The sequence below is a fragment of the Homalodisca vitripennis genome, chromosome 1 (genome assembly GCF_021130785.1).
Source record: "Homalodisca vitripennis isolate AUS2020 chromosome 1, UT_GWSS_2.1, whole genome shotgun sequence".
Classification (NCBI taxonomy): domain Eukaryota; kingdom Metazoa; phylum Arthropoda; class Insecta; order Hemiptera; family Cicadellidae; genus Homalodisca; species Homalodisca vitripennis.
The window spans coordinates 178,899,126-179,021,021 of NC_060207.1; the positions used below are offsets into that span (position 1 = coordinate 178,899,126).

The window sequence follows — 121,896 nt, forward strand, 5'->3', positions numbered from 1 at the left end:
TAAAGCCTGACCAGGTGTAACAAACCCGCCAGAGAGACATTCAGATGTACTTTTCTCCTCATTAATGCTCCGGACTGGAAGATCCCTTCACAACGTCGACTTCTTCATTGACTCGTAGATATAGCCTCTTAAGTGAGCTGATACTCCGGTAAGGGCACTAAGCCGACTCAGGTGTAACAACCCCTCCTATGAGACATTTCATGATGTTCTAATGCGCCTAAATGAATGCTCAGTTACACATTTCTTCATAAATTACAATAATAAGTTTCTAATAAATTGACACACAAATTTTGAGTTGATTACTACTTATACTACAAAACTATGGAAGGATATTCCACAACACTTTGTCTCCTTGACTGACTGCAACTCGTAATGTTAGCCTCCTAATGGAGCTGTTTACTCCGTAAGGCAACTACAAGCCTGACCAGGTGTAACAACCCCGCCTGTGATGACATTCATAGATGTACTTTTCTCTCCTCAATAATGCCTACGTGATGGAAGAATCTCCACAACAGTCGACTTCTTCATTGACTCCGGAAGATAATTACCTCCTAAATGAGAGCCTGTTACTCCGTAAGGGCACTACAGCCTGACCAGGTGTAACAACCCGCCTGTGATACATTCAAGATGTACTTTCCTCCTCAATAATGCTCCGTGATGAAAGATCTTTCCAACAGTCGACGTCTTCATTTGACTCGAGATATTAACCTCTTAAGTGGAGCTGATACTCCCGGTAAAGGGCACTAAACTGACCAGTGTAACAAACCCCTCCTATGAGACATTCATGATGTTCTATGCGCCCTGAATAATGCTCAAGTACACATTCTTCATAAATTAAAAAAATTCGTTCTAATAAATTACATACGAAATTTTGAGTTTGATACTACTTATACTACAAAACTAATGAAGATATCACAACACTTGTCTCCTTGACTGACTGCAAAACTCGAAGATGTTACGCTACCTAATTGGACCCTGTTACTCCGGTAAGGCACTACATCCTGACCCAGGTGTAACAACCCCCGCCTGTGAGACATCCATGATGTACTTTTCTCCTCAATAATGCTCGTGATGGAAGATCTTCACAACAGTCACTTCTTCATTGGACTCGTAGATATTAGCCTCCTAAATGGAGCTGTTACTCCCGTAAGGGCAACTACAGCCTGACCCAGGGTGTAACAACCCCGCCTGTGAGACATTCATGATGTACTTTCTCCTCATTAATGCTCCGTGATGGAAGAGCTTCACAACAGTCGAACTTCTTCATTGACTCGTAGATATTAGCCTCTTAAGTGGACTGATACTCAGGTAAGAGGGCACTAAAGCCTGACCAGGTGTAACAACCCCTCCTATGAGACATTCCATGCTGTTCTATCGCCTAAATAATGCTCAAGTTCTACATTTCTTCATAAATTACAATAATTAGTTTCTAAAAATTACACACAAATTTTGAGTTTTGATTACTACTTATACTACAAAACTAATTGGAAGATATTCACAACACTTGTCTCCTTGACTGACTGCAACTCCGTAAGATTTAGCCTCCTAAGTGGAGCTTTACTGTTACTCCGTAAGGGCACTACAGCCTGACCAGCTGTAACAACCCCCCTGTGAGACATTCATGATGTACTTTTCCTCCTCAATAATGCTCCGTGATGGAAGATCTTCACAACATCAAACTTCTTCCTTAGACTCGTAGATATTAGCCTCCTAAATGGAGCTGTTACTCCGTAAGGGCACTACAAGCCTACCAGGTGTACAACCCCGCCTGTGAGACATTCAATGATGTTACTTTTCATCCTCAATAATCGCTCCGTGATGGAATATCTTCACACAAGTCGACTTCTTCAGATGACTCGTAGATATTAAGCCCTATAAGTGGCAGCGATACTCCGGTAAGTGGCACTAAAAGCTGACCAGTGTAACCAACCCCTCCTATGGAGACATTCATGATGGTTTTCTATGCCCGAAATAATGCTCCATAGTACAACCATTGTCTTCATAAATTACAATTAATTTATTTTCTAATAAATTACACACAAATTTTGAGTTTTTGATACTATTATACTACAAAACTAATGGAGAGATATTCACAACACTTGTCTCCTTGACTGACTGCCCAACTCGTAGATGTTTAGCCATCCTTAGTGGAGCTGTTACTCCGGTACGGGCACTACAAGCCTGACCAGGTGTAACAACCCCGTCAGCCTGTAGAGACATTCATGATGTACTTTCTCCTCAATAATGCTCCGTGATGGAATATCTTCACAACAGTCGACTTCTTCATTGACTCGTAGATATTAGAGCCTCCTAGAATGGAGGCTGTTACTCGGTAAGGCACTACAGCCTGACCAGTTCGTAACAACCCCGCCTGTGAGACATTCATGATGTACTTTTTCTCCTCAATACTGCTCCGTGATGGAAGATCTTCACACAGTCCGACTTCTTCATTGACTCGTAGATTTAGCCTCTTAGTGGACTGATACGCCGGTAATGGGCACTAAAGCCGGACCAGAGTAAACAACCCCTCCTAATGAGACATTCATGATGTTCTATGCCCTGAATAATGCTCAAGTACACATTTCTTTCATAATTAAAATAATTCGTTTCTAATAAATTACATACAAAATTTGAGTTTGATTACTACTTATACTACAAAACTAATGGAAAGATATACACAACACATGTTCCTCCTTGACTGACTGCAACTCTAAGATGTTTAGACTCCTTAAATGGAGCAGTGTACTCCGGTAAGGACCACTAAAGCCTGACCAGGTGTGACAACCCCTTCTGTGAGACATTCATGGTGTTCCCTTCTCAATAATGCTCCAGGATTGAAGATTTCCACAACAGTTGACTTCTTCATTGACTCGAAGATTTTAGCCTCCTAAGTGGAGCTGTTACTCCGGTAAGGGCACTAAAGCCTGACCAGGTGTAACCCCTCCTGTGAGCTATTCATGATAGTCTTTGCGCCTCAATAATATGCTCCAGTTCATATTTCTTTATTAATTATCTATGAATAATTTGTAATAAAGTTATATAAATGTTGTTCATTTTAATTTGTAATTAACTTATATTCTATAAACAATGAATCTCTTATATTTACTTCTAATTAATAGATATTTTATAATTCTATAATTAGAGTGTTTTATAATTCTTAAACTCCAACACTAATGGAAAATATTCATAACAGTTGACTTTTAAATTGTCAGAAATTATTATGTTCTAAATATATTTACAGTATTTTTATCATGTATTTATAATTACATTCTTAAAAAATTGTCTTTTAAAGTATCCTGTTTTGTTATTTCCGATAAGGCAACTAAAACTTTATAACTATACGCAATAACCCCTCCTGTGAGCCGCTAGCAATGTTCTTGGTTTCTTAAATCACAGATCAAAGTACCCATGTATTTGTTTAATTCGGTAACATTATTTACGTAAACTCGGAAGTATCTGTAATCCATCACCCAGCAGCACGTAACATACATTCGCAGAACGAAATATACGGTACAGAGTAAAGTTGTTACAGTAAATGTAAATTAAATTGTAGCTCAAATAGTTTTTATAATCGCTATTACAATTGCTGTTTTGGAAATAGTTTCTTCCACAGCCTAGTTAATAGTGACTTATATTTATAGAATTGGTTTTTGTATTTCGTTATTTTATATAGAGTGAGTCAGCTAAGGCGGTCGAAACAAATATATGAAGAATGATTAAAGCTATTCCACAAACAGAATGCAACAACTCCAGATAAAGTTTTTGCCATTAGAATTTCGAAAGTTACGTATTCTGTAGGTGTAGGAAAACATTACGGTAAATAAATATATTCAAGTTTCAAACGGAAAGGAATTCTTTTTAGATTATTTATTCGCTCGTCTATTTAATATTTATATCTGTAGAAAATACCACGATATTAGTAAATTGTTAACCTTTTTTAAATTGTTACGTTACTTTTAAACGATAAAATATATTACCATAAGTTGTTACTATACGCATATGCAAATTTAACGTTAGTACACAAACACGTTAATTCACTTTTTAAAATACTAAAACCACAAATTTATACTTTGTGGGATTTCATATGAACTGATCTAAAACTATTTACCACTTAAAAATATAAATATTATTGTGAGATTGTCTTGAATTATCCGTTAGGTGTCAGTGAAAAGAAGATTGCACACAGAAGCTACTCGGTTTGTGAACTTACTAAAATGTACTAATTGTAGAAATATCTGTCTTAGCTAGCATAAGTCAGGTGAATAACCACATCAACAGTTTTGTGTCAAAGTAGTTTGCAAATGTTCAAGGAATTGTATCTACTGATTTATGAACTATTTTCAGTATGCAGATTAAACCATCATACTCTAATAAACAATGACCTAAATATGTATTTCTCGTGCTGTGATTTTGTGTGTACAGTATTTAATAAACTAATTTGAAAAATTTATTGGTTCAAATTGCAATAGAATATTGAAGTTTGCCCTAACACTTGATTCCTTATCTGACTAGAACTTGAATGTGCTTGTTACCCAAGAGGATTTGGTAATACCAGTTACATTACTAAAGCTAATTAGCACTAACAATCCCTTCTGTGTGACAATCGCAATATATTTTTCTCCCCAGTCATGTTTCAGAACTTGCATGTGCTTGTTACCCAAGAGGATTTGGTAATACCAGTTACATTACTAAAGCTAATTAGCAGTAACAATCCCTTCTGTGTGACAATCACAATATATTTTTCTCCCCAATCGTGTTTCAGAACTTGAATGCTGTGTTGTCTTTGTTGTTATATACTCCTGTACAATTGGATGTAAAACAAATATTACCTAATTAAACATATTATATCTTATAATAGGTTCAAAGTATTAACAAATATTACATTTTATATACAAAATATTTAAAATTAACTTGGAAAAGTGGAAAGATTAATGCAGTATTAACAGCTATTACTGAAACATGATCATGTTTTGCAAAATGCTCAATGTAATAACAATAATTAGAGTTCTTTAATATCTAGAGTTTAAAATGTTGAAACTTCCATAACAAAAGTAATAATTCTACTTTCGATTACTAAAAGCGCTACAGTTGCAACTACATACTCGTAGCTGATATACCACGTGTAGGCCTGTACCTCAGCTGTTATTTCCGATAAGGGTATTGAAAGTAACTAGAAGTAATAACATTAAAGTTAAAACAAAGAAACAGAATGCAACAACTCTAGACAATATTTTTGTCAATTCGATTTTCGAAAAAGATATGTATTTTCTAGGGCTCTAGGATATTAATATATACAACTGACAAACTGAAGGGAATTATTTTTAGAATGTATTCGCCCGCCTATTTAATGTCTGTGTGTGGGGATTTTTTTGTAAAATCCCACTATTTATATTTGTTTCGCTACCTTTAAGAAAACCTTGAATGTACTAGTCACCCAAGAGGAGTTGTTAATACCAGTGAGATTAGTAAAGCTAACTATAACGTAACAACGTCTTAGTGTGGTGATCATGATATATTTAAATCCTCAGTCATGCTTCAAAATATGAATGCTGTGTTGTCTTTGTTGTTATATTCTCTTTTACAATACAAAACAAATATTACCTACCTTATTAAACATATTACATTTTATAATAGGTTCAAAGTATTAACAAAAATACAAATTCAGTAAATGTATAATATTATTTACATTAGAAAAGTGGACAGATGTATATTACTGAAATATTAACAGTTATTACTAAAACATGATAATATTTTGCAAAATACTCAATGTAATAACAATTAGATTTCTTTAATATCTTGCGTTTATAATGTTGAAACTTCATAACAAAATTTCGATTACTAAAAGCGCTACTATTGCAACTACCTAGTTGATATACCACGTGTATGCCTATACCCTAGCTGTTATTTCCGATAAGGGTATTAAAAGTAAGTAGAAGTAATAACATCTGCGAGCCGCTAGCAATATTCTTCGTGTCTTCAATTACAGCAAGTACACATGTATTTGTATAAAATCGGAAATAACATTGATGTAAACTCGGAAGTATCTGTAATCCATCAACCAGCTAACATACATTCGCAGAACCAAGTTACGGCACCGAGTAAAGTTGTAAATATAAAGTAAAATGTAGTATAGTCTAAATCGTGCTTTATAATTGCTGTTTTGGAAATCGTTTCTTCCACAGCCTGGTTAATTGTAACGTATTTTTATAAAAATAATTTAATTTCGAAATGATATTCTATATATAGGGTGCGTCAGCTAAGGAGTTCGAAACAAATAATATATGAAAAATGATTACAGCTATAACAAAAAAACATAATGCAACAACTCTAGGCATAGACAATGTTTTGTCAATTCGATTTTCGAGTTCTTTAATATCTTGAGTTTAAAATGTGGAAACTTCCACATCAAGAATAGCAATTCTACTTTCGATTAGGTACTAAAAGCGCTACAATTGCAGCTACCAAGCTGATATACTAAATGTATAAAATATGCATTACCTACTACATAATACAGTATTATGTACATTATTTGTGCATTACTATGAGTCGTATAAAATTATGGGAATAACTATTATAATTTATATACTGTATTAATAATATAATAAACGGACATATAGACGGATGAAGTGTTGTTTTACTTTTTAACTCTAAAATCAATAAAACATTTCCTTGGTCCAAGAGGAATCCACAACACAGATTTTCTCTAGAGTCTGTCTATCCAAGATCTATCCCACGTGTATCTGTAACTCTTGCAAACGCCTAACAAAAATGAACACCTTTTTATTTAGACCTTTAAAGACTGATTTAACACTTTTTGTATAATTCTCATTAAGTTACTGTACACAATAAAGACTCGTAATGAAATTAATCTTGACATTGGTATTGATATTTTACATTTATAGTAATTTACATTTTGTTTACTATGAGTTTATAATTACATTCTTAGAAATCGTGTGTCTCTTAAAATTATTCTGTTAATTAACAAATCGACAATTCACAAGAATTTTTAGTTTTAATTACTACTTACAGTAAACTAAAAAACTAATGGAAGATTTTCACAACAGATGACTCCTTGATTGATTGGCACTTGAAGATGTTAGCCTCCTAGGTGGAGCTGTTACCCCGGTGAGGGCACTAAAGCCTAACCAGCAATAACAACCCCTCCTCTGAGACGTTAATGATGTCCTTCCTTCTTAAATAATGCTCCGCTACACATCTCTTAATAATAATTAACTATAAATAAATTGTAATAAAGTAATTTACATTTTGTTTACAATGAGTTTATAATTATATTCTAAAAAATCAAGAATCTCTTAAAATTATTCTGTTAATTAACAAATCGTCAATTCACAAGAATTTTTAGTTTTATTACTACTTACAGTAAACTACAAAACTAATGGAAGATTCTCACAACACTTGTCTCCTTGATTGACTGGCACTTGAAGATGTTAGCCTCCTAGGTGGAGCTGTTACCCCCGGTGAGGGCATTAAAGCCTAACCAGCAATAACAACCCCTCCTCTGAGACGTTAATGATGTCCTTCCTTCTTAAATAATGCTCCGCTACACATCTCTTCATAAATTAACTATAAATAAATTGTAATAAAGTAATTTACATTTTGTTTACTATGAGTTTATAATTATATTCTAAGAAATCATATATCTCTTAAAATTATTCTGTTAATTAACAAATCGTCAATTCACAAGAATTTTTAGTTTTATTACTACTTACAGTAAACTACAAAACTAATGGAAGATTCTCACAACACTTGTCTCCTTGATTGACTGGCACTTGAAGATGTTAGCCTCCTAGGTGGAGCTGTTACCCCCGGTGAGGGCATTAAAGCCTAACCAGCAATAACAACCCCTCCTCTGAGACGATAATGATGTCATTCCTTCCTAAATAATGCTCCGCTACACATTTATTCATAAATTAATTATAAATAAATTATAATAAAGTAATCTACATTCTTACTATAAATTTAGTTATATATTCTAAAAAAAATCAAGAATCTCTTAAAATTATTCTGTTAATTAACAAATCGTTAACTCACAAGAATTTTTAGTTTTATTACTACTTAAACTACAAAACTAATACAAGACTCTCACAACACTTGTCTCCTTGATTGACTGGCACTTGAAGATTTTAGCCTCCTAGGAGGAACTGTTATCCCCGGTGAGGGCACTAAAGCCTGACCAGCAATAACAACCCCTCCTGTGAGAGTTCACGATGTCCTTCCCTCTTCAATCGACTGTGTTTTTGTGTATATAAATTATGCTGAATATGGTAATATAGTTGGCATAAACTCGAACGGGCTTTTAATCCAACAACCAGCTAAATTGTATACATTAACAGTTGTAAATATACGGTAATGAGTAAAGTAGTAAATCCAGAAAATAGTTGACTGTCAAGTATTTTTAATGCATAATCGTAAACCTTTTTTTAATATCGTTCCTTTTTACAGCGCGTTTTAAATATATTCAACAATTATTGGTAGGAGTTTGGAGTGATATTTTGCTATTGAGTAGGCTACATTTTAAATAAAAGTGATAATTTTACAGGTTTTGATTAGAATACCTAAAAAATAAGAAAATAGTAGTGTTGTATGTGAAGTGAATAAATCTTTACCTGAAGGGAGCAGGATTTTCTCGGAAATTTTCCACAGTTTAGTAAATAAATAAAATCAGTAACACTACGTTTAGAGTTCTACAATTTGACCTGTTCTTGAGGTAAACTACTAAACTAATGTATGACGATCTGGGTTAAATTGGACAAAACATACCAGTTGATTACTTTCACCTAGACTGTAGTTTGTTACTGATTGTGTTGTAGGCTACCGCTGAATGATAAAACATTTCCGGAAAAACCAGTTTCCTTTTTAATCCTTCCAACGTCACAATCCTCAAACAAAGAATCTTTACCTGTTATCTGTTGTGAGTGCAAGATAAACACCAATCCATCAATAATTACATTGTAATTTATAAAATGTACTTTTTCGTTGTACATAAAATCTACTATCGTAGATAAATTATTATATTACCGTTTAAATAAATCACACAGTAACTTATACCTCCACATTAATAAAGTAACACATATTTAAGTAGTATAAAATGTTGATAATTTATGGATCCTATTTTGTTAAGCAAATTATAATTAAGAACTCACCCTGATTAATTACGTGTTAATAAATTTTTAAAAGGGATTACTGTGTTAGGTTCCTGGATTTCTTAAGATAAAATTGTAAGGTCGTTTCTAATACAGTACATACGCCTACTCTAATGAGAATCTGAACTGTGACAATACTTATGTGCTACTTTTAAACATATTTTATAAAAAATACGCCCTAACTTTAAATTTTAATAATTACATTATTTAACAATGGTAAAGCAATTCGTTTCTTAATCTCATAATTGCCAACAGCAAAGTCTTATATAATTTACAACCAGATATAATTATAAGAGTAACAATTAATATTTGATAATAGATATTATATTGTAAAAGTAATAAAGAATGTGATATAATTTATGACAACAGCTATAAAACGCCTTCAGCCTGACTATCTATCAGATAATACGATAATAACAACAATAGTAATTGTTATACCTTAGTACAATAGCATTAAATATAATTAACAATACAATAACAACGTAATAGCGTATAAATAATTAGTAATAAAGGATCATAACTTACTGTCTATGACAGGTGTAGAGGCTACATTTTCTAATTTGTTATTTGTGTGACTAAAAATTAGGAAAATTTTTAAATATGAGTTTTTTTACCATGGACGATTTCAAAATATGCTTCTAAATGGGTAATAAGCGTTTTTAGGATTCCACAGGCCGTTTCGATTGTCTATGTATAGTGGCAGAATTGCGCTTGCTTGCATAAAAACCCAATTTTGGCTTGTTCTACTCTTTAAAGATAAAATTATTTTCAAGTCCTAAGTAGAATATGTACCTAAATTCTGTAGTTAAGTTTATCTTTACGAATTCAAGCGATAATTCCTTTATTTAAAACGAATAATTAAAACGTTCTAAAAGTTATTATCTTATTTTTGTAATATAATTTCAAAGATTGTAAAACCATAATGGTTCATCGAATAAAAAACATTAATTATAGACTATATATTTGACTGTTATTATCTATAGGAGTTTATTAATATAGATAGGTACTTGTAGGCCTTAAATGACAACATAATATTTATAAATTATAAAAACTCTGAAAGATTGAATACAGGTAAACTTTTTGTAAAAATATTAATTCTTTTTAATGTAGTTGGATTGGATAATAAAAGATATAGAATATTGGGTGACAAGTAATTTGGACCAATTTTTTGAGAAAGTGAACACAGCAGGAAAGCCAGAGTTAGCGGCTTGTGCCATAAAAATTTTAAACAAGAATACATTGGTATAATTAACTTTATGTTAACAACTGTAGACATGTACTTTTCAATTGTTTTTATACACAACTGTGTAAGTTAATTCCTAAATGTAAATAAATAGAAAAAAAGGCAAAACTTTATCCAGGACATAAACACTTATGAAATATAAGTGCACAGTTATGAAATATAACATTGAAATATTATTAATTTGGCGTGTCAGTCTTAAATCATTTTGTTTACTTTTAGTAGGTAAATCTAATTAAATGTTTTTTTTTTATTTTTGCTGTTACCAAACGCTAAACTTTCAATTTTATTATTAGAAAAATGTAAAAGAATTTAGTACAAAAACTGTAAAACACAACATCCAGTTAGTCAAACTCAACATAAATGCAATCGCAAATAAAAATCAAAGATAATATTTATAAAATAATAGAAAAATTAGAACTTACCGTATGAAGAATCATTGACGGTAGAGAATCTCATGAAGAATTCGTATGACGAATCTCAACTGCAGTAGAGACAGAAATCCAAGCACTTGACACATACACACACATAACGCACCACTTGAAAATATTATATGTAAATCACCGAACGTGTGGTAACCGTGGAACCAAGCAGCAACGATTGCTACGGCTCACTGTTAAACGTTACTGACAGTCCAGAAAATGAGTGCCGCTTTTATACACGGTGGGCGTGGCCTACAGGGAGGGGTGAGGGCGCTCCAGCCAATAGAGAGTGAGGACTGAGCAGTGGGGGAAGCATGTCAAGTACACGTGAGAATTTCTACAAAATATGTAGAATTGAACAATATGAACAACAATAACAGAAAATAATGTTTTATTAATGATTATTTTATAATTTCAGATATATAAGTAATCGAATTTAAATAATACACGTTCGTTACTTTCATATATAACAGAAAACAATGTCAGTTAGGCCTACTAACTGTGATTATTATTTGTTACCTTTAATTTTGCCGCAATGAATGAAAGTTAACCTTTTCTAAATTTTTATAGGAAAACCACATAAATCTACCTCCAGTTGGGTAAAAGGCACGTGGAAAAATTGTACGAAGAAGAGAGTGGCTTGGACACTAAATAACCATGCACGCGAACTTATTTATAGCCACATATTTGGTCTGAGTAGTATATTCAGTTTATAAGGGACACTAAATTCATTTTACCAAACTCAATAATTTAAAGTAGCCAACCAGCTATTTACATACCAATAATGAATATCCTCGAAAAAGTGGAAACTTAGACTACATAATTAGATAAACTGAAACTTCTAAAACAATTTTGCACTGTATAGTAGCAAAGGTAACACAACATCGATAACGATAAATATTTATAGTAAAGATATCTATTGTGTGATATATTCAAGTATACAATAAAGGTTATACGAATATGAGGTTTGCTTGGTTAACTATAGACATATTGTGGTTTTAGAGAATTATACTTAGAATGGTCTGGAATAAACCTGGATTTTGGTTTAACACACAATGGCAACATCGAAAACGGAAGCACATGAAAGAAATAGCATATAACGTTTTGCTTTATATGGATATCGACGTGTTAAACATAGTATATCTTAGTATAGAAAATTATAACCATTGTAATATTGTGTGGTATTGCCGACGCAATTGTAAAATTATGAGGCAGATGCTAGCCTTAAAATACGCTTATACGTCTATGACCTACGATATACTGGTATATATGGGGATGGCGTCAATCTGTCAGGCAATGTTAACACACGAATCTACTTTTTATTTCCACATCATTAGAATTTGATGAAAATCGTAAAAACTTTTGATATTTACACTATAGGGGCTTAGACGTTTGAAGTGGGATAAAAATCAAGATCATATTACCGGGGAATTTTGTCATATTTAATTAAGGTGTTTTAAATTTAAAGTATCTCATTCCCGACTAAAGATATTCCCATTTTAAAGCTTTTATGGGCTCTCCTATTTGCATTCAAATACGAATCAGGCTAGCATATTATGGACGCCTATAGGTAGGCCTACAATTTTGCTTGTGCCAGTGTTGAACGACTGTTTACAACCGTAGTTGAAATTAGGCTTTTGCTCCGCATGGCAACAATACATTAATATTACCAAAATACATCAACGTCACTGCTTGTATGTAGTTCATTATGGTATTCTCATTGCCTATTTTGAGACAATTTTTGGTCAGTTCTTAAAATTGTGTTCAATTATATTGTCGAAATAGTAATTTACTAAACCACGGAGTTGTCCTGAATTAGTTACAAGGTTTACATTGAATAATAAGAATCCATAGTGCATTGATTACGACACCTGTAGATTTGATTTAACTGATTCGGGAACATCCCATTAATGCGATTTTAAAAAGAGTTAACATTCAACAATATCATGCATTCAAGTCGAGGCGCACTGTACGAATGTCTTTTGTTTAGTAAAAAAGAAGCCTATTTTAAAATAAAATAAAATAAAATATTAGCTGGAATTAAACATAGGTACTCAATCTATACCTTAGTAATATATTTTTAAATAGAATTTGCCCTTTACCAAAAATCAAAAACATATAGGTCTTTAAGTTGATTGTAGTATATTTTTGCCGAATCCACTTATGTTGAAAAATTTGTATATAGATTCATTCACATTTGGTTTGAGTTTAAAGCAAACTTTAATATCATATTATTATTAGTTTATTGAATTATGTTATGGATTCTACTGCATTAATAAAATCTAACGCTGGCATTCAATCAGATCTGGAAAGATAACTTAAATAACAAGTAGGTATTCTTTTAAAACTCGCTACTTTTATTTTTCTCTTTTATATAGTTCTTTTTTGCATTTTCTCTTACGTCATCGACTATATCTACTGCCCTTCGGAGACGAATGAAGTAGGCTATACAACATTCAACTCGAGTTGATTTGGCTTATCATTGCTGAGGCGATAAAGGTCTTAAATCTAATGCTACAGGATACAAGTCCGACTTCGTGGTCTAGCCTTGGTTCTGCATACAGTCATAATATTCTTACTAACACGAACAAAACAAAACAAACCAAAATATACTCATTTGTGAGGCAAAACAGTTGGTATTTTTCTGAAATCTTTCGTGTCAACAAGTGATTAGATAATTTAATATTAATTACTACAAAACACCTGTTCCGTTGTAATGTTTTATTGTTGTAATAGTAGTTGTAAATTTAGTTATACTTCTTAATTTCCTCTCAATATTCATATTGCTCTCGATATATTCATCAAAAAAGTCCAAATTGATCGTGTTTTTATCGGTTACCAAGTGATGGTTCCAATTTACCCCACAGTATGATGTACATTAATTTGATAACTTGACGAATGTAGATAGATAAATGGCAAATTGGAAATCAAATTTCGCTCTCATCAAGAGTCAAATATTTGTGTTTTAACATAGAATATTCAAATATGCGCTAACAGAAAACTCCAAGAGAATTTAGCTATTTATACATTGCGTGTAATCATTAACGTTTTGAAATTCTCGCAGCTTATCAACAAATTATTTAAGCAGCTTACTCATGTTAAGACTAAGAACGCAGCTGACACAATGGTGTCTACCCCTTTCACAGCGGCTTAGTTCACAGCTGTCGTAAATTAGTTATCTGACTCCTTGACAAGTCGGGCCCGCTTTCTCTATGTACCGAGGAACCTCTTTGTCCACTGACAACAATACCTCTGGACTTTGGCACTCAAAGCTGACTCTTCTTCCAGGAATTTATCTTTAAGCAGTGGATACTGTCGCTTGGAATTTGGCTATTTTAGTCTTTTGTTTGTGCTCCATAGTCTATTGTTGGTATTGATTTATCTCTTTTGAAAATTCTTGATTTTGTTTAAGCACTCCATATTCCGTTTTGTGCACTCACTCTCGAATCTTCTTGTTAAAGTATATTAAAATATTCTGCAGACCATCTATAAAGTAAGCCTTTTAATTACTTTTTATTAACAGCAGTAATTAATATAGTTAAGTTATTACTGGTAATAAAATTGCTTTAAATTACAATGTAAAATCCAAAATTCAGTTAAAATATTTCCTAAATTGTAAATTCATTTTACTGGCATTGTTGTTTGGAATGCAAATATTTCCAGACGTGAAGCGAACGGAAATATGCAAATTAATTATATTTTTATCACATTATTTTTTAATGTTAAATATTATTAGGTCCTTAAAGATACAACTTCATAGTACGGTACCACAATTCACTAATCGCGTATAAAACCCAGTTGCTAGTGTGTATCGTTTATTAGATAAAATTTAACTTCATTTTTCATTTTCACAATATTGTTTACAGCTAAAAAGAAGCTTATCTCTCATTACACATACACTTTACAATGTTCTGGAGCAAAAGGCACTAGGCTACTTCAGACTCAGGATTTATTGTATATAAAACTAGGATGTTGTGTTTTTGGACGCAGACATTTCTCATGTTGTTGTTCTAGACATCTGTGTACTTCTAAGCAAACATATACGCTACATGTGGCCAATATAAAAAACATAGCAGCAGTAGCGTAGCCAGAAATTTCGTTCGGGGGGGGGTCCGAAAACCGGGGATCCGGGGGCGTTTTGTGTGTTATTTGCCAATGAGTTACTGGTAAAAGGTAAATACCAAAAATATGGAGCTTTAGTAACTAAGCCTTATAGAAAGTGGACAGATGTAATAGGCAAATTCAACTCTCACAGCAACTCTAGTACCACAAATTTTCTTGTATAGCTACAGAAACTTTACGAAGTTCGATTCTGGCCGAGTAGAAGGCACCAAAGTGATGTTGGATTCACTGGATAAGAAAGAAAAAGAACAAAATAGAGCTTCACTCAAGCGTATAATTGACACAACTATATTCTGTGAAGAAAATGAAATACCCCTTCGGCGGCATAAGGCCACTGACGGCCAAGAACCCTTTAGAAAAGGAGGGCAATTTTCGAGCGTTGCTCGGGTACAAATCAAACTAAAGGTCGGAAAATGCACCGGAAAAATTCTACTGATTAGAAGTTCGGGTACTTTGGATTTCACTGATTGAGGTATTTATGAATGAGTTATAATGACGATTTTATTGTATCATTACACTGTAGACGAGTATATAGGCCTAGTTATCGAAAAAAAAACACTTTCGGTCGGAAACAAAATACACCTAAAAAAACTCGAATGATTAGAACTTCAACTACTCGTACTTCGGACTTCAGTTATGGAGGTAAACGTGGTATTGTTGATTGAGTTAGGACGACGATTTTTTGTTATCATTAAACTGTACTCAACTACCTATATAATTATCGAGAAAAAAATCACTTCCGGTCGGTAAATACCGAAGAAAAGCGTTAGAATTATGTTAGGACGTTGATTTTAGATATTAATTCAACGCCGACTAATATCTATATAGCCTAATTAACGAGAAAAAAAAAAACAAAAATAATCACTTCCGATCGGAATATACTAAGGAAAATGATAATACCTCAGTCAGTGTAATCCAAAGTAGACGGAACTTCTTATCAGCAGAGTTTTTCCTGTGTATTATCCGACCGGAAGTGATTTTTTCAATTTTTCTTTGATAATTATATAGGTATTAGTCGGCGTTCAATTGATACCTAAAATCAATGTTCTAACATAATTCTAAGTACCACTTTTATCTCAACGACTCAACCAGTGAAATCCAAAATCGTCAAAATCTCAATCAGTAGAGCTTTTCCTCGGTATTTTTCGACCGGAAGTGTTTTATTATTTTTTTCTTGATAATTATATATGAATTAGTCGGCGTTGAATTAATATCTAAAATCAACGTCCTAACACAATTCTAAGTACCACTTTCACCTCAACCACTCAACCAGTGAAATCCAAAATCGTCAAAACTTAAATCTGTACAGAGCTTTTCTTCGGTATTTACCGACCGGGAGTGATCTTTTTCTCGATAATTATATAGGTACAGTGTACAGTTTAATGATAACAAAAATCGTCGTCCTAACTCAATCGAAAACACCACGTTTACCTCATCACTGAAGTCTAAATTAGTTGAAGTTCTAATCAGTACAGTTTTTCAAGTGTATTTTCCGACCAAAAGTGATTTTTTATATTTTTTTCGATAATTATATACACGTCTACAGTTTAATCACACCTAAAATAAACGTCGTAACTTAATTCTAAGCAGTCATTATACGTCCCCTAGACGAATTTGAACGAAGTGGTCGCTAATTTAAACTGTTCGCCGTGTTACGGCTCAGGTTACTTTGCGACGTCACGTGACCGCGCCCTATAGAAATGCCGTGATTACACTACACTATCCGAAAGGCCGAGCCCAAAAGTATCGTTTAATACTTTATGATTTAAACGAAAGGACAATCATAATATGTTTCACAACGGTCACTTTAATCAATTAAATCAATCAATTTAATGTTTGTGGACAAGAGTAATGATAACTCTCCCTTTTTCTCCTGCTCCATGCTTTATTTTTTAATATGTCATAAACTTTCGGGGGGGGGGGTCCGGACCCCCTGGACCCCCCCCTTCGCTACGCCACTGCATCGCAGTATTTTTTGTAGCAAACTTTCCCACATCCGTTTTTATAACAGTGAGATCTCGACAATTACCTAGGCATATCGCTAGTCAATATAAGCACTGATAAGTAGGCCTACTATATTTTAAGAGGGCCACTGTTCACCCTCAAGGGTATAGAATTTGAACTTTTCAATAAATGTGATTTGTGTTAATTCTTATTTGTTTATATTTAATTTCCTATTTTTACCAGCTCGGAAAAATCGGGGATTAGTACCCAAGGCAAATAAATAGTTTCTACTTTAATGGAACGAAGGCACAAGCACTGTAACGAGGAGACAACGTACTGTGACACCGCTTAACGCTAGCCTTTTATTATTACTATAGCCTTCAGCCGAGACATTAATTATTATTATATCAAAGAAAAGCTGCTTAACTACTTCATTATTTAAAATTAAGTAAAAAAATCTAACGGTGTCGGTCTGTATGTAATTCCTATTTCAAAATTCCCCCCGGGCTACTGCCCACTGCTCTATAAAACTCTCTTAACTTTGCATTATTATGGTGAATGTATGTGTGTGTGTTACTCAATCACGTAAAAACTACTGTACGATTATACTGAAACTTGACATGGACATTCTTAGGGTCCCTGCTTAACATATAAGCGTATTCCTATTTTGAAACTCCCTCTGAGCTACCCCCTACTGGTCTTGAAAACTCCCATTACACTCCATTTACATTTATGGACTTGGCTTAATCAGCAAATGAAAATGTCTGTTGTCATCATCTGTCAGTCAGTTACACTTTAAGTTACTAAACGGCACATTACGTTCCTAATATGTAAATCCCAAGTTAATTAACTGTCATTTGTGATACTGAGCATCTTCAAAGTGGCGTATTCTTCGATGTTAGAAACTAAAACTTGTATTAATTTAGAGTCTGCGTATTACTTTGTGATTCCTCTTGCTACAATCACGGTCTCAATGCGCTTACTTGTTTCCTGAAACTGTAGTCACGGAGCGAAAGATTTATAGAATCATGTTAGTACCCAATTCCTCCTTTTTTGTTACCCTTCTTCAGCTACTGTAAATATATCTAAGGAAACAAAATTCTATACACTACTTGTACACAATTACAATTGTGTTCATTAAGTCCAGAACTCGTTACTGCTGACGTCTATAATAAAGTTAGATAATATTATTTGTTTTTAATTTAATCACTACATTTGAGAACACTCCACCAAACACTAATAACCTTTTATTTTTGTGAAGCTTTTCGATATCAAGGCTATCTTCAACAGACACATCACATAATGTGTGTTCTCAATGTAGTGATTACACGTAGTGATAAATTTGGCTGAAAACGGCTTAGAGGTCTTTTCTTAGTGTCATTGTGCTTCTATTGAATGGAGCTTTTGTGATATGTCACGAGATAGTGGTTTTTATTTGAAAATTTAAGTTACCTCCTCCTACCCCCTTTTCAAAAGGGGTGACATTGTTTTAACCTAAAACAATAAATTAATGAATATGGAAAGGTTGTAAATTGATATCTCAATCCGTTTCGCATATATCCCGGCGTATCACGGCTTAATTTACACCCTTAGACGTAAGGTGTTGTTTGCCCATAACTTTTGCTAGAATCGTCATTTGTTTGGTTCATGTCATTGTGTTTATTTTGAATTTACCTTTCAAATGACATTTCACAAGATAGGGATTGCAATTTGAAAATTTAAAGTTATCCCCCTCTACCACCCTTTGAAAGAGGGGGTGAGAACTATTTTTATCCTCCAAAAGGTCCAAAAAAGTATATGAATATATGTGACGAAGATTTTATATATCTCAATCCGTTTGGAATATAGCCAGGCGTATCAGGACTTAATTTACACCCCGTATAGGCTATTAAACCTGTAACACAGATCAAAGAAGCCTACCTTTGACAAAAATGACCAAAGATAGGTTTTATACCAGTCCTTACATTTACTTTTAGATCTAATACTCAACACTTGCTAAAAATCTAAAGTTACAACTAAATTAACAATGGCACTACGCGTTTCTTTCTATGTAAACTGTAAAATATTGTTCATATTTTAGAACATTTAGAACTTGATTTGGTATAGTACTGTAGTTTAAAAGCACAGTCCAGCGAACATTCGCTAGCATAGTTCTTGCCGACTGCTTCAAAAGGAATGTTAAGAGTAAACTTCTGACCATCTTGTGTTTTAGAAAATTTTCTAAGAAAGTTGAGTACTTACCTAATCGCTGAAATATAAAACGTTTTGAAAAATTATGGTTATTCCTTATAGAATGTACTCACTATAAATAATGTAAACAAATTGAAAATAATAAGCAATGTTTACACAAAACAGTTTATTACATTAAATACGTATGTTCTTCTGATTTTTCCATTTCAATCTTAATATTTGAATTTAATACAATAGAAATTACAGTAAAATTCTAAATTGATGTTTCAAATACGATTATATTCATTAATGGAAGAACACCTGTAGTCCTATAGGCTAGTATGCAGACTTCCAAAAAACAATGGACATAGTGTTACGTGTTATAACAAATTATAATTACGAATTGATATTACTATTGATTATTAAAAATATTTGAGTGTAGCCTACCATACGATTTTGGCTTCTATATCCAGTTTGGTTTGGAAACAAATTTCACAACTTTAGAGACAAAGATGCGATATATCGGAAGTCGGTAATAGTAGGGAATACTGTGAACTTCCGACATATCGGAAGGTTCTTAATAATTGTTTTTCATTTATTCAGTGACACATTTCGATCGAATTTTTACGAAAAAAGTCTGAATGGATAATTAAAGTAACGAAATATACTGGTTTTGTAAATAGTATTTGTCTTGATTGTTTATCCTATGTCTGTATACATGCAATGTTGCCTGACTTCTTCCGCAATGGTCAGACTGCGCGCCAGTCGTTGCTTCTCGGGAGTAAACAAACAGGCAGTCGTACTTTGGTAATATCCGGAGGCCTCTATTTTTTGACGATTATGAGTTTTTTTTTTCTCGGAGACTAAAATCAATTACGGTTATCGTATTCTGCCTCCCAAAAGGAGCGATGTCGGCGAGAATTGAGTTGAATGCATCGCCAACAGTTGTCGCCAATACAAAACATTCATGTTCAGTTAATAAATCATGATGACAGGACATTATAAATTAGCACAAATCAAGCACATGGCAATCAGGGAAAACAAAAACTAAAAGAACAACAATTAATTTTTCGAAAGTGACTCATGATTCGCGTCTAGGCCTACTTGAAGGGTTGCTCGTCTAGTCCTATTTGGAGAAGATTAGGCGACAGGAAGTATGACTCATCGGGTATTTTTCGATTCATTATTAAACAAGCAAAGTAGCCTACTAGTAACATATAATGAAGTTTATTTTGGTCCCCGATAAGTTAAACACTTCCAAAAATAGCCTAGTGGCTTCCGGGTAATATCAAATTACTCAGATAGTTGCTAAGATGTGTTTACATTGTAAATATCGTTATTTACGCTGTGTTACTTATTTCTATGTTTCGTTTGATTTACGTGAAAAACGATGAGTCAGTGTATTGAAATAAAGTAGGCATATCTTGAAAACATTTGGTTTAGTTCTTATGAGTCCAATTTTATCCATCCATTGTTTGGACAACGCAGTATTTAGGATTTTGTACAAAATGTATATAAATATATAATATTCATAATTTATAACTTTCTTGAGAGTCACTTTTTTCCTCTTAGGACAAGAATCTTATGCATTGCACTTAGTCCTATAAGAACCTTAGAGCTGTTTCCGGAGTGACAAGATATTCAGAATGGTTAGGGGTTAGGGGCTGCATCCTATCGAGAGCCATGAGGAAAAATTAGGGCACTAATATCAAATTCATGTCTCTACGGAAGAAGGGGAGGTCAGCTCTGAACTAACCCCTCTAGTCAAAACAGGCAGGGGATGGCACACCCTTATTGAAAAGCTAGCAAGAACCTCTGATACTTAGAGAACGAAACCCACAAACTCCAACAATAATCTCCTGCAGTTGACTAGACCTATCCAATTATCCTTGCACCCCAGAATCTTGACATTTGCGGTTAGTGATGTGCCGCTCCTGGACATCCACAAGGTTGCCCAGAATTAAGTGACACATCGGTTCTTTTTGCTGTGCTCAGTGATAGTTTCAACTGGAACGTATAAACAATGAATACAATTCATTGGTATAAACCAGCCAGAAGTGATCCCTGCTGGATAAATCATAATTTTTACAAGAGTCTTTTTGTAGTTGTATAAATACATATTGACTGTTAGAATACAAATAGATTCATACATTAATATTTGTTTATCACTGGCCAAGAGTGGTTTAAAACTTTTTTTTCTAAACCTTCAAATTTACAATACTAATTTTAAATATTAAAAAATCATACTAATATGGTAGCCAATGTTATACTTTACGACATAAAAAACTGGTAAAGGATTTGATTTGTGGTTCCTAAATTATAGCCATTTCCCCGAAATTCTACAAATTGTCTGGTATTTCTGGTTTACGTCTTTTAATATAGACTGATATACAAAGGGTTAAAGACCAGTGGAGCGTAGTCCGGAGGGATTTTTGAAACAAATATTGTGACGGAGGGCGTGGTGATGGGAAATGACGGGGCCCGGTAAAGATGGGTACGGCCCTGCCTCCACGTTGCTACTGAAGAGGTAGAGAAAGCTACCTGTGAGGAAATTAAGGATAATTTTCAAAGTAAATATCAAGGTATAAAAATGATGATTGTGATGATACGTTTTAATTGGTGAAACCCTGCTTAGTGACGCATATAAATTAACACGATTTATTAGTAACTGAATATATTTTTATGAAATTATCTGATGAACTCTCATATCAACGTTATAACAAGACAAATATATATATATATATATATATATATATATATATATATATATATATATATATATATATATATTGTGTATAATAAAGTGGATATACAATTTCTCCAACTTAACTTTATTTTAATAAGTTCTAGACGGGTGAATATTTTCAAACTCCTATTGAGAGATAGCCATAATCTGAAATGGTTTTTGCATGTTTTAAAATTACGTCCCCCATTCCAAAACGTGGTATTAGCGAGCAATTAAAAAAAATTGTATTCGAAAAACCTATCAAGTAGTCCCCCATATTCAAAGTTTCAATAAGAAAAAACCAATTATATGGGACGGAAATCCGACTTCCCTCAAAAAAGTGTAACGTACTGAAGTAATAAATAAATACGCTGTAAGTAACATACGCTTTTAAACCGTCACAATTACATTAAAGTCAATAAGTAAGTCTACTGAAAAGATAATAAAGCTTTTTCGGAAATTACAGTAAGTACCATCATTTATTGGGGGGGGGGGGGGGTTGTAGGGCTAAAATCAGAATTACCCAACATACTGTAATTCTATTGGAAATTATTATATCAGTCATTAAAAATACGGAAACAACGTTTCAGTCAAAAGCTTATCATTAAGGTACTTAATAAAGTAGCCTTAGTGTATATTAATTTCCTGTATTAATTTGTCCTATGATAAAACAACTACAGTTTCTGCTATTGCATTTTCCCAACGGATGTTTGCAAATATTGACTTATGCTTTAGAAAAATTAATAATGAAGTATTATTAATTGATAACCATTTAAAACATACTGGAAATGTGTGGTGCATACCTATATGTAATTGCAGTCATGTATTTCCCGATTGTAACGACATTGTGTAACTTGGCTCTACAACCCGTGTTTCGTATGTCTGTAGGCATGTTCCACTGTCAAATGGAAAATTCCCAGCGGCTCTTTCCTCTAATTCAAGACAAATTCCAGGAAGAAGGGTCGGGTTTATGTGACAGTCCAGAAGAAATGTCGATTTTAGACTTAGAATTTCTCATTACAAGGAGAAACTGTGCTTGTGAAGTAAAGGTGCAGTGAAGTGTCATATAATTGATTTATTACCGCTGTGAGCTCGGCAGCCCAGGACTTTTCCTGGCCTTTGTGAGGCAGCGGCGCTCAGGCTTGACAAGTGTAAGCGGCTTAATTGGCTGGCTCCGGTCACGTTCACGTATATAAGTTTCAGGAATTGTACCAATAAGCTAACTATCTTCTGATTCTTCCATATAGCTCCAATAGCGTTCCATTAATTTACATTAATGCCTACAGTTAAGAGTTCTATGTAACAGGAAGGAGACATTTCCAAACACCCAACCCCAATTTTCTCCAAATGCTTTAACGCCCTGTTCATATCAGGATTAATTAATAATCAATAATTAAAACTAATTCCCAATTTGCTCTATATCTAGTTCAGAGAAACTATACGTATAGTGTATTCTACTAGTGTATCTTGTATTTATATAGCCCAAGGTCTCAGAAAGCCGCGGATACTTGCTAGTGTTACGAGTACATACTTACAACAAGAAATGTAAAAAACAAACAAACTAACCAATACGTAAACAAAACCAAATAAATTACAAGAATGGAAATGAAATAAGAAATTTTTCTTCTCTTCGACTTGTACCAAAGATCGAAAAGTACGTCTAATCATAATAATCGGTACATTCATTTATCCGCTATCGAATGCTACCATTACTTTCGTCTAAAAGCATTATAGTTACTCTATGAAGTGGCTTATTCGCGGCGATGTTCGCAGCGATCGTCACCAGTAGACTACCTCTGATAGTGGAGGTGATATACTAAGTACACTTAACACCTGAAAAGCATGATGTTACCAAATTATTTAGAAGAGCTTAACAGGTTGCAGCAACATCCTATAAAAAAAATGAAGAATCGAAATGGACAAATATAATTTTTACTCACAAAAATATGTTTCATTTGATCATTTGTTCGTAAGGTATTATCTAAATAAATGTTTTGCCTCCCATCTTGGTGACAATTCTTTAAGCAGTTTCGATCGATGATAATTTTAGAAATACTTAAGGGCACTCGTACTTGTACTTAAAAAATCACAAGCAATTCCAGTTTTGTTAGGGTTATGTAACATTTTATCATCAAATGATTACACTTATAGAAGTACAGTAGCAGAATGAAATACAGATGTAAGTTACAAAATTAAATAAGCGTATGATTGGAAATTAGTTTTAAGTGTTGTTTGTTATTTTAGGTGGAATATTCATATAAACAAGGAATATAAAGAACACGTGCCTTTACAAAAACTTGAGAACTAGGCTAACAGCTGTAATAAATAAATTATCTGATGACTCCCTGCATTGGAATTTGCCGAACCGTTTTCATAGTAGAGGAACCTATATGTCCGAATATGGTTTTGTGAAATTGCCTTCAAAACGTTTGCTAAATATTTGAACTGTTTTGTGCTTTAAGTAAAACTAATGAGGCTGCTCAAACTTGTGTTTAATTAATTTTACGTTTTCGGCAGCAGTTGATTTGAAAGACAGTAGGCTAAATAGCCAAAAAAAAATGAATTAAATATATCTGAAATTTTTTATTTAAATATGCAAAGTTGCATACTTTCAAAAGAGGTTTATAATTTTTTAAATAAATGCACCTTTCATGCAGAAAAACAGTTCTATTGAAGATGTACGAAATCAACTGTTTTTTAAAATTATGGCGGTTTTGAATCAAAAATAAAAAGCTTTACCATTATTTTACTTCTATTTTACACACAGTGGCGCACCCAGAAATCTTTTCTGGGGTGGTTTCCGGAACACCGAGTAGTCGAGATTATGGAAACCCCCAATATTAATAGGGTTCAAAAATTCCCGTGAGAAAATTTTGAGATATTAGATCCTAGAAATCGTTAATTTATAGAACTTCTGAACTAATAAAAGGAGGTCAGGCACAGTTTACACTAAAACCATTCTACTACCTATCTCACCAGGAAGTTGAGACAGGGATAGTTAAAATATTCGGAAACAAATACTGTATATTATATAAGTTTAAGTATATTTTTCTAAATATAAATTTAATTATAAAATTAACAAAATACTGTACAAAATATTTAAGTTAAAAAAAAAGACCAAAGATAAATCTTGATGTCTACTATCGGATCAAAAAGTATAGATATCCGAGTTTGAAAATTGACCACAAACTACCTGATAGGCTACAATAACGGGAGTTATATTAAAATTTAGTTCATTTCTGCGTTTCTACGTACAAAATTGTTCACTAAAAAACAACTTCCAGTTTTTATGTCGGTAACAACGACAGACTAGGCTACATCCATATCCGCTTTAGCGTTCTTCAACCAAACTGCAACTTTGGAAATTTGTAAGTTTCTGATAAGATTAAAATGTTTATACAAGATAGATACAAGTGTACTGTAATTGAGTATGTAATTTTAAAATTTATAATAATATCAAAATAAAGTTGTTATTAAATTTACCGTCTTATCTTTTATTCTTGACCAGGGTGGTTCACACAATTCGGCACTGGTCACGTTATGGAGCTAAGAGTCACTATTTGAGCGTGTAATTTTTTAAGCCACTATTTTAAAACGTTTAATTTTTAGCACAGATTAAATTGAGCAGATTTTGTTACGTGACTAGTAACTGCTCGTTTTAAAATGCAAATCGCCAGACTGCACCCAGGACGTTGCTGCCTAGTGGTGACAACAAATGACAACAAACTAACACAGTAAATAATTGCTCAGAGCTCGGAAACTCAGTTACTACTGTGACAACTGATAACGTAGGGACTACTGTAAACAAATACTTTGTGTCGGGTACTCGTCTGTCCCGAGATTAGATACAAGCTATCGCAAACCGAAAGTAACCGGTACAGGTTACTGCTAAAGGTATAGGTTACTACTTTCACGATACAGATACTTTACACGTTTACTGCCGTTCCTGGTTCAAAGTATTGGGACCTGTTTAGCAGTAACAACAGGAGCTGGAACATGTAACTGAACTATTTTAGAAGTACTCTGTAACATATGATTTTAAATCAGTACAAGTACATTTTGGATACTGAAAGTACCGGGTACAGGTAGTAGCCACAAGAGATAGTAAGAACCATACACATTTTTATTTAATACTAGTTCTATTCATTAAGAAATTCATGTCACATATTAAAGTATTAATTAAAAAATGTTATTACACTGAACTATTTTTATTAGAATGTTTTGTGTACGCCTGAAACATTTATTGATAGTGAAATATATATAATATAATAACTTATAAAAAATCTTACAATGTATATCTGTATGTAATTGTGTATGAGTTATTGAATCCTGTAAATCTATACGGCCGATTGGACTGAAATGTTACATGGACATTCTCGCGGTGTCTGGTTAACATATAGGCATATTCTTATCTTCTGTTTATACCTGTGTTTAAGTTATGAATATTGTCTGATTATATCAGGCAATATTAACTGTCTGTCTGTCTCAGAAGGGTCTATAACCAAGGATTCTAGTCATGCAGCGTTCGGCCCGACCAGCCTAATAGTGTTCGTGCTATATTATGCCATAATAATGAAACGCACCTACCTTTCCGTTGTGTTACCCTTAAAATATTATTTTCCCACAAACCAAACAGCGGGACGTTTTAAATTAAAGCTGTTAAAATTGACTTTCCCACACTATGCTAAAGCTTTATAACGAACTTTAGAGAAGTACTAGGTAACAATATTCTTGCAGAAACTAACAGGAACAAACAAAGAGAAAACAATAGGAATCCCAAATATATGAATTATCTTTATTTAATGGTCAGAAATCTAGATACTTTTTTATACTGTGAAGTTGGCTTAGGCCTATATATTGAATTAAGAGTGTAAAATTGCTAATATTACTGATATTATAGATTCATTAATTAGAACTTACTGGAACCAACATAAAACCTAATTATCACATTTAAATGTGGGTTAGCTGCGGGTTATGCTGCGAGAGTGGCCTTGTCGCTAATGTTTCATCAGAACTAACAGGAACTAACGAAGAGCTAACGATAAAATATGGGACAAATGTGATGTAAAGTTGTAAGTTGTTTACGTCAACACACTGACCTCTGAGGAACGATGACGCTCGGCCACAAATTTCTGCCTAAAGGCACAGACTGTACTTCCGGCCCAGGAAGCAGCCACTGCTCACTGCCCCTTTTACCACCGAAAACTCTTTTGAAATATCTTCCATTTTGTGGAATATTGTAAAATAGAATTGCCATGAATTCTCGTCAATGTCCGCGACAAGTACGTACAGTATCATTCAGTATTTTCAAAAGTTTAAAATAAGAACTAATAAACCGATTTCGTTGTGTTTACCAAAAAAAAAAAAAAAAATTAATATATGCTTTTTAATTACTAAATCAGAACTCTCAATTGTTGGCATATCTTTCTTCAAGATACATACAAAAAAGTTGGGGAAGAATTTTTTTTTTAATTTCATAACTTTTGGAATAATGATGGGTTAAAGTGGAAAAAGCTTAAAGAAATTTTAAACAGAAACCCGTGTTTTTCTTCCATAAAAAACAAAATAGGTTACATGGTGACTGACGAAGGTATACGCAATACAAGTTCTAAAGATCTTTATTATTTTTATATTAGAAAAAATTTTATATATAGGATGATGTGTTACTATACAGTAAAAATTTCATTCATAAATTATGATTAATCGTTTATTGGCAATTTATTAAAAATAGGAATTTTGAAATATGAGATTCATTATTCGTTTTCAAAGCTTTTTGGAACATTGATTCATTTTGCAGGTTTGTTGTTTTCACTAGCAATGAATAGTTGTTTAGCATAAATAATTATACAATTTCCCTCGATGTGTTATATATTTCTTCTACATCTTTAATTGTTAATACAGTTTAGTTCCTAACATGCTATTCGTCTCCTATACTTGTTCTCTATTATATACGAGGTATGTTTTTCTGTAAAATAGGTTTTGTTTTGAATTTTTGTTTATAGGCCAAGTGCACTGTTTAAGGCATTAAAATATTTTAGCTTTTTAGTTTACCATTCTTAAGTAATTTCGATACAGCTATAAACGTGACATATTAGAATAGGAAATATGAATTTTTAACGTGCAGATCTCGCATATATAGTATTGTTCCAATAATGAAACAACAGGGGGAATAACATTAATAGAAACTTTATTCTAGATGGTATATCATATGTTTAGAAATATAAAAAATACGTTTAACAATATAAAAAAAACACAATTGTATGCCTACTTCATAAATTGCCTATGATTGTGCTGAGATTTTGGTTTGAGTAAACTGTTGTTAATATTTACTACCTTTGCAGTGCGCGGTACGAATGTAGTGGAAATATTACTAGAATGAATTCAGGTAGAAAAAACTAATGCACAGGCAGGCGCAAGTTTGGAAAGTAGGATTAGTAGTGGGCCTACTCGGATGTCCGTGTTGACTAACTTCCTACCCTGTAGGAAACGTGACGACAGCCGCACTCGTCAAAATTAAGCGTGGAACTACAGTCCTGCAGTCAATTTCAGCACTCTTTCAAATTTCAATTACGTTCAGAAGTTGGTTTCGAAATGAGTTCTTTAAGGTGGAAGTAATTTTCCAAATGATTTTTGGTTATGTCAAATCGTGTTTTCTCAAAATTGTTATGAACCAATGATTTGTTATTTTTCTCTTAAGAGTAACTGTTTTGCCAATGTAATCTTTGGGGAACAGTATTTTAAATGTTTATGTACATACATACGGTTAGCCTGAAGAAGGCTTGCTACTAACAAGAAGCGTCTACTTCCACGCTTGAAGGCTCCTCTATATCGAACTGTGCTTTTTTGGTGCCAAATACGTAATGCAAAACTGTCTTCGAGATAATTGTGTAGACAAACTTAAGCAAGCATACGCATAACCAAAACAAAAGGCATGCACTTTTCAAAATCAACCGATTTACTAATAAGTTACTATTTTTTTAGTAGTCCATATTCCTTAAAAGTAAATGTATGCCTACTTTGTGGCTCTCGCTCGCCGTCTTTGTTGATTTTAGGATTGTAGGCTCAACGCCTAATTTTGCCAGAGGGTGACTGAAAGGATTTATACAGAGAGGGAAAGATTGGTCCACGCCGACACCCGTTTACTACCGATTCTACTTTTCTAAACAAAACTGGCCTTGAATTAGTATTTTTTTACCCAGTCAGTTCAACAATGTAGTGTAGTAAATGCTTCCACTGATGCGTAATGCTATGGTAGTAAAATATGGTTAGCAAGCATATTACTCAAATGCAATTCTGATGTTTAAAAAATACGAAAGCTAATTGGCTGACGCGTTTAACGAAAGCCTATTCACTTGTAAGGCTAGAAAATTTGATGTCTGTATTGGTCTGTTTCGCATGGTATCCACTGTTTTAAAATATTGATATTCAAAGACGGAAACTGAACTCTCTAGTATTGAAGAATTTGTGCCACGAAGCTTCATTTAATTATATTATTACCTGCAGCAATTTAACTGATAATTAGTTGCATGGTTAGGCATGCTTTGGCACTACGTGGAACTTTGCGCTGTAGATATTTATAGGAATTATATATTTACATTGTTTCTTATGGGATAACCCCAAAATGGTCAAACGACGAATACTGCATAGATAAAAAGATGGATTTCCTTCAAGACAGAAGAGGCCCGAACCTCGGGTCCGCCTGGTCAAAATAATGACGGTCCTCGTGCATTACTTTATCCGTCTATATTAACACGTCTTGTCGACGGTGATAGCTCCTCTTAGACATTTTATATAAACAAGCTGCCTGGTAGAATTAACATTTACATTTGCTTATCATGGTATTATTTATTCATACAGTTAAAAAAAAAAAAAATCAATAGAAAGGGGTCGGTGACAAAGATCTGAGAATTAAAGAAAGAGCAACCGTTTTGTTTGTAGTAAATGTCTTTCCTAAAAGGAATTTAGTGTAAAAATTTCAAAAGAAGAACACAAATGACTTGAACAAAAACAACCCTCTATGATAACAATCCTAGCCATAAGTTATGGGCAAAACAACCTCTTGCCATCCTATAGGGAGTGTAAATTAAGTCCTGATACGCCTGGGACTTATACAGGCGTATAATTATTACAGGTGTAATATTTCCCAGACGTATTGAGAATATCATATGTACAAACCTTTTACCACACCTTAATAAAAAAAATTACTCTTTTTTAGGATTTTTGTTCCACCAAATTCGCCATTGTGGTTCATTTTGAATTTTCCTTTCAAATGACTATTGTCACTAGAATAAGGGTTGCAATTTGAATAATTTTAAAGTGGACCCTCCTCTAATCCACCTTTGACTAAAAAAAACAAACAAATCACACACACAACACACACACAACACACGCACAACATTAACACACAACACATTAAATTTGTAATAAATGGCAATAGTTGAATTTAATTCAAAATAAAACATTTGAATTAAAAAAAGTACCTTGCTGGATATTCTATATATCAGTCAGACTTATAAAAGTCAGCTGTTAACGAATCATGTTTTGATGGTTTACATAAGAACAATAAATTTGTAAAGAATTAAAACAGACTTATGAATTTTCATGTGTAAAAATGCCACACGTGTATGTTGTATCGAATTACTAGTTATCTAATACAAGGCCAAATCAATGGCAACGGTGAATGAACTTAAAAAGAATTGTTATCTATCTACAAGATATATATAATACTATATATATATATATATATATATTTAATATATATATATAGTATATATATATATTTCATAAAATCACTAAGAAGTCTTACACGAAGCTCAATTCTATTACATGACAATATTATTAAGGGGAATAGAAATTATTGCATGACATTGGTTAATTTTTATACTGGACAAAAATACTCATGTATACATAAAAAAGACAAACCTATAAGATAATACGATTTTTCCCTTCCTCAAATTTAACGAAATCTATATCAATAATATATTGAAAATCACCCAATTTTCAAAGCACTTAATTAGGATATTTCATCACGACCCGGCTGTAGTGAAACGACGATTGTTTAAACCTGTAAGGGCAAATGTTAAAACTTCACAACTCTATTATGCCCTTATATTATAAACGTAGAATTATGGAATGTTTTCTCTAGTCCTAAAAATTATAGATTATTTCACACACCAAACGATTTTTTAATTAGTTTTCCCTCTAAAAATGTTGGTTGTTCATTTCAAAACAAATTTTTATTTTTTTTTAACAAATTTGTATATGGTGTTGGGGTTGTATTGTTTTTTGGCTTCACTGCGCTCGCTTGTTTTCTAAAAATTGTAGTCACGTAAGCGGATATGGTTCGCGTTTGAATCATGGTTAGTGCCAATAACCCTTCATTTTTCGCTACCTTCAATTACTGTAAAATAAGCGGACCCCATCTGGAAATTTAGATTCCTAAGTACTTATTCTCATTGCTATTATTTTGCCATCACACAACAAACAGGTGAAATTTTTTATTCATGCAAAATATAGAATTAGAATAATGTTGGACCACCCCCCCAAACTGCGTGAGAACGATGCGTTTCTGTGATTATCACAGCATGATCTCGTAATAAATCCAAATCCCATGTTGCGTTAATGGACAAGTTAAAAATTAGGTAAAAAGTTTGAAGAAATATCATAAATGCCAAATTAAGTTGAGAAAAACCATTTATTATATAAAAATTGTTCTATAAAAATTGTTATTTCTTAGTATTTTGTTCCCCTTTTTTCATTATAGGTTTATTCTATATTGATGCTATCTCCCAAGTCTTTGTTAAAGAATTTTGTAAATACGTCCCACACTTTTTCAGATGTCAAGTGTAGGCTAGTTTAGTGTCACATTCTCCGTCACTGTAAATAGGAGAATTTAATTTTTTTAACGTAGCCTACATTAGTTAGAATCCACTATATGTTTAGTTTTCTCTCGAAATAGATAAAGAGCAAACTGAGAATTAGTTTTAATTATTGGTTATTAAAGAAAACCTCCCCCCCCCCCACCCCCCCCCCCCCCCACCCCCCCCCCCCCCCACCCCCCCCCCCCCCCACCCCCCCCCCCCCCCACCCCCCCCCCCCCCCCCCCCCCGGATAACCAATGCAGTTCTGTGGTGCTCTCACCCGGCAGGGTGGCTAGATTGTGCCGGTTGGAATGCGACACTAGTCCTGTTGGTGATAGTGATTGCCGTGCACAGAGCAGTTTATGGTGGTGTGCCGTTATACAGCAATCACTACAGAGTCGGTAACTAAGCCGGGTAACTTGAAATCGTTGCCGGTTCCGACTGGGTTTTGAGACATCTCGATGTGTGGCATCGGGAATCCATGAAGCCGTTCTACTCATCGCCGTGGTTGCTAATTGTGTGATAAGACGCAATAAGTCTTGTGTGCATGATAACAAACAAATTAACAGACTTAAACAGATATCTATACAAGTACTTCCTGATAAATGGTAGATTTATTGAATTCCTCTGCTGAACTATCTAGATGTCTACTAGATTTTGGCGGGACGAACAATATAATTTGTAACAAAAAAATGTATTCGTTGTAGTGAATTATATTATCCTTCACAATTTATGGTGGTATAACGGTGTATAGAATATAGTTTAATTTATGTTCCATTGGAGGATTTAACGCTAACCCCATTGTGTGATAACTCAATTTGATACCAAGGCTTATGTATAAGTAAGAATGGTAAAAATTAGAACGTTAGAATTATCTAAATTTATTTAACAAAGTAGCCCATATTTTTGATAGATTGTTTAGCAAATTGGTTTCTCTGGAGTGTTGGTTTAGTCCAATCTTTAGTTTTTAAAATCTGTTAATTGATTTAATTATCATTAGATGGATCACACCTCGGTTGTGTAAACTTTTAACATCCCAAGCCCCTCATTTTAGAACAATGGGGGTGGTAATTTTGAAAATGCATTTCAAAACATTACTCAGAGTTGATGTATTATTATAATTAATAATATTAATTAATAATAATATATGATTTATTTTCTCAAAATACATTACCAGAATTGTCACATGAAAAAACCATGTTTACATCCAATATTACCATAATATCTACTAATGTTTACAATAGAAATACAATATATAAAATATACGTTCTAATAGAGAAAATAACTAACCTCCAAGGCAAAGCCTGATGTGGAGGAAAATTAAACAGACACAATTTTTCCTAGAGTGAATGGCTCTATAAGCTCTTCTATTTAACATAAAATATATAGATCCAAACTTTAACTACTATATGTATAAATACATTAACTAATATATAAATTATTCAACACACTAAGTTATTACTGAGTGGAAAATTAGGAGCCTATAAAGTTTCATAATATTACAATTTAATTATGGCAATAAAACCAGAACAAAAATGCATTAAACATGTTACAGAAAAAGAAATAAGAATCTCAACAGAATTTAAAAATGATTACTTAAAAGATTTTCTTGAAACTTAAACATAAACACACAAGAGGAATACAAAAAGTCCTTGAATTTCCAACATACAATTTCGTTATGACATACACAAAAACCTGAACAAAAAATCCAAAATGGCAACTTATTTAAATATGGCATTGCTGTACATATACCTAAACTATTAATTAATATTATTGCAACTTAAATACATGGAAAAAACACATATATTAAAATACACACACATCATAACCCGAACCAATTTACTAGCAAAATAGAAAAATAAAAAGCTATGTTACCTTTCTAGCTATTTACAAGTAATAATTCATCAATATTTTCTTATGCTTAAAAGCCAAGACCTCAATCTAGAATTGAAGAAGGTTAAAGAGTTGGCATTACGAATTGAAATGGGTAATTGGTTAAAAATTCTTGGAGCTAGGAAGCTATAAGTCTTAGTAAAGGAGGTATTAGCTGGTCTAGGCACATACACATCTCTTGCATTACGTAATTTCGTCTTATACACATTCAAGTGCGTATTGTTTCTACTACGATTAAAAAACAACCTTAGTACTTTATAAACATACATATGTCTCAAGGGTAAAATTTTTAATTGACAAAATAACGGAAAGGTCGGATCTGTTTTATTTTTTTTTTTCAAAATTAATCTGATGAATTGTTTTTGAGAAATAAATAATGTTTTAGTACTTGTTACATAAGTTCCCCCCGAGCAAGAGATTCCGTACTCTAATCGGCTGTGTACCAATGAAAAAATACAACATTCTCATACAGATCATCATTACATATATTTCTTAGGAAAAAGAAAAGCCGCAGGACATTATTAAGTTTTTTGTTTTAGATTAAAAATATGGGTTTTCCATGTTAGTTCTGAATCCAAAGTTAGACCTAAATATTTGACACTCTCTGCAGGTTTTACCTCTACACAGTTAGTGCTGCAACGTTCTACAGCAGCAAATACAAGTAATGCATTTTGAAATAATTTTAATTGGAAAATCTAATTTCCCCCGTAAATTAAAATTTATGTAATTTGTTTTCGTAGGACTTAAAACCAAAATTGTTTTTTGTAAACCACCATTGAATAGCTTGCATATCTAAATTAATATTTTCCTGAATATCACTCCACTTATCATCAATGTAACATAAAGCAGTATCATCTGCAAATGATGTGACCTTGTCCATGAAATTCTGCGTTACAAAGGTCATTTATATATATCAAGAAGAGAATTGCCCCTAACACCGATCCTTGTGGAACACCGTATTTAATTTTGCCCATTTCACTAAATACCCCATTTATTCTGACACACTGTTTTCTATTTGATATATAACTCTCAAACCATTTATAAAATCACTCCCCTTAAACCACAATTGTATAGTTTAGTAAGCAAAATTTGGTGATCTACCATGTCAAAAGCCTTTGTGATATCTAGGAAAAGACCACAGACTTTTTTTCCATCATTAATACCTTCTGAGACTTTTCCCATAAATTTTAAAAGCGCACTTTCAGTATCCATGCCTTGTCGAAACCCAAATTGATTATCACTGAAAAATTTAATTTTTTCAAGGAAACCGGTCAATTGCTTCTTCATTAATTTTTTCAATTATCTTGGAAAATGATGATAATAAAGATATTGGGCCTGTAGTTTCCACTTATCAGTTTGGAATCTTTTTTGTGAATTGGAATTACAACTGCTTCCTTCATTTTATCTGGAAAAACGCCCGTTTCAAAACTTAGGTTAATTATGTATACTAATACATGAATAATTTTGTTAGAATATTCTTTTAATTATTTGTGAGCTAATTCCATCTATTCCTGGCGTTCCGTTTTTAAGCGAATTTATTGCATTATATACATCTTGTTTCTAAAACCGGATATAAGAACATTGATCGAGTTGGAGATTCTCTCTGTAAAATAGTTTTTAAAATTCATAGTATAAAAATTGGGAGGCTTATATTGTTTTGTACTAAGCTTTTCAGCAACCGATAAAAAATAGTTATTAAACTCATTAGCGACGACATATGGATCATTTTCATAGGTGTTTGTTAATATTTAACGCAATGTTGGAATTAGTGATGGATTTTTGTCCAGTGATTTCATTTAAAAACTTTCCACGTCTCTCTAGAGTTACCTTTGTTTGTTTCAAAACGTCGGCGGATAATAATTACTTTTTAGCAATCGAATATCTAACTGTAGCTTGTTTTCTATATTCTTTGAAGTTTCGTTTAAGTAATTCATTTATCAGGTTTCCTTATTAAGCCTTTTAAGTAAAAGGTTTCTTATTTTAATACGCTTACAAGTAGATTCATCGATCCACGGTTTTAGTTTAACTATTTTAGTGTTTTTATTTTTAATTAAATCTTTGCTTTTATTCAATATATCTTGAAAAATACTATAAAATGTGTCAAATGCATTTGATGCGTTCTGTTCGTTATATACTGCACTCCAGTCAGCTTTATCAAGCAATGAATTTAGATAGTTATGATTTACGCGATAAGAGGAATTTGGCCAGTTGTGCGACCTTGACCGAATTATCTCCTTCTCTCCACGCACCCAAACAGCTGATAAACAATGATCAGTTATGGCACAGTCAATCACAGCTGCTTCGACTGTAACTTTATTTTTGTTTCTTATTCTAACAAGTAAGTGATCAATGCATGTTTGTGACTTATCTGTGATTCTTGTAGGAATATTTACTAACGATTCTAATCCATTACAAGCTAAGGTAATTTTATATTCTTCAATTATACTATTTGTCATCCAATAAGTTTAAGTTTATGTCTCCTATAATAATTAAGTTATTGCATGATTTTACATCTTGAGTAGATGTGTAGGCTTTAAGTTCATCAATAAATATATCCGCAGACTGCTGTTGCAACCTATAAATACTAAGTAACTTTAAAATAGCATCCATACATTTAAAAAGATAACTCTATCACATCAGCTGAATGAAATACAACATTCAGACATATTTATAACAGTAAAACTATTGTGTACAAATACAACCACTCCTCCAGCTCTATATTTTTCATTAGTTTTGTAGTAAGATTTATAATTTTGGAATTTGATAAAAAATTTTCTTAGAGCTAATTTATCCATATTTCTGTCAGAACAATTAATTTTGGAACAATTATTTAAAGTTGACAATTCAGCTAAAAATGTGTCGAAATTCGCCCTCAAACTCCTTATATTCTGGTGGATTAAAACAAACCCAGAGTCTTTGTTAACAAAATCTATGTCTTCATAACATTGAGAACTACTTTGCATTTAATATAAAGAAAACAAAACAGTACTTCTAAGTATGTAGCTAAATAAGTAGTTTTAAAACACAATAGCAACATAAAATAACTATAACATAAACTAATATTTGAACAGAAAAAGTTCAATTACATTACTCACAGTTTCACCAGGTCTGCTTGGCATGTCACAGTTGACACTGGGGCCATTGTCTTCTTTTCTTAAAAAATATTTTTCCACCCCTCACCCACAACCACTTGTAATGTTTCTGGAGCTTTACCTCTCTCGCCATGGCAAGCAATCTCCTTCTAGCCGGTGATAAGGATTCATTAATATAGACTGGGATTATCTGACTGCATTCCCAGATGCCTAGTAGAAAGCTTCTTCCCTTTCCTCTTTGCAACATATTTTCAGCATCTATTTTTCTCACAAACTTAATTATGATGCCTGGGGGCCTATCTGAACCTGGCCTTGTTGCGTAACAAATGAACAGTTGTCAATCATTTGGTCAGTTATCTCCATACCAAGAGCTTGGCCTACAGATTTTACATGATCCATAACATCATTATCAGTTTCAGGTATCCCATGAATTTCAACACAGTTTTTTCTAGAGTTATTGTTCCATTTCATCGACTTTATTTTTCTAAAATAGAGACTCTAATCTTTTAGTTTACTGTTTTCTGCTGCAAGGGAAGAGTGTCAATTAGTTTCAAATAGTCATCTACTTTCTTATTGTTTTGTTTTACTGCCTCTGTGTTGTCATCAATCTTACTGTTCAATAATTCATAGGAGACATTTAAATCATTAAGCGAATTTTTGTACTCACTTTTAAGATTCTTCAATAGCTTTGATAACATCTTGCAGTGAAAGATTTCCTTCTGTAGCCTGAGACTCCAGCCGTAGACTGCTGCGCCTAGTTACTGCACAAGGCTCACACCTCCACACTATATTTTCACTTGCTAGATATTCAATGTCTGCTTTGCTTCTTAGCCTGACACAAGACCCATGAAAGTCTTGAGTACAATCAGCACACGAAACTTTGAGCCTTTTTTCCTAGCGGATGGTTGCAAACTTTACAATTGGACATTGTAGGTTAGCTTGTATAGGTTAGGTTTATAGGTTAGGTTGTACGGCACAAGCAGGTTATGTGATTTACACAAGTTGAAAGTATCTTTCACTTCAAAAACTTTATAAAATACTTAGATATAGGCTCCTAAAGCTATTATTACTCACTATGTATCATTAAAATTTAATATATCCACAACAAAACATTAAAGTTTGGAAGAGCCAAATCACAGTACGTCTGCACTGCTCAGCCACTGCCATCTGATTAAACATTTAAAACATTAAAAACAATTTAAACATTTTCAGTTGCTTTCGTTGTTAATCCAAGGTGTTCTTAGAAAAAAACATTTTCACCCTTTTAGACATTTACGTGTTTATAAAAATGTTGCTTTTCTGGCTATAGTTATTAAAATTACAGCTAACCAGGCAAATTAAAATTTGAAAGAATCAATATATGGCGGTGAATTTGTCAAAGCCAAACTTAATAACAGACCAAGTTGTACTTAAAGTAATCACATACATACCTGAACGTACAGTCCAGAGTGTTCAGAAAAGCATAAACAATGTCACTGTATGATATTTTATTACTAGACGTGTTGTAGTTACATAATTATTGTACAGTAATTTTATAGCCAGCTGTACTGACGGTAATCTTGATTTTAGCCCTTAAAGAACTACGAGAACGGATCAAGAAACCTATCTATTCATCATCGTGTGACTTTCTCTCAGAAGCTTTTACGCATTCAAGGAAATGACCCAGAAGAGATGGGCCGACTAGTGGCTGGAGACGAAACATGGCTTTATCAATGGGACCGTGAAACGTAACCATCGAGGAAGTTCAGAACTCAAAAATCAGTCAGAAAAGTAATGGCCTCAGTTTTATGGGATTCCAAGGGTGCACTGATGATTGATTCCCTTTACAACAGAATAATAATAACAGGGGAATATTATGTCGAACTACTCCGGACTTCAAGACAAGTCATATTGGAAAAGAGACGAAGGATGATCAACAAAGGTGTTCTACTGCACGACAACGTTCCAGTTCGTCAGTGTTGCACAGGCTGCTCTGCGTGAGTGTGGTTTCGAGCAGCTCAACCACCCACCCTACCATCCAGATCTGGAACCTAGCGATTATTTCCTGTTTTCCAACTTGAAGAAATAATTTAATGAAAAGGACATTTGAGAACTTGGAATCCGTGAAAGCTGCTACAGAACTGAGGTTTGCAGACCAGGAAGTAGTCTTCGGAACAGGTTGATCAAGTGTATTTAATTGAAAGGTGATTATGTAGAAAAGTAAATTAATTTCATTTTTAACGTACCATGATGATTGGTACGTACCATGTTTTATGTTTTTGAAATTTGTATTGGGGTTTAAGAAAACATTAACGAACTTTTTTTATTCATCTCTTAAATATTCAAAATTTATATACTTTAAAAGAGTAACTAAAAGGCTATAGGATGCGTACCTATAATATCTTTAAAATTAGTTATCTCCTATCATTCTACGGCCGAAAATTAGGGCGCAAAATAATCCAAGTTTATAATAATTATTGTTCTTATGGGCCAAATCTCAGTGTAGTTTCATTACAGCTACTTCTTAAAGAAATAGTTACTATTGCAACTTTCGTTTTAATCGGTGTCGAAGATGTATTGCATGTCCAAACGGATACACTAGAAGTATATCAGGATAAATTAATTATATGTCAGAAATAAAACTTAAATCATTCTATGTACGTTAAAACAACACAGATCTATTTGTCTTATCAGTCCTCCGTAGACTAATGGTTATAGTCTCGGCTCTCTAACCGAGAAATCACGGGTTCAAATCCCAATCATGTAATAATAATAAAAAACCAGTGCACTTCGAAGCCTACATAGCTGACGCTGAGGCTTAAATGAGATAAAAAAAATATTTGTCTTTTATTGGTATGGGACAACGATAGAGTATGGGAAACATGACGAAGGCACGTGGAGCTAGCTACAGTTTTGGGACTAACCAAACAATCGAAAGTAAAGTTGGGCTAACCAGCTGAGATGAGGTGTTAAAATCCCCCTCCCCCTCACCCTCCACCCGAGGACTATTTGTTTTCCAGATGAGAGGCTGCGTGCTTAGTACTTTAGACAAGGACTTCAGAACCAAGTTGTTTTCTTTTTATTTAACATTATAATTAATAAGTTGTATAATATTACTTAGATGCCATTGACAATCTCTTAATTACTAATTTAACTGAACCTTCTTTATATTTTATTCGGGTTTATCTGATGTTTACAAGTTTAGTAGCGGATGTTTGCTTGTAAGTTATCACCCATAAACCGGCTAGACGTGTGAATAAAGTTTCCACTTCATTTAAAACGTTAAACCTGACTTCAAGGATAGTCATTACAAATGATATATCACGAAGCTACGTCCTCGTAGTACTCCAACGACACACAAGTCATGGTGTTTTATCTACCGCATAAACCTGTGGCGCTTTCTAAAACATGCACTAAGAATACTCTCACCAGTTCAACCATGTCAATGTCTTCTTCTACTTGGGGATCAGTTAGTCGAAAGCAGGGAGTTTGGCTGGTGATATTGTACACGGAGACCTAGATAATGTATAATTTCGTGGCGGTGAGATTTTTGTATGTTTTAATTTTGCCCAGTGCCATTCTTGGTCAATGTGGATACTACCAGATGTACTCCCACATCATTTTAGGGGTTTTCGTGGAATCTGCCGACTCGCCTTATCCAGCGATAACATGGGCAGACACGGGACTGTTGAGATGCTTCTAATGGCGAAACTTTAGTTGTAGTTTATTCTAAGTTTTGTTCAATTTTGCAAGTAGGCCAGATATCCATTCGCTTTTTCTAATCTGAAGATTCCTAGTTATTATTGTAGGATGTATGGATTTTAATGAATTGATTGAATGACTGTATACAACTTAGGATGGGTGTTATTCTAGTAACTGAAAACGAACATATATATTAAGATTACTCTATAAGGTCCACATTCAAACTTAAAATAACTTTATAAGCTTGGTGGGAGCAAAAGAGCGACCACGTAATAAGTTTCTATATTATAAATTGAAACATTATACTTCTATTATTTTGAGAAGCTAGATATGCGAATGAAGCTTTGATTCTACTTTTTCGTCAGACTTTGGCAGATTTGTTTCTTTATGCAGTGATATATGATCATAAAATATAGGATTGAACACTTAAAACAACGAATCAGAGCTGTGGTTTGCGATTGAATCATTTACCTAAGACGTCCTGATCAATATATGGGAGAAGATCAAAGTTCGCTTGGACGTCTACAGGGCGATTCATGGTGCTAAGTTGAGCTCAGATTAACGGACGTAAAATTGTTTAAAGTACTCTTTAATCATATGTTAATCTCACCCTTGTGCGGTATATTCTTTTCTAAATAAAGTTATTTAAAATTGTGACATGACTTTGTGGATACACTGTATTTTTTTAAATAAAGTTTCTTTAATCAATAACCAAATTGGCAAGTTTGTACTGAAAGACATAACTGTTTATCATCTATGGCTCTTTACGTATTCTCACACTAAGATTGTATTAACAAGATTTTCATAATTATTAAGTATCGAAATAGTTCATTCATTTAGACAATCCTGTCTGCAAATGTGCTTTATCTTATTGAATTTTCAATTTATTAGTCAGGAAACATAAAGCAAGACTCATTAGTGAATTGCTTTAATACTAACTACATATTCCAGAGTTGGGATGAATTGTAGTGTATTTTGAATACAAGTCTATTGATTAATTTTAGTTCATTCATTTATTTCTTGCTATAGCGGTAATTTACTGTCCCGTCAATAGAGTAAATCGAGTCGTAATTCCATAAATGCAACCATTTACACTAAAAAAACTAAAAAATAGTAGTACAATAATTCAATTTGGGTGTTATTAGGAAGTAGGCTTGTCCACGTGAAGCATTTCAATTATGAATACCTGTGACGGGAGGGCAAATTACGACGAGATATTTTATTAATTGAACTTCACACATTGATTTTTATTGCTTCTTCTTTGACAACATGCCAGGGAAACGTTGACATATTTGCGTCCCATTAGAGAGAGAAATTAAGCCTCGTATGTGCAAAAACCTACCCGACTAATTTAGCTCTCTTTCTCTCTTACTTGACAGCTTTCGCAATTCCTGCTGTAATTTTTGGGCCAAATGATTTACTCAATATTTACTATTCATATATTATTCAGCACCTGCCAGAGCCCTCTGGACATCGTATCGTTGACCGCCCCCGTTTAAGTGATAGAAAGGTCATAGAGACTTGAAATTTGGTACATAAATTCATCTTAGTTCAATAAAAAACCCACTTTATCTTGATATCAAAAGGTAAAGGACAGTTGACCTGTTTGTCTGTCCGTCTATCCCGTAACTCTTGATATAAAGGTCCTAGAGACTTGAAATTCCATCAAATCGTGATAAAGCTCGGTACATTTTAACAACACTGCAATTATTAAATAGTTTATGGTATCAATCGAATTCCTAAGAACACTAACGTTGAAAATTACATCCTGAAAAATGAAGACCTCTAGAGTCTAGAGTCACAATCTTGATTGACGAATATTGGCTTCCATGGCTCCCCTGCGACCTGATAATTGTTGATTATAGGAGGGCAGAGGAATGGAGCTCTTCAACGGTATCTCGTCACAACTGAATTTATAACGGGTTCGTAGTTAGATAAGGTTTACGGCCCATTACTGCGCATGCTCTGTGGTGAACTGCGCTGTTACTACGCGCAAGCTTTAACCGCGGACAATAACCTAACAAGATCAACCAAGCCAAAGCCAAACGTGTGTCTTTTCGTGCTTAGTAGCTCTCAAACTTACTTACTTGCATGATTTATTTCACTCGTATTGTTATGAATTGAGATATATTTTACAATACATCAACATTATTTTTATGCCAAATATTATTCTATTACTCTAATATTCCATAATGCTAATAAACTTTCCAAAATGCGTTAAATTAAGGATCCTAAGCTATTTTTCCTGTAGTTGCTGTTGGTAAAATAAACAATCAGCTATAACGTTATATCAGGTAATGTATTTCTATCTAAGTTGCAGAGTTAATCTAGACTAATTTTGTCTATGTTAAAAATAGTTAGATTAAATGACCCAACGAGGACAGTAAGATTACGAAAGATGTAAATCAAACCGTAATGGAAACACATCTTAGTGGATGTCGAACTTTCCTCACAAATCACACAGCGTGGCCACTAAATCAGAAACTTTTAAGGCAATCAATCAAGAAACTTCTTGCATCACTGTTAATTTTTTCATGTTTTTAATTATTAGTCTGCTCTACTACATTTTCTCGTCATAGGCCATGATACTACATTATATGCTTCATGATACTTAATTGTACAGATTACTAAATTACAAAGTTGATTAAGCTCTCTAGCATTGCAATTCTGCAAGATATTTTTGCCTGTGTTATCAAAACAAATCAGGCCGTCTAGAAGAGTTCGTGATTGATGGAACAGCTTTCACTCAGCCTACATCCAAACAGTGCTATTCGTCTTGCCCGTTGGTGGTTTTAATTGGAAGCGCCTACATCTCCCACAACATCGACTTTGTGGTCTGCTGACCCCTTAGACGCTTCCTACTTTTGGTCAGTTGCCTCTAGATTTCAGCCAGTGCTGAATATTTATAAGAAAACTAGAAAGATATTCATAGTAAAGTGTTTTTAGAAGATACGGTCTACTAAATTTAAATCTATGTCCTCTTTTACTTTCGAATTTCGACACTAGATCGCACCCTAGTTGATTTCTGATTTAGCACTAGGAAACTTCAAGGATCTACATTTGTTTTTGCTAGATCGATACGATATCGGGTAAACTGATGTCAGAAGGTCCATTGGGTACTCTTTAATTAAATTTAATATTTTACTCTTAGGTCTTAAAACTTTTTTATACAATCTGAAAGTAGATTTCCTAATCATAATTCACTAATCTAAAGTATTATTGTGGTTAATATTTAGGCACAATCAAACTTGAAAATCATTTCCACTAACTTAACCTGGTTTGAAAGATACATCCCCGCAAAGTCAAATTAGGACAAAAATCCCTATAATGTTATTAACCCTCATAAAAAATAAAAAGCACATTTTACTGTACTACAATATTAACACATTTAAATTGATTGGGTCAAACATTCACCCAAATAGGAACTTTGAAGATTAATGCCAATGTTGTGACCTTGTGACTATTTCTTAAAAATATATTATTTTACTTTTAAATCTGTTTCTCTCTCTGTGCAATTTAACTAAAATGGCGTACTATTGCTCATGTACGTTCTTACTATCATGGGGGAAGAGTGATCATATCAAATCTTTGAAGAGCTACTAAAATACATATTTAGAAATTTAGTAATGTCTAAGCACTGAAATAGGATAATCTTATGCTTGCCGTATTATGAGAATTTTAACATTTATACTAAAAAAATTGATTTTCCGTACATAAAACGTGTTATTGAAATCTTATACTCTGTTTAAAAAAATTTTTATTAGTTTACTTTGGTAACCTATTATTAGAATCTCATGCCAAGACATCTTAGATGCTTCCGTCACGGATCAAAGATGTGTGTTCGTTTAGGGCTTGTAATTTGACATTTGACCCATCATACAGTGCCGAAAAGGACAGATTATAATCTTCTATCACGACAGTCGTGACATAAATTATTTCCATTCACACTCTTCGTGACTCTCAAAGTGATGTAAGGAGGCACGCAAGAAGCAGGCGGTGTTTAGTTCACGCAAGATTAGGCACTTGGAGTAACCTGCAGATGTCCTTGTTATAATCATTGTTAGTACCTCCGTAGAGTTTAAGAACCGCCGTTTATTTTATCACTCTACGATAGTTAAGTAATGGTGTTTTAATACTGCAACACGATATTTCTTCGTGTAGACCTTCGTTGAAACCTTTCCTTTAGCAAGGTGTCGGTTATAAATCAAATCTGCATGGTCACTGGAGGACATATAGAGGTGTGTATTGGGGTCGAATTTCGACGCCACAACCGAAACTGCAACCTCCGCTCCTCAAGAACTAGGACTGGCGCTGTAGACTGGAGCGTCCCTCGTAGACTCTGCACAGCCCACGACCAAGGTGACCATGTAGATCGCATTACACTCGGAGCTCCTGGTATCCAGTGTGTAATCAAATACCGTAAACTATACAGTTGATCGAGTGACTGGCCTTCAAGGCCGTACGACCTACTCCTGCCACGGGAGAATTCCAAAAGGGACCGCAAGGAAAACCGACGATTTAATCGCATAATGCGGTGAACGCTGGGCCTGCAGTGTCTGGGGAATTGTTTTCGAATTTATGTCATAAATCATTGTATAGTATCAATTTGCGTTCTATCACTAATACTTCTGTTGTCCAACTTTTCAATTAACAAGTTAAAAATTGTCAGATGAAAGCATTGCGTCATATAAGTAAACCATTTCTTAAGGTTTCTAAAACATTGAATATTGACTATCTACTCGTGAACCGCAAGACCTAATAAGCCGGTTCGATAGAAAAGTGATAACCACAAGCGGAATAATTCGTTCGTGAAAACATTTCTGTAAATCACCTCTTATCGCCCTTTCTCTTGGTCTGCATCCGAAGAAAGGCCTCGCCGCGCCGCTACGCCGTACCACGAAAGTTTGTATTTCCTTTCTTCATTTGTATCGTTCATACATTCTTATTCCAGTAATTTCTTAGGTTTATTCATTGGTTGAGAGTTAGCTATTGCTCGAGGGATTATAAATATTACATTTCTGCCTGTATGTCTTTTTGCACGATATCTCGAAGACGAACTGACCTATAAACGTTGAATTGATCATGAAGCTTCATTTTTATATGAGAAACTCTCTTAGATAATAATACATGTCAGTGAATGGGATTTGGCTGAGCGTTAGCGAATATTTTTATATTGGTAACCATGATAGCAACGAGAAAATAGCCGAATAAATAATAAAAACTCAGTACACTAATAAGATATTTTAAAATATGACATACATGTAGCCTAGGTATCCCAACATATACAACATCATTCTATGGTGACTCGGTGAGTATGTGAACGAGCCATGTAGCAAGATATCTCGAGAAAAGTTGTATCTGTAGACTTAAAATTTTGCATAAAACTTAGTTTCTACATTGTCGAGAATGAGTTCTATGGTGGTGCATTCCCAATTATGGAATTTTGCTGAGCGTCGATGGAGCGTGTCACTTAGCAGACTTTCTTTCTCGTTTAACCGGGATTTAAAATTGTTCATTGGACTTGAAGTGAAGCCTGTGTGGCATACGGCATACTTCATACCTACCTTGTATTATACAATCAAATCCCGCATATTATTTTATTAATTCAGACTAAAAATTTAACAAATCGATAAGTTGTATTGGTACTTAAGTATTGTTTACGACCTGATCGTAGAATCTGTGAGGTCAACAGCCTCTAACAATGACAAATCGTAATTCTAGAAGAACCGAGTGCGGTGGCCATTAATGTCCAGTGCCTGCTACAATAATAATAGCTTGAGGCCTCATTATACTCCCTGTCTGAGATACGGCGCGGATCGAGTTAGAGGACCGGGCCCGTTACTGCTGGAGCAACTGTGGAGTGCTGCTGACGCAAGGTCTGTACGCTCTCCGCACTGCAAACCGCAAGCTGGCGTAATTCTACCGTGATATCCGGCCCCAGCCGCCTCTCGTCTTGCAGAAGGCAAATGAAGACTTTCTGTGTAAAGTCGGTTACCTATATAAACCATTATTAATTCATAAATCTCACGCAGTACCGAAATGGTGTGTTAAAATGTACAGCGAGCAATGAAAGAACCACGGGAGGAGGCAGTGTCGAGTTCACTACTCCTGCTTCTGTCTTTACACAGGTGGTTTATTGACATGTGAAGAGAGCCTAATAGGGTAATTAGCAGGATGTTGACTGAGAGGCAGGCGCAGAGAGCGCGCCACTTTCCCTAACCACGTGTGTGACCTCGACCGGCGGGCTTGGCGCATGCGTAGATACAGTACATGCGCAGTCACTACGCGCTGCGCTGTGGCGGGCAATACGAGTCCGCTTGAGCTGGTACGCCAGTTTCGTCCTTTTATTCAAAGTGTTCAACCCAAACAAATTAAATATTCACAATTAAAAAGATACAATTTACTTATTTATCTACTGTTCCTGCGATTTTACTAGTTTCACTTTGTATCTTTCAACTTATATCTTTATTCGCCTTCAATTTTAAATTTACAAATAATAGTTGTATTGTTTTTTTTAATTACTAGTGTACCCGATGCTTGAAATCGAGCAATTTATTACGAGTTTTTTAGACTTGTGACCCCAAAATGTCCACTAAATCTGAAAATAGTTCCCACAATCCCAAGCTTTTCTGCAATCACGTAGATAACAGAAAGTGTAGTAAATAACTTTATAGTATGCAAATATGGTAGTATACGCACATACATACTGTAAAGCTTAAAATAGAACAGTAATCAAAATTAGTCACACATTTTATAAAGCTAAATGAAAAGAAATAATATTATTAATACATTAAATGGGTGGCTTACGTCGTTGGCATCATCACTCTCCGTCTTCACGGCCTCAATACTTCTCTAAATGAGGAGAGATGCACTTGTTTTTTTAAATAATTTTGTGTCGTAAATGTTCATCACATATATAAGAATTTTTGGTTTATGTTGATTAAGAATATATGCTTTTATATGCACAGTTTATGATTGAAAGTTACAACAAAAAGTTGTGTTATATATTAGTTTTTTTCGCCCGGCCAAACGCCACTACACGTTACCCAGTGTGACTCGTTTTTTCATAAATATAAACTCATAAAATTACTCTTTGTTTGCAATCTTTACAGGTATTTGTACAGTTCCAGCTGTTGCTAGAGTATGGGAAAGATATTTTTTACTTTACCACATATTAGGTACCATCAAGGAATCGAAACGTTTGTGAAGCTCCATTTGAAACCATTGGGGCGAACACCTAATGTTTAAAAATGTTTGAAACTAACAAAAGACACCCCTTCAGTGAGCTATTTCAAACACATCAAACATTAAAATTTGTTAAGAAATCAGAGATATATTTGCGTGCACAAAACATCCATAATGTATAATATGTCTATATATATATATATATATATATATATATATATATATATATATATATAAAGATGTGTCTTAATAATTCTTACTTTCCGTACTCTTCATTTTTATTTAGATACAGATACGGGAAATATCAAACTCGTATTGGTTAAATGTGTTCAGGTTACACAGTAAAACAGCCTGCATTTCCTTTTAGTTAATTGTTTTCCTGGCCATTGGCCCCCGTAATGATTGCCTCTATCAGGTGAAAGCAGTGTAACCCCAGCTGTCTCATTATACTCTCCCTAGAAAGTTTACAAATAGGCTATAAACTGTGTTTTTCTAATTTATGTTATGTTGTTAATTTTAATGTTGGTATCGTAGAGTTGCGTTACAGCGAATAAAATTGGTTCCCACCGTAATACTCGTATAATATTACAATATTGTTATATAATTTACATATATAAAGTAAAATGTTAAAGAAATTCCTATATTTCATCGATATTATATCTCTGTTTTCCTCGTGTAAAAAATGTTATGGCAAAACTTTTAATTTCAATTTTATGATTTGTTTATGAACAAATGGTACAGTTTATTAATGTAATAACAACATGTCTTGCTTTAATTTTGGTTATTGTTACCATATCACTCAATTAAGAATAGAAAGTATACGAATAAACTTGGTTTTATTATTATTGTGTTGCCATGTTCTGATGCATGTACAAACGAGACCATATGTCCGTCATAAGCTATTTTTTTACATTGATTCGAATATATTATAAATGATCCGTTTAACATTGCTAATGTAGAAGTTAAAAATATTATTATAACGTTAAATATACTACTAATATAAAATAAGAACTAGAAATAAAGGAGTACTTATGATTAAATTCTGCTGTATATTTCTTTTAGTAAAACTTTATTCAGAGTCATGCAATTAAACATTAAACATTTACGCAATTAAACATTTATATTCACCTTACGCTGAGATTATAAAGTGAATCCAGGCACTAATTTAATAACTGGTACACTTAATACAATTTGTATCACAGTGATAAAACCGAACTTAGTATTAGTAATAGTTTAGTATTTAGTACCAATTCTGAGATAAATCAATAATGAGTTGTTTTATGTTGGTTTAGAAGTTTGCACTTCTATTGTGTTGTTTGATACGCAATTTAAAGGTTTGTTCAATATATTATGGTTGCAACACGATATTGGCTGAGCGTTAGCGAAGCCTATCATTTAAGGGGCTGGGAAAATTTAATTTCTCTGTTTGTCTGTCTGTGTATTCGCACGATATCTCAAGGATAAACTGACTTAAGGCTTGAAATTTTACACGAAACGTAATTTATATTTAAGCAACGCTGAGTTCGAAGGTGGTGGAAGTCACTACATAGAATTTGGCTGAGCGTTTTTTTAAACAAATTTACATTAGTCTTATGGGTAGCCGTGGTGACAAGGAGAAAGTACCAAAATAAATAAATTTGTAAAAAACTGGATATGATATTTTAACACGTGAAATATTAAACATGTCTCCCAACAAGCCACCCAACACACAACATAATCTTTTTGTGACTTGGAGTGTAGCATAGAGAAAAAGATAATTATTTTTAACTACTATGTTTACACGTGCTTAATCCTTCTGACGAAGCGGGTTTTATTTCTTTTATTGTTTGTAAATACTTTAATAAGTTTGGGGTCTGTTTATGCGGATTCGTAGCACCTCCTAATCGTGGTTTCACCCTTCGTGTTCTTATGTTTTGTGCTATTATCATTTATTGACATGTCATTTCATTCTTTAAATCTATTGCTTAACGTCTGGGGTTGGATTATGAGTCATAGTATGGTAAACGACCATCCAGTATAGCCAGTAAAGCGTTGGAAACAGCAAGTTAAGAGCAGTATTTTTTTTTTTTTATCAGCGGGGAACATTGCGCGAGTTTGAGGAAAGTGTTCAAGGCTATACTTGGGATAAAACATTATAATATATGGCTACTAAATTATTCGTTGCATAGGCTAATCACATGGAAATTATTCATCAACAGTATAGTGTCATTTGTATATAATAGAATGTATTATAACCTGTAAAGAAGACCAAAGTTTTATTTGCTAGTGTACAACTCCCAATATGTCAGTAATATAAATGTTCTTAGAACAAAACATCGTAACATTTTGAAGCTAACAAGATTGAAATTTACCACGAAGCTGATGAGAATCACAACCGGCCCCTACAAGTAAACAATACGGTAGCTGCGAGACTCACAAGTAACCCCGTGTAAGAAAGGCGACGACCTTATTCATTAACACCCATATTGTGAGTTATTTACATGTCGGTATAAATAGCACAATATTTAGACAACGTGAGTAACTTTGCAAAATGTTATCTATTGTCTTCTCGTCTTGGAGATCATCCCATGTGATGATTTTCAGAAACTTTAGCCGTTATATCACCGCTGTCTTGGAAAACCACATTCAGGGTTTCCGGAAGCAGCCACATAACTTCACTAGGTGAATCAAAATAGCCAAAATAATTGCATGACAGAACACGACGTGACGGTCCCTCCGCCGATCTGTCCTGTGAGAGTGTCGGGGGCGTGGAGTTGTCTGAGCCAAGAACTAGCTCAGTCCGTACCCCGGTCAGTGTCTGACCGTTGGCCAGCACATTCTCACCTGAGAATGAAACACAGTCCAAAGGTTTTTCAGAAATGTTGAATTATCTGAAAGTACAACAGGCCTGAATAAGAACTTAATTGATTTTGCGTACTTGAAGTGTGATCTCATGTGGTTTTGAGAGAAACCCTGAGTACTGTTTGCAAACAGGATATCTATATATATATATATATATATATATATATATATATATATATATATACAGGGTGTCAATTAAGTCTGGAACCTCTTTTTTAATTTTTAAACCACAATATAAAAAAAATACCAAAGTTCACACGTGCTTACTGGTGATAGTAACGCACATATCTGCCCAATTACCGACCAGATAATCCCTTTGGGGGACGGTCCACAAGGAGTCAGACAAAATTCTTAAATAGCAGCATAAGTCTAGTTTGGTATCAAATTAAAGGTCTTACTTAGCAGAGTACAATGCCGCAAACCGGACTTCAAAAGGTGGATTCATTCAGTAGTTATAGCTATTTGAATTTTAAAACAATTGAACAATGTAAATTATTAAGTATTACAAGTAAACACCAATTTTTAAGTACCTGTGATCAAAGTAAGTGTTCAAAATGTTCCCCTCCCATCGTCTGGCAATGTCCTAGGCGATTGTAAAAGCCATCCACTGCATTTTGAAGGTAGTCACGAGGAATATCTTGAGCTTCTTGGACTATGAGATTTCTTAGGTGCGCCAAATCTCGAGGCTTAGTACGATAAACTTTATCTTTGAGGTATCCCTAAAGAAAAAAATCCAGCGGAGATAAATCAGGAGAACGAGCAGGCCACTCTACTGCACCACGTCTTCTAATCCATCTGTGAAGGAATATTGTATCCAAGTATTCTCTAACAAGGAGAGCAAAGTGTGGTGGCGCGCCATCTTGTTTGAAATAAATTCTTTGAAATTGTCGACCAAGAGCAGCTTGTAGTGCAGGAATTATCTCATTTTGGAGCATTGCTAGATACGAGTCACCATTTAAATTACCATTGATAAATAATGGGCCCGTAATTTGATTTCCTATAATACCTGCCCAAAGGTTAAGTTTCTGTGGATGCTGTGTATGGCTCAATCTGCCACTTTCACATTCTAACAGTAGTTGTGTTATTGGTAATAATTATTGATTCCTGGCTTCGATTACTACATTGTCAGGTGATGGGAGGGGAACATTTTTGAACACTTACTTTGATCACAGGTACTTAAAAATTGGTGTTTACTTGTAATACTTAATAATTTACATTGTTCAATTGTTTTTAAAATTCAAATAGCTATAACTACTGAATGAATCCACCTTTTGAAATCCGGTTTGCGGCATTGTACTCTGCTAAGTAAGACCTTTAATTTGATACCAAACTTGACCTATGCTGTTTTTTAAGAATTTTGTCTGACTCCTTGTGGACCGTCTCCCAAAGGGATTATCCGGTCGGTAATTGGGCAGATGTGTGCATTACTATCACCAGTAAGCACGTGTGAACTTTGGTATTTCTTTCTATTATGGTTCAAAAATTAAAAAAGAGGTTGCAGACTTAATTGACACCCTGTATATATATATATATATATATATATATATATATATATATATATATATATATATATATATATATACATTTCAAAATATACCGGTACACGGTGCTAGATAATTAAAACAATAACTGTACCAGTTGGGTATCTTTCCGAAGAGTACAGAAAGTCAAATTTATTACAAGGAAATATTCAAGAGAAAAAACTATGGAACACGTCATCAACATACCGCTTGTCCATTGATAAGCAGATGATCCAATGATAACCAGTTTTAGAAGAAGAATTTACAATAAAAGACATAACATTCCTTACTGTAGACATCTGACGTTTTAGTGACTGATGGAAACTTGTTTGAAGTAATCGAATCTGAGTCTAGCAATATTTTCTGTTGACTCTGATTAAATTATAAGTTATTAAACTTCCATTTACCTCACTGTGCGAAGTGTCTATCACTCCGAAGCTGCGGGTTCCAGCAATCGAAACGTAAAAAGATGATTTTGAGTACACAAAGGCATTCATAATGTCAGGTTTATATGTGTTCTCAAAGTAAACAGGTTCCCTATAAAAACTCTATCGTGTACTATAAGTTACGAAGGCCGGATGTAATGATATAAATATAAATCCACTGTAGTTGACTATTTGTTTCAGAGCAAGAGTTCTCATAAATACATAGTATTCTTACAAGGATTAAGGTCTCTTAATTTTTCAGCATATTGGACGCTTACACAGTGCATTTCTTAAAAACATTCTTGATGGATTCTATCAGTCATTACTTAATATTCTCTCATTAATTAATGTTTATGATTTCAGGTAAGAGGATTCATATCGAAGTTCAAAAAGAGTTTTCCTTCTAAAGCGTAAGTAGTGTATATCTTCTGTTTCTCTCACCTGTAAAGATGGTCAGTTTGTTTGTGTACTAGTAGTAATTAATTATCAGTGCCAACATCACTTTTGGATAATATCAACCATTTTTAGTTTCAGTGTATAGGATATAAGCTTGGGATATAACCCAGATATCAATAGAGTTGGCCAACTGTAGAAAGTCACGGGGTGTGCGTCTGGCCTGGTTACTGGCTCAGGTCAGAGGTCACACCACGACTGTGGTCTCAACCGCTCCTGTCCTTTCTGGTTCCCATAGCCACTGCTTTATCGATTTGTGTTTATTATTATTACACAAAAAAGTGTTAAAGGAGAAATATTCTTCTTATAAAACACAAAATTATTTAAATATTCAAATAACAAATTGTAAAACTTTTTAAAATTATCAAACTACTATTGTCGTACCTCTCGATGAACTGTAGAACCACTCTCTATGAACTACGTGATTTTTTTTTCTTTAAAGTCAATTATTGTACAATTACAGTGAATAAATTGAATGTTATTTGGAAATTGTTTTGAAATACAATTTTTTTTATGAACAAGATAAAACTTCTTCTTGTGAGTAGAAAAAGCAGAAGGACGCAGACCACGTGTCGTGTAGCAGGCTTTGGTCAACTTACATTTTTATTATGACTTACAACTTAATTTTTATTTATGATGGCTTCTTGGGGAGGCCGAAAATATTCTTCTTGTATTACAAGAAGATAATTGTGTAAACAACAATTCGACACGATGTGTACGGCAGAACTCAGATGTTAGTGTAAAACACGTTTGTGTCATTATACTCCCACATTTAAGAAAGAGTGACACACCATGAAATATATTATATTTTATTATATATTCGTTCTATGTTGATAAATGCATAACTCAAGGTAAAACCGTAGAGCGATATTATTCCTCTCTCTTTCTCCTATATCCTGACAATGGTTTTAAATGAGAATGCATTTATAGTTAGCTTATTTATTAAATTTATTTATTAGTTTGCACTAATACGCCAATTATTGCGACAGCATGTTGAGGTATTTATAACATCGTAGGGCGACCAGGTATACTGTTGTATGAAGCAATTAGTTGTCAGCACATAAACATTTAATAAATCATATTACTGGATATCTCAGCATTCCATAAATATAACTTTTAAAGATGCTAAAACATGATTAACAAATTATATTACTCAAATACTCTCTATCGAGTATTCTCTGTGGAAAATCGTCTCTATTTCACGGAAGTTTGATCGATCTATAATAGAGTAGAATAGCAGTCCCACAGTCTACGAAATGAGATACTTTTAAATGAAATCTAAATTATATAAAATGTATCAAGTATTCATGCCTCTAAAGATAATGTTTATTCTGGACATTCATACATGTATATGCAACACTTGTCTACTAATACATCTATTTTAGCGGTTTGTTTGTTGACTACCTTCAATGCAAATTATCCACTACTAATTATCACCACGTCATATGTTAATGTTAATGGGTCATATGTTACCATTTATTATCCATTATTTTGTTTCCCGCGTATACATGTTGTCCTGCCAATTCAACGACCGTGAAATAAATCAAAATTCACATTTATTACAATACAGGCAGACAGTCAGACAATCCGGGGTGACGTCAGTGGGATGAGTTCACCCTTGTTTGTGTCCTTTGTGTCCGTCATGTACTACACAGGTAATTTTTTTATTCAAAGAATACTGATCTTTTGAAGGCTAAAGTACATAATTTTGTACTGGTCTAGTTAAACGACAAATATTTCGCGTTGATCAATATAAGTACTCGCAACAAAAGTAATTATGCTGCTCTTATCGACATTTTAAAAATATAACCCCCACACAACTCTATAGATTATCGCGTGGTTGTTAATAAACTAGTAAACAAACAAAAGAGCTATAAATAAAGCCCCTTGTCTTTAAATAGGCATCGTTTCGTTTAGTTTTAAAATCTAAATCGCCTTGAGAGAAGAAGACCTTGGATTTATTAATGAGCTTGGACGGGTAACTCGGTTCTTGTAAAGCTTGACTTGTAAAAGAAGTCTCGGTTGATAGATTTTTCTCTAAAATTCGACTATTCTGTACAATAATAACGATAACAAGCAGAGTCGGATTCCGAGTGTTTAATGAAGACACCGTTCGGTTTAATTTAGAGATAAAGTGTATTAGTGTAACATTCCTGTCTTGATTTGTGCTTTCTATACTCACAATTCTGTACATAAAAATTATAACCAACGTATTGTATCAAAATTAAAATATATCCTAGTAGTGTAATGCGGATGTGGTGATACGCAATTTTAATCATTTAATATTAAAATGTTGTCAATTTTGATAGCCCTGTTTACTTACTAAGTCACAGAAAAGGCATCTTTAAAGATAAAGAGTATCAAACATCATTAAAACTGAAGAATTAAACTGTTCCTTAGAGCTAGTTATAGAGGAGTTTTGGACGTTTACATTCCGAATTTCATATAACATAAACACTACAAACATTTTCTATCGCGAATACCACTACATACATTTATTTGTTATCAGTTATTTTGCGCATGGTTTAAAATTTGATCTTTTATACATCTTTAACACTTTCTAAAACATTTTTTTACAAAACTGTAGCCACAGTTTGTGCAGATACAATACTATAAGTAATGTTCTTAATTATTAACAAATAGTACTAATTTTACTAACACTAGTAAAACATTTTGTTTGGGATAATTTTAGCTCTGAAAAGGCTAGAATATCAACGACTTTTAGTGAAATTATCCAGCAATTTGCTGATTACACACTCATGACCTTAGTCAAAATCGGTTCGTTCCCTAGGCGCGGCCGATGTTTACACAAGCGCGACCGAACTGACGGACGGACGGTCATTTAAAAAATCATTTTTTGACGAAAATTCACTTTTCATCGCCCTCAAAATATTGTACAGTACTAAACAAGGTGGATAAAGTGAAATTTCATTGAGTATATATGTTATAAATAACCAAAAACTTTATTTTTTATAATATTTTTAAATGCTTTTTTATTTATAGCAAATAAACAAAGTAATTAGAGAAGTAAAATTGGAGTGATAGCTCTTAGAGCAATTCACGCTATTCATCTAGTTCAGATGTACATAGTTTTACATACATTTGCATACATTCCATATAGGTGAATTTCAGTTTAAAAGGTTTATCTCAGTCGGCAACTTAATGTAAGGTATACGATGTTTAATCTATTTATCACAAACACTATAACATGTACACTCGTTTTACTGAAGAAATAGTCTAATTTCCTAGACGAGTTTTCAATGAGCCACCTCCTTCACATCTTATTTACGATTAATGTTATATGTAAAACTATAAACCCTTGTTATGGCGTTATTTATGAATGTAGGGTTTTAAACTTTTGACTTCATGAATTACTTTCCCTCCTCCAATCAAGATTTAGATTCCAATATTCTTAAAAACAATGATCATGCTTCAAAGTACATTCAAAACTAAAACGCCACTGAGTTTCCATTGTCGTCACATTAAACATTTCAAATAGTTTCTCACGACCGTTTCTACCGTCTAGTTTCTAGTTTCTAGCTCCACGTAGTTAATTGCATGGTCTTGCATACTTTGGAACTGGAGATCAAAGACGGAGAGGTAAGAGATTTCCTTATTGAGGAAAATTGTAGAGGGGTAAATTTAATTCCAAGGAATTAACTATTATGTAACAAATAACGCAACATAATAAGTTCTGGGATCCTAGGTACTTCCAGGACTGGCGAACAACATTGGTTTTCACAAACCTTCTGTTCCTCCAAGCATGGACACTTCGGAGTCACCTTGGGTAAAACTTTTTAATTGAAAAACTTCCTATAAATGATAAATTAGCGTGTGAGGGAGATTTTTGTTTAAACATTAAACTACTCTGACTCTTATCGAAAGTGAATCAATAACTCCGAGTTAATTTACGTACACTATAATTCACATTCACTTCTAAACTTTTAGGCATAAATTTGTTAATTTTTGTGTATAACGGTTAAAAAATTGTACCTATTCAATTTTTATTTCAAAACTATTATAGAAATCATGTCTACAGATGGGTTTGCAAAATTTCAAGTAAGGATAAATACATGATCGGCGCAGTTTTTATAGAGCCATGTTTTATTACAAATAAAAATTAAGTCATGTACATATTTAATTGCAGGAAAGAAAATAATTTTAATGTGCACTCTTATATTGTGATTAAATTATAATACGGTATTTTTTGGGTTTAATTTCCTGGTTATCCTCACAGGGTAGTCATTGTTAAATATACACTTTGCTACGGATAAAAGTGAAAAAGTGTATTCAACGAATACTTCTCACGACAAAACCACCGAACAATTACTTTTTACTGTCCCTTGGTAGCGAAGGATCGTTTTGCCATATTTGGAATTTTTAATAAGTATGGTAAGTGTCCTTTATAAATACCTGATCAGTAAATTTCATTATTTTGTCAAACTCCTAAAATTATGAAATGTTAAAATATAATCAATAAACTGTGAATGTTTTTCATATTAGGTACTCGAATCTGGTGGGCTTCCCTAACACTATGATATGGCATTTTAACAGTGGTGTAAGGAAAAAATAGAGAAACAAATACTAACATGCTTCAACGATCCACTCTTTCCTTCGTATTTATGCATATTTTCTGCAGCGGGACAAGGCAAACTCATCTGTGGTGTCGGAAATATAGTTAATTCGAACCAGAAGTGCTACACGTGCAAAACATGATATAAGAGTCAGGATCAACTCTAATGCTCTCACTCATGAACACTGCAATAATATGTATCTGATGTATAATTTACATACGTTAGAAAAATGTCATAAGACTCCATGATGTAATACGTCATAAGTGCTTTTAATAAATAGTATTAGGACTTCGACTTTGGAAATTGCGTGCGAAGTGGGTTAATTAAATTAATTAATTAAAATATGGTGTAATACAATTATATATATTAAGATAAATTTATCTTAAATTAAAACCCCTTGGATGTCTTTTGTCTGAAGTACCAATAGGTGTGCAGTTTCACTTTTTTTTATTTCAATCTATAAATATATATATTATATAAAATTGTATTACTATATTTTATTATATAAAATACTATTGAATAATCCATTGAATACAAATTTACAAATATACTGACCCTAAACTATGACGTTTATGATTGAATTATCATTGGAAGGTGAGCTACGTTTGTAACTAAGCTGATTTGAAAGAATAATTAGTTTTTATGTAGATAGCGTTTGTACGGTACATTTGAACAAAATCTTAATTAATATGTTATGTATTATTAACTACAACAAAATAAAGACATTGAATGCTTTTTTTAAGGTTATATACCAATTATAATTACTAAATTTATATTTAATGAATGTAATAGTGATACTCAATATAATCAACAAAATAGTAAATAAGTTTCCTTATCTTTTAGGTCAAATTTAGCCTACACGACTTTATGTTACAGTCTTTATAAAAGTAATTTCTCGATCATTTATTTTGTCATAACACATTTTTACTTATGGTCTATCTTTGACTAGATATTATCTAGTGAATTATGCGTCTAGGGGAAATATGGACTCAGATTAATTCATGGAAGTAGTTAGGTATATTACAACCATTGGCGGAAAATGTTGTCATATTTTAACCTCAAATCCGTGTACCAATGTAGAGATTTTCCGTGTAGTAATTACATTATTTCTTCCTGGTAGAAAATGAACACGCAATTCCGAGGTAATAGTAAAGAAACCTAGAGCCAATTTGAGCTTTATAAGTATATAACCAGGTTATTCTTGGGATTTACAGAGAAATTCCCCTTTAGAAATAAATGTATCTTCAGACGACCTTCAGTTTTTTATGAAGGTCCGAAGTGACAAAGTATCAGGAGGGTTAAAAATATAAATGATAGTTTTTCTTCTCAGACCATATTTTATTAAGTGTGACACACTTAAACTGACCAGTTGTAGTCTGGGTGTCTCTGATGTCGATACGATGCTGCGAGTTCGTTTTGAGCGTCTTCGTTCTTCGTCAACGACTATTTTTGGATCCCTTCAGACGAACATGACTCCAGATTTCAGACGTTTCAAGTAAGAGGAAGTTGAACTGGAGCTAAATTCAACAATCAGATCGAATCAGTCTTTCCCATCATAGCTGCTTTATGTGTAGAAGACTCGGTTGCTCCACCGTGCTTTGGGATCATGTCAATCAACATCGTAGTGCACTCATTTGTGCACCTGATGAGACAATGAGAATGCCTCTTCACCTAGATTGCACTACTTTTTGTAGTCTGGGTGTCACTGATGTCGAAACGATACGTGGGGGGGGGGAGTTCGTTTGGAGTGTCTTCGTTCTTCGTCCCCGACTATTTCTGGATCCCTTCAGATGAACATGACTCCAAATTTCAGGAGTCAAGTCTGCAACAGCATCAGATTTCAGATACTTCAAGTAAGAAGAAGGTGAAATGGAGCTAAATTCAACATTCACAAAAATCAAGTATTGTGCTTATATAACACAAGTTGGCTATACGTATTGATATTCTACCGATGCCGTGGTGACGCCAACCTTCATCTCGAGTGTTGACTGCTAGGATGAGTATTGACTAGCTAGAAGTCCCCGGCGCGGTACGGACGGTCAAGGTAAACACGCTCGTGACACGCTAGTATCCGCGAGATGACGACGGCCGGTCGTGGTTTGCAAAATATACACGTATTTTGCTGACTATTAGTTAGTAAAAAAACTCTTGCAATTTATGTAAGCACGTTTCAGCTATTTCACGACAATTTATTATACATTAATATTTTGTTACGATAAAACATTATCGAGAGTCCTGTAATAGTCATGACTCATTATTGCGATAAAAAAGACTTAGGATAATTGCAAGCGTTTTAAATGACAATGTGTTAAATATAATAAAAATATAAATAAATAAGCTAGTCCAGTCAAATATACTATTAATACAGTATAATCAATTTTCGACTTTCCTTGTATATATGAAGGGAGTCTAAGAGAATAGCATTGAATGAATGGACCCGCCAGAAACGTTTTATTTCAGATTTAAATTGTTTACGATCATGTATTCCATATCTAGGAGGAGTTTATTGATTGCTTCCCAGAAAGCGATTGTTCTATTCTGTAAGATGCGGAAGTTATCTCGGAATCTAGTTTCGTATTGGTGAACGTCGAATCTCTGCCCCGAATTGTCACACCCTGAATTGGTTGCGATAAAATATGATGCTGTACTCGTATAGCTGTATAGAATATAGCTCCCCGAAAGCTAGTTTCAGCTTGTCTTTGTTTTTATTTCATACACTATGGAAATTGTTCTGACAATTTTCTATTCTTCGAAATACTGTATTTGTATTTCGTTAGAACAGCCTTAACCTTAGGCCTAACAATGTTTATTAGGCTATTTACAGTACATCCAATTAGCATAATTCTACCAGTTTTGAGCTGATCTTGTCGATGTAACAATACAGTCCTTGGTTGAGGTGTACTCCAAAGAAACTTGGTATATTCATTTTCCTATGCTGTTACTTAATGCACTATTGTTGGGTCTTCGTTTTTTTTTTGCTGTCGAAAATGGAGATTGTCAAATTTATATTTGATAAGTTCTCTAATAATATGTTAATTTCTTCAAAAGCTATGTTTTCGACGCGTGGCTTCTTTTTAAATCTGGTGCAGAGAAGCGTATCGTTTTCACCAATTATGTATTAACCAATTCAATCTGATTTCGTAAATGAGAAAAAGGAATAACTTAGAATTGATCCACGTCATGGCGCTTTGACTTTTCCTAATAAGTTTTTTACGTTCTTCTCACATCATTTTGGAATAGAGAAAGCCCATCTGTGAGCCAGACCTCGGACACTGCTTGTCCAGAATTAGTGCAACGGCGTTTTATGATAAACACTATCAAGGGTCTTTGACGGATAAAAATGTGCAAAATTCGTGTTCTCGTCTTTCTAAATCATAGACAGCAAAATCTGTGTGACTTATGACAGCATTAACAATCGACTTTTGCTTTCTGTATCGAAACCGTTTAGGACAAACCATTTGAAACCGTTCAGAGAAACCATAACATTTTCAAATAAATATATTTTTTTAAAGTGTTTATGAGGACATGTAAAATGGAAATGGGATGCTAATTATTTAAAAGTAAACAAACAATAGTATTTGAATTTTTTTTTTAATCCATAAATTTCAACAGTGCAATATTTAGACGAGCCACATAATCTTTAGCTCATATATAATCGAACGCTTGTTACAGGATCTTGTATTAAATCGTGGAATCAAATCAAGTACAGTACTAATCGTATATCTGTGCTATTTAGAAGGGCAAGGCAACATTGTCAGAGGCACCACATGAACCTCCATTAATGGAAGAAGAGCTCCAAGGATACATGATTATATAGGTCCATCCATATATTTCGCGTCTACGTCCATTACTATTAATTATTGTGTTTCACCCCTTCTATGTTACTGGTAATGTAAAAAAATAACTCTGGTACAATAGTAGTTCTACACCTTCAAAGATTCCAAGGTTGAAAAAACCAGTGTTTTCCTTAAATATGTCTTCGATTCAGTCCTTAGTTACATCAATCTTTTATTTTGAATGCAAAGAAAGAGTCAGGAAATTAGCGGTTTCCCATTCACCGCAATTGACTCTTGCCTCTTTTCCGACCATTTACCTTCACCGGCATGGTTGCGTGTTTTAAAATTATTGCTATTTTAGAGAAACTTCAATTTCTCAATCATCAGAAAACATCATAGTTTTAATTGAGCCGTTTGTTTTAAAACTAATTTGCTATAAATACTAATAATGCTATAAATAGCACGCTAAATTGAAATGTGAGTGACTCCATTTCTACTCTCTACATTGCATTATTAGTAAATCTCTCCAAAAGGGAATGCCTAACAAATAATCGATTCGTTTGTAGTGGAATCTTAAGTAAATGACACCTCTGCATCAGTGTGAGTTAGTGCAATCTGTATTCTTTGTGGTTAATTTTGTTTTCATTTTTCTAATGGCAATCACTTAAGATACTTTTCTTTTTTTTAATGTTATTGACGATGAACGATATGAAAAGATAATAGGATTTCGGACACATGACATCATTAAATGTAACACAACGTTTCGAGGATTGAAATTTATCCTCTGCAACAGCTGATAAAATAGTGTCAGTCAATTACAAAATAAAGAAAAGAAAGATAAAAAGAAGAGAAATAAAATGGGTTAAACATACCCGAAGTCATCTTTGAGTCCAAACAGGAGAAGTTGAACCGAGGCGTTGTTATTGCACAGGATGCTTACTGTGTCGTGAGCACACCAGCACATACGAAAGTGGGATACCATTTAAAATATAATGGTTATCCCAATATAGGCATTTAAAGTACGCATTGTTTATTATTGTTAATAGGTCCACGTAAAACATCTGAAGGTAAGGATAGATATCAGTATGGTATTATGGAAAGAATATTAAATAGACATGACTTTTTATTTGTCAAAATTGTAATTTTCTTAATTAATATTTTATTTTTTAAACCTGCCATTTCCTTGAGTCATAATTCTTATGCACACTCAAAAAACTAAATTCTTATGTTCAGTTTTTTTGTGTACTTGCAATCACAAACATTCTAAGAAATTCTACGTTTACAAATACTTGATGGAATGATCATAGGTTATAACCTATGATATATATATATATATATATATATATATATATATATATATATATATAAACCTATATACCCTGTCTTCAAGAACATTATCTTAAAGGGAAACTATCATCATGACTTTCTTTAATCAACCCAACCAAAAACTGATTAAAACGTCGCTAATTTAGTACACTGAATTGTTGAAATCTTATCTTTTTTAAATTGAATTTAATTATTCCAAAGCTTATCTATTCCCCATGGTCCAATAAATTATTTACATGTTCAGTTTATGTTCCCTAATGTAACGTCAATGCCTAATACACGCTGTTAAAGTATATCATAAAAAACACAACACATTTTTTACAAAACACTGCTGAAGCTTCAAGTCACCTTTCGACCCCCTAGGTCTGTCAATAACCTTAGCACATTTCACTCTCCTCTCCCATCACACTTCTTTGGCACCAGCTGACACGACTTTCTCCTGCAGATGTGACCAAGCATCGTGCAATCTGAATACATACTTTCATTACAAAAGTTTTCCTTTGTCATAGTCTGTAACTAGACATATTGCACATTTTGTGTCAACAATGCTGCTTGTTTCCAATTCTCACAGTTGGTTTATCACTATCACTGTCCTAGTCTGCTCTCAAATTCGCATATATTATTGTTATATTTAACATGTATAACACTTCTTTTTATTATCAGTTTTCTACTTCAGCCGTGTTGACATATAGATGGCACAATTAAAACACCTTAAACTTTTTGGCTTTACGGAGAAGAGGTATCTTCAACCAATATAAACCATGTATATAACACTAACATAAACTACATTGCTTTTTTGATAGTTTTAAATGCTCTTTTTTACAATTATATACAATTCTAATTTGTATTCAAGAATATGACTCTAAAACTATTCTAGTCTATCTTGTGCTATTGTAATAAAACTACAGTACGCTAAGTACAAAGAATAGAAGAGTAACGCTAGTGTGAGCGTTTTTAAATTTTGTTTAATAATGTATTTAACTGCCAAATTGTTTTAATGTTATTCTTGAGTTTTTATATTATAAATAAAGATGCTTTTAAGGGATGACTGCCACACACAGTAATGTATATGGGCGACTTGTGCAATACCCATTCCATTTAAAAATTATTTCTTTAAATATTTGTTTCTTTGTCGTATAAAACATTTGAGTTTGAATTTATTATTACTAAAAGTAGGCGTTAATTCAACATTCGTAAAAACTATGCGAGAAACTAACAAATGTATAGATATGGAAATGATATAACGCAAGAAACTACAAATATATAAATATGTTAGTAACACATCGCAAAAAGTAAAGTATATATATATATATATATATATATATATATATATATATATATATATATATATATATATATAAGTACAAGGAAATTTGCTTGAGCAAAGCCACCACTACTTCGCTAATAATAGATTCCTCCGTTTTACTTAATTTTGAATGCCGTAAACCTATCATATCGTGAACTAAAAAGTGTAAAGTAATGTTGAAGATTATGCTTATACTGGTTTATTTGTGAAATCATTATGTTTTGTAACAATAAACATTTTTCATATATTGATTGTTGTGAATTTTCAGTATGGTGATTATAAACCATTAGTTAACTAAATTCTTAAAACCAATCTAAGAGTAAAATCATATTTTAGGGCCAATTTTATATTCTGCGGTACGTTGCGTATATTCTCACCCAGAAATGTATCAGTTCACAATTTATTAGCTATTTAGGTTTTCTAGAACCATGAAATAATAAATATTAATATATTACGCTCAACTTTATATCTTGGAAGTGTTAAAGTTACGAGCCATAATTAGCCATTTGTAAAACACCAAAAGCCTAATCTATACATTAACAAGCGACAATGGTGGTAATAAAGAAGTGAAATCATGTTCAACTGTGTTCTGGGTTTTCCACTTTAATTAGCTTTTTAATGAATACACATTTTCACACAAGCAAACGACTATATAGGGTTCACCGTGGGCAAATATTTCAGGGAGAAAACGATAACAATGGATCATTTTTGACAGCAAAAACGACTGACACATTTAACAAAGACATTACTTTCTGCCTGTTTCACATTTCGTGAAAACACCATCCCACAGGTGTGAACGAATTTTAAATATACGCTAGTTAGGTGCTACATATAAAAAAAATACAGAAGCTATAGTCAAAATCTAGCTTAATCTGTACCTGATAAAGCTAAATAGATGAAAACTCCGTAAACCCAAATTTGAGATGGTTAATTAATAGGCAATATGGCACCACATTATCGCAAAGCGTAGCCTTCGTTTCAACCTCAAGAGATAATCAAAACTTTTGGAAATTGTTAAGTTTTTATTAATTAAGCACCAACATGAAAAATTAGAATTTGGAAAATCTAATAACCACAAAATTGGTTACTCGTTTACATAAGTAGATCTCAAAGTCATATTTTTACTACAAGGAAGTAATATACAATTTGATTGCTACGCAAAATTGTAGGTAGATTTACAAGAAGCCAGTAGAAGCAGAGAAGTAGTAGATTAGAAGGAGAATGGAATTGGTTCAAAACTAGTTATTGCTGTCACTGTGCATGATCTTCCTGAAGCTGGAACGTTTTAACGGACTTCCTCCACTTCCTCCGTTCCTGGACTTTATTCCAGGAAGAAGGAGAGCTGGCCGGTGCTTGTTATTAGGAGTTTGTCACGGGTGGACGCTTGACATCCTATAAAGATATCATCAAGAATGGCAATCTACACTAAATTAGTGACAGGATCTTGAGGAAGTGATGATGCTGTTCAGTAGCTGATTAAGGAATGAGAAATTGGCTAATGTTGATCATCAGGCAAGCCTCACTGGCAAATATCGAAAAATTCAACTATTTTATGGTAGCCAATAGACTGAAACTGATGCACGAAACAGGATGGATGGAACCATTTACTTGTGTAATATTCAAATTTTTTACTCGAGGATATACTCAGAACTTAAGGAGTTGAGTTTGCTGTCGAATCTAGAATCCGGACCAAATATGAAAGTTGCCGTGGTCTTTCGGCGCACGGGCAGCGAGGCGGACAACTGACCTGCAGACCTTCACTGCGGTCTGGTCCCAGATTTGGGTTTCATCTGGGTGGGGTGGCGCTGACTAACGTTCCTTCGCGTGGCAAATTGGGACCGCACTTTCGCTTCTAGGAATTAGAATAGATTACTTTATTGTTCATAGACACATTACAATTTTTCGAACATAGTCATATCGTATAATAAATACTATCTCTTAAACTACTGTTAAAAACTCTTAAAATTATGAGAAACTATGAACAAAAGTTGAAAAAGTCAGATAAGTTGTAAAATTTACCATTCATAAGAAAGGATTTTAGCATCAATTTACAAGGACAAATGTCAGGGCAGTTCTTTATGGTGTCAGGCAAGAAATTAAATATTTTTGGTCCCAAATATAATAATGATTTTTGGAAGAGCTTTAATTTATGTTTAGGAACTATCCAACTGTTCAACTATTATTGAAAACAAAAATATAAATAGATTTGACAAAAAGGGAGGTCAAAGATAAGATTCCCTCTCTATGAAAATATCCTCTTTAACTTTCTCTTCGTCTGAGGCCGCAGATAATCCTAAACGCACTTTTTTGAAGGACGAACATTTTGTAAAAAAGGATTCAGAAGCCGTCCCTCACGACGTGACCCCATAGCTAAGAAAAGGGCAAATTTGTCCGAAATATACAACTCTTAATGTGTCTTTGTTTAAAAAACTATACAGATACCGAAGGCAATATAGCGCCCTGGCAGACCGAATGCAAACTTAATCAAGTTGAGAGTTCCACTTTAGGTCTGATAGTATGAGAGAATCCCCATTGTAATGAAATGTCTCTAGAACCCTATTCACCGAGTCAAATTTTATAATCTTAGTCTTATCAACATTTAATTTGAAAAATCATTTATTGAAAACCATGAATGAAGTTGGTCCAAGGTACTTCGTAACATTTATGGAAGAGATTCCAGACAGATTGAATGCAAGACAACACTAGTATCATTAGAGTACTGGACAAGATGACCCTCAACATGATTTCCAAGTTCATTGACTTATATAATAAAAAGCAACAGTCCCAATATCGACCCTTGTGGGACATCGGCTCTGACCTCACGCAAGTGTGAAACAGTTTTTCCATATTTGTGGGTTACTGCTTTCTTTTATATAAATTAGAAGCATAACAATTAATTATAATAGCATTATTACAAAGACAATGCACCATTTTGATGTCAGAGGTTATACTTATCATTAATCTCATCTCCCACTGTATTACCATAATATAATGGTATTTTTATTCCGAAAAATAACCGAGTGATTTTTGTATTACAATACATTAATTTTACCCATAATTTAGCTATGGTAGGAAGGTTTGACTAAATCTGAATTTTGAATTTAGCTCCTCTTAGTGCAGTGTCTGAAATCTGACGCCGTTACACAAATGACTCTTAGAATCTGGAGTCATTTTCGTCTGAATATATCCAAAAAAAGTTGGCAACGAAGATGCTCAAAATTAAATTTTAACATCGTGTCGACATCAGAGTCACCTAGGCTATAAAATATAGTGTAATCTAGGTTGAGAGGTTGCTAAACCGTGCTTAGAGGTTGTGTCTGAAACGTCGTAGTGGACTCAATTGTGCTCCTGATGAGACATAGAGAATACCTGTTCTCCTAGATTACACTATATGTTGTAATCTAGGTGTGCCTGGTGTCGAACCGATGTAAAACAGTTCATTTAAGGCCCTCTTTTTTGCATCTCTTCAGAAGAACATGACTCCAGGAGTCAGGTGTGTGACAGCGTCATATTCCAGACGCTCTACTAAGAGGAAGGACCTAAACTCAACATTCAAAATAAATTAATAATAGTGTTACTACTCTGTTAATAATTATAAACCTTATACAATTAATTATAAAAGACGGAGCTGTTTAAATTATTCTAATAATTGCTCCCACCCCCCCCCCCCCCCACCCCCCCCCCCCCCCACCCCCCCCCCCCCCCACCCCCCCCCCCCCCCACCCCCCCCCCCCCCCACCCCCCCCCCCCCCCAGAAATGTGAATATAAATTTGGCAATTCAATACAACTTGATAAGCTACATCAAAGTATAGCAAAGAAAATGTAGGAATATAATCAAAATGTTCTGGCCTTATTTACCTTGCAATTAACTTAAAGAAGAATAAAGAGATAATAAAATAAATATAATAACCACAAAAGGGAACTAATACAAAAAAATCCATCTTTTTTTAAGAAAAGTAAATTGAGATAAATATCAGTTACTTTCTCAAGGGAAATTTCTTTATTGATTGCATAGAAAATGTTTTCTTGTACAATTCAATTTGGCTCTTGCCTCCCAGGACTAAAAATTACTCTTTAAATCGATATTTCTCTAACTGTGTTGATAAAGATTGCATTTTATAAAACATTATTTTTTAAAATAATATTAACAAGTAATATTATTTAATAGTTAATCAAGCCAAATGTATTTAGCTTGGCATAAGTATTAAAACAATTTTGTGCAAAAATAATTTATCGAGGTGGTCTTAAACAAGTTTGCAGTTCTCAGAGTGTAAATTGAAAAGTTGATTGATGTAGAACAACTAAGCCGTAAATGGACTCACCAATCAATGGCCTACTGTGTGAACTGTGTAATGAATGGTAATGAACTCCAGCCATTCCAATTACATCAAATAAAACAATTGCCTAACTCTAGTACACTGTCACTGTCAAGGGACCGCAGATAACTCCAAACTGCAGTTTTCATTTTTATTCTACCTAGTCGGTATTTTAGCCTGCAATATAAACGCCAAACCTAGATATATTCTTTGGGATATAGCTGTAGTAGTAAAACAATCTAATTATTTCTGTAAATACCTGAACTGCCTAGCCTTGTTAAGCTTCTGTCTGAAATTTTATTTCTTTTAAGTTTTTACTTGTAAATGGTTTAGTAATTTTTCATAGCTGCTTTTATATTAATTTATTGATAAAAAAAATATAATGTAAAGATAGTCAAATGGTATCCATTATAAAATTATCAAATTTTACAAAAAATTGACATTACAATAAAAATTTTTAGATCTGAACAGTAGACAATGACAGTATAGACTTTTACTGCTGGCCTATTCTGAGTGATCGTGGATAATGTCCCTAAGCCTATGGAATAATCCCCTACCACACTCAGTACTTTTAAAATGAAGTAGGTACCATTTAACGAAATGAAACACAATGCTTAACCTGGTTTTAATTTGTTCTCTTTTTTCACAGAATCAAAACCGAATGGTCAATGTGTATACAAAAATGAAAACCTACCAAAAAGGAGATACTTTCAACGATGCCTGTGAAGCAGTCTGTTCCTGCGAAGATGGAGGATTTGTTTCATGTAAACCAAGGTAATGTAGAATATAGGCTACTACACTCTTAAGTGAGTAAGTGCTAACAACGCTTTTATGTTAAGGTTTGTCTTTCCATAACATAGACACAAAAAATGCCCAAAACACAAGCCGTTGGTTCACAGCTTCTTATAAACAACATTTAACTTTAAAAAAAGTAATTTGAATCATAGCTTTGTTTCAAATCACTAAACGCCCAACATGTTAAGGAAGTTGGCAAAGATATGTTATTGCAGTATACTGAACTATAGTAAAAAAGGGGAAGCAAACTGAGCCTACACTAAGACGTTCTTTTGGCACAAACTAAACTTAGTAAAAAAATTATTTTAAGCTTGAAGTTGAATTTTAAATATTTTTTTTAATCAAGTAATAATTTCTGTTCACAAGAATAGCTCCCCACTCCACAGTATAGAAACATATTTAATGTACTCGTATTACACATTAAAACACCCAGTGTTTTATCAGACGTCCTATTTCGAACTTCTATTAGATCAGTGAATGTTAGTGTATTTCCTTACTTGATGTAAAGGGGCTGGTCACCATTATACAAATGGAAGATGTCCTCAAGTGACCCTCAAGTCAGCAATAGTTACTGAAAAAATCCCCATATATATTGTACAACCTGTCTCACAGTATTAAACCTGGAGGTTTTTGTACTGTAAAAGAGATGTTCATCATCTGAATGGCAAACTGTTTCCAGACATCCATGAGGTTAACTACGGACACTGTAATAAATTCCCCAAAACATTGAAAAAAATCTTTGCAGTGCATTCCATCTCACTGAACCAGGATTGAAATCTAATTTACGTCCTTAAGTTTCCTATGATCAGTAATTGTTATTGGGAGAAACAGGCTCCTTCCATGTAATAGTTTTCTTTCTTTTCTAATTGGATTCATAGTCTTTTTTCTATTGCTAGCCTCTCTTGGCTAATTACTACTTCTATTTCCGACACCGAAAGATTTTCATTTGTCTTTTCCTTTCATCATTTTCTTTCAACCAATCCAGCCTATCTCTGAAATCCATCCTATACAATTGCACTAGGCCTGAGAGCACTGAGCTTCCAATAGGGGTATTGTCAGTTTACCTTCACCATAGTGTGAGATCTCCCTAAGCTTTCCTGAAGTCAGTAGTGGTTAAAGAAAGGTATTTCATGATGTAAGCCATCTTCAAATTGGAGTCAAACCTAAATTGGCTTAAGAGGTTGGGCTTAGCTGTCTAAAAAGGAATTCATTTTAACTATTACGTTAATCTGTTACTGTCAAAACTCAAATGTGTAAAGAAATTCCCTATCTCTGCATCCCACCTCATATCAATGCACCTCTAAAAGACCCAATCACTGCAATGATCTGATCTCCCAAAAGTCATCCTTAAGGTCATTGAGATGAATCATCATCCAAGTAAGTCACATAATTCCACTGCTTCAGGCCCAATAACCTGTATCAATATCATTCATTCAGTCATCATTCACTTTTACAACATGAGTATCACTTGTCCACAACATGGATTTGTATGCTAATCAGGTAATCTAAAAAAAAGAAGAGATAGTTGGTTTAGAAATAAAGGAAACTGAGAAACTAATGGACTTCAAGGATCTTTTAGCTCTAGAAGATGAAAAACCTCAACAATTTGTATGCTTAGGGCTAAGAAGTTATGCAAACTCAAAGAATAAGAAAGTTTAGATAAATCAAACCCAAATACTGGTTGGAGTGTAGAAATAAGTTGAGAGATGATACAGATTTTGTTGGAACATGTACAGTTTTGGAAAGTTTATGTAGATCACCCCATTGGGTTCAGAAAGCAAATTAAACAGTGTAACAGTTATTTCAGAATATTGCTGAAGTTGAATCCCAGGTGACCTATCAGTATAAAAGTTGGTAAATGAACATGTTGTGAAAATTAATTTACTGACCATGTTAGTTTACATCAATTGGTGCCTACATGTCACCAACTTTGTATTTATTTATAAAGCACTTTTTACTGGGAGGAGGAATGTAATTTTAATATTTCTGTTAATAAATTTTGACAATAAACATATAAATATTTTGTTTGAAAATCAATATTGTTTGTTACATGTTTGGTAATTATTCTAGGATAAGATTCTATAAAATACTTTACCTTATTACAGTTTGATAAACATTGGTCAGTTGTAACATTTACCTGAAACTGAAAACTCGCAGGTGTTCTTCAATACTTGATTTTCACATGTCTTTGATTAATGACTATTTAGATTATTGCAATGATAGTTTCATCAATTTTTAATGTTGTTTATATTGCGATTGAATGGTTTTTAAAACCCATTTAATACAAAAGGATTTTTTCACAGTTTTACAAAGTTTGTGAAACTCCTCCTGTAGAGAGGACAAACCCTGTTGCAAAGTACATGAGTGCGGGGTGGAGGTGTTATCCCTGTTTTATTTAGAGGCAGTTAGTTACTTCTGTTGTAATTGAATTTTTTGATAGACCATTTTCCGCAGTAATTGGATTTCCACAAACTGTTGTTACTCATTAAAAGAAAGTAAGAGGGAACGAAACAGTCTTAAATCACTGAATAAACACATATGGACAAGGTGCTAAATATAAAGCTTTTTAATAAAAACTCCATAAACTTTGAGTTGGCAGTGGGTATGAGACAGTCTGTCATCTGTGCATGCTTCAGGACTTAATGTGTGATGATTTGAATGGATGCTTTACTAATTAATTACTCATTTATACGTCAGTGGCAGTGATAGCAGGCCTATATAGGACCCTTGACACAGGAGGGCCCACAGGTATGGGGCCCTCCACAGTAATAAATGTGTTTACGGGGGGGGGGGGGGGGGGGGGGGGGGAGGGGGGCATGAAAAACCTGTGGGGCGGACTATAAAACCCTTATCATCCCCAATTATTGTATCAACACATCAGTATAAGTTGTATAATTCATGATAAATAAATGATGATGCTGTCTTTTTTATTATATACACTGACCTGCGTTCAATATTATATTTTATTTTATATTTTCAATAAATTATTTGTATTTGTTGTTTTGTCCAATCATTATTGTCTTTTCAATTAATTTCTATATGTTACTTTAATATCATAAACTGTACTGAGCTCAAGTAAAAAACAGGCTTCCAATAGAATAGAATAGAATAGAATAGAATAATGCTTTATTTCTGAACATCAAGTACAGAGAATGGTGTCAAGTATGTTGAGGTTAAACAATTCAATATTGGATGAATATACAATGTTATCATGTTCTTAAGTTAAGTCCACTGTCTTTGGTCTTTGTCAAGAAACTCTTCGATTGAGTAGACTGGATTATCTGTCAACCAGGAGCTCAATCTGTGGTTTTAGCGCTTCGCCTGTCAGTAGCTTGAAGTCAGCAGGGAGATGGTTGTAGAGTTTAGCCCCCGGTGAATGATGGTTTTCTTTCATAAAGAGCTGTCCTATGTCTCTGCAACGGGGATTCTTGATGAATGTCTAGTGTCATGAAAATGTAATCTTGTTTCTTTTGGGAGTCCTAATTTATCAACATGGAGTATGACTGCCTGTATGTAAACTGAGATTACTGTTTTAATTTTGAGGTTTTTAAATCTTTCTCGGCAACTGTCTCGTGCTTTTAGGTTTGCTATGGATCTTATAGCTGACTTCTGGATGGTGAGTATACGATTTAATTGGTAGTTGATGTGCCACCCCATACTACTATACCATACCTCAAGTATGTCTCAAATAAAGCAAAGTATGCCTTCTTTGCTGCTTCTTATGTTGCTGATGCATTTAATTCTTCTTATTACATAGAGAGAGCAGAGTTGAGTTTTCTTGCACAGGATGTCAACATGTGAGCCCCCATGTCAAATTTGAGTCTAGAGTGAGACCCAAAAGGTCAGTTTGGTCTGCAAGGTCAATATCAGGAAGGGCCGGGATTTGTTCACCTCTTCTGCTGAAATTGATCTGTTTTGTTTTAGAAGGGTTTGCTACCAAGTTATTTGTAAGGCAGTAGTCGTATGTCATGTTTAGGGCAATGTATGCACTGATGCTGATGTCCTCTGGGTGTGTCTCCTTTCAGTAAAAAGGGTTGTGTCATCTGCGTACATCACCACCGAACTGTAGTCCTTGATGTAATCAGGGAAGTCGTTTTGTCAAAAGTATAAAAAAGTACAGGCCCAAGCACCGATCCTTGTGGTACTCCCTCTTTCAATCGAACGTAACTTTGATTTTTACTGTTCGAGTAACACCATTTTCCATGTAACTGAGCACTACCAGTTGACTCCGTCCACTGAGATAGCTTTCAAAACCAGTGTTTAGCAGTTTCCTGGGCCCCTAGTGCCTCTAACTTATCAAGAATGATATCATGGCTAAGGCAGTCGAACGCTTTTGAGTAGTCAAGGAGAACAGCAGTGGTGTATTTGCCTTTGTCAATGTGATCAATAATAAATTCTACTAGGTCTGTTAAGGCTGTGGCTGTAGATCTACCCTTTAAAAAACCATGTTGGCAGTCAGTGAGGAGGTCAAGTTGTGTCAAATGGTCTATGAGTCTCTTCAGGACGATTTTCTCAAAGATTTTGGAAAAGGTGGGAATAATTGAAATGGGGCGATAGTTACTGAGGTTGGTTGAGACTCCTTTCTTCAGTTTTGGGTACACTTTTGATACTTTGAGAGCCGAGGGAAAATGCCGCTTTTGAAAGGATTTGTTGATAACATCAACAAGAGGAGCAATGATTGTTTCAGCACAGTGTTTTACTAGCTTAGCAGAGATTTCATCTAGACCCACTGGAGGTTTTATTCTTCAGGGAGGAGATGATTTCTTCAACTTCCCTCACAGTTGTGTCTGTTAGAATAAGCTTTGTCTGTGTTAGCCTAGGCCTAGGTGTTGTGACTCTAGTAGATGGTTGATTTAGGTTGCTAGCTGCTCTTAATGTGTCCTCTGCGATGTTTGAGAAATAGGTGTTGAGTTCTTCTACAATGTCTTCAGGTTTTTCTATGGTTTTCCCTTCAGTAATTAATTTGATGAGTGGATTGTTTCTTCTCCCCTCTTTTTTGTAGCCCTCTCAGAGTTCACTATCTCCCAAGCTGCTTTGGATTTATTGCTGGACTGCTGTATATGGTTTGCTGCACTCTCTTGCCTTAATTTCCTCAGTCTTAGGTCATATTGCTTCTTTTTACTAGCCATGGCAGATCTGTTTCTCTCTAGCCCTGTCAATTCATACATACGAAGCAACTGAAGATAGTCCTGCTTTAGTTTGGGTAATTTCTATGTCATTGTAGTTTAACATAGGTTTTTGCTTTTTTCTCTGCCTAAGTTTCTTTAGTGGACATGCAGCATTTATTTCCATAGTCATAGTATTTAGAAGATTGTTATAGGCTTCATCGGCTGATATCGTTTGATAGACTTCGGTCCACATTTGTTGTGCAAGGCCAAGTTTAAGGTGGTTAAGTGTATTAACATTTAATTTGTCTTCTGATTTGGGATGTCTGTCTTGGTTGCTCGGTGGTAATATCTAGCACACAAAGTTGTCCTTTGTGATCTGATAGACCTGTATCAATATGTGCACTTTGAGGCTCTCTATGGGGAAGTTTGTACAAACACAATTAATCGAGGAAGCTGAGTGATAAGTAATTCTAGTTGGCGGAAGGTTTAGTCTGTTAAATAAGCCAAGTTTCATTTTATAGATTCATTATCATAATGTTATTTTTAAACCAACTTACATTTTGAGTTCAAAAACACTTTGAACTGTTTTCAATTTTGTAATCTATGGCTTTCTGTAGTTTTAAAATTAAAAAGAAAACATTAAGTATAGAATTGTGCTTTTTTCAGATGCCCTGCTGTGAATAACACAAAGTCCGAGAAATGCCTCACGTTACCAGACACTAAGGACCCCTGCTGTACTCTAGTGTTGTGTGATGTCTCCTTGGATGACCATGATGCCTCTAAGCCAGGTGAATATGTTTTCTCGCAATTTGCTACACACTTTTAAAATAACAAATCCCTAATTATTGTCATTACACATCACTATACTAATTCTTTTATTTTCTCGTATGATGGCTATCTTGTTGGTGTTTTTAATCAACTTACTAACTAATGGTACTCTAAATAATTATTTAAGTCTGAATTTAAATATCATAAACACAAAAACATTTTATTGATACTTTGTAGTTATGTAGCAGTTATTAAGTGTGAAGTAGGATGAAAGTGGTTGAAATTATCACGAACGTTTGTTATTTTTCAAAAGAAAAATAAAACCAAATGTATTAAAATTCTGATGCTCCTTTCAGTACAAGATTTATTTTAAGTTAGCACCACAGAAAATAAAAAAATATTTGAATTTACAATTTTTATTTATTTCATTTTAACTGTTTGCAACCATTTCTAACAACTTCCGTGTAAAAGTGTTTTAAAATCCAACATTACAGATTGCAGGATCATCACAATGGATTATATAGCCTGTGGGTTAGTTAACAGTTTAAGACTGTAGAAGTTGGTAAAAATGCATAACTCAAGTTAAATGTAATACAGGTTTGAATATTATTAAAAAGTGAAACTATGAAACATATTTGATATTGATAACATACTGTTACAGGAAATTTTACCATTTATTGTATATTATAAAACAACGTTACTTTTAACAACATCATAGGATTCAAACTTAAAACCATTGTTTTAAAGAATTAGCTTTTAATAACATACAACTTAGTGGTTAAAAGTATTTTATTGTGTTGTTTTTCTTGCTTTAAATTAAGTTGGTACCGTACTTAAAATCCGGGAAGCAAGTGCCGATTTGCATTGTGTAAGCGTATAACATGGGTGTGTAACCAACAGATGAAATTTTCTTTAGAAAGAAATGACTCATCAACTATACTAGTTTTGGTGGTTCAGAGGTCAAAGTTGAATGTATCAAAAGGGTTCAAAATAACAAATGGCACTGTTTTCATAGGTAAACTTAACTAATGTACGACTTGCACATGTGATATTTTTCACCTTAACTGATGTATGATGCCAGGTTGAGTGTTTATTATACTATTGTCAGCCAACAAGACAAAGACTGAAAGTCACCATTTTCAGCTAAAATTTCTCTCTTTTTCTCATTGCCTACATCGAAATTTTGAAATGAAAAACATTCTTTGAAAATTCATTAAAGTTACATCGGTTCCTTAAGTAAGAATTAATTACTATATAAAGCACACTCTTTTAATAATTAAGCCCTTTTAGTCACAAATTGTTTGATAATTTTAAATAGACTTTTTGGGTTGCTTTTGAAAGAGTTATGCTTGTTGATATAAGTTAATGAGATTTGTTATTTTCCTTATGTGCATGGCAACTACCCCACCACATTTCATTGAAATTTAGAAAATTATTATGAATTACTGTGTCAATTTGGCATGGAATGATCCTACATTAATTTTCCATGGTAGAATTTTACACTCTCCTGATTATCTATAAAATCTCATTATATCCCGTTTGCTGTGTTAAAACTTTTTTGAAACACTATAATTACACAGATTAGTTAGTGTTATCCTTCTCACTACCACATTGATAGTTTCAAAAATGTTTAAGGTAATCATTTGTTTCTCAATTATTCATTGGACTTGCCACTGGGAGCTGCTCTGGAGTCCTTGTTTCTCACTTACAGGATAAGTGTTTCAATACTTTATATGAATAACTGATAATAATATATATATATATATATATATATATATATATATATATATATATATATATATATATATATATATATCCAATATTGATATCAAAATTAATAAACAGATTTCATGATTAATATTTAAACTTAAGTAGTTTTATTCAGATCTATGATTTCATGCAGAGCAGGAGTAAATACAATAATACAAAAAATTGTAGAAACTTTGGATTTACACCAATGTTCACTGATGCCATTCATTCAGTGATAATAAACATTGAATTAGATGAAAGAGAAGGTATTGGACTGATTTCTTGGGTGTTGTCTCTATGAGTCAAACTTTCTATAGAAGAATTCAAATCAGTCTCAGTTGGATCAGATACTTCATCTTGATCAGCATCTCCTTTGCCTAAACTAGTATAGCCAACATGTTGTGCAGTGTTCTCATTTGAAACTATTTCAAGTAATACTATATCACCTCCATTACACAAAATTGAGTAACTTAAAAATGTCAGACTGATAATAATCAACAAAGGAGAAAAAGTCCCTTGTTCAATTTGAAAATGTTGTCCAAACAATTCTGATGTATCACTTATAACAATTGGAAGTCCAACCATAACGACATATTCAATTCTCTTCCAAACAATGTTCATCATGTAAAAACAAATTGATAAAGAAATGATAACCTCGAGAACAAACAGTAGCCAGTTCAGAGTTGGTATCTTGATATTGTGTTTATTTAACAAAAGTATCATTCCGATGAAAAAAATAAACTTACTAATTCTTGCCTGTGTTGGTCTTGGGCTGTTGATTTTGTCATCTTCTAATTCTATTTGGTGCAGATACCAATTAATGGTTATAAACATAATTGTCATAATTACAAAAGAAAATGAAGTATTCATTTGTGTTTATGTTACTAGACTTGTGGTATTATTTATGGTTTATTTTTAAACAAATAGCCTACAATGTAATTTACCACAATTTAAGGTTAGAATTTAGACTCTATAATAACTGGTTCATAAACATTTATTTTATCTTTTAGCTCACAAACTGTTGATAGTTTTATCATATGTAAAAAGACATCAGCTCTGCCATCTGAATTGATTATCAGTATAACAATAAAAAATACAAATGTAGCAGAATAATATAATTTATACTGTACTTCTTTTAGAGAATAAAACTTTAGTCCACAAGAGTAATCAAGATAAGTCTTTGAGTTTTGAAATACAATTTAACTATTGGAAAATAAACCAAACATCTGGTAAATAGGTTAATTCATAAAAATGCATTGAAAATATATCATATAATTGATGAGTAGGCTTTGATATAATAACAAATTCAACCCTAAATAGAAACATGAATAAAAAAAATTAAAACTGTAAATAAAAATATTTTGCAATTTTATTAGAAAACATATGAAAATACCTTAGAAATAATTATTTATTGGCTTAATAGTATACCAATTTAGCGTATATCTAATATAGTGTTGGTTAAACTCTTGAATTTGGTAAATTAAACAAATGCATAAAAATAAATGTTTCTTATGATTTTGTAAACATCAAAGGCATTTTTAAGTTTCTAAAAGCCAGTTAATTTTAAGTAAGCAAAATAAGAAATGAACTATAAAAACAAAAAAAAAACTTATATTTAAAATACATTTCAATGTTACTTTAAATTTTCATAATAATAGAAAGCTTGTGTTGTATCATCTTCATTTTTAAACCAATTTATTACATTATTACATTTATTACTTATCATTATTTAAACCAAAACTGTACAAACTTTTAAGGATTGGAAAGAATGCAGGTAAAATACATAAAAAATCTGGTAAAAATACTTAAAACAGTTATGCAATTTTATTATAAGCAATATTATGATGCAACCTACATTATAATTAAATTAAATTAAAGTATTCTGATATGTTTACTAAAATGATCCAACTTCCAGGTTTAGTTTGTTTTGTTTTTTGGAAGGGCTTAATAGACCCTCTCGCCAGTAATAATATTTTTATAAATAACCACACCAGTACTTAAGGGTTAACAGTCAATTCATTTAAGTGAGACATAACCTATACAATTCCATATCATATGTGCAACACAGATAACATAATTAAGAAAAGGTGAATAATGGCAAAACAAAATTAAAGTATAAATTTACAATTTATATCCATGAAATAAAATTTTTGTATGGATTTTTCAGTAGTGGCAACATAAAATGGAGAGTTTGTTTTCTTTAATTATAGGTATTCTGTTGTTTACGTGTGTCCAATTTTATTCACATTTAAAAGTTTTGAATTATGACACAGTGGTTAACTTACTGGAGATAATATATTCACAAGATATGCTATTTTATTTCCCTGCAGTGGCTTTAATTCTTAAAAATGTGGAGTTTGGTTTGTATGAAACCAACAGTAATGTGTTTAAAAGAACTATAAGTGACATCATTGTAGTTTTTATCAGTTTCGATTTTATGATTAACATCGTATGGAGTACTATAAGGCACTGCAATACTATAGTTGTTCAGTACGTGATTGGTAAAGCATTGCAGGTTTTTGGGTTTCCTGACTTAGACCCTGAAACTGTTGGACTGTTTAGTGCTACAACCTTGTATGCGATGAGCCTAATATTCCTCATCTGTGCTATAAAATCAAACATATGGATTATCTATAGATATTATGCTTCCAATATTTTGAATAATGTACAACATGGACTTGTCATTCCAAATGAGTTAGGAGTTCCAAGGTACCACACGCCAGAAGCAGTGATCACACAATGTTCAAGTCGAAGACATTTTCAAAGATTCAATACTTTGACAATTCCTTCAGATAATCATTTAAACGAAAGATAAATCATTCACGCTGATGACTCTTGTTTGATAAGTATATCTCTGTGTACAGTCACTATAAAAATGTTACAATACTTCTTAAAATTTTTCAAACAATACTATAATTTATAATAATAAAACTTTAAAACTGACAAATTTACTTATTGATTACCAGTAATACATTATGTACAGGTCTGTTGAATTATTTCACTATAACTTGCTAACTTGTTCAAAAACTGATCTAAAATTGCACCTGATTTGAGCTTCTCCATTCCACTCTCATCTTGCGTCTGTTCACTCTCCAGACAAACACAATGGCGCAGAAGGATCTAATATTTTCTGATGACAAAATAAACCCAAACGATATTACAATATTTCTACTTAATAATATCTTACCATTAATTAAAAATCAACCATTTTATTTACCTCAAAAAAGGGAAATGACCAATCTTTGTTTTCTGCTGCTAATTAATTGGCCTAATTCATTATTCAAGCTGCTCAAATTCTGATCAAATATACCAGTATCATAATTGTTAAGGACTCGAAAGGTCTTTCTTAAAAGCATGTCGTCTGTCCATATGTGCGATAGATAACTCTTGATAAATAGGTCCTAGAGACTTGAAACTTGCTATACAGGTTGGTAGGTGGTACGTTATCCTTGGTCCAAGGGGGAATTCTTTTGAGTTTAGAGAAAAAAGCTTGAAGGATATTCCTTTCCTTTCGTCTGCCTGTTCGTCCATGCAAAGAACTCTTTGGTATTCTGTCATGTCCTTCGAACTCCGTTGTATCAGTTTATTCAATAGACGGAATATAGTTAACCACTATACTATACAGGGTGAACAGTACTAAAAAGTAATATTCTTCACACACTTCACCTACTACATCAGTATTTCTCAAACTTTTCAGATTCAAGGCTCTCTTTAGGTTTGTACTATTTCCTGCAGCACCCCACCCCCTCTTAATCCTCTCTTACTTACCCCCCACCACCCATAACCTAATTGGAGGTGACAGAGAAAAACAATAAACTATTGTGACTTTATAATTCACATAATGATTAGTTTAGATTGGTTTGCATATTATATTAAAATAGTCGCAATAAAAATCTCAAGTTAAAACATGTTTTTTTTATATTATAGAAAGATACGAGTATTATGCACTTTTACTGATTTTTTAAGAAGAACGCTATTCATATTTTATTGTTAGACTTGGAGTATAACAAGTAAATATAGAGGCAGGTAAATATACTTCATAAACATGTTATAATTAAACTATTGTTGTAATAATTTAATAATCAATTCATACAAATAACAGTTTAGCTAGTTAGATTGTATATACATTCATTACATTTCATAATGTTTGTTTAAAGTTTCACATGGGCCAATCGGGCATATTTGCTAAAAGTCTAGTGAGAAGGATGAGCTTTACAGTGTAAACTTCTTATTTTTAGAATAAGTAAAAACAGCTGATCACTAATATTTTATATCATATCATACAACCACGGCGCTCCTGGCAGGATTTCCTGGTATGTACTTTGAGAAGCACTGGACTACATTGTGTAGTTAATTTAGATAAACAAGATCTATCCTGGAAAAAATCACAATTTTATATTAAATTAAATTTTTTTGAAATTTAGAATATATTTGTTATTTTTATTAATATTATTTCTTGAAATAATATATTTATCAGTTATATACACTTTATGTATATCAATTCGTTCAGAGGATCTGGTTATAGTTATGCTTCAACCATCTTAGTGTCACACAACAATGACTGGTGTGATTTGTAGTGCCCAGGTCTCTTGCAGCCAGAGGGTTAGTGGTTAAATAGGACTGAAAGAACTAAATATCTTTATTCTATCATTCATTCAGTAGGTATCTTTATTCTTCAATCATTCTTCCCCTGTTAAAGGAAAATCCCATGAGGGATCAAATTAGATATTATTTTCATTGCCTAAATGATAATGATAACTCTTGCAGTGATATAGTTGGTGTCAGTAACTGTAGTTATTAAACACAGTTCAACAATCACTCTGGAGATCTTCCAGCCTACCAACACTACCTTTTCAAGTCCTCTCTTGTCCATAAAGTATTTTTGTCCAGATGACAAGGATGACTGTTAATTCTCCAGTTGGTATCAACAATAACTACACTCATCAAAAGATATAGTACAAACAGAACCAGATCTTGCACCTTTCCAAAATTGTTTGATGATTGTCAGAGTTCGCTGGTGATAATTATGACTCTCCAATGTTCCAGTTAGCGTTAGCAATGACAATCAACAACAGTTTCTTAGTCACTCTGGAGATATTGCATACTGTCTATACACTTTTTTTGGAAGTTGCTTGGAAGAATCCTTTTTTTACTGAGTTTTTATACCCAGATGATGAGGAAATTCCAACACTCCGGTTGGTGTCAGCAACTCCAGTCAACAGCTCAGCAGTTACACTAGAGGTTTTGCAGCCTCCCAATACCACCCTGGAGGCAGAATACAGTCTGGATGGTTCTATCTGGAGCTCAGCCTCATTGGAAGGCTCCACAGTCGGCAGCCTGATGGGAGGCAAGACATACCATTTCCGTGTGAAGGCAGGGTCTGCAATGAGCAATGTCATCCAGGTCAGCGTGCCCTCTGCCAAGTTCATCCCTAACATGTGCGAATACAAGGGGAAGAACTACACTAGAGGTAATGTGTCCATCATTTCCCACCTCTTGCTTTTCAATAATAACTTAGTAATTATTTTATTTAATGGTCAAAACAATTAAATTTCAATAGAGTGTAAATTATGCTACATATCAGTGTTACCTTAGGCTTACATAAATATACAGATGAATACATTCTACTATAGGGATTGTTTATAAAATATACTAATACATTTTTATGATATTGTTCCTTCAATCCAAGTAAGAGAAAATGTTCCAGTAATCATAGGTTCTAAAATTATTAATTTTCCATATGTTTGTTTTTGCTCATTTTAACTTGAAAACAGTTCAAGTTACAGTGTAACATGGTCTGAATATTTTCATGTAAATTGCCAGTGAGGGAGACATTTTGAGTCTTCAGTATCTGACCTCATTAAAAGATTAATGAGTAATTCTTCCAAATTTGTTTAACATTTGCTGGAACTTTTTGTGGTTTCTAGTGTTTCTGCTTTCAGACACAAACATCTATATAAAAAAGTTTTTATTGAGTTGAATAACTTAATTTTGAAGGGAAGAAGAATTGCTTTTACAAATCTTCACTTTAGTCAAATATTGGTACAACACGTTTGTGGGTGGCTTAGTGCTACTAATATTAAACCAATCTCAGAAAGGATACTAAGTTAGGTTTCCTGTGAATGAATCAGATGTACTTTTCTTCATTTAATTGATTTTTAAATAGTAAAAGCTATTGAAATTGGACCATTTAAAATAAAATATTGAAAAATTATTACCTTTTATTTGATTGCTTAAAAATATTTAAAATGTTATTCTTACTTCAAAATGTGTAATAGAATAGTTTTTGTTCTTTTATTTTAGATATATTTTTCCAATTGCTGCAAAGTACCTGAAGGAATATACATAAACACCAAGTTAATATTTGACCAGAACTACAATTTCTACCAACATGTTATCAATATTTGCATTATATTAATTTCAACTGAATATAATTATTAACTATGGTTCAAGATATGTTTATTTAATATGTTGCACAACAAATCAAAATATCACAACAAATTATAAAACGGAATTTACAATATTTAATTAAAGCACTTAAGAAAGTAAATTTTATTGAATGTTTTTACTGTTATTAATACAATTTATTAGAACTTGTGGAACAAAGAGTTGGTTTTCCGAACATCAGTTCATAATGACTATTTCAGTCAGACATTTAAGGAAATGCACATTAAAGACACTTTTTACCTTGGTTTTGTAGGAGAAGAATTCCATGATGGATGTGCCGCATATTGCGCATGTGGCAAGATGGGTGTAGAGTGTGCCACAATCGAATGTCCCACAGACTTCGGGCTGGATGTGTTAGACCCACACTGCCTTACTTGGGAGACCCAGCCAGCCGATTTTGTGCCCACCCCTCCTCGATGTTGTCCCGAGACAGTCAAGTGTAAGGACAACGGATCTTGCACTTATGCTGGGGAAATGTAAGCAATATTCCTTAAATATTCATTGTATATTAGAGAAATCTGTGCTTGTTTGAAAATCAGGGAATATCTAATTATTATATAAATGTCTAAATCCAACAAAAAGTTAGAATTTCCAAAATGTTATAATATATCCCTAAAAATGGAATCGGTACACTTAATTTCCTTTAGGTCAATTTAGAATCAATCATTGAAGTAAAAATCTCATACAAAACTTGAGAAATGTATAAAAACACCTTGTTACCTTGATAAATCCTCTCATTTTGTTTTTCTTTTAGTATTCAAAGCTAAAGGCACATTCTGTTTACCTAAGGAAACTCAGTGTGTGACAACTTTTTCTCCACAGATTTCCTAACTGGGCGGACATCCCTACCAAGTTATCAGGGTGTGAGCAGCGCTGTTACTGCGAAATGGGCAATGTAACCTGCCATGCTGCTTGCCCACCCGTGCCCGCCACTCCACCACCTGACCTCCCCTGTGGACCCAGACAGGCGATCCTCTCCCACCATCCTGACGATGACTGTTGCCTCTTTTGGATGTGTCCTCATACAGGTATGGACGTGTCAGCGCTTGCTTGCATGTCTGTCTTCTAGTTTGTGCTGAATGTTGCTTCTGATTTCTTTGTTGCACATCTGTTTTTGTGAATGATTAATCTGAATGTTTGTAGTCATGTTTGCTGGTGTTATTGGATTTTTAGTATTACTGCTTTCCTATTGAATTGTTTACTTTATTTGTTTTAAATATTGTAATTCTGTGTACTTTTATATAAAACTATCAATGTTTTGATTATCTTTGGTTAGAAGTTAAAATCCAGCTATGTTGGTATTACAATACGTAAAATCTTTTTACTTACATGGGTATGCTATTGGAGTGCAAAAGTAACCTCAATACTGGTTCTCATATTACCAGGTTAATAGTCTAATAAACATTTGAAGCAATAATCTTTAGAGCTCTTATTTTTATATTCTAAAAACTTATATAATTAATAATTTTAATCTAGAAAATGGTAAAAAATCAAATAAACAGTGACTTATAAATTGCATATACGTCATTTTTAACACCCCACTAATTATCTATGAATAATGTCCTGTGACTATTTGCTCACATCTTTTATAAATGGCTATATAAAAAATAAAGTAAATTTTCCAAAACGTGAGCAAGTTTCTCTGTAAGTTAAATGTCTATAACACATACAGGTTATTAAATGGAAATAATTTTTCTGAATTAAATAAATGTATATCTCCTTCAACATTGCTAATATAAACGTTTTGTGCTAAACAGTGACTATACGCAGCATTAGCAGTTTGCCACTGATTTATTATTCTGGCACTGTACACATAAACTAATTAAACATATTTAAGGACAAACAGAATTGAAAGTAAAAAATAATTAAGTAAATACACGCCTGTTAGCACATTGCACACATCAGTCCAAAATGATAGTTCACCATTACATGCCCGTTAGCAAAATGTTCACACATTAACTTAATGATCGATCAGTACCAGACCGTAGACTACCCAAAATCAGTTACTAGAAGTAGAGGATGAGGATAACATGGATGCTCTACCCTTATTTTCTGCAAACAAAGAAAATATTAATTATTAAAATCTGGCTTTGCAGTATTTTGCCTCAGAGGTATGTAACAACTGTATTTGGTTCTAGGAAAGAGTATAGGGAATACCTTTGTGGTAAAGGTTCCTCATTGGTATCAAAGTTATAAAAACAACAGTTATTAAGAAGTGTAGTTTATTATTAGTTATTACATTGTAATTTATTTTAATTTTGCAAATGTTTTTATGTCTATGTATTTTTCTTCTCTGTTTTAATTAATTATGAAAGGTAAGTTATCATTTGGTGTATATTAAAAATATGATTTTTTATGATTTATATTTTGTTCATTCTATTATATTCTGAAATAAACTGTCAAACATTTTATATAGAAACACGCACACACATGCACACGCACACACATGCACACGCACACACACACACACACACACACACACACACACACACACACATATATATATAGATATAGATATATACATACACAAATATCCAATTCATATACCATACTATATCTTTTTATCCCAAATGTCGTTTAATAGTATAGTAAGCTTAAATGGTCTTACAGTTTATCTGCTCAATTTTTGGTGCTAATGGTTCTAAACTTTTTAATGGAGTTTGAGAGTGCACTATACTAAAAACACAGTCATCCAGAAAAAAATCACGTAATAGTTTAATGAATAGATGGTATTTTTTAATAGTTATATTAGATTACATTTGCACAACTGGAAATCATTATTGAAGCTACTTAGAAATTAAACATGGTAATCCTTATCTACTAAATAAAACATATTATGCAAAGTATCCTTTGAATTTGTGTTAGATCATTACTTTCTTCTTCTTACTCTCAATAACGCTGAATTTAACAATATATTAAAACTTATTTTTAAAGTGATCTATTTGTTCGCTTAAAGTTGCTTTTGTTAAATTAATGCTAGATTAACCCTAGCACATTAAGTGAAACAAACTGAAAGCCACACAGAACTGTGGTTTGATATGTCAGCAGCATGTTTTGAGCAACTGAACAACTGATAACATTTATTTCAGGAACTCAACTGGACATGAAACCAACTGATACAGATATGATGGTACAAGACAAGACAAATGATACAATGACAAACATTACTACTACTGCTACTCCAGACATGCCCCTACTTGGCCCTTACAACCCCAACTATAATGCGACTCTACCTCCCAAAACCAAACACTATAAAAATCAGACAAACAGTAAGAAAGACTATTTTCCAGGACCATTTAGTTTGCAGCATTTGGAAGACGAAGTGCGTAAAGGGCAAAATAAACCAAAGCCAGATGCCCCTCATAAAACAAAACCACTGAAAGAAAACCCTCTTGTTGACATTTTAGCACCCTTTCACTTGCCCGCTTCAGAAATACCAGACATTCGCCCTGACAATACCAGTAATAAGCACTCAACTGACAGTATAGAAATAGAACATCCAATTCCTGATTCAAAGTTTGAGGATGATATTCCTGACACAAATGAAGGCGTCTTTTCCCATTTCCCATTCTTGTCCCCACCCCTTTCAAAGCCATCAAAGTATGATAAAGATAAAACTAAACCAGCTCGATTTCCAATTTCACCTGTTTTGGATGGGCCAAAACAACACATTCCATTCCACCATAACTTCAATGAAGACCATGAACATGAGTTTTCTGGTCTGTTCAAGCCAAATAAATCTCCTGAAATTCATCAATTTAATGGGAACAAATCATCATTTACAGACAACTCCATACTGAAACCTACTCAAAACGAAAACATAAAGATAGGTCCCTCACCTTTTGGTCATGGAGGTGATCACGAATTCCAGTATGAAGGAGAAAAGGGTCCAGGTCCCCTTACTCCAGATCAGATTTATTACATCCATGACCAAGGTTTCCCTCAACAGGTTCAACCCAACGTTAGACCCAATCAAGATATGTATCATGTGCAACATTTCCAAATACCTTTTGATGCTGAACATACTCAGCAGAATCCTGAAAGCAGTCCTCCAAAGAGTAATAAAAAGAAACCCATAGACAAACACCAAAACCAAAACTTACACATACTTCCACAGGAGATTTTAACACATCTGCACAGCCTGTCACCCCACTTGCCTAAAGGAGGGCAAATACCTCCACATCTTCACCCTGAAGAAATAATTCACTATATTCAACCAAATCCTCAATTGAATTTACAACAACAGCATCCACCTGCTCACTATTTGACTCCGGAGGAAATCTATCTTTACCAGAACCCTGACAAAACTCCTGATGTGAAAATTCGTCCACATCCTCACAATATCCCTAACCAAAACATTGCAAATCCAGGAAGGGATACAATTCACATTCACAGTCCGTCCATCCCCACTTCTCCCAGTCAGCGTGTAGAGGAGATACTCGCTCATTTGAGACACCAAGACCCCCACCAATACCCAGGACCTGTGACTCACTTTACTCCACACTCCGGACCCGGATACCGGGAGTCATTACTGACTCAACCCTCGTCTCACGCTGCCGTTCCTCACGGACTGCAGAACAACTCTCACCCAGGTTTGTTTGCTTCACTCTCTCTGCTCTGACCTGGTGCTTGTCTTCTGTGGTTTGCGGTCTCTTGAGGTGTACCGTTCTGTAGAGATGCAACTTGGTGGACTGCTGCAGTGTTATTTATGTAAATATTTTATGCCTTGAAATTCTGATGCATACTTTAGTTCAATCACTGGATACGGTATACAGTTTTATTTTTTTCTTGTGCTCTTGTGGTTACTTCCAACAATATATTTGGTTTTTCCTAGTAACACTTTTTTTACTACTTAATTTCATTTTTGTTTGTTTTAACTAACAATTAATTGACTTAATCTAAAAAATTGAATTTATTTCCATATGAAAATGTGAATAGTATTTTTTATACATTCACTAATAAATTTTGTTTTTCAGTTCGACCAAGATTTGTCATTTACTTAATGTGGACTTCCATCTTTATGAACTTTTCAATTTAACAGGTGTCTGGATTTAGTGGGTTTAGTAGCAATCAGGAGTATGTTTGGTTGCGGTCTTATAAGCTATTTACATAGGTTATTCTGTATATAGTAAAGCGGATCAGTGTACTATGAAAGATGCACTAAGAAGATCGTGATTGGTTTCAAAATAATACATTACTGAAAAGTTGAGTAGAATGCAACAAAAGTAAAATCTACATTAAGATCATTTACTTTGTAATATATTTTTTTATAAATCACATGCTTTGTTGGACAAATTCTTGTACTGTGTTGCTTAAGAATAATTAAAGTATGATCTACTAACAGATGTGAACTCAAAGGCAAAGTGCTGCTTCATAGCTTTTGCTATCTATTGGTAAAGTACTAAATTGAGCAAACACAGCATAAGGTGATAAGTTCCGAAAAAGTGTTAATTCTTTTTAGTTCTTTGAAAGCAATAAGTCACATATTATACATGACTGGTGATTTGAAAACGAAATTTTAAAAATAATCTACCTATAGTATAAAATTTATATGCAGGCTTCTTCTATGGAAAGAAAAATTCATATGTTAAATCCTAATTTATTTTTAACAACAATCAACATGGCGGACACCATCATCTAGTAATGAAAGTGCTCCTACATTTCAGTGAAGTTTAAGTGGTAAACCCAACAAAATACCAACTTAACTGCACACCAATCACTACTTTCTAAACTGTAAGTTTAATTATCATCAAGTTAAAAAATAATTTAAGTACCTTGAAGAAAAAAAAAATCCAAGAAAACTTATCAGCACAAACTAGATCACTATCTGCAATCAACTTTTCTCAAGATATACATTGTAACATTACACACAGCTCAAGCACTTTTTATTCAAGCAATTTTTTTCAACTTATAACACCACTAAACATTATTTTATTAACAACAAGTAAATATAAATTAAATAAACAGCTGTGCACAGTTGAAACACAATAGTGACGTCATTGCCAACTCACAGCTGCTTGACACATTATAACTTCAAACAAGGCATTATCTACAACGCCACCTGCTGGAAGTCAGATAGAGCCAGCTATTAGGTCAACTGACGAGAGCATTGCCTGACACCTGCTGACAATGCGTCTGGGACGCTGACCACAGACAAACACGGCCTCTACTTACTGGCTGTTATGAATCTTGCTATAAATCACTTGACATACTTGCAGAGTGATATCCATAAACCTAATTTTTTTGACATTAATACTTTATTAATTATTAATAAAGTACTAAATATTACTTTATTAATAATAATCAACCAATTCTTATCAAGAATTCTCAATTATTGCTGAAATGCCCACTAAATATCCGTGTGTGTACATGCGAAATTGGTGTTAAGTATTCTGGTATTAAAATGCAAAGGCCTATGTGCAAAAATGGTACCATGCAGGATGCCAAAAATATCTTAGAAAAGGATTTGAAAAGATGGCCCCACTCACGAAATCGTAAAAATGGCATTGCATGGCATGCAGGATGTTTCAATCACCATCTTTACCAAACAGAATAGTTGACCCAGTAACACTAAACACCTCAGATACCCTATTGGAACTAGAAAAGAGTATTATTGAAAACAAACTTACTAGATAGCTCTAACAGTCGAGAGGATGATCTTCAAATGGCTGCCAAAATAGGATCAGCATTAGTAGCTGAAAAACGAACTTTTAAAAGTAGAGAAACTAGAGCTTCAAAATAAAACTAATTAGTATGGAGGGAAAAATGGAAGAGGTGGAAAACAATATGAGTAAATATTTAACCAAAATTGAAAATCTTCTACAATTAAATGCAGATGTTCAAGCCCAACTTGATAAAGAAAAGAAATTCCCGCATAGAGGTCAAGAATTCCTCTGAGGACCACGATCTTAAATTGGGTCAAATGATTGATAATTATGCAAAACGAATAGCAGAACTAGAAAAACCCAACACTAGACTGCAGGAAAATATCCAAAACATAGAAATAACGGCTACAATCTGTAAGGACTTTTCGGCTACTCAGACACGTCATCTCCCACAAAAGATGCCCAGGTGTTTTGAGGCAAATCAAACCACTGTACTTCTGGGAATATCAGAGATGAATTCAAAGCTTGCTCAAATGGAGCTAACTATTAAAACTATTAGCTTCAAGTGCCTGCTGCCAAAAAATAAATAACACTTTGAATATGCCCACCACGCCATCAAACTACACTAGGAGTCAATCAAACTTGTAGTAAAAATCTAGAAAACATATTGACCACACCCTCGACAGAACAAAGTTCACACCCCCGACCTCAGGAGCCAGTCAAACCTGCAACCAAAAACTGATTTTATATACAAGGACAACAGAGGCAGAGTCCTCTATTCCCCTACCCACGACAGATGCAAGCCTACCCATAACGCCAGGAGTCAGTCAAAACCTGCAGAAAAAAAAACTGAAACATATGCGGACTACACCACTGAAAAAAACAAAACCCTTCATCAACAACAGGAATGAGCCAAAAAATGGATTAAGAAGACAAACAAGTTTAGCGTCTTCCCTCCAAATGGCAAAAGCCACTGAAAAAGCTAACATCCAGGAATTTCAATTACCTAAAAACATCCAACGTTTCTAAACAGAATAGCCACCTCCCAGAACCATCCCCAACTCCTGTGAACGACAATCTCGCTCACCCTCACTTGTAACGAAAACTCAGGGCATGGGAAAAATGTCTCCTCCATGTACTGCACAAGTACTTAGTGAGGGGGAAAACATACGAGGAGTTCCTCACCAAACATCTTGACAAGTATAGTAAAAGAGGTAATATTTTAACCACTGGACATAGCTTGAGCATGACTAACTTTAACTGTACTGAGGGAGCCAGCCAAACCCTGTCTAAAAAACTGAGCCAAAACACTACTGAGGGAGCCAGCCAAACCCTGTCTAAAAAACTGAACCAAAACACTACTGAGGGAGCCAGCCAAACCCTGCCTAAAAAACTGAAACCAAAACACTGCTGGGGAAGTCCCCCCAACCTTGACTGGACAACTCAATGACAATCTGGAACTGATCTCACAATCTGACCAACCCATGAAATCACCACTCCCTAGACAAATTTCTCCAGAGACTCAACATTTACATTTTTTAGAGATGACTCAGCGGAAGAGGAAAAGGTTCAGAATTTTTTTCTGAACTCAAACCTAATAAAAAAAGCAAGCCATCTCAGCAAAATATAATAAAAATTGCCACCAAAACATAAATTTGGCTCGCTGGTAAAACAAACAGACTGTCCACATTTCCTCGCCAATCACAGACCTGACCTTTTAATACTAACAGAACACGGGCTCACACAAGACAACTTAGAAAATACACGGATTGATGGCTATACTCTGATAGGAGGCTTCTGCAGGAAGTTACATAAGAAAGGAGGGTCGCAGGATATGTAAAGAACGAATTAGAAAAGACCATCAAACTAATAAGAACTAGTAATGAAGAGTCAGAGCTAGTGTGTGAAACAGCTTTTTTTGAGATAAAAATCAACAAAGAAGTAATCCAAGTACTTGGCACTTATAGGCCCCCGACAACAAACATTGAGCAATCAATTGACATTCTAACGGACCAGCTGGAAAGCGCCATGCAAACAACCAAACCAATGGTCATTGTCGGGATATAAATGTTGACAATCTGGGGAACCGATCAAACGACAGTAACAACATGAAGCTTAACGAATTTTTAACATCATTTGACCTCAAAAGACTTAGCCTGCCCCCCACCAGACTCACTAAAGACACAGAGACCTCTATTGACTGGATATGCACGAATATCGACCCCCAAGCCATTCAAGCTTCAGTCGTTCTCTCTGGCCTTTCGGACCATACATCCCAACTGGCCACACTACATCTGACAGCAGGAAAATATAGCAGAACTGTAACTGAGAGAAAACGCATTTTTAACAAGAAAACCATGACTCTCATAAAGGATACGCTCAAAACACACGAGTGGAATAGTATATACAATGCGGAAGATGCAAATCAAGCATATACAAATTTCCACCTCATCATACAAAACCGTCCTAAACAGCAGCTGCCCATTTCAAAAGTGTAGCAATCACTCGCCGAAAGAAAACAACTTGCTGGGACGATGAATGCACCACCTTAAAAAATTCGTATATAGAAGCCTTAAACAAGGAACTTTGTACTGGAAAACCTGAAGACAAAGCTGAATCAGCACGGAGAAAAAAAGGAATATGAACATGAAGCTCAAGACGCTAAAAAAAACAACAAACATCAGACCACATCTCTCAGGCCGACAATAAATCAAAAGCACTTTGGCAAATAATAAACAACGAAAGAAAAAACAACAGGCCAAATCTCAGTAAATGGCAAATTGTCACAGACGGGGAAGTACTGCAAGATCCCAAAAAAGTAGCAAACACCTTCAACTCCTTCTTTGCCCACAGTCGCAGAAAGGACACTAAAACCAAACAACCTAAACAATGGGCTACTTAATATCTACAATCCACCCAACATGACAAATAGCAACCTAAATCTACGACCAGCAACAGAGACTGACGTTATAAAAGCCATAAACTCCCTAAAACCCAAAACATCCTCGGGTATAGACGAGATCTCGGCTAAACTCATCAAAACCTGCAAACATGAACTCACTAAACCCTTGACTGCTCTAATAAAATAAATCGCTTCAACAAGGAATATTCCCCACTATGCTAAAAATAGCCAAGGTCTACCCGAAACATAAAAGTGGATCAACGAATGACTTAATGAACTACAGACCGATCTCCCTGTTATCAACTTTTTCAAAAATCTACGAGAAAATTGTCTTAGATAGGCTATTATCCTACCTAGAACAAAACAATCTAATGACCAACCAGCAACATGGATTCCTAAAGGGACGGTCAACAACTACTGCTCTAATACAGTTAACGGAGTACATCATTGACCAACTCGACAACGGACATGCAGTCACTAGCCTGTTTCTTGACTTCAGTAAGGCATTCGACTGCCTTAACCATGACCATCTCCTTAACAAAATGAAGTCCCTAGGGATAAAATGGGAAGACGGGAGAATGGTTCCATAGTTACCTAAGTGACAGAAAGCAAATAGTTGAAATTGAGCATGAAGAACAAAACAAGCGAAAAAAAATCTATTCTGACATGACAAGCATTGCCAGAGGAGTACCACAAGGGTCAGTACTGGGGCCCGGTACTGTTTTCTCCTCCTAACAAACGATCTCCAGACTACCTAAAGGAATACTGTGAAACAACAATGTATGCAGATGACACAGTCCCTCACCATAGCAAAATAAATCCATTCAAACCCTGAAAAGAACTACTGACACTGCTTTTTAGTTACACAAAACAATATTGCCTAAGAAATGACCTTGCCCTTAATGAGAAAAAAACAATACAGCTAATTTTCACCACAAAAAAAACAAAGAATTACCTCTACCAAATCCCTGGAACTGCAGCTCAGGATACAGTTCAAATACCTGGCATTACAATGGATTCAAAGCTCACATGGAAAAGCACACATAGAATTACTTTGTAAAAAACTCTCTTCAAGCACTTATGTAATAAGAAGGTAAAACACACAAGCAATCTGGAAACTGCAAAGATAGCCTATTATGCACTAACCTATTTGAATCTCATCTCAGGTACGGAATTGTGACCTGGGGCGGAACATCTGCTACCAACCTGCAAAGAATCCTAAAACTTCAAAAAAGGGCAATAAGATGTCCTAGCAGGCCTAAACTACCCTCGAAAGCTGTCGTGATGCCTTCAAGGAACTCAAGATCCTGACGCCCCCAGCGCTCTACATGCAAGAGGCAATCATGCATGCTGTTCTCAACCAATCAAACCCGACAAAGAGACATACACAACCAAAATACCACGCCATGCTTCAGATTTTGCTCTGCCGCCTCACCATCTAACACTCTTTACAAGCAAGCCTTCCTATAAGGGAGCCTTGCTCTACAATCAACTACCAGTCCACCTCAGAAGAAAAACCAGAACGCCACCTCAAGAAACATCTCACAGTCTGGCTCCAGGAGCGACCTTTCTACTCTATTCAAGAATTTTAAATCCTGTAACTCTCAACTATTAACATTCTTTAACTATCTCATGTATTGACGCATTGTACTGTTTCTCTATGAATATGTGAAATAAAGAAAATTGTCTATTGTCTATTGTCTACTCACTCTTGATATCAGGTTGATCAGATTAGAGTAGTCCAGACATAGGACACTGACAAGTCAGAACCTGTATGATAGGCTGGTCAGCTCCACAATATGTTCTAACCCAACGCTCAAGGGGCGAGGGGAGAGCAATTGAATATTAGCACTAAAGTAGTAATAACAATTAAACAAAAGCAAACAACACCTGATTATCGTTACTGCATCGACTACCTAACACAATACAGCCACAGTATATTTTGAGTGAAGGTGCCAACTTAAAATTAGGACTTTACAATTATTTTCAATTATTTTCGACAACAATTATTTTCTCCTATTACAGAGCCTAGTTTTCCAATATGAAATGATAATTCAATATGAAAATTAAACAGTAGATTCATAATCAGTACAAACCATTTAAGATACATTTTGTGAGTCTTTTAAAAATACACCATACGCTTGTTTAAAAGCCAATCAAGAGTGAATTTTTTAGTGAATGGATTTTTGGTACCTACTAAGACTATTTTCACTAAATAAAAGTTTTTCACAATGCACCTATCTACACTCAATTGGAAGTCGTCTAGACTAGTTACACATCTTGAGCACTTTCCACTTTTGTTTGAAGTTTTAAATTATTAAATAACACCATCTTAAAGTTATTTTCCTTTATGTGTACTTATTCTTGTTTATGTACTTTTAAATACACCAATTGCAGCTTTAACTCTTTCACACACTTTCTTACAATCTATTAAAATCTATCAACATCAGCTTATGCTTTCATAAAATCCGTAACTTTAGAAATTATTTATCACAGTTGTACACTTTGTCACCCAGTTGTGAAGGAACACTGAGGATTGGCCATACTTTTTCTAAATCTTAATATTTGAATGAAATAACCAGCTTTCTAATAAGATGATTATGACTATAAAAAAGCTAGAAAACATGAGTACGAAACTAAATACAACAACTCAGACAGACTTGAACAATAGACATTGTGACTTACCCAATTATGCTTGTTTACATTTGACTGTACCACATGAAATTAATACATTATGTAATGAATAGACGTAAAAACAAACAAGTATTTGCTTTAAATAAAATTATAAGGTAAGAAATTCTTTAAAACATTCATTTATAGTGTAAGAAGAATTAACAGGAAGAATTATTAGGAAACTCTAAAAATGTTTGACTTTATATATACCAGATGGCAAATGTTAAATAATTTTAGGGTAGAAGGCCTATACTTAAGTATTATTAGTGACACCTATAAAAGTAACATTATTACCAACATTAGCTTATTTTTATCATCTTTTTCTATATATTTACTACACTGGATGTATACCATTATGGCATTTAAAAACTGAAGATTTCCGTCTACGTTCAAAATACATTAATAAATTTAAATATGATAGATTATCATGATTTCTACTGTAAAAAATCTGATTTTTTAGTAATATACAAATTTGGAGAGTAAGAATATCTGCCTAGAATATAGCACTATATATTAATAAGAAAAAGCATACATAACTGCTGTAAATTAAAGCGCGAATATTAGCTGAGACTGTGTTGCTCAATTTTCTAAACGTAAAAAATAAAAACCACCACATAAGTGTGTTGTACTGTATATCTACAAATTGAGTAAGGATTGGAGATTTTTGTTGTGATATGAATGTTACAATATATGTAATGTATTCAAAGCAAAAATAGAAACATTAATTAAAAACACTTAAAACTGGAAAAATTCAAAGATGACAAAAAGATCTTGAAAGATTAGATTACTGTATTTTATAAATGAAACATGACTCCGAATTCGGATTCACCTCATTAAAGAGTTGACTCTACAAATTGCAATCACTTAATCATTACTCAACATAAGTGTCTTTCAAAGTGGAATCATCTAATTTCAGAATTGCCTAATCTTTGCAGTATTTTTACACTAAATAAAAATATCAAAGATTTTCCTGTTACATAGATCTCTTGTGGCACTCAAACAAAAATGCTACATATTACACTGATTTACTGCAATAGGATCTGGGATTGGTACATTCAATTGTAATTATACAAGATTTTCTTAAATATTTTGCTTTTCTTAGACCTCCCTTAGACAAATAGACGAAAAAACTTTATTTTTATACTCATCAAAAACATAATTGGCATCCCAAAGCTGTTATACAAAAATATTAAAAACTAACCAATATTTAAACAATAAACAACTATGCCTTATCAATGGAAATTTAGCAAAATTGAATTAGCAATGTTCTTGAACTCTTTTGACACTATATTGGGCACTCCTACAAGCCACTGGGGTAACTCTCCTTCAAAACCTGTGAAATGTAGTCTTTTGGAAGCACGCCGAACAGCTTCACACCAGCTTATGACAGTTTTTTGGCAAAAAAAGCTGAATGATAAGATGGAAGAAAATCATTGGCTCACTTTGTAAGATAATCATGAATATCATTATTCTTCAAAATATGTTTTATGTAGGATCATTTCAGTGGTGTAAATTGTACCCACAATTTGTATTTTCAAAGTTTTGAATGCTTCTTTGCAGCTAGTATAAAAGTCTAACTCAGCCATTCCAACACTCACTGGAGTCTGTAGGCAAAAGATCCACTCTAGAGCATGATATGCTGTTCTTGATGTAATTGGTATGCTAATTGATTAAATTCACCTTAACACTAAAAGTGTTGAACTAAGATTTTTCACAGGTCATGTGTATATATAACAATTCTTTTTGTCTCTTATGCAGTAAAAACCATATAATATCTTAGATTAGAGAGAGGTATTCTTGAGTAATAGATTATTCTTGAGTAATACATATTTATCGATGTAAGGATGTAAGTTCTGTTATTGTCTTTCCATTTGTGATGAGAACTGTGTTATCTATGTATGAATAAGGGTACTTAGAAGACTACTTTCTAATTAGTCTGAGAGGTCACCAGTAAAGAGTAAAAATAACACAGCTCCCGATACTGATCCTTGTGGAACTCCTAGTCTTACAATTATTGGTTTGGACTTTTTAATCTAAGAAGGTTCATTGACAACTTGCTTTACATCGACAATCTGGTTTTCCTCCAAGTAGCTCTTATTGGCCAAGCAGTAGTTAGACAGCATCCTTGAACTCCATTTTCCATTACATATTTTTTCTTTACAATATTTATTATGATTTTATATATATATATATATATATTCACTTCGAGTGTATAAGAGCAGAATTGCTCTGTTATATCAATTATTAAACTTCTTGATACAAGGTTCCTTTAATATTTCGGCTTTTTGCCGTTTTCAAAAAGGTATAATACAAAATAGCATACAGCAACAAAATTTTACCTTTTTGAAAACGGCAAAAAGCCGAAATATTAAAGGAACCTTGTATCAAGAAGTTTAATAATAGATATATATATATATATATATATATATATATATATATATATATATCATTTTTTGGTACTTTAGTTAATTTAGGTTGGAAAAGTATTTTTTACAAATTTGCAAAATATGACTGTAGGTAATTTAGCCATACAATTTTGGGTATCTGGAGAGGAAAGTTAGAAATTATTGGAAATTTTCATAATAATGTTAATTTTGTGTAGAGAGAGAGAGAATTTGTTGTTTGTATATAAATATAGAATAATTCTTAGAATATTAAATATTGTGCAGATAAAATACGTAATGGAAAATGGAGTTCAAGGATGGCTAACTAATGCTTGGCCATTTATAGATACAGTCAAGCATAGCCAACACGATGAAATACATAATACTACAAAATAATCAATTTAGTTATTGAGTGAAACAGATTTTAGGCATGTACATCCATCATATTAATTTTTGTACATTATCTATCTATTATTACAAATTATTCTCCATGTGTTAATGTAATCTTTGTATTAAGAATTATTTAATCACAAACATTTGGTTTTAGAGAGTTATAAATTAAATTAATGTTGTACAGTTGTATGATCATGTTATCACTGTTTCTATGATAATTTTGATCGGCTATGTTATAATTATATTTTATGGGTTAAAATAGCAGTGTTTATGTAAAATGGTTAGTACAGCCAGGTTAGCCAGTTTGTTATGTTATGGAATCTTTTAATAGGTATTCAAATAAAAACACTTCCAATTCAGTAATTTGATGTCATTACCAAAACTCTCCATCAACGTTTGACACGTCTGTACAACAGACCCAGGTTATGTAAGCATCTGTATAAGTCGACACAGATCTAGTGTTAAACAACACATTTTGAAATCTACATTATCTTGTTTTCTTCCAAGACTGGTGTAAATCTATTTTACATTGTAAATGTTTTATCTCTATGTATTTTTTATTTTTTCTAATAAGAATAACAATTTCTTTTCAGGCTTTAACAACAATTTACCGATAAATGGATTCCCACCACATCCAGGAAACCAGGATCCAAGTAAGATATTAAGAACTTTTAACATAGAATCAATGTATTTTGATTTTAATTGTAATTTTAAACAAGTGGCTAAACAGTTGACACTTTTAAGACCTGGCTGTATCATCAGCTAGCTTGAGTTTTATCCCTAACATCGTCAAATCATAATCATATTTATTCCTTATTTTTGGTTGCAATTTTGCAAGCAGTCTTATTTTAGAGGTACAGACTATATGTATCCAAATGCCTTAACCATTTTTACTTTATTGCTAGTTACTTAAGGACTAAATTCCAAATTTTTTTGTGTAATTCCCAGTGATTAGTATGCTCTATAGGAATTTGTAACTGTACGCCCTACTTTTAAAATAAGATACCTAACAACAATCTGTACGGAAAAATAGGGGAGAACATTTCTTCTGTTATTTAAGATTGCTCATATAGAAGAAAACTATTGTTCTGCAATTATGAAATGTTACATCCTAAAGCATTAATTATTGATAAATAGCATTCTGTAACAACATGTGTTTAAATTCAAGTACTGCTATTCAAATGAAAACAAGATTTAAAAGCATAGTTTTTTTTTTCCATACAGCATAAAACAAATTTTATTGTTAAAAGCTTAACAAACACAATATGAAAAGACTATGTATGTATGAGATAAAAATAGGATGCTTAATGTATTTTCCAAAATTAAACATAAATTCACAAATATAACATAAAGATAAGTTGTTTATATTTGATTTTAAGTTCTGACTTAGAAGATCGACCTGAGTAAAAGCGATTGATTGTTTTATAAATACTGCTTCAAATAGTATATATTACTATTCTGTGTGTAGTGGAAATATTAAATAACAGCTTATGCTTCTTTTGGTGGAATATATATCCTGTCAGAAGTAACAGAGTCCATGGGGATTCTTTTAATGTCCAATTGTTTGAAAACACCAACAGGTGTTTTAAAAAAGATAATAACATTGCTATTTACAACGTATACTTAAATCAGCTCATTTGAATAAAGAATATTCATATTTTTGCAAAAGCCAGTGGAAGTTCATTGGTGATTTCTGTCCAAAACTAAATGAAGTCATGCTTTTGACCAAGCTATCCATTTATGAAGTATTCACTATTTCTACTATTGGCACAGGCTCTTGTTTGATTGGACACCAGAAGAGATGAGATCTTATATTATTTTGAGCCTTAATTCCTAGGACTTTTAAGGATGTAGTCACCTACTTGACTGAATCCAGTTGTAAGACTCTAAAATAAAAAAAAGAACCAGACCTAGAGCCTTTTTGCCTTTTCTTATAGGCTTTTCATAAGAATCTATAAAATAGATAAACATTCCTTTTATAGATTCTTTGATTTGTTAGCTATATAATCGTGTATAAATAAGATAGACTGGGCAAACTAATGTATATAAATGGAATTATGTTCAACAGACGAAATTAAGGTGCACACTCTGGAGGCGATTGACGACTCTACGGTCCGCCTGATCTTCTCTGTGCCCGGAGTGTTGGTGGGTCTACATGGCCGAGTGGAGCTCAGATACACATCAGACAGGCAGTGAGTTCTTGGTGCCAGTTCCAATCATCCGTAAAATCTAACCAGAGCTGTAGTCTCAACTGTTATTTTGATTCAAATCTATTGTTGAAAGCGGCTTAGAACCTTTTTCAATTATAAATGTTTTTATAGCATTGCTATAATGACAGTTAAAAAGTTATAAAAAATTAATTTAACAAGTGAGAGGTCGCACAACCTTCCTGGATGCGAGAGGTCGCATGAAGGCAATTTACTCATGGTTACTTTTTATTATTTTTTATTTTCCTTCAATAGGAAATTTACATTTACAAATTTTGAGCCCCCCTCCTCCAAAGTTCCATTTTGGGGAAATGAGTAACAGTGACTAAAAACTTTCTGTTTCCTAAAAAGGTGTCCCGAGTACCTTTCCTTTACTTTTATCCATAAAAAACTAAACAGAATTTAATTCATACTATATATATATATATATATATATATATATATATATATATATATATATATATATATATATATATATATGAGGGGGTACCCAAAAAAAACCGGAATTGTATTGCTGGCAGCCGGCAGCGTGTAGTACACATTCCTGCCGCTAGGCGTGTGTCGCGCAACCCATTGTGAGCTCAGTGACCCCAGTTCCGTTGTCCTAGTGCATTCTGTTCGTTCGTAGTGACTGTTTTCGCTAACCCTGTTTTGTTCTTGTTTTGTTTTTTGTCATGGCAAGTTTAAGTGAACAACGTGCAGCTGTGAAATTTTGTTTTTTACTTGGTAAAAATGCTGCAGAAACTATTTTAATGTTGAATACAGCTTACAAAGATGATGCTATGGGGAAAACTCAGGTCTACGAGTGGTTCGCTCGATTTAAAAATGGCGACATGTCGATTGAAGACAAACCTCGTTCTGGACGTCCATCAACCTCTCGAACGGACGAAAATGTTGAGAAAATTCGTGAACTTGTGCTCACCGACCGTCGACAGACAATTGAGGAACTATCAGAGAGTAGTGGGTTAACTTGGAGCTCGGTTTAGCGAATTTTAACAGGAGATTTAGGACTGAAAAGGGTTGCTGCCAAATTTGTTCCTCGACTTCTGACTGACCATCAAAAGGCACATCGAGTTGAAACTTGCCGCCTTCTGAAAGAACATCTCGAAAATGATCCCGATTTTCTGGAAAAGGTAATTACTGGTGATGAGTCATGGTGCTATGGTTATGACCCAGAAACGAAGCAACAGTCAAGCCAATGGAAGTCGCCATCTTCACCTCGTCCAAAAAAATGTCGGCAAGTCAAATCAAACATCAAAACCATGTTGATTTGCTTTTTTGATGCTAAAGGCATTGTTCATTCTGAGTTTGTTCCTCCAGGTCAGACTGTCAACCAAACATTTTATTTGGAGATTTTAAGAAGATTGCGCAACAGTGTTCGCCAAAAAAGACCCGATTTGTGGCAGACTGGAGACTGGTTCTTCCACCACGACAACGCACCGGCACACACAGCCATCTCAGTTAGGCAGTTTTTAGCCAAAAACGGCATGGTTCCGCTGCCCCACGCACCTTACTCGCCTGACCTCGCTCCATGCGACTTTTTTTTATTTCCACACATGAAAAGAGGCTTGAAAGGTCAACGATTTGACAGCGTTGAAGAGGTTAAGAAAAAAACGAAGCTCGAGCTTGCAGCCATTTCTAAAGATGACTACAAAAAATGTTTTGATCAATGGAAATACCGTTGGGACAAGTGTATTAGTTGTAATGGAGATTATTTTGAAGGAGATAAGGTCGTATTGTAAAAAATTTGATAATATATAATTTTTATAAAATAATTCCGGTTTTTTTTTTGGGTACCCCCTCGTATATATATATATATATATATTCAGTTGCAACAATAATAGTTGGAAATGTAAATTTATAATTCTATAACTACTCAACTATCAACACTCATAAAACAACAAGCTGAAACAAGACAAGTCCTTCCAAACTTGTATACAGTGTGATGAATGTGGCACCCAAGTAGTTTGAATATCCACAACACTGCAGTACCAATCGGGCAGCAATTTCATGTTTGTTTCTGACGTAATAGGGCATCAAATAACAAAATATATAACATAATATACCGGCTGTTGCCACAAAAGCAAAACAGATGATAAGTTTAAATGAGAAAACTCGAACGTAGCAATGTGCACGAAACTAGTATTGCAAGATGTATCTCGAGCATGGTAAACATCAACATGCAACTAAAATTGGGTACAGAATATTTTAATTGCAAAATTTCCATGCCTGAAAGTAAAGGTATCAAATAGGTCAAGATAGATGATCTTTGTGCATTGCTAGCGATTAACTAGTGGTCAAGTTATTAGAAAAGTTAAATAGTTAAACAGGAGATAGAAATCACTGAGTTACTATGGAATATGTTATTTATTATTACCAGAGATGCACCTTACTGCCTTCTTTTTATATTACCACTAGCGGGCCCGGCGCGCTTTGCTGCGTATTTCAATAATTTTTTGCAAAAAGTTGCCCGCGGCTTCGCACGCAATTTCCCGTTGAAAACAGTACACTATATTCACTTATTCTTTTTCTATCACATTCTAAACATTGCTGAGATAATTGATAGTCGTTCCATCGTGAGCCTCTTGGGCGTATTATGAAGGTATGTACCATATTCCTGCCTCTATCTAGCTGTTACCCACGGCTTCGCACGCAAATCTTAAGAACCGAAGTCCTTATATTACTTAGTAATTTTTTTTTTTTACTATAATAAATTTTAGATTAAATTAGTTATATCTCCGATGCCACGATTGAGCTTGCTTTGTTGTCTCGATCGAGAGAATATGTACACACGGAGTTTTGAGAACCATACTTCTGTCAAAAAAAACAACTAAGGTTGATTTTATAACATTCTTTATATTTGTAGCCAACGTAAGATAGTAATTATGATATCTGCATTACTCTTCTGATCAAGCATGAGCATGGTTTATATTAAATAAATATTGCAGTTAAAGGTGAATTTTTACGTCAAATTTGAATTGTATTATCTGGATAGTAAAGTCTATGTTTAACAGTGATTGCAAAAACAGTTTAAACAAAATTTGTCGTTTCTCTTAAGCTTACTCTATGCTTTAAAACTATAAGTGTAATATATGTTTACAAAGAACAGCTGATTAAAAATTTGAAAAGACGTTAACATATGTTTGCTGCAATGCATTTCTTATGGGTATTTCTGTAACCAGTGGGGCGGAATCCTGAATCGGGAAAGGGATGGGCATAGCTTATAAACCTTCTCCGTGGAAAAATACATATACGTACAAATTTTCATCATGATCGGTCCAATAGTTCACGATTCCATAAAGGACAAACATACAAACATTCATTTTTATATATATAGATTAGTAATATAGGCATTACCATAGTTTCTAATAACATTTTGTAATGTTTTATTTTCAATTTGGATTTGAACTCTTTGGAGAGATTTTGTTTTTATAGTTTTCTATTTGTGACAGGAACAGCGACCCAGCCACTTGGGAACAGCAAGTACTGGCTCCCCCTGATGATCTCATTGCCACTCCAGAACTTGAGTTTGAGCTAGGAAGCCTCCAACCAGACACCACGTACAAGATTAAGATCTCCATCGTGATGCGAGACCTGCAGAACTCTCCAGTCAGCAGTATCCTGACTGTCAAGACTTTACCAAGACGTGAGTTCTTAAAAGATTGTTCTGTATATTCCTGTTATTCCTTACTAATTGGTCTTCAGACCTTATATTGGATAATTACATTTGCGTATCAACCAAAATAAGCACTATTATATGAGGTGTGGCTAGAAAATAACAGGATTAATATTAGCGGAGCCATAGAACAAACGCAATAAGGCCGAATCTTACAGCCAGTCATGTGACTCCTCCTGCCACCACCCCACGACTTTTTTTCTGGGTTATTTATTCCGCCTGTAGCGCCAGTCCTCAGTGCTTGGTACCGTGCGGACGTGTCTCAGCCGGCTCCGCAGCGTAGAGGTTAGGTTAATTGTGCAATCTAAGTAATACTTGTAAAAGTAATAAAATATTGTGAATTAAGATAAACCAAGTATGCCGGGCTTGTGTAGCGTCTGTAAGAATGATTTGGGGGATGATACTGATTCTATAACCTGTTCTGGTGGATGCAAATGTGTGTTCCATTTACGATGTGCTGGCGTAACATCAGAGGCACTGAAAACTAGAGGATCAAAAAAGGAATGGGTATGTAGTAATTGTAAGACTAAAATCAAGTTGATGCTAGTGAGGGCTGTGGAAAATCTCAAGCTTTGACACAAGAGATGTTAGTAAAGATTTTACATGAATTCAAGAAAGACATTGTTGCTGAGCTCAAGAACTATGGCAAGCAGTTTGAAGAATTTAGGGGAGTCTTTGCAAATGTTCTCAGATACCATAGACAAGGCAAATGAAAATATGAAAAAGCTGACTGAAAACTATAAGGAGCTCAAGAGCGAGAATCAACAAATTAGGGCTAGTAATAAGGAGCTAAGAGAAGAAGTGGATAGTTTAAAGATGAGAATGAGACAAATTGAGCAATACTCGAGGAAATCAAATATTGAGATTCAGGGCGTTCCTGTAACCAGCAACGAGGACCCTGTCCTAATTGCCGTTGATGTGGGAGGACTGTGGGTGTGGAACTGAAAGCAGAAAGATGTGATGGTGCTCACCGAGTGCCTACATTCAAGCCTAGAGCCATACCACCACTCATCGTCAGCTTAGGGACCGGAGGCTTAAGAATACGTGCATTGCAGCCTACAAGAAAAACAAAAAGTTAAGTGCTAAAGACTTAAACCCAGCGTTCCCGAACAACATCGTCTACGTGAACGATCATCTGACCCCGGAAACCAAGAACCTACTCAGATGGCAAAGATGAAAGCAAAGGAAATTAACTATAAGTATGTCTGGTGCAATGACGGGCAAGATATTTATGAGAAGCGAGGATGGCCAAAGGTGTATCCGAATCGACTGCGAACAGGACTTGTGTAAAATAAAATAAGTCTATTCACCTACTTATGTTCCTAAGGTATTTGTATTTATTTCTACAGTATTATTTTTAATTAAAAAATATGTTTCTAATGAATTTTAAAATATTTAAGGCACATTTAATTAATCAGTAATAGTTAACAACAAATGAATTTGGATGATGAGGAAGAAGTCATTTGGCCAGTCTCTTATACTCTAGATAATGTTTTTCCAGACACTAGTATTGAAGGTTTTACTTTTGTTCATTTATTAAATGTTAGATCCATAAGAAATAAATTTAACTTTTTACAAACACAAATTAATAGTTTGTAATAAAAAATTTGACTTTATAATTTTCAGTGAGATATGGATTAAGTCAGAGGAAGTAGGACTCTATAATTTAGATGGATATAATTTGTATGCGACTTGTAATTACAATTATGCTTCGGGTGAGTGATGGTTTATGTTTCAGATATCATATGTAATAGCATTCATAGTGATATGAAAAATGCTGACTCTGTAATTTTGAATTTTAAGCGAATAATATCAATATACTTTGGTTTCTTATATCTAGACTTCATGATTACTCAATTAAAAACTTTTTAGAGGAATTAGAGGTTATATTGAGTGCCTTAGAAGGTAATTTATTGTATTTAGCCGATGGTAACATTGACATTTTAAAAGATAATTGTTATTCAAAAAACTACTTGACCTTAATGAGTAATTATGGTCTTTCATGTTTAGTTTAAACAGCCAACTAGGATGGGTAAAGATACAGAAACGTGCATAGATCATGTGTTTATTAGGTTTAGGTATTTGAACTCTTTTAAAATTGGAATTTGTAATTTAGGTATATCAGATCATTGTTTAGTAGCAGTCAATTTTAGTAATAACCGTCGTAAAAAGGACTTTGATCCCACGATGAAATCAAATTTTTTAAATATCAAAAACGGTTTAAAAGATATTTAGAAAGCTCACATTGGGATGAGGTAATTAACTCACAGGATGTTAATCTGTGTATGGATAAATTTTACAGTATTGTTAATAAAGCAATAGAGGTAGGTACAGAAAGTAAAGTTATATCACGCAGAGAGAGTAAAGCAAAAGCCAAAAGCCCTTGGATAAATAAATATATACTAGACAAAATTAAAAAACGAAATAGGTTATACAGGATAATGTCAAATAGGCCCTATGACATGCATTTCAAAAGCTACTTTAATAGATTTTCTCTTAATTTAAGAAGTTTAATAGACAATACAAACACGAGTATTACAACAATTTACTTACTAAATATAATGGAAATTCGGCTGAACAATGGAAAATAATCAATAATATCACTGGATGTAAAAAGAAAACTGACATTGAGAGGTTAACTTTAAATGACGGATCGATTATTGAAGAACCGCAAGCCATCTGTGACACGATAAACAAATACTTAATTGACGTTCACGAACAGCTGATTGTTGACAACACAGGTGGCGCGGCGGCAACTACAGCGACGGCAAGCGGCACTAGCCAACTAATAAAACACTGGGAACGTGCCAAGTGCACAGCAACGTTCATTCTCTTTTAACTCCTGTTGATCGCGAAGAATTAAAAACTATCATCAGTAATTTGAAAAATAAACGCTCTAGTGGTTTTGATAATGTAACTATCAATCTAGTAAAAAGTTGTAAGGATATTTTTGCTCTTCTGCTTGAACATATAATAAATTGTAGTTTCCATACAGGGGTGTTTCCAAATTGTCTGAAAAAAAGTATCATAGTTCCGATTCCTAAAAAATCTAACGCAATTAAACTGGATAATCTTAGACCAATAAGTTTGCTTTCTGTGTTTTCTAAAATATTTGAGAAGGCAATGAAGTCAAGGTTATTAAACTTTTTCAGCAGTTTTAATTTTTTCAGTAAAAATCAATATGGATTTTTGGAAGGTAAAAGTACGGAGCATGCGTTGTCCGCGTTTTTGGAGATTGTTTATACAAAAATAAACGAGAAAAAACAAAATGTACAGCTGTTTTTGTAGACTTTCGTAAGGCCTTCGATTTGGTTGATCATGCATGTTTACTGGCTAAAATGGAAAATATAGGAATTAGAGGAAATGCATTGAACTGGTTTTAGGCAATTTTTTGACCGAACGCGAACAAATTGTCAAGTGTAGGGGATGCTTAAGTAACCGGGAATTATATAAAAAAAGGTGTACCGCAAGGATCCGTTTTATCAGCTACTTTGTTTTTAATTTTTATTAATGATTCTTTTAGAAGTCCAATTCGAAGGAAGGGTAACCGCGTTCGCTGATGATTGTTGATTTTTTGTTTTGGAATATAGATAGCCAGAGATTATGTAACAGTGTAAACGAAACACTCTCCTTCTTGAATAGTTGGTGTTTAGAAAATAAAATGTGTGTCAATGTTTCAAAAACAAAAGTTTTAAATTTTAAAATGAATAGGCCCTTATTTGAAGAGATCCAATTTAAGTATCATTCATTAAATTGTCAAAGTGAGCCAAATTGTAATTGTCTAGCCATAGAAAATGTGGGATCCTTCAAATATTTGGGGGTTTATAATAGACAGGGAATTTATCTTGGAAGGATCACATTGAGGAGCTAACAAGAGGATTAAAAGGGAGCATTCGAAAATTTTATTTTTTTGAGGAATATATGTGACCAAAGGCTTTTAAAGATACTCTATTTCGCTCTCATAAACTCTAAATTACAATATGGCATTCATTGTTGGGGAGGAGGAACTTTCAAGAATTTAATAACAAAAGTAAGAACAGTGCAGAATCATTATATTAGGATTATATTACATAAAAATAAAAGAGAATCATCTTTTAATCTATTTCATCAACAAAATATATTACCTTTACAACATTTATATATCTTCAAGGTTCTTCAAATTTTCTTTATTCGTATGGCAATAATGAAACCGAGCTTATAATGCATAATCATAACACACGTAGTAAATCAGCCAATTTATTAAGAAAACCAAAAGTTTCAAAATCCTTAATGACAAGATCTTTTATTTTTTTAGGTGCAAAACTATTTAATGAAATACCAGCAGACATTAAATTGTGTAGATCAAAAATTAGGTTTAAAAATAAATTAAAGCAATGGCTTTTTAACTTTGAGGACACGTCAATACTGATACATATCTGAGATAGTCTGATTTGGTATATTTTGCTGAATGTGAATAAGTTTGAAATAATATTTTGAGTAAGATTATGCTATTTTTGTTATTTTTGTTTCTTTTACAGATACTTAGTACAATATTACAGTTCAATCATTATTGTTATTAGTATTTTCTTTTGTGGAAACTTTGTTAATTTCAATTTGATTATATCTTAGCTACGACATTTTGTTATGTTACTTATGATGTCACATATTTTTTTATTAGAAGTGAAGCTTTGCTTTTTGTCTAATCATGTTCTGACTATTGTTTTTTGTATGTTGTTTTATTGATTTAGGTAGTGTACATACTGTGTTGGTTAAGATTTGCACGAGCTCGTCGCACTATTTATTTTGTAAAGGTAGACTTTGTAAGTTATGTTTTTTATGTATTGCTAAACCATCGCAACTGGTTAAAGATGGTTTAGTATTTTCAAATGAGTAATTTATGATTAAATTGTAAATATTTATCGAAAATAAATCATTATCTCATTATCTCAGTTATAAGCAATTAACCTTGTCTCTGCTTCAGAAAAATGTTAAGTATCCAGAAAAAATGGCGTCTGAACATCAAATTTCCTTTTCAAACTTGGAAAATCTATAGGCAAAATATTTGTAATGTTACAAGTATAGGGTGATAACTGTTTGTCATAAACACAAGTGTTTGAGTGGTTTAAATGATATGAAGATGGCCATGTTTTTTCTATATCAAAGAAATCGTGTACATTGATTGGATACCAGAGGGGCAGAAAGTGAATCAGAATTACTACATTAGCATACTGGCTGTTCTATATGAGTGTGTACATTAAAAATGTAACAATTTGTGGAAAAACATGTCTTAGATCCTCCTCTCACAAAGTTTTGTCAGTGAAGATGTTTTTGGCCAAACACAACATCCCTGTCTTAGATCGTCCACCCTACTTACCTGAATTGGCGCCTGTGATACTTTTTGTTCCCTAAAGTCAAGTCAGCTTTGAAAGAAACAAGATTTGAGACTGTTCAAGCTTCAAGCAGTACTAGAAAAAGCGATGGAAGTCATGAACAGCGTTACGGAAAATGATCTGCATCATTGTTTCACATAGTGGAAAATTTGCATAGAGCAGTGTAGATATCAAGGAATGGGGATAGCACCAAATTGTAAGTATAATTTGTTTTCAGCCTCTGTCCTGTTATTTTCTAACCACACCTCATATATGGTAGAAAATTGTCAATACATGCAAGACTTATTATGATTAGAAATCTGTTGTATAAAATAATGCCATTTCATTACAGTTCCACAGAGTTTCCTAATAATTGTTATAATGCTCATAATACTTAGTTTTACAACTTAAAACTTTCTTAATTCGTAACCTTCTCGGTCTTCTTCTACATACAGACCAAATTCACACACAGTGTCACATTTCACATCTCTCATAATTTATTTACAATATTTAATGACCAAATATTGTTTAAACCTCATTTTTTGTTTTTTACAAAGTGTTGCTTTACTAAATCATAATTTTTGAGGACAGGAAGCCAAGTAAAATGTGATGTAAAATAAATACTGATTATTTTCTTATGATAAAAAGAGCAAAAGACCCTATGAAATGGAATATAATACGGAAAGCCTTTTTTAATGGTTTACATAACTTTGTCTGTGACATTTATTACTAAAAAGTGTGTGATGGAAAGCAACAAAAGGAGTTGCAAAACAAAGTATTATAAACCATTTTAAAAATTGAATCAACTATTTTTATATATATATAAAAATATACTGTATTAGAAGTTGAAAAAATGTCTGGTCACTCCATTATTCTCTACATAATCTAATGTCTATTGGGATTGTGCCAGAGTTTATGACTATACTCGTAAGTACAATTACATACAGTACTTATTTATTTGTTAAAAATGCCTAATGCATTGAATACTAAAGTAAAATTATGATAAAACTTGTGGTATTCTATTTAAACCTTTTACATCTCTGAACATTAAACATTCATAACAGATTATATAACCTTCTAATTTCAATCTTCTCCAGTGTAGATGGAGATTGTAAGTGGTTAGAATGTCTTTCTAGCATTAAGTAGGTTATATACAATGTTAATGACATCACCACATGGTACATGGGTACCATGGTACATAGTCCAGGGGTCTCTACACTTTTTTATTCAATGGCCAAAGTGAAAGATTTTAGAAGACAGGCGGGCCAAATACTTTCATGTGTATATTATTAAAAAAATATGGTTAGATAGGTATACCAAGAATTGAGAATTCTACAGTAACTTAGCCACCGTAATGGGTTTCTAAAGAAAACTGTCAAACATTGTCTCACTAGATACGTTTATTTATTTATTAAAATCAATATTTATAATTGTGTTTATAAAAATTGGTCGCATATTTTTTTATTGAGCCATCTCTTGTCATTTTCTTATTCTTATGTATGTGAGAGATTTGTACAGTTGCTTTTGGTCAATGATGTTAGTTCATCTTGGCTTGCTCTTTGATCACAAAAATATATTTTAGTTGTTCATCAGAAAGATTTCCTCTCTATTGGATTTCACAAAAGTAATTTTTAAGAAGTTGGTTCACAGATATGATGACCCAAAAACTGAAACATTCTACATGCAACGTGTTTTGTTCTCTTCAAGTTGTCACTTATAGATCTGCAACGAAAAATTAAAAACTTTGATGTGAAACAATTTGCTTATTGACTATTCATAAACTATAAATCAATGTAATTAATTAACTTAGGTTCCAAAAGTATTTGAAAAATTACGTGTAAAATGGAAGATTTACATTCTTGTGGCATGCCTTGTTGTTCTCTTTCAAGTTCTCATTTGCAGCAAGTTTATTCAGTTCAAGTTGAAGTTCTGAATGTGCATTTTTCAATTTCATTTTTGATATACAAGAGCTATTCAGAAAGTAAGGAACGTTTCCACTTGACACAGCCAGTTGCGTGCCAATCACGTATATATTGGTGTACTCGTGCTTAGCACTTTAGTCGACATCCAAAAATGCTTACAGATCACCATAAAGGACAACAAATAGGGGCAACTTTAATGTTTTTGGATCCTATCACAGTCATAGTGATGCACTACTGGATCAAATTGTAACAGGAGAAGCAAGGTGGAGATATTTAGTCATTTATCTTGGAACAAATCTACTTTGAAATTAGTACTGAAACATTACAGGAACAGATCATTAATATATGGTTCAACTGTGTAAAGAGTAGATAAGCAAAATATTAAAAACTCTTAAATCATAGATTATTCTAGGATATTTCTTGTATTATTTATGGCCAAACTAATGAAACCTTGAATATGTTCCAGAAACATCAACCACCTCATATCCACCTGAGATTGCTGTAGACCCAGAACTGAGGGTGGCTGAGCTTAATGCCACATGGGTGAAACTTGTTTGGAGAACTTTCTCTGAGTTTGAACTTCAGTTCATTGATGGAGTTCAACTTCGTTATAAGGAGCCACATGCTCAGGTCAGTGGTTAGATCAGCTGAAGTGTAATTTGTGAAGTGTTGGAGATGTCCCAGAAGGATTCACTTCTGGCTAGTTTATACCTTCCTGTGAAACGTGTACTATGTACAGCAAAAACTCATGTATTAGTTACATATGGGCAACCCCATGGTCCAGGAGCACCACATCACTAATTGCAAATGTTTGGAATATAAGGGTTGATTGATAGGTCTAGTTACTGCAAATGGCTGTTCAAGTAGATGGGGCTTCCTAAAGGTTTCTGCAAGCCTAAACATGAGAGAGTACTGTTCCCAGCCTGCTTTGGCTGGAAGAGGCTGGAAAAGACCTAGTTTTCTCTTTTTTCAAGGTTACATGACTGAGATATAGGTCCCACTATCCCTCCACATGGGATCTCGACAAAAGGTGGGTCTTAACATTAATTTTGCCCATCCTGATCATCCTGTCACTACAGAAACAACACACAGATCCTTTTATAACCAAATTTATTGAAACAATACATTACAAAATTTTATTCAAAACAGTAAACAATTATTTCCAATTTTTGTATTTTCTCATGTAATGTGAGATGATATCACAAGCCTGAATGCTTACGTGTGTTCACACAGGTGTTTTCTGCCACTCCACTGATTCACCGGGCTGTCACTAGTTACGTGATTGAAGACCTGAAACCCAACACGCTCTATCAGGTTGGGATCTACTTTATACCTTTCCCTGAGCAAACTACAGAACTTCGGGCACAGGAGAGCATTGATATTACCACTGCTGTCGAGAACGGTATGTTTACTTGTCAGTTTCACCACAAAACCTAAAGATGATTAAAACCACCATACTCACATTTTACTTTGATATTTTTAATGACATAATAATAATGTCTTGTGTTGCACTTTCATTAGTAACTGAATATGCAGAAAACAAAAAGGCTAATTTAATAGAGTGATAGCGAGGGCCCATTCTCTGGACCACTGCAAGCCTCTGTTCATTGAACTTAAATTACAAACTGTGATAAATCTCTACATCTTTGATTTAGTTACCTATTTACTCAAAAATTTTCAAACTCTCACTCTAAGAAGTGATATACACAGCTACTATACTAGAAATAGAACTAATATTGCCATAGATCATGTTAGATTAGCCAAATCTCAAAACAGCCACATTATAATTTCTCAAAAAATCTTCAACAAAGTAAAACATTTGGCAGATAAGTATCCCACAAAAATATTTCAAAACAAACTGTACCATTGGCTTTTGAACAATCCTTTCTATACCCTATCAGAGTTTTGTAACTACAAGGATATTAAATTTTAGTTTGTTAATAATGTATACAGGATCCACTGTACAGCTCGCTAAATCTGTTATACTACAACTGAAAACATATATTTGTAAACAACAATGAGATTTCAGTAAATTGTTCAATTTTAATCTAGAAACTGTCCTTTTTTTTATTTAGTACTGTAAATTTCATCTGTAGAATCTTATATTGTAACCTGTTATCCTAAGATTTCAAATTGTTGTGCTAGTATTGTAGTAATTCACGTGCAATCAGTTAAAATATTTTTTAATTTAATATCTGTTAAACGTTTATAAATTCTTTTGTTGTTCAATTATTTTAAAATCTCCTTTTGTTAAACTATTGTCTTTCATTATGATATTGATATTCAAAGAATAATTTTAAACTGTAATGATATTTTAAAAACTGAATAGTTTGGTTTTATTGCTTGTTTCTGACCATGTCATCTAGACAATATTACTGACTTTGTCAATGCATGTCATATGTAAAAAGGCAAATAAAGATTGATTGATTGATTGAATACTATACTACTTTTAATAAATGACTATACAGACAACTTTGTCAAAACATTGGCACTACACTTCAGTGCATGAGTGTATAAAATAAATAATGCATAATAGAAAAAAAGTAAATAAACATACATATCAGATGACGAACTAAATATTCCTTCCAGATGTATTGTAATTTATACTTTTTTGGCCAATTCAACTGATGTTAATCTATGTTGTACATGGTTTTTTCTTTAATGCCACCTGTTGGTGTGCTTGTTTAAGTGTTTTGAAATAGATCAGATTTGAATTTTGACATTGCCAAATAGGTTTTACAAAATAAGTGTTTTCAAAGGAATCTTAATGATTTAGACCGTGAGTGACGACAGTTTTCCTTGTCTTAGTGCTTTTTTCATATATGTGACTTGTCATTCTTCTTGTTAAGGTTTTTTTAGTTATAATATAACCTGCAGAAAATTTTTTTACATTGAATTTGGCAAATTACATTTTTGGATTCACAAGACAAATTGTCTTGCTTGTTTATGAAATTCAGTCTAGGTTTGTTATATGGATGTGATGTTTTTTTTGTTTGAAAATAGTATATAACAATATAGTTAGACAAGTATATAAAAACTTGGTGTGGTTGATTCACAGACCCGTACAGTTTTGAGTTAGTGGTGGATGTACATCATGTGAAGATGTCATCAGTAGAGTTGACCTGGTCCGGAGTCCCATATCCAGAGGACAAGTACATCAACATCTTCCGGGCAATCTACCAGAGTGAGGGAGAAAGGGAGGACTTCAGCAGCTTCAAGGTGGCCAAACGGGACGCTCCTCCCAACACCCTCATACAGGGGCTCAAACCCAACACTCGGTATGTTCATATTTAGTTTATTATACTATTAATATCCTGTTGCAATTGATGACGAGCCCAGTCCAAATCCCTTGGTCCCTTGGTAGTAAATGCATAGAAGGTGTTGGATCAACCTCGTCCTGCTTAATATTATGTATCAAAAATACATAATAGTAAGAGTAAAATAATACAGGATGTTTCGAGAATGTAAATGAAACCTTTAAGAAATGTCAAATTTGAAAGAAGTTTCATTTGACATTATTCACTCCTTCTTGTCTCCTTTTTAGTGTTGTGCATAAGCTATCTCCCTATCTACTGTGATGTGTTGTATAACAAACTGATACCATATTTATTTTTCTTGATTAACGAGATGCTGCTAATATCATTTTTACTTTTATTTTCTTTTTAACCCATTGGCTTATACATATTTTTACTATCAGCTCAACTGGAGTTATCCTATTAAAAATGCTAAAAACGTAAGAGTTTTGTTATATGTTTATAAAAAATTTATTTTTCAAGTTATTTGGTTATATTTTATATCTTTTTGGATTAACATGAAACGGGCTTTAATAATAAATAGATAGTGATATATTTGGTCATAATTTAAAAATAATAATGCTGTACAAACTAAACAAGTTTTGGAATTTTTTAAATTATTTTTACTCAAAATAATATAAAATAAAATACCCCATTGTTGCTTTTATTTTATTTGAAATGTATTTCTCTACCTAGCAATACTAGAATATGTGTATATATATGCATAGTTTGTCAGAATAAATGTTTTTTGTAAATACTGAAAATTCCAAGAATATTGATTTTTTTTTCTCTTGTAGTACACTAATATTCTTGTAGTAACTTATTATTCATTTAAATTTCAATTAACTGTAGTATTGCAGTTTTCTTATGTGTTACAACAATATTAGTCTAATTTATACTAACATTTGGTTGAAAAAGGAGTTTAAAAAAAATTAGTTAGATGGCGCTGTACTTGTCACGGAACGGTTCCGTGATATAAATTTTGAGCCCAGACTAGCTGTCACGGAACCGTTCCGTGATACAAGGTCAATGGGTTAATGACCGAATTGTGGCGTTATTCACATCTACCACGTATATCTAAAATTTACTTTGACTTACTGTCTAATCATTACACTTGTATTATGGGATTTTAAAGGTGTGATAGGAGTAGGACTTTTAGATATAATAAAAAGTGACGTTGTCCATTGCATTGCCAAGTGCTTAAAGACAAAAAAGATTTCTTGATTTCTTAATCTTATATGTCTGATGTCCTCTCCGGAATTATATTACTCTAATATTGGGTTCCATATATAATGAATTAAATGTTCTATTAAAAGAAAGTTCTTACCAAATAGTTAAGGGTATGGGTTGACTATCGTAATATAGTTTTAAGCATGAGACTGGCGTCACAATGCACCACAGACTGATCAGGGTTCTGTCAAAATCTGAAGGGTTGGTTGTTGCAGTGACTATTGTCAGTTGAAGAGGCCATACAAAATTGCTTAACATGACAAATTGTCTAAATGGTATATAATATATAAATAAATCATTTATATATAAATCATTTAGAATTCTAAATTCCTTAAAAATGTGTTTCACAAAATCTGTTCTTTTTAGTTTTGACATGATTCTAAGTGTCCTCTTCTATTGCAACAGTATATTATCTAGATTGTATTTGGTTTTAGTACCATATATATATATATATATATATATATATATATATATATATATATAGTATACATATATATATATATATATATGGTATATATATATATATATATATATATATATATATATGTGTGTGTGTGTGTGTGTTATAAACGTATTCTGTAGAGTATATGTGAATGAGTTAAGGCATGATATATTACTTAATGTCTCTAAATTATACATTTCTGATATTTGGCACAGTTTATCTAATTTGATACTAAAGTTATTATTAAGTACATTCTTATCAGACATTGTTATTATTTTCTCAAGACAAATTGAGGAGCGGGTTAATACAGTCTATAAATACCCTTGTGTGTGCCTTTTACATTCAAGTTCAAACTGGCTTCTAAAAAATACAGTTGTTAGGACCAGTAAGGTTTGAGTAAGCAGAGCAAGAAAACCGCAGAACCAGAGTGCAGCCAAGTACAATGTTTTATTTGGAATTTCTTTATTTTTGTTTTTTATATGGTGTGGAATACTCCCTGACTGAAAGTTCAGTCCAGTTACCTTAATTGGGTCCAGATAACTACATAGACTTTAATTTTTTAAAGTATTTGTAAAGTTGAAGTAACTAACCTTAATTAAACATGTTTCATTTTATTTTTTTAGTATTCTACAAAGTAGTTTCTTTTAAAATGTTTGTATGTTAAATTTTGAACCATCTTACTTAAGGTTTACTTAAAAATTATACAAATATTTGTGTTACAAGCTATCTCCTCACTATAAAGCACCTATCATCGTCATCAGTTAATTATTTACAAAATATATTAACGATCATAAAGAGATAAGCTGATATTATATTATGTTGGTCAGTGGATTGAGAATAACTCTCTGAGCATTATACAAACAAAAATACTGTCATAAGATTAACATTAGAACTTAGGAAGCTCGTGAGGCAGGACCCTATAGTTGGGTGTATTTCAAATTCACAAAAGGGGCATCTAGAGAGTAATAACTTTTGATTGATATCAAATATGTAATTTAAAATAATTGTTTTAGATACCTAAAATTGCTGTACAAAAATCAAGAAATTCTTGTAATAATATAGATTGTATTAACAAAAATGTCTTTTATTTTTACTTCTTCTTACACGAGGCAAAACTTAAATAGGTATTAATCTTTCTTCTAGTGTTAAAACCTGTGGGAAAAGACTATCTTCAGTTTGCACAACTACTACACTCCCATTCCTGATTTGAACTAGTACTGATGATGAAATTTGTGTAGGTATCATCTGTGGCTAGAAGCGTACCTAACTAATGGCAGGATCAAGAAGAGTAATGTAAAAGATTTCACCACAAAGCCAGGTGTCGTGCCAGCCAGCGATAGTTTACAAGGTGTGTGATGAATAGTTTTTTATTTAAAATATATTGTGATACTAATACATGTGTAGCTTTCTATTTTCAAATATTACTTTGCAGGTTTTGTTGAATGATATTATCAGGTTTGTCCTGTTCACTTTAGCAAACCTTCAGTACCTTCAAAAATGTTGAGACAATAATCCAAAGCCACTTAAAAAACTCATTGCTTCAAAAAAGGGGTGTAACTAGGTAAAATCATGCGATGAAATAAATGTATTAAATAAAAAATTGTATTTTAAAATTAAATAAGTATGTAAGTAACATCCCTTGAATATTTTGTTATCAAAGACTTTATAAAACATGTACAACTCCCACACTTGGAAAAAGAAAGGTGGTGGTTCATGTATTCTCTATTTCATCTCCTTTATGTACTTCACACATTTGAAGCTTAGAACACTAGTAACAATGGACAGGTAATTAGCACTACTAATCGCTTTACCCAGGATTTCTCTAATTTTTTGCAGATTTCAGGGGAAATGGGCATTAGGTTTTCTTGCACATCTTATTGATAACCCTGGATTTTATCAAAAGAACTAAAGGATTAATATATGAAATAAATTCATTAGTAATTAAATTATATACAAATAAGATATTCTAAAAAAAGTCATTTGAATGACATTAAATTTGTGTTCTGAATGGATTTTTCATTGTGAATGGTTATATTTTTCAAATTTTTATCCTTTGACCCCTTCTTGTACTCATTTAGTGACAGATTTCTGATTTTTTAAAGGCAAGCTGGAGGCTACGCCGCTGGTAGAGAGCAGTGACTACTATGGAGCTCTAGTGGCTGTGTCCATACTAGCCACTCTGGCTGTCGGAGCCGTCATCATCCTGGGACTCATCTTGGCCAAGAAACATGGCCACAATAAGGCACCCATCACGGCTGCTAATCATCGCAAAGCACAGTCGGCCGCCTACGACAACCCATCCTATAAGGTGGAGATCCAGCAGGAGACCATGGGTGCGTTCAGTAGACTCCTCTAGTAGGTTATTATAAAAACCAAGGATAACACTTTGGACTTAATGAAAGTACTATTCTGCTAGTCCAACAACTTACCAGAACTGACTTATAAAATATCAAGCAGCAATCCCCGGTCTGTACAGTCAAGATACATAAAAAATAGAAGAAACTTATCTAAGGGCTAATTTACTGGAATAACTAGGGCAATAATACCACTGCTTTTGCTTACTTTTACTTAAACCATTAGCAAAGCTTTACTAAAATTCATTATAGTAAGGCAATATGGAGGACATTATAATAGTTAATCTCCTTTACGAAATAATAAGTGAAGGTATACAAACCTATTACTGAGAAACATTCATAATTATGTTATTTCCGTGCAGTAGTCCTTCTGAACAGAATTAACTTGTGGCGAGACTATGAGTGTCCTACTTTAATACTGAATTTATACATAATCAATGATGGGAGGTCATACTGTCTCGCATAACAAAATGGAAAAATGCTTCAATCCATATCACTTAGAAAGGTGTTGGAACCATTTTTAGACAGCAAAAGAAGAATTTTGCTGAATCCTACTGTGAGACTTGAACAACCTCACATATAGCTTGTGAACACCATATTTTTTATATAGGAACACTTTGCTATATTCTACATAGCGAACACAATATCTGTTTTTGAGCTTAGTTGGGTGTTTTACCATCTTCATGGTGTGGGGCCAAGTGATTTTCATTTGTTTGTGCATAGTAAGTAACTCAAAACCCAATATATAAGTATTAATTTGATTGGAAACTCAAGGTACCATCTGTTGACTGCAAATTCAGTGTATCCTGTGGGTATCCCAAAATGTTTCAGAGGTCTGATAAAGCTTTATTGTTATGGTGAATAAGTATAAATTCATGAGTACAGCTGTTTGCTCCCTGGTAGGTTAGTTTATAACACTTAATTGACAGTCAGGTAGTTAGGTAAGGTAAGTTTATCTTATTTTTAATAAAAAACAAGCGTCAATAAATAAATGTGGCCAGCATAGTTTATAAGTACCGATACAAGGAAAATATGTTTTCTATCTATTCCAGTATTTTATTTATAAAGCCTAGTAGAGATTTCGTATTCCTCAATCCTCATAATAAAGTGAAAAGTCAAACATTATTTACTTTATTAGTTCTATGTTAGTTTACCTTTTTATACGATTAATATTCCAGATGTTGTTTCAGATTTGTGAGAGTGGCAGGCCTGTCAGGCCCTGGGGCTGTCTCTGCCTAGTCGTCAACATTCCTCAAGACTTGTACATTCCTTGCCAAAGACTTTCAGCAACTTAGCAATAACTTTACTCAGTTTCTGGTTTGTAATTTAACAGAAGACACAATATAGATAAAACTTTGGTAGAAAATTATCATATAATATTACTGACAATACTAAACTGGCAATATACAACATATTGACTATCCATTTCAGTTTTATTTTTTAAGGAATAATCAAAAATTAGCCAGAACAATGAAGATAGTTTATCATCTTGGCTTTAAATTTATTATTTTTGATAGAGCGAAGTAAAATAATGAACTGCTTTATTTGAAAAGTGGTGAAATTAAGTATTTTGGTACATATTTAACATGTTTTAAACTATTCATATTGAATGATTTTGACTATATAAAAAACATTTTATATTTTTTATTATACACTATTTTTGAAACGCCACAAACTAATAAAGGCTTGGAATGGAAATTCAAACTTGGTGTTAGTTATCAAGTATAAAATTAGGCTTTAACTGACTTATGTCAGCGTGTATATTTTTTATAATATTGTGTTATTTTGTTTGTAAATATTTATAAATAATGTTAGCTTAACTTCTCCTTTCCTGTAAAATGTATAAACTAAGTGATGTAAATTTCTGACCAACAACATAGTAGCCTGATTATGTTCCATAACATTTAATGGTTGTAGAAATCTTCATTATATTAATCATTTTAGCAATGTAATAATTTATTGTTATTGGTCATATTAAAATAAAAGCTTACTAAAGTAGTAAATCAAATGTATAAATATTTTTATCGTTTTGGTAAAGTGTTAAGTTACATAAACATATATTGTGATATTATCATCAATTTCTGAATATCTTACTTAAATATGATTAAATTCTGTTTGGTACGAACTCCTTAGCCACATGTATGTATCATTCAAAATTAAAAACTGGCCATCTGAATGTTTTCTTAAAACGATGTCTAGTACAATAGGATTTATTGTTATAAATAAATTATACTGCATAAACCCAAATTTTTTTTTATTATGTGCATTACATTTAAGTCATAGTCCCCTAAACTACAGTTTTCAACTTGTAAGCAATATTGGGAATCCCTCTAATGAATACTTGTTTCACTGGCCTATTGGTATAACAAGGAATAAATAAACTGATATTTTTATTTTATCACAACATTCATCTGATAATATTATGACCTTGACGGTATGTTGATTAAAACCTTGGTATTATAAATGTTATACACTATCTAATAAGATTATTATCATTTAATATTTTATAGTAGTTGCATCATATTTTCCATGTAATTCTGTTTCTAGAATTTTTTAGATATAAATGGGTTGAAAGTAATGTAAATTTAGTCGTTATTAAATAATATATTGCTCTATTGTGAAAAAATCTGAGTTTGTAGTAAAATCGTGGTTTAAAATTTTATATAAAAATGACTTTTAAAACTATTTTGAAAGACTTAAGTGATGAGTATTAAACTTAAGTGATGAGTTTCTTCAAAATCAGAATATTGTAGTTTAAAAAAATGAAACTAATACTTATTACAGAGTTTCTAACACATAATTTGCTGAAAATTATGACAATTTAACTAAAATCCGTAGAATAGAATAACTTTGATTTACTTGAACTTTGAGGTTTTGAGTTAAATTATTAAATTTGTGCTGTAAAAATGAGAAAACTATAATTAAAAATAACGCTTTCATATGAATTTTGTTCAAAATCGGTTCATTTGTTTGACATCTGGTGATGCTTATGAAAACCAACATAAAAACTGGTATTTCAATTGAAACCCAAATTTCAATTTGTTATATCACTATAAGATTTTCTTCTTTAGTATACAAAGGAGTAAATAATAATTGATATAGGATCTTGCGTAAAATCACATTGAAAGGGTGTGTTCATTTCCTCAGGAGTTCTTAAAAGTAGAGAATCAAGTATTGATAATACAACCAGGTTGTTCAAAAACAGGTTACTAGTTATTGTATAGGCTTGTTGTGTAAATAATACTAGGTAGCATATAATTTTATACATCACAAATGTTTAGAAATTATATACTATAATATACAAAATATTGTAAAAAAATAGTTTTAATAAACCAATGTTTGGCCTTTACGACTTTTGCTTTATCCCTTGACAATAAATAAGAAATAATATTTGTAGAGTTAATAAACTTATTTTGGTACTCCTAGTTTAATTTTAGAACTATCTCATGTCTAATGGGATGAAACTTTTTAATGTCTTCCCTCCTGAAGTAACAAAAATACAATATTTTGGAAGACAAAGCACTCTTACTAGAACAAGGCTACTATAGTCTTGCTGAGTTTTTGT

General features: G+C 33.3%; 1 protein-coding gene across 1 annotated transcript; it reads left to right on the top strand.

Annotated features, from left to right (window-relative positions):
• The first annotated feature begins 68,687 nt into the window (after positions 1-68,687).
• Positions 68,688-121,683, top strand: LOC124352792 (putative epidermal cell surface receptor). The gene is made up of 15 exons (XM_046802466.1): positions 68,688-68,809; positions 74,605-74,726; positions 81,626-81,925; positions 83,156-83,378; positions 83,725-83,930; positions 85,992-87,494; positions 98,453-98,512; positions 99,928-100,051; positions 103,519-103,712; positions 111,479-111,642; positions 112,246-112,414; positions 114,071-114,290; positions 117,216-117,325; positions 118,080-118,310; positions 119,522-121,683. Exons 1-15 carry the CDS (start codon positions 68,697-68,699, stop codon positions 119,527-119,529), a joined length of 3,747 nt encoding a protein of 1,248 aa, XP_046658422.1. The 5' UTR covers positions 68,688-68,696; the 3' UTR covers positions 119,530-121,683.
• Positions 121,684-121,896: the final 213 nt, after the last annotated feature.

What these genes read in the sequence shown, in the direction of transcription:
- LOC124352792 (XM_046802466.1), top strand. Translation starts at nt 68,697, where the DNA reads ATGGTCAATGTGTATACAAAAATGAAAACCTACCAAAAAGGAGATACT. An exon ending in TGTCAAGACTTTACCAAGAC is followed by an intron (nt 103,713 to 111,478) that starts GTGAGTTCTTAA and finishes AATATGTTCCAG; the next exon opens with AAACATCAACCACCTCATAT. An exon ending in AGCCAGCGATAGTTTACAAG is followed by an intron (nt 117,326 to 118,079) that starts GTGTGTGATGAA and finishes GATTTTTTAAAG; the next exon opens with GCAAGCTGGAGGCTACGCCG.